General features: G+C 49.8%; 8 protein-coding genes and 1 non-coding gene across 11 annotated transcripts in view; 5 read left to right on the top strand and 4 right to left on the bottom strand.

The window, feature by feature from the left end:
- The window catches only part of SERPING1 (serpin family G member 1), a 17,461-nt gene extending 15,636 nt beyond the window's left edge, over positions 1-1,825 (top strand). Inside the window, exon 8 of the mRNA XM_056132900.1 lies at positions 1,319-1,825. Within this exon, the coding sequence (XP_055988875.1) occupies positions 1,319-1,572 (254 nt within the window). The 3' untranslated portion in view covers positions 1,573-1,825. The remainder of the gene's footprint in view (positions 1-1,318) is intronic.
- Positions 1,826-39,634: 37,809 nt separating this feature from the next.
- On the bottom strand, positions 39,635-43,374 carry YPEL4 (yippee like 4). Its single transcript, XM_056132974.1, has 5 exons — positions 43,243-43,374; positions 40,542-40,866; positions 40,410-40,453; positions 39,937-40,045; positions 39,635-39,800 (listed from the first exon to the last, which is right to left on the bottom strand). The coding sequence occupies exons 2-5, from the start codon at positions 40,680-40,682 to the stop codon at positions 39,711-39,713; spliced, it is 384 nt and encodes a 127-aa protein (XP_055988949.1). The 5' UTR covers positions 40,683-40,866; positions 43,243-43,374; the 3' UTR covers positions 39,635-39,710.
- A 5,269-nt stretch (positions 43,375-48,643) lies between these two features.
- Positions 48,644-57,912, top strand: CLP1 (cleavage factor polyribonucleotide kinase subunit 1). The gene is made up of 3 exons (XM_056132926.1): positions 48,644-48,731; positions 54,192-54,813; positions 56,881-57,912. Exons 2-3 carry the CDS (start codon positions 54,208-54,210, stop codon positions 57,550-57,552), a joined length of 1,278 nt encoding a protein of 425 aa, XP_055988901.1. The 5' UTR covers positions 48,644-48,731; positions 54,192-54,207; the 3' UTR covers positions 57,553-57,912.
- A 6,962-nt stretch (positions 57,913-64,874) lies between these two features.
- On the bottom strand, positions 64,875-64,947 carry TRNAK-UUU (transfer RNA lysine (anticodon UUU)). The gene has a single exon. It is a non-coding gene; the product is annotated as a tRNA-Lys (tRNA).
- Positions 64,948-67,597: 2,650 nt separating this feature from the next.
- On the top strand, positions 67,598-95,582 carry ZDHHC5 (zinc finger DHHC-type palmitoyltransferase 5). 3 transcript variants are annotated; one of them, XM_056132388.1, is made up of 12 exons: positions 67,598-67,753; positions 72,274-73,457; positions 82,680-82,801; positions 86,483-86,640; positions 87,398-87,570; positions 87,703-87,805; positions 88,535-88,626; positions 89,156-89,288; positions 90,088-90,208; positions 90,618-90,730; positions 91,857-92,716; positions 93,665-95,582. In XM_056132388.1, the coding sequence occupies exons 2-12, from the start codon at positions 73,354-73,356 to the stop codon at positions 93,828-93,830; spliced, it is 2,145 nt and encodes a 714-aa protein (XP_055988363.1). In that variant the 5' UTR covers positions 67,598-67,753; positions 72,274-73,353; the 3' UTR covers positions 93,831-95,582. The 3 variants fall into 3 exon arrangements, with proteins under 3 accessions (XP_055988363.1, XP_055988377.1, XP_055988369.1); XM_056132402.1 differs by having other exon boundaries at positions 67,598-67,807; XM_056132394.1 differs by lacking the exon at positions 67,598-67,753 and adding an exon at positions 67,884-67,995.
- A 460-nt stretch (positions 95,583-96,042) lies between these two features.
- On the bottom strand, positions 96,043-105,735 carry MED19 (mediator complex subunit 19). Its single transcript, XM_056131550.1, has 5 exons — positions 105,471-105,735; positions 97,986-98,242; positions 97,721-97,820; positions 96,870-96,964; positions 96,043-96,743 (listed from the first exon to the last, which is right to left on the bottom strand). The coding sequence occupies exons 1-5, from the start codon at positions 105,685-105,687 to the stop codon at positions 96,675-96,677; spliced, it is 738 nt and encodes a 245-aa protein (XP_055987525.1). The 5' UTR covers positions 105,688-105,735; the 3' UTR covers positions 96,043-96,674.
- A 345-nt stretch (positions 105,736-106,080) lies between these two features.
- On the top strand, positions 106,081-120,249 carry TMX2 (thioredoxin related transmembrane protein 2). The gene is made up of 8 exons (XM_056131543.1): positions 106,081-106,318; positions 116,015-116,075; positions 116,481-116,594; positions 116,820-116,896; positions 117,089-117,195; positions 117,705-117,770; positions 117,859-117,988; positions 119,360-120,249. The coding sequence occupies exons 1-8, from the start codon at positions 106,130-106,132 to the stop codon at positions 119,498-119,500; spliced, it is 885 nt and encodes a 294-aa protein (XP_055987518.1). The 5' UTR covers positions 106,081-106,129; the 3' UTR covers positions 119,501-120,249.
- A 399-nt stretch (positions 120,250-120,648) lies between these two features.
- On the top strand, positions 120,649-122,329 carry SELENOH (selenoprotein H). Its single transcript, XM_056135936.1, has 4 exons — positions 120,649-120,818; positions 120,913-121,058; positions 121,161-121,279; positions 122,138-122,329. Exons 1-3 carry the CDS (start codon positions 120,691-120,693, stop codon positions 121,259-121,261), a joined length of 375 nt encoding a protein of 124 aa, XP_055991911.1. The 5' UTR covers positions 120,649-120,690; the 3' UTR covers positions 121,262-121,279; positions 122,138-122,329.
- Positions 122,330-123,130: 801 nt separating this feature from the next.
- On the bottom strand, positions 123,131-132,670 carry BTBD18 (BTB domain containing 18). Its single transcript, XM_056135950.1, has 2 exons — positions 132,489-132,670; positions 123,131-125,184 (listed from the first exon to the last, which is right to left on the bottom strand). The coding sequence occupies exons 1-2, from the start codon at positions 132,610-132,612 to the stop codon at positions 123,131-123,133; spliced, it is 2,178 nt and encodes a 725-aa protein (XP_055991925.1). The 5' UTR covers positions 132,613-132,670.
- Between the last annotated feature and the right edge of the window lie 6,806 nt (positions 132,671-139,476).

Below are 139,476 nucleotides of genomic sequence, written 5' to 3'. Positions count from 1 at the left end.
CCTTCCCGGGGTTGCAGGTTGCTATGTGGCTGAGAGGGCCTGGAGCTGCTGCATTTAGGAGAGACCAGAGACCATTTCCTAACCTTGAGCCTCACTTTTTGATCTTTGTGCCCAGGGCGATGATGTGTCCCATCATTTTCAGTCCTGGAACTCAACGTCCTTGGGCCTGAGAGCTAGTACAGGGGTTCGGGCACTTGCCTTACAATGCAGACTACCCTGGTTCGACGCCCCCTGCTCTGCCTATGATGCCCCAGCATCACCAGGGGTCGCTCCTGAGCACTGTGCTGGGAGTAGCCTCTGAGCACTGTTCTCTGTGGTCTCCAAATTTAAACTCCCCCTGTCCCCACCAGAAAATAAAAGAATGCAACTTTCTCATCAGAGATCTTGTCCCCTTGTAGTGATGTCACCCCAGGTGACTTCATATGGTCATTTGGTGGCCTGTGACCTCTCTGATCTCTTTTCTCCCTTTCAGGGTCCTTACTGGCTAGGAGATTCTAATGTAATTTTTTTGTTTGTGTTTGCTTTTTGGGTCACACCCAGCAATGCTCAGTGGTTACTCCTGGCTCTGCACTCAAGAATTACTCCTAGTGGTGCTTGGGGGACCATATGGAATGCCAGGGATTGAACTCGGGTCAGCCGTGTGCAAGGCAAATGCCCTACCCACTGTACTATTGCTCCAGCCCCACTAATGCCATTTTTCAGATTGGGGGAGTGGAGGCCGGGTGTCACCTCTTCAGAGTAAGGGGGGTGGGGACGGAATAATAATACAGCAGATAGGGCATTTGCCTTGCACATGGACGACCTCGGTTCGATCCCCAGCATCCCATATAATCCCCTGAGCACCGCCAGGAGTAATTCCAAGTGCAGAGCCAGGAGTAACTCCTGAGCATCGCCGAATGTGACCCAAAATAAAGTCAAAAAGAGAGGGTGGGGCATTTGTGAAGGTGGGTCCACTCTCTGCCTGGACCAGCAGGTGCAAGGTGCGGGGAGGGGGGGGGGAGGCGGAGTGATAGCACAGCAGGTAAGGTGCTTGCTTGCACTCAGCTGACCTGGGTTCGATCCCCAACATCCCATATGATCCCCAGAGCACCACCAGGAGTAATTCCCGAGTACTGAGCCAGGAGTAACCTCTGAGCATCGCCAAATTGTGGCTCAAACACGGGGGTAGGGTGGGGGAGGGGCGGAGAAGCCCCAGCCCAAGGTCTCATTTGACAAGTGGGAAGGAGCATCTCAGGACTTTTAGGGCGGGTGTGGAGCATCTGTCTGGGCGCGTCGAGCCTGTTCCTTGACTCCTGGCTCCCCTCTGCTTGTGCCCTAGAGTTCTTTGACTTTGCTTACGACCTCAACCTGTGCGGGCTGACGGACGACCCGGACCTGCATGTGTCGGCCATGGAGCACCAGGTGGTGCTGGAGCTGACGGAGTCGGGGGTGCAGGCAGCCGCCGCCACGGCTCTGTCCGTGGCCCGCAACCTGCTGCTCTTCGAGGTCCAGCAGCCCTTCCTGTACCTGCTCTGGGACCAGCAGCATCGGTTCCCCGTCTTCATGGGCCGTGTGCATGACCCCAGGGCCTGAGCCCCATCTCCCCCACCACCGAGGCTGGCTGGGCCCAGCCCGCCCACTCGGGGCCACAGTGCTGGTACCTGCCTGGGCTGGCCCCCAGCCCCCTTCCGCCCCGCCCGTCCTGGTTGTCCACTTGCAGGACAGATATCCCGTGGGGACTGGTCAGCTGCTGTGGTCCCCTTGCTGTGACTTTTCTACACCATTGTATGCGGGGGTCTCTGACTCGGCTTCATGAGGCTTTGCAAATAAAACTTGGCAGACCAGAGCTTCCTTTCCTCATTTCTGTTTTCAGCATCGGGTCTCAGCCAGCTATGGCTGGGCCAAACCTGAGTGGGTTGGCTGGTACCGGGGAGGCCTGGCTGATCCTCCCTGGGTTTGCTCCGGCATCAGAGTCAGTGGGCTGGTTGAAGGACACCTGGAATCCAATGGCCCCCTCTCCGACTCTGTCTCTCCTCCGAAGTCTCTGGCCTCTTTCCAGCATACTGCCACCCTGCTATGGAGAGTTCCAGAAAAAGAGTCAGAAAGCTATGGGCCTGGGGCTGAAGCAATAGTACAGCGGGGAGGACATTTGCCTTGTACATGGGCGACCCGGGTTTGATTCCCAGCATCCCATATGTTTCCCCAAGCACTGCTAGGAGTAACCCCTGAGCATCACCAGGTATGACCCAAAAAGTACCTCCTCCCCCCCCAAAAAAAAAACAAACAAAGTCCTTTTAGGCTCCTGAGAAGAGATCACATCCCTACCTACAACTTGAACCTTACTGACTTTTTTTCTCCTCCGTAACCCCCTTTTTTGATGGTGTTGCAGTCACAGGAATGGGGGTGAACATGTATGTGGTTGCAGCACCCACATGCATGTCTAATGGGGCCCCATGATGCTTTGGCCATGCTGCTCACACACACTTGGCTGCAGAGTGCCTCACCCCTCGTGCCAGAATCCCAAACAGCTGCATCATTGGGATCATACTCGGGCATGTGGGACCTGGTCTGTGAGCAAACTCGAGGTCACATGCTGGGCAACCACTCTGCCATGGAGCCCATTCCCATGCCCCCATGTCAATTTAGTTTTTTTGGGGGGGAGCATTGTTTTGTTTTGGAGGGCACACCCAGAAGTACTCGGGCTATTCCTTTCTCAGTGCTCAGGGCTCCCTCCTGGTGGAACTTGGGAGACCATATATGTAGTCAGGGATTCAAACTGGGGTCAGCCGCACTCAAGGCAAGTGCCCTACCCACTGTAACTCTCTGACCCTGGTATGTGTTGCTTTTTTTTGCGTCACATCCAGCGATGCTCAGGGGTTACTCCTGGCTCTGCACTCAGGAATTACTCCTGGTGGTGCTTGGGGGAACCATACGGGATGCCGGGGATTGAATCCGGGTGGGCCGCGTGCAAGGCTAACGCCCTCCCCACTGTACTATCGCTCTGGCTCCTATATGTTGCTTTTTTGGTTTCAGGTGACCCACATTTATTTAGCTCATGAGTCTTGAGTGGATGTGGGTTGGGGAGGGGCAGGAGGGCCTTGGTTGTAACCTTCTGCAGTCAGTCTGGATAGAGTCTGAAGGGTTGGCTCTACTGGGCTCATCTATGCTCCGTCACACACCTGGAGGCGTTGACTGAGATTAATCTGCCAACCATACCTCTCATCTTCCAGGAGACCTATTTAGTCTTAGTCATAGAGAAGTGGCCTGCAAGCACACACATCAAGGGCCTTTTGAGTCTGACTAGGAAGTAATGTGACCTAATATTCACCTCCTCATATTCTCCTCCTATTCACCTCCTATTGGCCAACACAAACCAACAGAGAGAAGAAGGCCTGGCAACTAGCTCAGGTGATAGGGCACATGCCAAATGGGTGCAAGGTGCTGCATATGACCCCCAGCCCCGCGGGCTCCCCACCCAAGCACCACCAGGCCCTGGGGACCCCCCCCACACACACACACAGTCAACATGAGCACCCTCTGCTGGATGGTGTCCTGCCCAGCCCTGCTGGTGTTGACACAGCAGCTGCAGCAATGCAGAATAAAGCAAAATTCTGCAAAGAGAAAGACCTGCAGAGGCACTCTGTAAAAGATATGGACAAAAAAGATTTTTTTAAAAAAAAGGGGGGGGCTGGAGCGATAGTACAGCGGGGAGGGCATTTGCCTTGTACGCGGCCAATCCGGGTTCGATTCCCAGCATCCCATATGGTCCCCCGAGCACTGCCAGGAGTGATTCCTGAGTGAAGAGCCAGGAGTAACCCCTGAGCATCACCGGGTGTGACCCAAAAAACAAACAAAAAAAGATATGAGCATTAAGAAGGTTGCACCGTTGTGGTCAGTATTCCATTCCACAGGAGCTCTTCTATGCTTGGAAAGAAACTGTCAGTAGGACTGAAGAGATAGTTCAGCATGTTGGCCTGGCCTGGCTTTGCACGCAGCCGACCCAGGTTCAATCCTTGGCATCCCATATGGTCCTCTGAGCAACGCCAGGGCTAACCCCTGAGCATCACCGGGTGTGACCCAAAACCTTTTTTTAAAAAAAGAAACCGCGGGGTTGGAGTGCTAGCACAGTGGGTAGGGTGTTTGCCTTGCACGCGGCCAACCCGGGTTCGATTCCCAGCATCTCATATGGTCCCCTGAGCACTGCCAGGAGTAATTCCTGAGTGCAGAGCCAGGAGTAACCCCTATGCATTGCCGGGTGTGACCCAAAAAAGCCAAAAAAAAAAAAGAGTAAAAAAAGAAACCGGGATCTGAGCGATAGTACGGCTGGTAGTGCACCTGCCTTGCACGTGGCCCATCCAGGTTCGATCCCCAGCATCCCATGTGGTGTCTCTCAGGAGTGTTTCCTGAACGCAGACCCAGAAGCAAGGTTGAGCAACACCGAGTGTGGCCCCAAAATAACCCCCCAAAACATAAAAAATAAAACAAAAACCAAAAATGAGCCATACTTAGTTCTAATTTAAAAAAAAAAGGAAAAAAAAGAAACCATCAGCAACTTTCTCCAGCAACTTTTGTTCTGAGAGTTCCCTAAAAGAATCAAGTAGGGGCTGGAGCAACAGTACAGCGGGTAGGGCGCTTGCCTTGCACGCAGCCGACCTGGGTTCAATTCCCAGCATCCCATATGGTTCCCCGAGCACTGCTGGGAATAATTCCTGAGTGCAAAGCCAGGAGTAACCCCTGTGCATCGCCGGGTGTCGATATGCCAGACACAGTAACAACAAAGTCTCCAGTGGAGACGTTACTGGGCCCGCTCGAGCGGGTGTGACCCCAAAAAAGCAAAAATAAATCAATAAATAAATAATTCAAAAAGAAAACTTAAAAGAATCAAGTAAATTTAAAGCCAGAAAGATATGATAGGGCTTAAGGCCCTTGCTTTGCAGGTGACCCTAATTTGATTCCTGCCACCATAAAACAAACGATTCTGATAGGGCCCCTGGGTGCTAACAGGTGTGACTCCTGAGTACCTTCAGGTGTGGTCCAAACTCTCCACCCTGCCTCAAATTAAAAATAAATAATTAAAGGGATGTTTGTCTACAGCATTATAATATCAGAAATGATTCATTGCATAAAGTTTCAAGTTGCCTGCATCTCAGGGATACACCCACATCTCCCTGCAGTTCTGCTCGGGAGGGGGGGGGGGGCTAGACAAACTTCCAGGGTTCTGCTTCTCATCCTCAGCCACACCTGGGAGTTGGGAGGTCGAACCCTGGAGCGAGTTTAAGGTTCCCGCTGCAGTTCGTCATTACTGCCACACGGTGTCACTGTTGAAATTTTGTCCAGCATAGCCTTTCGGACTCGTAATTTCCGGTGCCGTTCTCGCGTCTAAGGCAACAAAGACGGATTTAAACTTTCCCAAAGTGCGTGGTCTACACTTGTTCGACCACTTTTCCCCCAAAGATGAGTACTTTCAGGTTCTTCCTGGATTCTTGGCTGCTTTGGTTCTGAGTCACATGGAGTCTCAAACCTTCAGCACCAGCCTGGTAGCCAGAAGGCAGCAAAGACCACCCAGTGAACTGAGGGCAGCAAAGACCACCCAGCGCGCATTGAACATTCAGGCAGTCAGGTACCCTACTAGGAATTTTTTGTTTGATTTGTTTTATTTTTTCTACCCCAGCTCCAGCCCCCTCCTAATTTTTTTTTTCCTGCTAGAATTTTTTTCTTTTTTCTTTTTTCTTTTTCTTTTTTTTTTTTTTTTTTGCTTTTTGGGTCACACACACCCGGCTATGTACAGGGATTAGTTACTCCTGGCTCTGCACTCAGGAATTACTCCTGCTGGTGCTCAGGGGACCATATGAGATGCTGGGAATCGAACCCGGGATGGCCGTGTGCAAGGCAAACACCCTTCCTGCTGTGCTATTTATTGCTCCAGCCCCACTGCTAGGAATTTTTTAGTGGATGGTGTAATTTTGTTTAAGAACTAGAGGGATAGCACAGTGGGTAGGGTGTTTGCCTTGCACGCAGTCAACCCGGGTTCGATTCCCAGCATCCCATATGGTCCCTTGAGCAGCGCCAGGAGTAATTCCTGAGTGCAGAGGCAGGAGTAACCCCTGTGCATAGCCGGGTGTGACCCAAAAAGAGAAAAAAAAAGACATCTTATGAAGAGATGTGGGGGCCACAGAGATAGTGTAGTGGGTAGTGTGATTGCCTTACACACAGCTGATACTGGTTCAATCCCCAGCACCACATATAGTCCCCAGAACCTCTTCAGGAAAGATCTTTGAGCACAGAGCCAGGAATAAGTATTGAGCACTGCCAGGTGGGCACCAAAAAACAAAAAAAAAAGGAAATTTTACTGAAGACCTGGACTAATTCAGGATTTACATGATTTGACTGTTTTCCTGAAGAATAGTTGTAAAGGTAGGGAGAGGAATTTTGGACCACAGGTGTCCATGTTTGTCTTTGTGCTAGTTTTTATGCACGACACACTAAAATTCTGATGTTTCAGAGAGGAGACACTGGTAAATTAAGTGTTTGGCATAATATGCCAGTGGAACTATTTCATCGTGTTTTGATCACATCTAGCTTCCATTACAAAGTTATTGATTTTGGAAAGCGTTTTTTGGCACCAATGCTACAGCTTAATGAACTCTGAGACACTGTCATTCTAAGATATAGAAAATGTTGTTATTTTATTTATTATTATTATTATTATTTGGGGGGGGTGCTGGAGTGATAGCACAGCGGGTAGGGCATTTGCCTTGCACACAGCCAACATGGCCGACCCGAGTTCGATTCCTCCGCCCCTCTCGGAGAGCCCGGCAAGCTACCGAGAGTATCTCGCCCGCACGGCAGAGCCTGGCAAGCTCCCCGTGAAGTATTCAATATGCCAAACACAGTAACAATTGTCACAATGGAGACGTTACTGGGCCCGCTCGAGCAAATCGATGAGCAACGGGTGGACAGTGGATTATTATTTTTACTTTGGGGGGCACATGGGGCTCTGCTCAGGACTTACTCCTGGCTTACTATGGTGCAGGGATCCAACCTGGCTTGCCACATGTAAGCCAAGCACCTTAGCCACTGTGCTATTTCTCCAGTCCCCGAAAATTTTAAAGGACCATGTCAGGCACGTTAGTCACCAAAGTCACGTCAGAAGTTTGACCCCCGTAAGCAGCTTGCTCTGTGGTGATTTGCAATTCCCAGCTCACGTTGTGCTTGTGACGGCTGGAGATAAAGTCTATAACCCACATTAGCCGCCAATTTTGAAACCATGCAAACTTGATCTCATTTAGGGGGATTTACAGCTTTTTCAACCGTGCTGAGTTCAAAATAACCTAGTCTGTAATAGCACCCCACCATCGTTATTCCTTTTCATAGACTAGGAAGTAAGCCATAAAAAAAAACAACTAATCTGGGGCTGGAGCGATAGCACAGCGGGTAGGGCGTTTGCCTTGCATGCAGCCAACATGGCCGACACAGGTTCGATTCCCAGCATCCCATATGGTCCCCCGAGCACCACCAGGAGCAATTACTGAGTGCCTGAGCATCGCCGGCTGGGACCCAAAAAGAAAAAAAAAAAACTAATCTATCTCTTTAAGGTTTTGTGGTGGACAAGTGTGCTAGATTAGGAAGTAGATCTCCAGGTTTAGAAATCTATATTAAGGGTGTGAGCATTAATACAGCAGGTAAGGCACTTACCTTGTACATGGCTGACCTGGGTTCGATCCCCGGTCATCCCATCTGGTCCCCTGAGCCTACCAGGGGTAATTTCTGAGTGCGAAATCAGGAGGTCAGGATATGGAGAGATAGTCCAGCTGGTAGGGTGCTTGTCTTGCAAGCAACCAACCTGGGTTCGATCCCTGGCATCCTATATGATCCCCTGATCCCCGCTAGGAGCCCAGTAGTGATCCCTGAGTGCAGAATCAGGAGTAAGTCCTGGGTGCAAGCCAAATACAAAAACAAAAACAGAAAACTAGATTTATGTTCTACAGAAATAGTACAGTATTGAAATGACCCAAGTTCAATCCCCAGCACCACGTACGGTGCCTTAAGCCTGCCCAAAGTGATATCTGAGCACAGAGCTGGGAGTCAGCCCTGAACAGAGGGAAGGAAGGAAGGAAGGAAGGAAGAGAGGGAGGGAGGGAGGGAGGGAGGAAGATTCTATTTTTTTTTCAAGGTAATTTTATCACAGATTATGTGCTGACATTCATGTTCTACATCCTGGTTGAAATTACACTTGTTGGGGCTGGAGCGATAGCAGAGCGGGTAGGGCGTTTGCCTTGCACGTGGCCGACCCAGGTTCGATTCCCAGCATCCCATATGTTCACCTGAGCACCACCAGGAGTAATTCCTGAGTACATGAGCCAGGAGTAACCCCTGTGCAATGCCAGGTATGACCCAAAAAGCAAAAAAAAAAAAAAATTACACTTGTCTTCTCCGAAGGAACTCCACAATTTTCAATCTTAAGCAGCACGGTTGGGGAACTCCTAATCTCCCTCAGTCCAGTGTCTCACTGTGTGAATGGGAACCCTCTCTCCCGCACTGGCTCTAGTGACCTGGGACTGGAGAGTGAGACCTCCATAGGGTCAGGATGCGTCCATGAACGCTGGTACTGTTTTCTCCCTCACACAAGTCACCTGCCCTTTGGGAAGCTAAGTGGGGTCCTGAAATGGGAAATCAGCTTCAAGAGACCAAGCAGAAGTCTTGTATTTTGCATCATATATTTTTTTTTCTTAAATCTTTATTAGTGAGACACCATGAGGTACAGTTGTAGACTTACAGATTTTTGTGCTTGGGTTTCAGTTATACAATGATCGAATACCCATCCGTCCACCAGTGCCCATTCTCCACCACCACCAGTCCCTATATCCCTCCCACCCCCCATCCCCCCATCCCACCCTACCTCTGTGGCAGAGGATTCCCTTTTGTTATCTCTCTCTTGCATCGTATATTTAAACTGTCTTGGGGCTGGAGCAATAGCACAGCGGGTAGGGTGTTTGCCTTGCACGCAGCTGACCCAGGTTCGATTCCCAGCATCCCATATGGTCCCCTGAGCACCACCAGGAGTAATTCCTGAGTGCAGAGCCAGGAGTAACCCCTGTGCACCGCCGGGTATGACCCAAAAAGCCAAAAAAATAAATAAATTAAAAAATAAACTGTCTTAACTAGCAATTTAGTACACTTACATGGATGGGAAGACATAAAACACGTATCAGTGCAAACATGAACATGTACATGCAAGAGTCATAGGTGCATGTACAGTTGACCCTCTACACCCAAGGTTTGAAAACAAGGAAAACAAAAACCCAGGAGTGATGGTGGTGCTGGAGCAAGAGCCCAGGGGTTAAGGCGCTGACTGACTCTGGTTCAATCCTTGGTACTGCATATGGTCCCCCCCACCCCACCCCTACACCACCAGGAGTCTGAGCACAGAACCAGGAATAGTCCCTAAGCTCCAGGTGTGCCCCCAAACCCAAAACAGAATAGTTAGAACTATGAAGTTGAAGTTGCTTCTGTACTTTTTTTTATGCATAGACTTTGTTTTTCCTGTCATTACTCTCTCTCTCTCTCTCTCCCTCTCCCTCTCTCTCTCTCTCTCTCTCTCTCTCTCTCTCTCTCTCTCTCTCTCACTATCTCTCTCCTCCCTCTCTCACTCTCTCTTTAGGTTTTGGGGCTACACCCAGTGATGATCAGGACTTACTCCTGACTCTATACTCAGGCAGGGCTCTCTCCTGGTAGCACTCGGGGGAGCATGTAAGAATAAGCAAACGCAGGGCTGGAGTGATAGCACAGCGGGTAGGGCGTTGGCCTTGCACACAGCCAACCCGGGTTCGATTCCCAGCATCCCATATGGTCCCCTGAGCACTGCCAGGAGTGATTCCTGAGTGCAAAGCCAGGAGTAACCCCTGAGCATCGCCAGGTGTGACCCAAAAAGCAAATAAATAAATAAATATAAATAAATAAGCAAACGCCTTTCCTGTCTTTTTTTTTTCTGCTTTTTGACTTTTTGAGATCCCAGGGATGGAACCCAGGATGAGCTGTGTGCTAGGAAAACGCCTCCCTGCTTGTACTATCCCTCCAGCCCACATGGCATGTACATGGTATTAGATTTGGTACACAATTTGTGATGATTTAATGCAAACAGGAGGAGGAGGAGTCTGGGTTCGATTCAAACACTAGGTCATTTTACTAAGTAAGGCACCTGGACATCCATGGTGCTTGGTATGTTGGAGTGTGGAGAGGGGAGTCCTTGAAACAAGCTACCCCCTTTTATTTTATTTATTTTTATTTTTTTATTAGTGAAACACCATGACGTACAGTTATAGACTTATAAATTTCTGTGCTTGGGTTTCAGTTATACAATGATCAAGTACCCATCCCTCCACCAGTGCCCATCCTCCACCGCCACGGGTTCCAGCATCCCTCCCACCCCCCATCCCCCCGTCCCATCCTGCCTCTGTGGCAGGGCATTCCCCCTTGTTCTCTCTCTCTTCTTTTGGGTACTGTGTTTTGCAAGAGAGGCATTGAGTGGCAATCATGTTTGGTCTATAGACTATTTTAGCATGCTTCTCCCACCCTGGTAGGGTCTCACAACACCTTTTATTTGGTACTCTCTTCTCTATCTGAGCTTCCTTTTCACCTAGCACGTGTGGCTGGCCTTCAAGTCATGGAGCAAAATTCCTGGTACTAATCTCAGCCATTCCTGGGTGTTAGTCTCCCTTTTTGTTGCTTTATGTTCCCCAGATGAATGCAGTCTTTCTGTGTCTATCCCGCTCTTTCTGACTCATTTCGCTTAACATGATACTTTCCATAGCTACCCCCTTTTAGACTGGAAAATCAACACAGTGCTCAGGGTCACTCCCACGTGAAACCTCTGGGAGCCTCCGGAAGTCTGTGCCAGCCTTCCAGGAGACACTTCACATCCCGAAAGAAGAGCTGAAGTGGGGCTGTGGAGATAGCACAGCAGGTAGGGTGTCTGCCTTGCACGCAGCCAACCCGGGTTCGATTCCCAGCATCCTATATGGTCCCCTGAGCACTGCCAGGAGTAACTCCTGAGTGCAGAGCCAGGAGTAACCCTTGTGCATCACCGGGTGTGACCCCCCACCAAAAAAAAAGCAAAACAAAAAAAATAAGAGCTGAGGTCCTGGGGGGCCTGGGAGAACAGGGAGCCCTGGGCTGAGGGAAGTGTGGGCGCCAGTCACACTAATTACAAGCCCTGGGGTAGGCTCATCCATCACACGGGGGTGACAGGCTGACTACAGCCCGCCCCACCCCCCTGCCCCCTTCATTTCTCCGAGTGACCGCCCCTGGGCCCCACAGGGTCAGAAGCCCTCAGTCCTCTCCAGAAACATAAACGAGGTGGTGCTCAGCTGTGAGCCGTCTGCTCTCGAGCTCTGAGCACTCCCGGGAAGGGGCCCTGCCTTGCTGAGCCCCCTCCCCATGGGGGTCTTTACCCTGCACCGCCCACTGATGGGCTTCACCATCGCTTTGGAAAGTCCTGAAACTTTGCGGTTTAGGGAATTCAGGGACTTGCTATTGTTCCCCCCCCCCTCCAGATCTACCAAACAAAGACAAAGGCAAGGTGCTTCTAAGAAGGGGTGGTGGGCACTCAGTGCCGCCCCCCCACCCCTCCAGAAGGCAGGAGGTGGATTAAAGTGAGTGGGGGGGGGGTCTGCTTCCTGCTGCTTCTCCCAGACCCAGCCAGTCCCTAACTCACCCTCTCCAGTTCCCAGCACTGGCTGCTTCCTGAGCGTTCCCAGGCATAGCCTCTCCATCATCCCTCTGTAATCAGCAGCCATGCTCAGGAGGGACACATCGGCCCTAAAGGCCAAGGGTCAGAGTCTGAGCGGAAGATACAGAGAGTAACAGCACTGTAGGTAGAGCGCCTGCCTTGCATGTGGCCTACCTGGGTTCAATCCCTGGCATTCCATAGGGTTCCTCGAGCCTGCCAGCTGTGAGAGTCAGCCCTGATCACCACTGGGTATGACCCCCCCCAGATGAAAATGCACGGCAGGGACTGGAGCAATAGCACAGCGGGTAGGGCATTTGCCTTGCACGCAGCCGACCCAGGTTCGATTCCCAGCATCCCATATGGTCCCCCAAACACCACCAGGAATAATTCCTGAGTGCTTGAGCCAGGAGTAAGCCCTGTGCGTCGCCGGGTGTGATTCAAAAAAAGGGGAAAAAAAAAAGAGTGGCTGGAGCGATAGCACAGCGGGTAGAGTGTTTGCCTTGCACATGGCCAACCCGGGTTCGATTCCCAGAATCCCATATGGTTCCCTGAGCACCGCCAAGAGTAATTCCTGAGTGCAGAGGCAGGAGTAACCCCTGTGCATAGCCGGGTGTGACCCAAAACAAGGGAAAAAAAAAAAGAAGAGAAAAATGCACAGCACGTGTGAGAAGGGGGCTCTGGGCTCAGAGGGATTTCACAGTAGTGAGTTAGTTGCTGTCTGCCTGACTATAGATTGGCCCCAGGGTCTGGCGTTCCTGCCTGGGCCCACCAACGCGGTCCTCTAGCTGTGTGGCCCTGCAGTGTCCTGGCGGTGCCTCTGGGCCCAGGACAGTGTGCAGGCCTTGTGGAAACCTTGCTCTCTGCCACAGTGATCTGGAAGCCTCCGGGAAGGCCGGGATCACGCCTTTGTGCCCTGAGCTTGGAGTCCCCGCACTCACAGAGCCTGCCCCTGTTGGCAAAAGCCAAACAAAGCAAGACAAGGAAAAGGCGCCTGGGCCTTCCTGAGCAGCGGTCACTTATCTCCCTGCTGCCATTCGGCCGACTCCAGGGCGCTGCCCCGCCCCCCGAGAAGTGGTCCCTGCCCTTCGCAGCCAATAGCGGCCGCGCCTCCTCCCGGGCGGCACCGAGCACGCACGCCTTTGTGTCATCTGCTCGGCGCTCCTGCCTTTTCTCTCCACTACCCGCCCCCCTGCCAAGCCCCCAAGAAGCTCCTGGGAAACCGTCTAGGACTGTAAATGTCTTCTAAACGCCCGTGATTGAAAGCGTGCACGATCCATGGTACAAGACATGTAGGTGCTGGCACGGATGTGATTCTTGTTTATGTGTCTCTTCAGAAGCCACTAGAGGAACGGGAGACCCTAAAGGGATGCTGTTATTCCCGGGGCTGCCGTCAGCTGGGGATGAGCCTGCAAGGTGTCTTTCAACCAGGGGAAACTCCCATTTGGATCTGGGTGATGTCCCTCCTGGCTGCTGCCCCAGGTCTTTGATTATTAGGTTCAAGATTTAGGGTTCTCTGGGGCCAGAGAAATAGGAGAGTGAGGAGGGTGTTTGCCTCGCCCACGATGGACCTGCGTGGCATCCCATCTGAAGGTCCCCCGAGTCAGCCAGGAGTGATGCCTGAATGCAGGGTCAGGAGTAACCCCTGAGCACCCTCAGGCGTGTCCCCCAAACCAAAATAAATACATGAAAATAATAATAAAAGAGTGGCACTGTAGCACTGTCCACTGTCCTCCTGTTGTTCATCGATTTGCTTGAGCGGGCACCAGTAACATCTCCATTGTGAAACTTATTGTCACTATTTTTGGCATATCAAATATGCCATGGCAAGCTTGCCAGGTTCTGTCCTGGAACGGGATACTCTCAGTAGCTTGCCAGGCTCTCCGAGAAGAATGAAGAAATCGATCCCGGGTCAGCCACGTGCAAGGCAAACACCCTACCTGCTGTGCTTAGCTCCAGCGAAGTCTAAAAATTTCTTAATTTGGGGGCTGGAGTGATAGCACAGCGGGTTGGGTGTTTGCCTTGCACGCGGCTGACCCGGGTTCGATTCCCAGCATCCCATATGATCCCCTGAGCACTGCCAGGAGTAATTCCTGAGTGCAAAGCCAGGACTAACCCCTGGCATCGCCGGGTGTGACCCAAAAAGCAAAAAAAAATTTTTTTTCTTCATCTTATTTTATTTTTAAGTGAATCACCATGAGATACACAGTTACAAAGTTGTTCATCTTTGGGTTTTAGTCATACAATATTCCAACACCCATCCCTTCACCAGTGTACATTTCTTGCCAATGTCCCTAGTTTCCCTCCATCCGCCCCTCTACCACAGAGCCCCCTCACCCCTCCACTCCGTCTGCCTCTACCTTTCCTTTTCCTCTCTCTCTCTCTCTCTCTCTCTCTCTCTCTCTCTCTCTCTCTCTCTCAGTCTTTTGCTACATGCTCATCATCTTTAGTTGCTACTTAGTGCTCAAGGCTCACTCCTGACTCTGCACTCAGAAGTTACACCTGATGGTGGGGGACCATATGGGTTGCCAGGAATCGAGCCTGGATCGACTGTGTGCAGGCTTATCCACTGTACTATCTCCCCAGCCCTCATTCCCAGAAACCACGCTTTCCAGGAATTTGCTGGTAGTAAACGAGCACAAGTGTGCACCATGGGTATTGTTTTCTTCCTTCCAAAAGGAGGAAAGGAGAAGTCGGAGAAGTGTCTGCACCTACTGTCAAGACTCCTGTGCTGAGTGCAGAAGGTGAGGTCCACGTTGAGAGAAGTTCCTCTGGCTTTTCAGGCCAGCCGGACTTAGCACGGCAAACCCCCTTCCCCACCCTGTGGACAGCCTTGCTGCAAGGAGTTCTCACCCCTTCCTTTGTAACAGAACCCCAGCTGAGGGCCAGAGAGATAGCACTATCACTCCACTTCCGGGTGAAGTTTTGGTTGTAGCCTGTTGAGAAACCAAGAGCAGAGTAACCAGCTAAGCCCCGCATACATTCCTGAGCCACAGGGAAAGAGAACGCTACCCCTTCAGCCTGCGGGTTAGGACTTGCATCTTACTCAGCAGACTTTCTCATGCTGGCTTCGTCAAAATTTTGTTTTAATACGGCATATGTAGATTTTTTTTAAGATAGTACAGCAGGCAGGGCTCTTGCCTTGTATGTGGCCAACCTAGGTTCAATTCCCTGGCATTCCTTATTGTCCCCTGAGCCCTGCCAGCAGTGCTCCAGGAGTTCAGAGCCAGAAATAAACCCTAAGCACCGTCAGGTTTGACTCAGAAAAAGAGGGGGGTGGGGAAGGAGGTTTTGGAGCCGCACTTGGCAGTGCTGCTCAGGTATGACAGCCAGGGGTCACTGGTGCCCTTACTTACAGGACCACATGTACCAGGGAATGATCCAGGGCTGACGGCATGCAGAGCAAGTGCTTTACCCTCTGTTAACTGTTCTAGAGTCGCCCCAGTTAACTCTCTCTCACACTTTCTCTTGCTGACTTTCATGAGGCAAACTGCCAGGTTGGAGATGCCCATATTGTAAGTAACATGGCGACCACGCGACCTTCAGACCCTCAGCCTTCAAGAAACTGAGCCCTCATTTGTGGAATATAAAATAACATAATATGAGATTGACACCCAAGGACAGTAGGCAAAAAGGGCAGGAATATTGCTCCAAAGTTGGAAGCCTGCCTCATGAGCTGGGGGAGAAGGCAGATAGGATAGAGAAGGGATCACTAAGTCAATGATGGTTGGAGGAATCTTTTGGGATGGGAGATGTATGCTGAAAGTAGATAAAGGAGCAAACGTGATGGCCTCGCAGAATCTGTATTGCAAACCAGAATGCCCAAAAGTAGAGAGAGAGTGTGGGGGGGGGGGGAATTGTCTGCCATAGAGGCAGGGGGAGGGGTGGGATGGGGGGATACTGGGGACATTGGTGGTGGAGAATGTGCACTGGTAGAGAGATGGGTGTTCGATCATTGTATGACTGAAACTCAAACATGAAAGTTTTTTTTCTTTTTGGGTCACACCCGGCAATGCACAGGGGTTACTCCTGGCTCATGCACTCAGGAATTACTTCTGGTAGTGCTCGGGGGACTATATGGGATGCTGGGAATCGAACCTGGGTCGGCGCGTGCAAAGCAAACACCCTACCCGCTGTGCTGTTGCTCTAGCCCTCAAACATGAAAGTTTCATAACTGGGGGCTAGAGCGATAGCACAGCGGGTAGGGCGTTTGCCTTGCACGCGGCCGACCCGGGTTCGATTCCTAGCATCCCATATGGTCCCCCGAGCACTGCCAGGAGTAATGTAATTCCTGAGTGCAGAGCCAGGAGTAACCCCTGAGCATCACCGAGTGTGACCCCAAAAAAAAGAAAAAGAAAAAGAAAGTTTTGTAACTGTATCTCATGATTCAATAAAAAAAAAGAGAGAAGAAAGGAGATTATTATCAAATAAATTTAAAATGGCTTAAAAAAAAAAAGGGGAACTGAGCCCTGACAACAACGGCCAATGTGGGCTGGGGAGAAAGTCCTGCCCCAATGAGCCTTCAGATGAGATCCCAGTTCTGGGTGAAGCTTTGATTGTAGCCTGATGAGAAATCATAAGCAAAGTAAGCAACCAAGCCCTGCACGCATTCCTGAGTCATATGAAAAGAGAATGGGGAGCGGGGCCTACCCAGCAGCCCTCGGGGCCACCCCTGGCTCTGTGCCCAAAGGCCTCTTCCAGGTCTGTGCTCAGGGGCCATGCCCGGTGGTGTTCGGGGCACCTTATGTAGTACCAGGTTTTCTAAATCAGGTTTGCGGGTGCAAGTGCATGCAAGGTAAACACCTTAACCTACTAAGGTCTTAAGCAACAGTTTTGGGTAAACTTATTGCATAGAAAACCGATACACCTGGTTCTGTGACTGTCCCTCCAGGGCCAGGGGAAGGGAGCTTCATGGGGAACTTGGCAACTGAATATAGAGGTCAGAGTCTCTCCCAGAAACAAAGTTGAGGGGTAGGGTGAAGGGGGGGGAGCAGAATCTGAGCATGTGAGAACCTCCGAGGTCTACCTTAGTTGACTCTATAAGGAGTCACCTGCAAACTCACCTGGAGATATGGATGTAACAGTGGGTCCTGCCTAAGGGGTGGCTGGCACCTTAAGACTAGATGAAACTGTCTCCATAGAGAATAGAGTTGGGGAAAGATCTCTTGAGAAACCAAGAATTAAAGTACAGATAGGGAGAGAGAGAGACAGAGAGACAAACAGACAGACAGACAGACAGACAGCAGACACACACACACATACACACGAATCTCGGAACCGAGCAGCTCACTGCAGAGATTTCTTCAGACCCTAATTATTAAAATTTTAGAATTCCTATAGTGCGCAGTTGCTCTCGCGGCCATGCGACATTATATCCTATCCATAACAAGCAACACAAAACAAATCGTCTAGCATTGCCTTTTCGAGAGGTTTGAGTGGTGGTGGGACTGGTGTCGAAATAGCGAATGTAACCAAAGTAGAGAGAGAGGGGCCGGAGTAAGAGTACAGTGGGTAGGGCGTTTGCCTTGCATGTGGCCGACCTGAGATCAGTCCCTGGCATCCCATATGGTCCCCTATGCACCGCCAGGAGTAATGCCTGAGTGCAGAGCCAAGAGTAAAGCCTGAGTATTGCTGGGTGTGACCCCCCCCAAAAAAAGTAGAGGGGCTGGAGCAATAGCACAGTGGGTAGGGCATTTGCCTTGCATGCGGCCGACCTGGGTTCAATTCCCAGCATCCCATATGGTCCCCTGAGCACCCGCCAGGGGTAATTCCTGAGTGCAGAGCCAGGAGTAACCCCTGTGCATCGCCGGGTGCGACCCAAAAAAGAAAAAAAAGTAGAGAGTGAGTATGGGGGAGATTGTCTGCCATAGGCAGAGGAAGAGTTGGGACGGGGTGGGGGGGCAAGGGGGGGAATACTGGGGAAATGCTGGGGGATACTGGCGGTGGAAAATGTGCACTGGTAAAGGGATGAGTGTTTGATGATTGTAGGACCGAAGCTCAAACATGAAAGCTTTGTAACTGTATCTCACGGTGAATCAATAAAAAGGTGGGGGCGGGGAAGAATCCCAAAAAAGAAAAAGAAAAAGATAAAAAGAGACAGCGGGGAGGTGTAGGATAACACTCTCTTGTCCTTCCTCAGGTAGCTTAGGTTTGTCAGGTCACACCCATCTAAGGACACTGAACTTGTATTGTAAGCAATGTCCTTTCTGTGTGGACACAGGAAGACAGTTAATATTATGCTTTGTAACTTGGGAGTTGATTGACTCCGAATAATATTTACTCCTGGGCATCTGATTTCTTGACTCAGTTGCCCTTAGTTCCTAGCACCCCAAAAGCAGGGTCCCGACAAGGGACTGAATGGACCCAGGGCAAGCGGTGAGCTACCCTGGCATCGAAATGGGCCAGGCCAAAGAGCCACGATACTCAACTCTAAGTTGAGGGCATGATCATGGACAAATGCTGTCATGATCCAAAAGTAAGTAACGACGAGACTAGGACCCTGCTGGAGCTAGGAAGATTAACCTGGCCTGAGGACTGCGGAATGTATAGTGAGATGTTCTTAGGAAGAACCAAACTAAATTTATATCTCAAATTTATATCTCTTACTGTGCTCATACAGAATGACATTGCTAGAAATATTAGAAGTAGATTTATTACAACTATTTAAGTAGATTACTAACTGAGGGAAGAACACACCCTTGTTGGGATCCCACCCTTGAGCGGATCTCCTAGTAACCTGGAGTAATCTCTGTAGATGAGATTTTATCCTTGAGTTGATCTCCTGGAGGAGCGGTCTTACCTCTCTTTGTTGATTCGTCAATATTCAACCCACCTTTATGTCACCGCCTTATGTGACTGCTATATAAACTAAGATGATAAGCTCAGAAAGAGGAGAGTCAGAGCCAGAGAGTCGGGCTCCAGAGTTCCAGAGTCAGAGCAAGAGGGGCTCAAGCTTGAGAGAAAGAACAGCCGTTCTGATCCAGGCCACACACAGAGACTCAAGAGCACCAAACGCAGGCGGTGAGACAGTGCGACCCAGTGAGCTCGTGAACACACAACCTTCGGCGTGATAAGATTTTACAGGGAGGGCGTTTGCCTTGCACTCAGTCAATCTGGGTTCAATTTCCAGCACCTCCTATGGTCCCCCAAGCACCGCCAGAAGTAATTCCTGAGTGCAGAGCCATGAGTAACCAGTGGGCATCGCTAGGTGTGACCCACTTAATCACTTAAATCACTTAACTTCCCGTTAGTCGTCGATTTGCTCGAGTGGGCGCCAGTAACGTCTCCATTTGTCCCTGTCTCGTGCTAGTGTAGCCCAATGGCATCTGTTCGCTCTGGGAACATGAAGAGCCTCAAACCGATCATTCATGATCTTGATGAAGAAGTCTGACCATCTGTTTTTTTTTTAAAACAGAGACAAAGGTGAGGGCAGAGATATAGGAAGACATTATGTTTGATAGTAGACAAATTCTCTTCACGTGGTCAGTGATCTACGCATCGAAGGGATCCCAACATGAACGTTACTGTTGAAACCAGATATGTGGATATCTGAGCAGAGACCCTGGTGGTTGATTTTTTTTAATGAGGACCAGAGTGATAGCATAACAGGGAGAGTTTGCCTTGCATGCCTCCGACCCGGTTTTGATCCCTGGCATCCCATATGGTCTCCTGAGCACCGCCAGGAGTGATCCCCTGAGTGCAGAGTCAGGAGTAACCCAAAACATCACCAGATGCAGCCCCAAACCAAAATAAAATAAATACAAAGAGACCATGGTGGAAGAGGAGGAGGATGAGGAGGAAGACCAAGGACAAATTCTTGCAGAATGTATAGTTTTTATGTGGCAAGAAGAAGAAGACTCCAGGAGAAGAGAGCTAAAATGAGATAGTCATTGAGGGTGGAGGAAACCCAAGGGAGGCCAGTCCCCCAGAAGTCATGGAAATCTCTAGACTACTAGAGTCATGAGAGGCAAAGGAGATATTGGATGCTGTGAGGAATGAAGGGAAGGTTGGATTAGCACTCAGGACGTCATTTGTGGTCCTGGAGGAACGACGCTGAGCAGAAAGTCCGGGCAGAAGACTTATTACAGGAGTTTAAGGATGGGAAGGAGAACTGTAGAAAGATTAGATTTGCGAAACATTTCTTTTTGTTGTTGATGTTGCTATTGTTGATTTTTTTGTTTTGTTTTTTGCCACACTTAGCAATACTCAGGGTCTACTCCTGACTCTATACTCAGGAATTATTCCTGGTGGCATTTGTGGGACCATATGGGATGCTGGGAATGGAACCCAGGTCAGCTGTGAGCAAGGCAAGCGCCCTACCCCTGTAGTATTTCTCCAGTCCTGCACTATGAGAAACTTGAAGAGAGGCTGTCGGAAGACCTGATCAGTGAAGACTGGAGTGGAAAATCAGGACTATGTTCTACTCACATCTCAGGACTGTTGCCGTTGTCTTTTTTCCATGACCCTTCTTTTCCACTGATATTTTCATTGTTGTTGAGATGACTGGGAAATCACACACACACGCACACACACACGCACACACACACACAACACAGAGCTGTGTTGCTTATGGAAGTGGCACACTTAGGTCTCCCTGCTTGCGCATATGCTCAGCAGGGGGTCCAACCAAGTCCATTCAGGGATTTGCTGTGGTTCTCACATGGATACTCACTGAGCATCACACTGTACACTCCTGGTGCTCACACAGCTTGAGTGTGGTTGGCTGCAAGGCTTCAGAGACCATATCCTCCACGACTGTGCTGGGGGCCCTAGGAGCTAAGCCTCAGGTCTCCCAGCCTCAGGCTGACTGGGCAGACACTCTGCCATTGAGCTATCTTCTGGACCCTATGGTTGCCACTCTCATCTTTTGAGCAGTCATAAGTGAGGAAGGTACTTGCCTTGCACAGTGACTGACTCAGTTTTGATCTCCAATACCCCATATGGTCACCTGAGCCCCACTAAGACTGATCTCTGAGCACATAGCCAGGCGTAATCTCTGAGCACTGTCAAGTGTGTCCCCCCAAAACCAAACATCTTTCTGTGATAACAGAGTTAAAAACAGCGCACAAACTAAAGGTCAGCAAAACGTCTATCGTAAAGAGCCAGTTAGGGGCTGTAGTGATAGCACAGCGGGTACTGTGTTTGCCTTGCATGTGACCCACCTGGGTTCGATTCCCAGCATCCCATATAGTCCCCTGAGCACCGCCAGCAGTTATTCCTGAGTGCAGAGCCAGGAGTAACCCTTGTGCATGGCCAGGTATGACCCAAAAATTAAATAAAAGAAATAAATTTTTTAAAAAAAGAGCCAGTTAAGAAATAGTCTGAGCGGGGCTGGAGTGATAGCACAGTGGGTAGGGTGTTTGCCTTGCACGCAGCCTGACCCAGGTTCAGTTCCCAGCATCCCATATGGTCCCCCGAGCATGGCCAGGAGTAATTCCTGAGTGCATGAACCAGGAGTAACCCCTGTGCATCACTGGGTGTGACCCAAAAGACAAAAAAAAAAAAAAAAAGTCTGAGCAAACTGCCTCCGGGCGCCATTCAAGCACATTAACAGCCAATATCCAGAAACTCACAAATGAATCTCGAAGACAGTAGCTTGCCACCAATTATTTAAAGTTTTAGATATCCAGGAGCATGAGGCCACTTTTGCAGCTGTGCAACCTCCTACACTATTCATAACAAACAATACAAAATAAATTATTTAGCATCTGCCTGTGGGGCAGACTTTAGTGGTGGTGAGAAAATTTGAAATAATGGTGGACGGAAGGGGTAATGGTGGTGGGATTGGTGTTGAAATATTGAATGTAATCAATTACTGTGAAAACTTTATGAAAATAAAATTGAAATTTAAAACTTTTTTTATTTTTAATTATTTTATTTTACTTTTGCTTTTTGGATCACACCCAGGAATCCTCAGGGGTTACTTCTAGCTCTGCACTCAGGACTTACTCTTGGTGGTACTTGGGGGACCACATGGGATGCCGGGGATGGAACCCAGGTTGGCCGCATGAAAGGTAAACACCCTAACTGCTGTGCTATCGCTCTGGCCCCAAAATTGAAAAATACTTTTTTAAAAAAAGAAATAGTTTGAGCTTTGCTGGCCATCTGGTCTCTGTCACAACTACTCAACTCTGTCATTGTAGCTCCAGATTGAAGTTTGACACTTCACTTTCAAAAACCAGGCAGACGGTAGGATTTGGCTTGTGCTTCGGCTTATGAAAAGGGACCCAAGAATGGGGCAGTCCTAGTGCCTGCCCCATTGGAGGGCTCAGTGGTCCACCCACCCACACCTGCTTCTGCTTGCATTTAAATGGCCTACCCCTCGGAGAGCCCGGCAAGCTACCGAGAGTATTTGATATGCCAGACACAGTAACAACAAAATCTCCAATGGAGACGTTACTGGGCCCACTCGAGCAAATCGACGATTAACGGGAGGGCCTTTACCTTTACCTTTACCTTTACCCCTGGGGGTATGGTGCAGCCAGCAGGTCAATCTGTACCTGTGAGGCGAGTGCATCAGCAGCCTGATGGCGCCTTCAGACTTTCAGATACCCCCAAATTGCTGCTGTGCTTTTGGACAGACCTCAAAAACTTGGGGCAAAGTTTACCAAGAAAGTAAACAGCCAAAAGTTAGGTATGTGGGAAACACACCCACAAACCACCTCCGGCTCAGCTATATAATTGGAGGCATGGCCTCTCTGGTTCCTGATTGAACTGCTTAACGGCCATGATCCCAGAGACTCAGAAACAAATCTCGAAACCCAGCGGCTTTTGGCAGAAATATGTCTAGTCCCTGCAGTAGGTTACCGGTGCTGGGCCAACCCAGGTGGAAATAGGTTTCGTGCCTTGGTCTGTTCCCCCCCCCCCCCCCCGTGGCCCAGTGGCCGCTATCCTTCAGAGGCCACTGTACAGTCAGGTTTGGGCCCCCAGTGACGAGACGCGCAGGGCCTCACGGGATGGGGGCGGGGAGAGCCGGGCCTGTCCTCCCCTCCCCAACGAGACCCCAAGTCATCGCCTACAAACGGCCTCTCAGGCTCCTGATCAAGCTACTTAATGGCCTTGATCCCAGAGACTCAGAAACAAATCTCAAAACCCAGTGGCTTTTGGCAGAAATGCGTCTGGACCCCGCAGTAGGTTACTGTCGCTGGGCCACCCCAGGGGGGAAGGGGTGCTATCCCTTCACCTGCTCCCCCTTAGCAGCTCGGTGGCCGTCATCCTCCAGAGGCCATTGGACAGTCAGGTCTGGGCCCACAGTGACAAAACTAGTTGGGCCTCACAGGATGGGGGTGGAGCTGGTCCTGGTCTCCCTGTCCCAATGAGACCCCAGTCATCGTCCACCGAACAGCCTCTCTGGCTCCTGATCAAGCTGCTCAACAGCCATGATCCCAGAGACTCAGGGGCAAATCTCGAAACCCAGTGGCTTTTGGCAGAAATCCCTCCAGATTTAAGTGTTAAAATTTCGGAATTTCAAAATCACATGGCCCTACTGCGGTCATGCGACATCATATGTTATTCATAACCAGCAATGGAACACAAATTGTCTACTGTTGCCTTTTCAGCAGATCTGAGTGTTGGGGTAAAATCTCAAATAATAATGGTGGATCTGGTGTCGAAATATTGAATGTGATCAAAGTAGAGAGTATTGTGGAAATCATTTACCCCACAGGTAGGGGAAGGGTGTGTGATGGGGGTATACTGGGGTTTTTGGTGGTGGAAAATGGGCACTGGTGAAGGTACGGGTGTTTCATTGTATGACTGAGACTTAGACCCGAAAGCTTTGTAACTGCTCTCACAGTGATTCAATAAATCACTTAATCACTTAATCACTTAACTTCCTGTTAGTCATCGATTTGCTCGAGTGGGCGCCAGTAACATCTCCATTTGTCCCTGTTGCGTGCTAATGTAGCCCAATGGCATCTGTATGCTCCGGGAACATGAAGAGCCTCAAACCGATCGTTCCAAAAGGAGAGAGAGAACAAAGGGGAATGCCCTGCCACAGAGGCAGGGTGGGAGGGGGGGTGGGGGGAAATGGGCACTGGTGGAGGGATGGGTATTTGATCATTGTATGACCGAAACTCAGGCACAAGGATTTGTAAATCTACAACTGTACCTCATGGTGCTTCACTAATAAAAAAAAAAAGCTGGAATGCTGGGGTTGGAGCGATAGCATGGTGGGGTTGGGCGTTTGCCTTGAATGGGGCCGACCTGGGTTCGATTCCCAGCATCCCAGAATCCATATGGTCCCCTGAGCACCGCCAGGAGTAATTCCTCCATGCAAAGGCAGGAGTAACCCCTGAGCATTGGCGGGTGTGACCCAAAAAGCAAAAAAAAAAAAAAAAAAAAAAAAAAACCAAGAAAAAAAATAGCTGGAATGCTACACTCATTAAACAACATTTCTGTATTTTGTCTTACTGAGAAAATGCAGAGTATTTTTCTATTTCATGTTTCTATAAATTTGGCTGCTCCAGAAATCTCATGTAAGCAGAAACATACTATTTTCTTTATCATCTTTTTCTCATTGATATGTAGTACATATCTGTACAGTGATATATGTGTGATATATATATGTAAACTCGAGCGGGCCCAGTATGAAAACGTGTGTTATGTTCTATATATGTAATACTGCCTCTTGTTTACCAATTTGTCTAATAATACTTGAGTTGCTTCTATCATTTTACTGTTTGATGATCCTAATATAAAATAATGCCTAGCTACCCATGACATATTCGATATGCCAAACACAGTAACAACAAGTCTCACGATGGAGATGTTACTGGGCCCGCTCAAGCAAATCGATGAACAACGGGAGGACTGTGATACTGTGATACCATGATTGAAAAATTGCTATTATTTGAAAAAATATAGCTTAATATGAAATTGCTTACATATAGTAATTATATTTTATATTTGAAGAGTCATCATATTGTTTTCTATAGAATTTTACATTTCACCAGCATTTAGCAACAGCACAAAGAGATGCTATTTCTCTATATCTTTACTGACTTCTGTTGCTTGAGGAGGAGTTTGTTGTTTGTTTTTGGATAGGTATAACAAAAAAAAAAAAAAACGATCGTTCATGATCTTGACAAAGAAGTCTGACCATCTGGTAGGTGGGCGGCCACGCGGTCTTTTGACATCCCGTGGAATCCAGTCTGTAACAGCTCTAGTCCAGCGGTCGTCTTTAAATCTCATTACGTGACCAGCCCATCTGATTTTCGACACCTTGGAAAATGAGACAGCGTCCCTGATTCTTGATCGTCGACGGATGTCAGAACTCCGGATTCTTTCTCTCATTTGAGTGAAACGTGATATTCGAAGCATAGCTCTTTCTATTCTTCTTTGGGAGACCTGAATAATTTTATTCAATAAATAAAATTATAAAAAAATGAAAAAAAAAAGTAAGGTGGAGTTCATGCACAATTCAGTCAGCTAATCAGTGGCTGAATAAATAGCAGTACTCCTACATAAATAAATAAATAAATGACCTACCCCACATCAAATCTCAAAAAGAAGCCCCTGCCACACTAAACCCGGTAGGCTAGGTGAACCTGGTAGGCTAGGTGCTGTGGTTCTGAATCATCCTAGTGATACAAGTGCTGGAGTCTGTGGCCACATCCGCAGCCATACAACATCTCCAAAGTTCACAGTCTAACAGCCTAGTAGGAAAACAATAAACCCAATGACACAGTAGTGTAGAAGCCCACTAAGCCCAATTAGTGAAAACAATAGCACAGATGCTCCACTAGCACTTAGCAGCTGAGCAAATCCTTGGACAATAACTTTAGTAACCCTATTGTGACATATATGTTGTAACAAGGAACCTAAAGTAAATTATTTGTTGTCTGTAAAGGAGGCAAGTTAGGGGCATGGGCGAGTAACTTGGGACACTGGTGGAAGGAAGCCCACACTAGTGGGATTGATATTGGAATATTGAATAGCTGAAATGACTGTATAATGAACAAATTTGTAAATCATGGTGTTTAAGGTGAGGAAAGCAAAAGGGACCTCAGATACAATACAACGGGCAACAGATGAAACAAGACTAGGATCAAGACCTCAGGGAGGGGCTGGAGCGATAACACAGCGGTAGGGCGTTTGCCTTGCATGCAGCTGACCGGGGTTTGAGTCCAGCATCTCATATGGTCCTCCAAACACCGCCAGGAGTAATTCCTGAGTGCATGAGCCAGGAGTAAGTAACCTCTGTGCAATGCCGGGTGTGACCAAAAAAGGTAAAAAAAAAATTAAATAAATAAAACCTCAAGGAAATGCATTTGCTTGAGAAAGAACGGGGTCTTTTCCATCTCTTTGGGTCTTCATTGCAGTTTGACTTCCTTTTTTTTTTTTTTGTGCTCAGAGATCCCTCCTGGCTGAGCTTTGGGGAGCCTTGTGTGGTGCCAGGGACCCAACCCTGGTCAGCTGTATGCAAGGCAGGCATCTTACCTGCTGTATACTATCTTTCTGCCCTCTAGCTTTATCTTTATGTGTCTGTTCTGGGTCAGCTGTGAGCTCCTAGGGGCCAGGAATGTTTCCCGGAAACAATATCAAAGCCTACCACATCCAAGTTGGTAGAGAAACAGAGCATCCTAAAGGTGAGAGGATGGGGCTGGAGCCATAGCACAGCGGGTAGGGCGTTTGCCTTAAATGCAGCCAACCCGGGTTTGAATCCCAGCATCCCATATGGTCCCCTGAGCATGGCTAGGAGTAATTCCTGAGTGCATGAGCCAGGAGTAACCCCTGTGCATTGCTGGGTGTGACCCAAAAAGCAAAAAAAAAAAAAATGGTGGGAAGAGAACCAGGTATGGAGAGGTTCAGATGGAAAGGCCTCCATTGACTCAGTATATTAGAAACCACACCCCAGCCATCCGCAGCGTAGCTACCTCCACGGATATTCTGGGAGGGAGGAAACCATCCCTTCTCCACATTTTGGATCCAGTCCTTCCAAGAAGCTGAGGAACAGAAAAGATGGTCTCCCCTCCTCTCCTACACCCATGCCATGATTATAGAATTCAATGTGGTGAACCCAAATCAGAGAGCTGGGGATTAAGGAGGAATGCAGGGGCTGGAGTGATGATAGCACAGCTGGTAGGGCGTTTGCCTTGCACATGGCCGACCCGGGTTCAATTCCCAGCATCCCATTTGGTCCCCCGAGCACCGCCAGGAGTAATTCCTGAATGCAACAGCCAGGAGTAAGGAGTAACCCTTGTGTATTGCCAGGCGTGACCCAAAAAATGAAAAAAAAAAGGAGGAATGCAAAAGAGGTACCTCCAGGATGAACTTGGAGCTGCTAAGTTCAGGGCAGCAAGGGAGGGTGGCCGCTGCAAAGCCCAGGTGCATTCTGCAACTCGGTAGGAGGAGGGGAGGATGTGGAGGTGGGGTAGGGTGGCTGGGAGCCAAATAACTCCTGGGTACATTTTTCCACACTTCTGTAACAGGTTGGACCATGTTTTGGCTGTTCCTGGACTCCACGTTCAACTCTTCCCTGAGGACAGGAGGGGGCTAAGCAGGAAGGCAGAGTGTGGAACGGGGAGTGGGTCAAGGGAAGCGTCTGTGTGCAGTGCACGCCTGGGCTCAGGGATTCAGAGACCATGCCTGAGCCGAGAGGATGCTAGGAGGGCCCGTGGTGGGTGGGGGACTAGAGCGGTGAGAGTCTGGGGGACACGGGTGGGAGAGTCTGTGCAGGAACTGCAGCCTGAGGTAGAGGCAGAGGCGAATGCGGAGGCAGCGGGGGTAGCTGAACAGAGAAGTCGGGGTGTCTCTTGGTGGGGAAATGGTCTAGGGGTATTTTCATGAAAAATGACGTCACTCGGGCTGGAGCAATAGCACAGCGGGTAGGGCGTTTGCCTTGCACGCGGCCGACCCGGGTTCAATTCCCAGCATCCCATATGGTCCCCTGAGCACCGCCAGGAGTGATTCCTGAGTGCAAAGCCAGGAGTAACCCCTGAGCATAGCTGGGTGTGACCCAAAAAAAAAAGAAAATGACATCACTGGAGCTGAGCAGAAGCTAGAGGGACACGTTCAAGACTACCCTCCCCAGGGCTGGAGTGATAGCACAGCGGGTAGGACGTTTGCCTTGCACGTGGCTGACCTGGGTTCGATTCCCAGCATCCCATATGGTCCCCTGAGCACTGCCAGGAGTAATTCCTGAGTGAAGAGCCAGGAATAACTTCTGTGCATCACTGGGTGTGACCCAAAAAGCAAAAAAAAAAAAAAAATTATCCTTCCCTCACGCCCCCCACCTCACCCCACGGATAGGGTTGGGGATGTGGGGCAACAGCAAAGGGATGCAGGAGTCTTGGGTTCAATTCCCGGCATATGAACAAAAGGGACTGCCAAGCAGGGGCCAGAGAGATAGAACAGTGGGCAAGGCGCTCGCCTGGCAAGCTGCCAACCCAAATTGGATCCCCCTCCATCACCTATGGTCCCCCTGAGCCCCGCCAGGAGTGATCTCTGAGCACAGAGCCAGAAGTAAGACCTCAGCACAGGTGGAAGTGGCCCCCAAACCAAAAACCATAACAAAACTGCCAAGGAGGGGGCTGCTGGAGTGATAGCACAGCGGGTAGGGCATTTGCCTTGCACGCGGCCCACCCAGGTTCGATTCCCAGCATTCCATATGGTCCCCTGAGCACCGCCAGGAGTAATTCCTGAGTACAGAGCCAGGAGTAACCCCTGTGCAAGGATGAGTATGACCCAAAAAGGGAAAAAAAACTGCCAAGCAAATTGCCTGGACTGGAGAGGGGGTGTAGGAGGTGAAATACTGGTCTCTACCTTGCCAACCCCAGGTCCGTACTTCAATACCTGCAGGTATCTCTCCTGAGCACAGAGCCAGAAGTAGTTCATGAGCACCTCTAAGGAGGGACCCACCCAAAAGCATAACCCCCCTAAAAAAAACCCTGAATTCTCCCCCACCACACACACACACCCCGCCAAATCTGTCCCAGCCTGCCTTCTCATTCTTTTTTTTTTTTTTATTTTGGGGGGGCCACTCCCAGCAGTGCTCAGGGACTACTCTCCTAGCTCTGTGCTCAGGGATCACTCCTGGCGGGCTTGAGGGACCATCTGGGGAACCATCTGAGAATCCAGGTCAGGGCTGGAGTGATAGCAGTGGGTAGGGGATTTGCCTTGCACGTGGCTGATCCGGGTTCGATTCCCAGCATCCCAAATGGTCCCCCAAGCACCGCCAGGAGTGATTCCCAAGTGCAGAGCCAGGAGTAACCCCTGAGCTTTGCCAGGTTTGACCCATAAAGCCAAACATATATAAATAAATAAAACCCAATAGCAAATTTTTAAAAAATTAATAACCCGGGTTAGCTGCTTACAAGGCAAATGTCCTCCAAGCTGTACCATCGCTCTGGCCGCGACCGTCTCATTCTTGCTACTCTCCTCACTCATCCTAGGCTCCGGCTGAATTTCCAGCTAATTCTGGATTGCACATGACCCAATTCAGCCCGTGTGTTTGTCCTTCTCCTTGGCAGTTCCTTATCCTTCCTCCCATTATCTGGTGTATAAGATCATTCTCTTCTTCCAGTTTTAGATGCTCTTTCTTCCAGGAAATCTCTTTAGATTTCATTCTCTGTTGGGAGTAATCCTTCCTTCCTCCAATTGATGTATCTGTGGTTCAACATCAGGAAGGTCCTTTAGGGATAGGGCGTTTGCCTTGCACGCCGCCGACCCAGGTTCGATTCCCAGCATCCCATATGGTCTCCTGAGCACCTCCAGGAGTAATACCTGAGCACAAGAGCCAGGAGTAACTCCTGTGCATCAACAGGTGTGATCCAAAAAGCAAAAAAAAAGGTCCTTTAGTACACCTGGGAGGAAAGGAATATAGAGGACAGAAACCCTCCTCCAGGTGACTCTAGGTCTTCCTTGCTCCCAAAGCCTCTCATGCAGGCAGAGACGCTCAGGAAGTGAGGGTCGGACTCTTACTGTGCAACTGAGATGGGTGCAGTAAAGCACTCTGCTAGACACAAGATCCTGGATTCAGCTACCATCCTCCTGGGGCCCTTCTCTTTCAGAAGCCCCAACCCCTTGCTGATTCCACTTCCTGTTCAGCCCAAGAAAGGACCCAGGGCTATTCTTCTGTTCTACAGCTTCCTCACGGCCATTGATATCACAGTGGTGTCTCTCAAACGCATTGAAGCAGGGAGGAGACTCTGGCTGCTCGTATTTTTGGATCCCAGGAAAATCCGAGTTCCAGGTTTGTACGTGATGGTTAAAGGACCTCTCTGGTCCTTCTGTGGAGTTGGCAATGTCTTAGTATGAGACAAACTGCTTTCCTCCCCAGTTCACACTTGTCCCTGTACATTTATTGAGAAATACGATGTATTTTTTGTGTGTGTATTGGCCATTTTGTTTAATTCAAATGGACAAGATTTTGTTTTGTCCATTTATTTGCTTTGTTTCCGAGAAGTACAATGTATCTTAACCCTTGTACTACCAAATGTAGTATGTAAGTATATATATATTTTCCAGCTTTTTGGTCACACTTGGTGATGCTCAGGGCTCACTCCTGGCTCTGCACTCAGAAATTATTCCTGGTAGTGCTTGGGAGACCATATGGGATGTCGGGGATCGAACCCAGGTTGGCTGGCAAACGCCCTCCCGGCTGGACTATCACTCTGCCCCCTGTAAGTAGGTATCTTAACACCTGTACTATCAAGAAAGAATACAGAGGTCTGAGAGATAGTACAATGGGTATGGTGCTCACCTCTTACATGACCACCCCAGGTTTGAGCCAGGGCAATGTGTAGGGTTCCAACAAGCATTGTCAGGAGTGATCCCTGGGCACAGAGCCAGGAAGAAAGCCCTGAGCACTGCCAAGTATGGCCCCCAAACAAGCAAAAAGGGGGAAGTGCAGGGATTAAGAGCTTTGCTGTGCACATGGCTGAACCCCTAGTTCAATCCCTGACACCATATATATTCCCCTGAGCACTGCCAGGAACATTGAGGTATGGCGGGTATGCCCCTTAACTCTCTGGTCAGAACAGACATGGGAAACCTTGGGCAATCTTTTATTTTTTTTTTTTTTAAGAAATGGGCAATTTCTTTTTCTTTTTGGGTCACACCCATCAATACATAGGGGTTACTCCTGGCTCTGCACTCAGGAATTACTCCTGGCAGTGCTCAGGGGACCACATGGGATGCTGGGAATTGAACTGGGGTTGGCCACATGCAAGGCAAACACCTTATACCTTCTATACTAACGCTCCAGCCCGAAAATGGACAATCTTATGGAGAGTGCAAGTAGGGATCTGAACCTCGTTTCCTGGGCACTGATGCCTAGGCTTGCAATCTCCATTCTGGGGGGATCTAGGGTGTTTAATAGCTGACCCAAGACAAAGAAAAAGGCCTCCCCCTCTGCCTCTCCCCCCAGCCCCTAAGCAGGGGTCATAAAATGTTCCTGGGCAGGACCAAGGGATTCTAGACCTGTATCAATGAAGACAGTAGCCAGAGGTTATTTAAAATGAAATAAAATTTAAAAGGTCGCCCCCGGGGCTGGAGCAATAGCACATCGGGTAGGGCGTTTGCCTTGCACGAGGCCGACCCGGGTTCAATTCCCAGCATCCCATATGGTCCCCTGAGCACCGCCAGGGGTAATTTCTGAGCGCAAAGCCAGCAGTAACCCCTGTGCATCGCCAGGTGTGACCCAAAAAGCAAATAAATAAATAAATAAAAGGTTGCCCCTTCCCCTGCGCGCCCCAGTCACTGGAGCTGCACGTGGCTGGTGGCTACCATCTTGGATGACATTTTCCACTGTCACGTGGAAACTTCTTATAGGACAGTGCTCTTCTAGACCCTTTTTTTCCCCCCCAAGAGAAACTGAGGCCCAGAGTGAGTGGACGAGTGGACGAACTGAAGGAGCATGCTACTGGCAGCTGCCACCCCCTCCCCCAGACCTTTTCCCCCCCATTGCTGCCTCTTCCATCCACGCCTCGAGGAGAGGCAGCTCTGAGCCCCCGGCGGCGGCGGCGGGCGGCGGCGGGACTGGTCTGGGGGCCGTGTGTGACTGAGCAGAGCTCCAGATGCTGCACATTCCTGGGAGGGTCAGACCTGCCCCGCGGCCCTCGGGGAAACGAGCTCTTTCTCCAGAGTCCCAGATCCTCTTTCCGGAACTGCCCCGCTTCCTGCACAGACCCGGAGAGCCGGTTGCGGGGTCCAGGGGCGCTCGGGGAGCTCTGGAGGCCCTGGAGGGCGGGGAGGGGGGGCCGCGGCGGCGGTGGGGTGGGGGGCGGGAGAACGAGGAGGCGGCGGCGGAGGAGGAGGGAGGCTGCAAGAGCGCGCGCGTTCCCGGGGCCGAGGGTCCTCCAGGCGCAGGAAATCGCACCTCTCCCTCGCCGCGCCGGGGGCCCGGGGGGTGGTGGTGGTGGGGGGGGAGCGCAGCGGCTTCTCGGCCCGGCCCCACGCCCCGGGGCCGCATTTGGCGGGAAGCGCGTGTGCCCGCACCTGCAGCCGTGTGCGTGCATGCATGCATGCGTGCGTGCGTGCATGCGTGCCCGCGCGTGGGCCGGCCGGGCGGCTGGGCCGGCGGGCTGGGAGCGGGGCGGGGGGAGGCGTCCGGGGCGGGGGGCGGGGGCGGGGGGCGCCCGGGAGCGCCCTGACCTCGCCGGCTGCTCGGAGGCGGAGGGGGATGGGGGTGGGGCGGGGTGGGGTGGGGTGGGGGGGAGCAGAGGGGAGCCGCGCAGCCAATGGGAGGGAGGATCTCGTTTCAAAAGGGTTAACCCGCAGCCAATGGGAGCCCGGGGGAGCGGATCCTGCTCACTCCATTCAAGAATCCCAAGTATTCAAGATGGACGGCAGGGAGTGTGGAAGGAGAAAGGGGGCGCGGGGGGGCCCGAGGCCTGGGCGCCGGGGTCCGCGCGGCGCGGGGAGCCGCCGGCGCGGCCCGGGAGCGCGGCCCGGGGAGCGGGGCCGGCGGGCGGAGGGCGCGGGGCCGGGGCAGCGGGGGCCCCGGGGGGCGGGCAGGGCCGAGGGAAGAGCCCGGGAAGAAGGAGGTGGCGGGCCGAGCGAGGTTCCGAAGCGCCCGAGTGGGGAGCCGAGCGCCCCGGAGGGTAACGCCGCCGCCGCGTCTCGGTTCTGTGCTGGGGCGGGGAGGGGGCGGCCGTGGGAGCGGGGGGGGGGGCTCTTCCCGGCGCCTCCCCCGTCTCCGTTCTCTGCCCCCCTCGTGGGCATCTTTTTGGATCCCCTTTGGAAACATCCCTACCTGGGTCGCCCCGGGCCTGGCCGGCTGCGGTGGTGGTTTCCCGGGTCCTTTTTTTTTTTTTCTCTACTTGGGGGTGGGGTGTGGTGGGCATGGTGGAGGGAGGGAGGGATGGGGGGGTGCCCTGGGGTGTGTGGGTGGGTGGATGTTGGGGTTCAGGGGCTTGGAGCAGGGCAGTGTGTGTGTGTGTGTGTGTATGGGGGGGTGCGTCCTGCCAACTGAGAAGTTGCGGGGTGAGCCAGGGGGCTGTGTGTGGGCGTGAGGCCGGGCTCTGGAGCCGAGAGTTGTCGGGGGGCGCCCCGGGGGGTGTGGGGGAGCCGCGCGCCCACGCGCCCCTGCGTGCTGTCGGGGTAAGTGCGGGAAAGGGCTGAGTCGTGCGGCAAGTGTGGCAGAGAGTTGGTGCGTGCGCGCGCGTGTGGTCCAGCCTCGAGGTGTGCGGGGCGGGGGTGGGGTGGGGGGCGCACGGTGGGGGGGGCTTGGACGGAGAGCGCCCCTCACCCCCCTTTCTCATCCCATTCACAGAACTTAGCTTTCAGGACTCTCCTGGCCCTCCTCCTCCTCCTCCTCCTCCTCCTCCTCCTCCTGGTCGCCATGGGCTGCGAGGAGGGGGTGGGAGGAGACAGTTGGGGCCACCCCGTGCCCCCGCCGCTCCAGCTAACCCTCCACCTGCCCTTTCTCTCCCTTCCACAGGCTGGGCCCCAGCCCCTGCTGCTCGGGGGGCAGGGGCCGGAAGATGGTGGCCAATGAGGAGGGGGAGTGGGGAGAACTTGAGCCGGGCCTCCCCTCCCCCATTTCCTCCTTTGGAAGGAGCTGGGGGGTGGCTCGAGGGCCGCGGTGGGGGAGGGGCCCCGCGGGCTGCTGAATGGCCGGGCCTGCGGCAAGGCCTGGGGCTCTGGGTCCCAGCCCCTCGTGCTGCTCGGGCCCGGGGGGCGCCTGTCTCTGGCCCCTCTGTTGGCACCATCAAGTTCGCAGCTGGGACGGGTTGACCCAAACCCAGGCGCCCGGGCTTGAGGGCTGACCCCAGCTCGGCCTCGGTTCCCGCCTACTGGAACTGGGTTGTGAGTTAGGACCCCCAGGTTTGCAGATGTCAGGATGGAGGCTGGAGGGAAATCTCAGAGCCTCAGGGGTCACGGGTACCTCCCAGAGGGTGCTCCCTGGGCTGTGCCAGGCTCTGATCCTTTGATGGGGGGGGTGGCGGAGATCCCTCCAGGGCAGGCTCCCGGCGCTGGGCTTTAGTCAGTGACAGGACTTTTGTCCATCCTGGCCATGCTCAAGGGTTACTCCTGGCTCTGCACACAGGAATCACTCCTGGAGGTGCTCAGGGGACCGTTTGGGATGGCAGAGATGTGACCCGGGTGTGTGCAAGGCAAGTGCCCTAAGTGCTGTACAATCGCTCGAAACCCCCCCCCCGCCCCCCCCCCCCCCCCCGTAAGTGGGTAAAACTGGGAACTACCAGGATTCAAATCTCACCGCCAAAAGCCTGCCCTGAGACTCCATCCAAGAAAGGGGATGCACCCTCCCAACCCTCACTCATGCCTCACGATTTTTGTTGAATTCATAGACTTTGAGGAATTTCTAAAAGAGATGGGGGGCAGAACTGATACCTCAAGTCCTTAGAAGCTTCTCTGCTCCTGAGGCGACCTGTAACTCCCCCTCTCCCTCCTGGACACTGAGGTCCAGAACTCTCCTGGCCCAGCGTTTGACAGGTCAGGGAGCATCCAAACAGGCAAGAGGAGAGAGAGAGAGAATTGTGACCCTCACCAGGTCCTGAAGTGCAGCTGAGAGCTGACCCATTCCCGTGATCAGAGTTCCCCCTTACGCAGCTCCCCACAATTGGCAGGATTCCTGCCAGCCACTTATCTCTGAAGCACCAGGTTCAAGGTATTCCTCCGGCCACCTCCTTGGACCCAGCACCCCCTCTCCCCACCCTCAAGGTAATGGGAGGAAGGGGGTGGAAGGAGAGAGGGCGGAGGCGGGGATGCTGACCGCGGGGAGGCAGGGCCGGCTCCCCTCCACTGCTGGCCGGAGCTCTTTTCACATTGTGCTACTGTCTGCACCTGTCACTAGCAGTGCAATGTTAAAAGGGCATTGGCCGGGTAGTGCTCCTCAGCGCTGCCTGCCTCCTCGGCGTCCGCACTTCCTCTCCCATCGGGTACCTGCCTGAGGCCCTGCTGGGCATCAGGGAAGCCTTGGAACCAGCAGTCGTGCTAGAAGCTGCTGTAGCAGGACCTGAGTTTTGGGGGTTGGTGGGGGGGAGGTTGGATTTAGAGCCACACTTGGCAGTGCTCAGGGCTTCCTCCTGAGCTCTCGGCTCAGATACCACTCCTGATGGTGTCTGGGAGACCCTATGGGGGTGCTGGGGATAGAGCCGGGGTCTGTCGCATGCACAGCAAGCACCCTTCCTGCCATTGGGCCGGGCATTCCCTGTTAGGTGTTGAACACAGGTAACTTGAGAATCCTGCACCCATTTCACAGAGTCAAAGTAGAGCCCCCAAGGTTTGCTTGTGGTGGTTCTGGTTTGAGTTTGGGGCCACACCCTGTAAATGCTCAGGACTTCCTCCTGGTGGGCCTCAGGGAACCAGCTGGGGGGGATCAGGGATTGACCTGTGTTGCAAGAAGCAAGCCGCTTGCTCGCTGTCCTATCGTCTCTCTGGCCCAGGCCTGCAAGGTTTACGCAGAGCTGGCCAGGCTTGGACAGTGAAGGGCAGAGCTGACCTCTAAGCCTGTCCGCAGGCCGGCTGGCACTATCCCTTTGTGCATCCATGTGGAGAGGTGTGAGTGAGTAGGTTCTCCACGTGCCGGGCTCCTGAGTGGCCGGCGGCGGCTTAGGGTGCCATCTGCAGGCTGTCCGCGGCTACGTCTCCAGCTCTCCGCTTTTTTAAGGATAAGAGCGGTGGTTCAGCTTTGGCTAAAGAAGGAAACCTAGGACGGGAGGGTGGGTGGAGAAGACGGGGAGCAGCACTCTGGGGACCCAAATAGATGCTAGAAGAAAAAAGGTGCCAGGGGAAGGAAGACGGAAGACGGGCTAACTCGAAAGGCGGTTCCCCTGGAACCAGAATCTGTTGCCCCTGGCATTCCAGGCCTAGAACGCCTCCACCCTGGGTCAAGGGCAGAGACAGGAGACACCCCCTCACCCCCAGTTCTCCCTGACCCACTCACTGCCCAGCAGGAGCTCACGGGCCCAGGGTAGCTGGGTAATGCTGCATCTGGGTGTCTGCATTTGCTCTTTGAGATTTCAGTGGCACCCTGAGCCAAAGCCCACAGAAGGAGCCTCCTGGGAGAGTCCCTGGAACTTGAGAGCAGTGACAGTGCCATTTGCTTGTTCCCTCCCTGCCTCGTCCTCGTGAGCGCTGGTTCTGTGTGCGGAGCTTCAAGAAGGCAGCGAGCCCGCGCCTGATGTTCAAGGTCGGAGCTTGGTGCTGGCAAGGCTCCTTGAACTCGGGTGCGGGGAGCAGGACCGAGAGGGGCAGGTGCTCGGGGTTCCTGGCTGGAGCCTGAGGGCAGGGGTGGGTGTATCAGCATCACCAGACAGACCCCACCCTTAATTAGGGTTCTCTTAATTAGGGGTTCTGGACATATTTATATGTTTTTGCTTTTGGACCACACCTAGCTATGCTCAGGGCTTACTTCTGGCTCTGTGCTTAGGGATCAGTCCTGGTTGGGGCTCTGGGGACCATATGGGGTTCCAGTGATTGAACCCGGTTTGCCCTTGTGCAAGGCAAGTGCCCTACCCACTAAGCTATCTCTCCAGTTCCAGCATATTTCGATTTTTTTTCTTTTTCACTTTTTGGGTCACACCCAACAATGCTCAGGGGTGCTCAGGGGACCATACGGGATGCCAGGGATCAAGCCCAGGTCGGCTACGTACAAGTCAAGCACCTTACCCGCTGAACCATTCTTCCTACCCCACCATCATTCTTTCCTGACCTCACACCTCTGTGTTTTCCAGTTTGCTCTTGCCACTCAGCCTTTTAAATTGACAGCATTTGAGGCCATCCTGTAAGAACATTTCCATTTGAGAGCCTCTCTGGGCACAAAACAGTCATTTGGTGAGGACATGCTGCTCTTGAACACATCCACATAAATTTTCCACTGTTTCCCCAAGGCCCTGAGGAAGCTTCCCTCGTTGTGAGCCCCCGGTCCTTGCTGCCCCCGGCTCACACACATGCACCTGCATTCAAGGAAACCTCAGGTTTCACTGAGCCGAAGGCACTTAACACAGTTAGCTTGGAATAGTTCCCTTACCTGTGCTTCTGCCCTTTGTAGCCCCAATGTCCCATCTTGGTGTGCTGCCATAGTCTTCACTTCCACAGAAACCCTTGGCTCCCCAGTTCCAGCCTCAACCTCCTCCTTAGACACCCCATCCCCCCCCAGTTCCCTCTAGCCTCTCTCTCCACTGACATTGCCTGATTACTCATTGTTCTTCCATTAGACTAGATAAAAGCTCCCTGAAATCAGACCTCAGCTGCCTTGTTCTCCAATGCAGCCTCATTGCTTAAAGCCAAGCCAAGAACAGACGCTCTCAAGACATTCGTTACTGATTGGTGAATCTGGAAAGTACGAAGCTACCTTACTGGGCAAGTGATTGAACAAGTGATTTGGTTTTGTTTTGAGGGGTACAGCCAGAATTCTGCACTCAGGGATCACTCCTAGCGGGACTCCGAGGTCCCTACGGGGTGCCAGAGATCAAGCCTGAGTCAGCAGTGTAGAAGGGCAAACGCCTTGCCCATTGTATAATCGCTCCAGTCCCCCAAACAAGTGATTTTTATGTTTTTTTTCTTTTGGTTTGTTGTTTGGGTTTTTTTTTTTCTTTTTGGGTCAGCCCAGCAATGCTCAGGTTACTCCTGGCTCTGCACTCAGGAGTTATTCCTGGCAGTGCTCGGGGGACCATATGGGATGCCAGGGATTGAACCTGGGTTGGCTGCATGCAAGGTAAACACCCTACCTGATAGACTCTTGCTCGGGCCCCAACAAATGATTTTTATGTTGTCTACCTGCATTTGTTGGTGACCTAACAGCCTCGGAAACTTCATATCTTGCCCCTCAAAGATATACGGGCCACATGATACTGCCATTAGATGCTGTTTTGTCCCACCTCTATCAACTTAAAGGACACTGTCCTGGCTAGCTGATTAATTGGCAAAGGAACCCATACCCAGCAGTGCTCAGGGCTTATTCCTGGCTTTATTCAGGGATCATTCCTTGCAGGGCTTGAGGGACCATATGAGGATGCCCAGGATCAAAACCAGGTGGGCTGCTTGCAAAGCAAGTGCCTTACCTGCTGGACTATCTCTAAAGGGTTTTTGTTTTGCGGGGGGTGGGGGGTGTCACACCCGGCGATACTCAGGTTACTCCTGTCCATGCCCCGGGGAACCATAAGAGATGCTGGGAATCAAACATGGGTCGGCAGCGTACAAGGCAAACGCCCTTACCACTGGCACCTGAAGATTTTAAAGCATTGAACGTGGCTCTGAGCTGATCAAACCTGGCTGAAACGCAGTGGGACCAACTTAACCCTTGTTCTGGGATGAGCCTCTCCCAAGTTCCAATTCTGGATCCAAGCCAAGGGGGACCCAGGACTCCAGAAGGAAACTGTTGTGGGTCCTCCTGCTGGAGGGAAGATTGCTCAGAAAGCCATCAGCCCTAGGGCCCGGTAATGCGGCTCAGGAGAAGAGGACTGTGGCCTTCCATGTATCAAGTCCAGGATTCTGGTTCCAAGGCTCACAACAAAGAAGGGAATGAAGCCATGCCGGGTTTCCTAGCCTCACCTGGAAACGCATTCCGGGCTGAAAGCGCCTGTGGTCTCAGCCCAGATTAAAGCAATTGCTGCCCCCTAGTGGCTGGAAGACACAGGTCCCCCGAGAGGGGTGTGTGTCTGTCAGTCTCTGTCCCTGGGATGGTCCAGGCGCCAGGAAGGAAAGTCAGAGGACAAGAGTCCCTCGCGGTGGCTTTTTGCCCTTTTTATTAAAAATAGACCCAAACACTTTATGTATCATACAAAAGTTTCATTCGCTGGTGGCAGCCACGGGGAAGCCTGGCCCCGCAGCTCTGATTCCCCACCTCCCCTCTGAGGGAGCCATAGCTGGGCCTCAGAGAACATTCTGGTAAACAGCCAGTAGGCGGTGGGGGCCTGTCCAGGGCCGCTTGCCCCACCCACCCCATGGCAAAGGTTAGATACTCGAAAGTGCCTCTTCAGTGCCAAGATAAACTAAACAAGTGGAGTGAAATGGAAACCCCTGCATTTCTTTCCCAGAGCCTGGGATTTGGGGAGGCTGGGGGGGGGTTCCCTCCACCCCTCACCCCAGTCCTTTCCCTCTATGAACTTGGGTGGGTGGGAAACTTCACCCTCAGAGACCCTGGGCTCTCCCGGTGTCTGAGGCCAAAACTTCACTCACCCAGGCCTTGTGGCATCTGCTCGTCTGTGGCCTGAGATCGACTCCTCGGGGTCTGCCCGCGCAGAACGGGGCGGCCGGCCGCCTCCCGCCGTGGCTGCCTGAGTCTCCGCCCTGCTGGCGGCTCTAAATGCGGGACCTAGGGGGCGGCCAGGCCCACCCCCTTCCCTCCCTTCCCCCTAGTGCTGTCTCCCTGACTACTGCCCACTCCTGAGCCTTGAACACCCCGGGGGTACCCCAGACCCCTGCTGCAGAGGGGCCCGGGAATGATGAGGTGGAGGCGGGGGAGGGTTGGGCTGGAGCCGGCTTCCCCCCAGGGCTGGGGCTGGACTCATGCTGGTATGGACTGCTTGACAGGGCCAGGGGGCAGGAGGGGGGCGGGGGGGCCATGCGGAGGGAGGGCGCAGCCCACGGGCGCCCCTCAGTCCCAGCCGTTGTCCTTCACCATATGTGACATCTCAATGATGTACTTCCCTTCCTTGTACTTCTGGCTCGTCTCAAAAGCTTGTTCCTGGTGGAGGAGAGGCCTCAAAGGATCAAACCGACAGGGCCCCTGCCCCACCCGGGTCAGTGACTAGGCCCTATGGAGCCCTGGGGAGCACGAAGGGGTGGCTGGTGGGGGGAAGGCAGCCCCCCCAGGTACTTACATACTTCCAACCCAGGGTGGTCTTGCAGCTCTCGCAGAATATGTCAGCGACCGAGTGCAGGCCGGTGAGCAGGAGACGCTGTTCGGCAGGCCCGCAGCCCACATTGACCCTGTCCAAAGAAACAGGAAGGACCGGGTCCCCAGTGGGGTTGCTCTATTAGTCCAGGGGCCCCTGGAGACCCTGGGGAGCTTCCACGTGGAGACTTTCACCCACCTATCCAAGTGGCCTCCGGCAGCTTAAGACCAGCGCCTGGGCCTTCTTCCAAAGCCAGAGGGGAGGGAGGCAGGGTTGGGTTCAGACTCCCCCTCTGACCCCCTTACGCCAGAGAACCCCCAGAGTGGAGAGGCACTCCCAGAAGTGGCAAAGCTTGCATGGCCCCCGGGGGACCCCCTGACCCTCCGCCCAACCCCAACCCCCATCCCCCAGCGAGGGGGCCCGGATGGCGCGCGCACCGGGGAGGGAGGTAGACTCACACGGAATTAAACAGGTAAGCTCGCCCGTGGCTGCCCTGGAAGGACTGCAGGAGACAGGACAGAGGTCACAGCCATCCCGCTCCCCCTGGGGGGGGCTCCCACCCACTCACCCCCCCACACACACCGGCCTACCTTGGAGATAAGCTCATCGTGCTTGGCCAGGTGCGCGCGGCAGTGCACGCAGCTGTAGGTGCGGTGGCAGCGGGGCAGGTAGCTGCGGAAAGTCTTGGCGGGGAGGCAGGCGGGGGCCGGGCCCGGGTCGCAGCTGGGCATGACGGGCTGCAGCACGATGCCCTGGCGGGCGGGAGGGGCCGGCGCCGTGCAGCCCCCGCACAGACGGTCGCAGGTGAAGCAGCGGAGCAGGTTGGCTAGAGCCGTGTTTCAGGGCAGGAGGAGTGCGGGGGGGCTGCCCGGCCAGGGCCCCCCCAGACGTGAAGCAGATAGAAATGGGTGTCACCTGGCAGAGAGGAAGCCCCGGGGTGAGGGTGTGTGTGTGTTGGGGGGGTATGATGCTGCCCCCATCCCACCCCCACGAGCCTCCCCCCGACCCCCGCGATCCCGTCCACTCCCGCCAGCCAGCCCAATGGCCCATACCCGGCCCCCCGATGCCACCGCCCGGTGCCCTCCTGGGGCGCGAGCAGCCTCCACCATTTTCCACTGAGAGCTGCGCGCCGGCCCCGGCGCTGCCATGGGAGCCGCGTCCCCCGCCAGGGCCCGGGCCCGGGTGCCCAGCGCTCCAGTGGGAGGGATCGGAGGAGAGGGGGATCGGCAGCCACCCCCCCAACACGCGCGGGGGCGGGCTCTGAGTCTCTGGGGTCGGCGCAAACTTGGGGGCACCTGGCGGAGTCGGGTTGGGTTTTTTCTTCGTGCCTCCGGGCCGTGCGCGGGGGGGTCCTCGGATGCAGGGGCGCGCATCCCCGTGCACAGCAACCCCGCCGGGCCGCCAACCCGGGTCACCCCGACACGGCCGGGGCGTGTCGCCCGCCTAGCCCTGCACCTTGCCAGCCCCCGGAGGGGCAGCATCTATCTCGCTGGCCGGCCAGTGGCCAGTGTCTCCCTCTGCTGCTCGCGGCTAACTGTTGCCAGTCGCTAAGTTAAGGCCTCGCCGGCGGAGGAGGGTGGCCAACCTTGGGAGAGAAAACGCGCTTTTCCTCCGGGCGCATCTGACAGCAGCGAGAGGAGGAGGGAGGGGTCCCCTGGGAAATCGGGGCCACGTGAGGGAGGCGGCTGGTACTCCTGGGCCCCGGCCGGGCTGTGCGCTGGAGTGTGGGAGCAGCAGAAGGGCAGGTGTGTGTGTGTGTGTGTGTGTGTGTGTGTGTGTGTGTGTGTGTGTGTGTGTGTTGGGGAGGAGGGGTCTGCCGGGGTGCGAGTCTTTAAAGCTGTACTTGGAGGTACCAGGCAGGGAAGGTTCTTTCCCATCTCCCAGCGGCCGGGTCCAAGCAGACCCGTCTGGGTTGACTTAAGAGATGAAAAAAAATTGTTGCTGGGTTCTGATGAGGAAAACTGAGGGAGATGTGGGTATCATCGGGCCAAACTCCAGCCCGGGGAAGTGGCTGATAGGCTGGGGCAGGGGATAGGACAGGAGGAGCCCTCTGGTGTCACTGGTGTCACTGATAAGCAGGAGGGGATGGGGGGCAGGACCTCCTGGCTCCTTGGAGGGGCGGGGGAGGTGGGGGCGGTTAACCAAGTCTGGTTCTGAGATGCAGGTGGATGCGCCGGCTGCTCCAGGTCATTAAAAAAGCCCAGCGAGTGGGCCAAGTGAGTCTCTGTCCTCTGCGGTGGCCACGAGCGAATTCCCCAGAGTCTGCCAATGTTTTTTTTTGGGGGGGTCAGTCTCCCCCACCCCACCCCCCGCCGTGCGTGGGGGTGGGGGGCGGGAAGAAGCCTTGGGCTGAGTGCAGTGTGACGTTGGGTTCTAGCCAGCGTCCGCTCTGCAAGTCGCCCTCCAACTTTGCCTGCGAGTTCCCCTTGGTCGCGGTCCCCCTTGCACACCTTCCTGGGGCGGTCCTCTGCCTCCCGGGGTTGGGGGGGCTCCCCTCCGCTGCCTCCCCATGCAGTCCTTGAAGAGGCGGTGCCGATAGGCCGAGCAACCCCCCTTGGGAGCAGAAGAGGTCATTTCCCATCACAGGGCGAAGCAAGTGGACCGAATGACAGGGGTGGGGGGTGGATGGGGGGAGGTCGCGGGAGGACAAAGGCCAGTTGAGCACGGGCGGGGGGTGGAGTGGGGGGGGGAGGATAGTCTCCAAAAGAGCTTGCCAGAGCTGGACGTTGAGGGGGGGGGCCCTCAGGGGGAAGAAGGGGTGATGCTCAGCAACCAGCGCTGACAGCCAGAGGCGGAGGCTCAAGGAACCAGGTGCAAGTCCCGTGCCTCTTGGGGTGGGGGTGGGGGGCAGAAGGGGTGGGGGGGACACCTGCTCACAACGGATTTTCTCATCTGCTGGAAGCTCGAGGGGGCCCCCTCCCCCGGGCTGGCGGTCGCAGTATGGTATGGTCCAAGGAAAGAGCAGCGCAGGCAGCTCCCAGGGCGGGTTCTAGGGGTGGGTGGATGGGGGGCGGGGGGGGGGGGGGTCTGCACCAGCCGCCAAACAATAAACAGCGATGCCTGACGCCAGAGTCGCCGGGGATGAGGATCGGAGTGCGGGACCGGCGGAGCCTGGCGAGGGATGGAGGAGCCGAGAGGAGCAGCGGCGGAGGCAGCGGGGAGGGGGAAGGGAGGACAAAGGGTGCATGAATAATGCTTTTGCCAAGGGGAGAAAGCACACGCAGCGGGAGGAAGAAATTGCCAAAGGGGGGAGAAATATAAAATTCATTTGGAGAAGGGCTGCCCCCTCACCTTGAGGTCGGCTCCAGAGATCCGTCTAGCTCTCTCTCTCTCTCTCTCTATTTCTCAATCTCTCTGATCACTCTTCTCTCTTCTCTCCGCTCCTTCAATTGGGAAGGGGAGGTGGGGCGGGGAAGGGTAGTTAGGGGCTCCGGACGAAGGGGTGGGGGGGGATTGCAAAGCTGGCCAGCTGCGGGGGGCCAGAGGTTGTCTCTCCTCTGTACCTCGGTCTGTGGGTGAATGTAGCTGTGTGTTGTGGAACTGCATCATAACACTGTGACTCATCCGTCCCCCCACCCCCCTCACCTCCCACGTCAGAGCAGGGCTGGGAGACACAGGAGGCGGTGGGGAGGGATGGAGGGAGGGAGGCGGGCATCGAGGGATGGGGCAGGGGGAGTCGGGCAGGGGGGCTGAGGGAGGAGGGAGTGGGTGCCCCCGAGGGCTGGCTGGCTGGCTGGCTGGCTGGCGAAGACCAGGAGTAAGACAGCGAGACCAAGAAGAGGGGAGGAATCTTGGGAAAGGACCAGGATGGAGTACCGGTGACTGGGCTGGAGGCAAGGAGGCAGCAAGGTGGGTGACACTGAAAGAGGGAGGCAGAGAATCTGCTATGCACAGCACACTCGGGGTGGTGAGACATGTCCTATTCCTGCTCCCGAAGCAGCCCTGACTCAGAAAGGTCTGCTACTTGTCCCGAATGCGAAACCGTGCCCCCCAAATGCCACCCGCTCCACTCCACCAAGCTGGTACCGGGCACCTCCACCCTCACAGCCTCAGCTTAATACCCTCCGGCCGGCCCGGGAGTCACAGACCAGCTATGACAACTCCCCACCTGACATGCAGCCTATCTTATCAGTTACCTCCAAACGTCGTGGGGCGCTTCGTGAACCGACACCCCCATTACATAAGGCACTCTTCTGGGCTGTAAAGTTTCTGAAGCAGGTCCGGGAAACTGCATCCTAGCTCTGCAGTGCCACTGCTCTCGTGAGCACAGCGCCTTCCTATGGAGATGCTCGCATTAAAAAAAAAAAAAAAAACAAACCAACGGGTGAGCTGAATTCTTCAGAGGGGTCCCACATGCCCCACTTGGCCTTCAAGATGATAGGCATTGGAATCCCAGCTCTGCTAATCAGGTCGCCAGGAACCAGTGGGCAAGTTATTGGACCTCTTTGGGTCCCTGTATTCAAATGAAGCTGATAGTATTTGCCACCTGGAGATGTGACCTGAGACAATATATAAATTCCAAAAAAAGCCCTTGGCACATAAGAAGCACTTGGTCCAATAGCAGTTCCTAATATTTCAAGATGGTGGGGTTTTTTTGTTTGTTTCTTTTTTTTATTCTTTTGAACCACTCTTGACAGTGCTCAGGGCTTACTTCTGGCTCTGAATTCAGGGATCACTGTTGGCGGGGCTCAGGGGGACCCTATGGGGTGCCGGGCATCGAACCTGGCGTTGGCTGGCTGCAAGGTCAGTGCCTAACCTTTCCAAATGTACTATGTCTGGCCCCTCCAAATAGTGTTAATTAAATGTCCTCAAAATCTAGATAGGATTTCAAATTCGTCTATGTCAAGAGACACAAGCCACATTTGTGAACTATAAGGATACGACATCTTTCAGTACAATTTTTCTAGGAGCTTCCAGTTATACTTAACAGAACTCAATATTTCCCCATCTACGCCACTCAACTATATGGACATAGGAAATATCCTCCAGGATAAAAGCCCCTATTTCTAATGGACTAATATTTAAAAAGTGAAGTGAGATAAAGATAGGGATTTTAAAAAGAAAAAAAAAGGAGCCTTAGAGTGTTTGTTTACTTGATTGATTTTAGTTTGGCTGTTTTTTTTTTTCCAGAGGTAATCTTTGCCCATTTGTTTATTTATTTTATTATTATTAGGGCTGGAGCGATAGCACAGCGGTAGGGCATTTGCCTTGCATGTAGGCAACATGGCCAACCCGAGTTCGATTCCTCCACCCTTCTTGGAGAGCCCGGCAAGCTACTGAGAGTATCTTGCCCACACGGCAAAGCCTGGCAAGCTCCCCGTGATGTATTTGATATGCCAAATACAGTAACAACAAAGTCTCCAGTGGAGACGTTACTGGGCACGCTCGAGCAAACTGATGAACAACAGGAGGACAGTGGACAGTGGATTATTATTATTATTTTTTTGCTTTTTGGGTCACACCTAGGGATGCACAGGGGTTACTCCTGGCTCTGCACTCAGGAATTACCCCTGGTGGTGCTCAGGGGACCATATGGGATGCTGGGAATCAAACCCGGGTCGGCCACATGCAAAACAAACGCCCTACCCATTGTTCTTTTGCTCTGGCCCCTATTTATTTATCTAAAAAATTTTTTTAAATTAATGAAACACCATGAGGTACAGTTGTAGACTTACAAACTTTCGTGCTTGGGTTTCAGTTATACAATGATCGAGTACCCATCCCTCCACCAGTGCCCATTCTCCATCACCAATGAACTCAGCAGCCCTCCCACCCCCCACTCCATCCCCCCATCCCGCCCCAGCTCTGTGGCAGGGCATTCCACCTTTGCCCCTTTAAAGGTTAGGTTGGTAGGTAGGGAAGATAGAAAGTTATCATTCGAACTGTAAAGGTAAAAGGTAAAGGCCCTCCCGTTGATCGTCGATTTGCTCGAGCGGGCCCAGTAACGTCTCCATTGGAGACTTTGTTGTTACTGTGTCTGGCATATCGAATACTCTCGGTAGCTTGCCGGGCTCTCCGAGAGGGGCGGAGTACTGTATATGGACAAATAAAGACCACCAGTGCTTGGTGGAAGGTTTAATGTGGAAAAGGAACCAGAAAGATAGTACACACTTTAGGGCTCTCACCTAGCATGTGGCCAACCCCCAGTTTGATCCCTAGCACAACTTATACTTTCTGAGCACCCTGGGGCGTGATCCTTGAGAACTGAGCCAGCAGTAAACCCTGAGCACAGCTGGGTGTGGCCCAACAAAACAAAATGAGGCGAAAATGGAGGGGTCAGAGAGAGTGGGTAGGGCAATTTACCTTGCACACAGCAGACCAAGGTTCAGTCCCTGGCATCCCTATGTATGCAATACAGGAGTGATTCCTGAGCACCGACCCAGCAGTCAGCAGTGAGCACCACCGGGGGTGGTCACCAAATTGAAGGCTAGAGGGATTGTAGGTAGGGTAAGACTTGCATGCAGCTGGGGGTGGGGAGGGGGCGGGGGATTGAGGGAAAAATCCGGAGCCCCACAAATGACCCCTCCCCTCCTCCTCTCCGGAGTTCTGAACACAGGTGTAGCCCAAAACTCCAAAGCCAAAAGCAGCAGCAAGTAGCAGCATAATCAGAGAGAGGTCTGAAGTGCGGGTGTGGTGTCTCAGTTCCCTAAAAATTCAGCTTGAGAAGGCTGCACAGTATCCAAATAAAGTTGACCTTCAGTAATTGGGAGAAATTGCCTCCAGGGAGAGGGTGTGGAGGTGAAGAAACAGATCTGGAAGAGAGGCCTTGGAAACCAGAGGATGAGCTCACTCAAGGGGGGAAATTTGCAAAGGAAGATGGGGGGCTGAAAATCTGGCAAAAGGTTAGGGAGACACAGAGTAGCTAATTGGAGAAGTAATGCAGGCCTGGTGAATGAATGAAGTAATCAAAGCAAATCATCAAAGAAAACAAGGGTAGATGGCACTGCTTATAAAGTGAGTGTTAAGGTGGGGCCAGTGGAAAGACAACCCGGGAAAGCTTCCCAGGCGTCTCAGACCAGATTAACCATGTGATCTGGACAGGGAAAAAAAAAAGTACTCAGCTATAAAGTAGAGATGATGGATTATAGAAAGTACTTCTCAGATGAGGATTAAATGCATCCATATTTGATAGCGTTCTGGAAATAATGCCTGGCATCCAATATTATATAGTTTTTTGCTTTTATTACCTTACCTATCATAAAAAAAGTTGGACACAAGAGACTGGAAAGTATAGGGGCTGGAGCGATAGCACGGTGGGTAGGGCGTTTGCCTTGCACGCGGCTGACCCGGGTTCGATTCCCAGCATCGCATATGGTCCCCTGAGCGCCACCAGGAGTAATTCCTGAGTGCAGAGCCAGGAGTAACCCCTGAGCATTGCCAGGTGTGACCCAAAAAGAAAATAAATAAATAAATTTAAAAAAAGAGAGACTGGATAGTATAGTCAGTAGGGGACTTGACTTGCACATGGTTGAACAGGGTTTGATCCCCGGCATCCCATATGGTCCCCTAAGCATCTCCAGGAATGATACCAGAGTGTAGAGCCAGGAGTATTTGTGAGCATCGCCAGTGTGCACATGGCCCCTCCCCCCCCCCCACGGCACACACACACACACACAAAATATTTGTACCTGAGGTCAAAATCCTGAGTATGAACCCAAGCTTGGGCAAGTTCCTCCACCTCTCTTATTCAGCCTCATCTGATTAAGGCTCTTTAAGGAGGAACCTGAAAGTGCTTGAGTCGGCTATCATTGTTATAGCACCCTCTTCTCACTCTATACTGAAAACTTAAGTGAACATCACATACTTGGTTACAGGAATTGTGCTTAAGTTAGCACTTTACATGTATCTTCGCCTTCCATCTTTAAAACAACTTCAGAGGCTGGGTACTGTTATTTTTTTCTTTTTATTTTAATGAGTCGCCGTGAGATACAATTACAGACTTACAAACTTGCATGATTACTTCTCCGTCATACAATGTTCCAGTACCCATCCCTGCACCGGTGCTCATTCTCCATCACCAATGTTTCCAGTATCCCTCCCTGGGTACTGTTATTATCCCTATTCTGCACATCAGAAACTGGGTCTGGATTTATGAGCGAGCAAACGGCACAGCAAAGAACTCAAAACTGCAAAAACTTTTAAACATGCCAAATCCCAAGCACCATCCATGTCAAACAGGGTTTAACAAATCCAGATTAGGTCCTAACAGGTTGTTTTCCCCCCCCACTTCCTCCTCTCCCACCCCAACCCGCGCCAGACCCCTCGGGACTTAATGTCTTCATTTCTTCCCTGGTGGTCCAGCAGCCTCTCGAGGGACCCAGACAGTGGCATCTTCCCGTCATTTTTCCCCTTCCCAGGCTGCAGGTGAGCCGGAACACTGGCTCAGGAGTACGCCAACCGCCCCCCCCACCCCGCCAACACGTCGCGGATCCTTGGACTCTGCACCTGTCTCCGCCCCACGTGGGGGCGTGGCCACGCTTTCTCTCCTCCCTCCACCCTTCCGGCTTCGCCACAATGATGGTCTCCGCCCCGCCCACCTTTGACGTCACGATCAAAACAATCCTTAACTACAACTCCCAGAAGGCCGCGCGGCTGCGCTCGCGCGAGCCTTTGGAACCCAACTACATATCCCAAGGGGCATCGCGAGACCGCGGCTCCCGGCACTGAGCAAGCGCAGAACCGTCTTCGTTTCCAGCGTGGGTCGCGGCTGGCGCGGCTGGCACTGAAAGTCTGTCCGGGACCGCCTCAGTTTACCAGGAAAGTCTTCGAGATTGTGCCAGGTGAGTTCATAAAACTCCCGAATTTCAACCCGTCACCTCCTTGGGGCCTCGGCGGATTTCGGTGCTTGAGGAGACTTGGATAAACGCTGTCCATCGAGCTGCCGTTCGGCTTTGGAAATAATTCTTCACTTCCGTAAATAATGTTGGAAATATTTTGGGAAAAAAATTCTCGGCACTTTATAAATTGACGAAGACGAATTTTTTTTTTCCCTACCACTGATTCCTGTTGATCCTCCAAAACAGTCCCCCACCCCACCCCCTTTTCCTTTTGTGTTTTTTTTGTGCCACTCTCGGAGATGCTCAGGGCGTAATTACTCTGACTCTGCACTAGGTATTTGCTCCAGGCGGGCTCAGGGGACGATTTGGGATGCCGGGGATCGAACGTGGGTCGGTCGTGTGCAAGGCAAGCTCCCAGCGACCCAGAAACACACTTTATATGAGGAAATTCAAGTGTCTTTGCGTGACAGCTGGAAAAAAAAAAGGGTCCAGAGACGTTAAAAGACGTGTCGCCAGACACTAATAATTGTTATTGCTGACTCGGGCTCTTAATGTTGTTTTCCAAGTTTCTTCACAGCTGTTGTAAACCCCCCAACCCCCGTCCGCCTCCCCGCGCCCCCACTCGCTTAATTGTGTATTGCAGATGCCCTCACTTGTATCCCAGCTAGTGAAGGAAGCCATAGCTTTTTTTTTTTTTTTTTTTTTTGCTTTTTGGGGTCACATTCGGCGATGCACAGGAGTTACTCATGGTTCATGCACTCCGGAATTGTTCCGGGCGGTGCTTGGGGGACCATATGGGATACTGGGAATCGAACCTAGTTCGGCTGCGTGCAAGGCAACCGCCCTACCCGCTGTGCTATTGCTCCAGCCCCCTGAAAGTGATAGCTTTTTGTCAACCTGTAGATAGATAGCACCTGGATGTATTTATTGAGATGTTTATAGGTTGCCTGGCCCTATTCTTAGATGCCAAATTTAACAGTACTAAAGAAAAGTGCTCAATCCTTAACATTCTAGTGGGAATAAATGTAGTGAGACTTTATTTAGAAAAATAAGACAAGGTAAGGGGAAACGTCGCATTTCACTGCATAATAGTTGCACTTTTTTTTTGCTTTATTATTATTTTGCCTTACGCTTCATTCTGTTTATTCATAATAATACTCTTCAAGAAATTTGAAAATTACATTATGCATTATTTACATAATAGTAATATAATAATATATCATAATTATATATTCACAATGATATATTATTTAATAATAATATAATATTATAAGCACTTGACTGGGATGAATGGAGATGTTACTGGCGCCTGCTCGAGCAAATCAATGAACAATGGGGTGATAGTGATATTGATTATTGTGATTATTTTTATTATTTATAATAATAAATCAATAAATATTTATTTATTTATTTATTTTTGCTTTTTGGGTCACACCCAGTGATGCTCAGGGGTTACTGAGGAATCACTCCTGGCGGTGCTCGGGGGACCATATGGGATGCTGGGAATCGAGCCCGGGTGAGCCGTGTGCAAGGCAAATGCCCTACCCGCTGTGCTATTGCTCCAGCCTCTGATTATTATTTTAGAGTCATTTTGTTTTCTGTCCTTAGATATTTTTAAGTTTTTATTTAGTAAGAACAATAATTCTTCTTTTGCTAAGGGCGAGAGTGTTTGGGCCTTGTCCAGCGGTCCTCACTCCTGTCTCTACGCTTAGGGATCACTCCTGGTGGGACTTGGGCGGGACCATGTGGGGTGCCAGGAGTCAAATCCAGGTGGGCTGCATGTAAGGCAAGTGCTCTTCTTGCTGTACTATCTCTCTTGCCCCATGAACAATAAATTTTTTCTTGTATTTTTCGTTTGTAATTTTTTCCTATTTTCTCTTAATTTTATGTTTTTATAGAAAAGTAAAAACTTTGGTTTTTAGTTATGTCAGTGTATTTGGGGTTGTGGGGGGGGGAGGCACACCCAGTACTAAGGGCTTACTCTCAGCTCTGCACTCAGGAGTTACTCCTGGCAGGGCATGGGGAACCAATATTGGATGCCAGAGATCGAACCTGGGTCAGCAACATGCAAGGCAAATGCCCTTCCTGCTCTTGTCAATGTATTTATTCTGATGCTTTTAACTCAGCAAAAAATTCCTATTTTTTTTTTCTTTTTGGATCACACCCGGCGATGCTCAGGGGTTACTCCTGGCTCTGCACTCAGGAATCACTCCTGGTGGTGCTCGGGGGACCATATGGGATGCTGGGAATCGAACCCGGGTCAGCGCGTGCAAGGCAAATGCCCTACCTGCTGTGGTATTGCTCCAGCTCCCCCCCCAAATTCCCATTTAGGGGTAAATTTTCACTTGTAATTTTGGTTTGGACTTAACATTTGGTTTGGACTTTTTTTTTTTTTCTTCTTGTTTTTGATCCATACCTGCTAGGGCTTAGGTCTAAATGCTTAGGTTTTACTTCTAAGGCAGTGCTCAGGGGACCATCTGGGATGCCAGGAATTAAACCTGGATTGGCCACATGCAAGGTAAGCACCTTACCTGCTGTACTATCCCTCTGGTCCCTTAAATATTTTTTCTCCCACCTCCCACTTCTCTATTTGGAGTGGGGGGTTATGTTAGGTGGAACCCAACTCCGCGCTTAGCTTTGTATATAAAAAACCCTGTGGTCTACTGAGCTCCATTAAAAAACTTAGATTTAAGAAGAACGATGTTAGCTCAAGTGAGTAAGGGCACAGAAGACTTAAGTTTAATATCCTTCACTGTTTGGACCCCTGAATACTGCTAGGTTTGCATTGCTAGCCTGAACATTGCTGGAAGTGGTCCTATTTTTCTTTTTTCCCAAGTACTGCTGGGAAACAATTCTATTTGTAAAATTGGCCCCCCCCCCTTTTTTTTTTGGCTCTTTGGGTCACACCCAGTGATGCTCAGGGATTACTTCTGGCTCTGCACTCAGGAATTACTCCTGGCGGTGCTTGGGGGACCATATCGGATGCTGGGGATCAAATCCAGGTCGGCCGTGTGTAAGGCAAACGCCCTACCCATGTGCTATTGCTCCGGTCCCCGTAAAATTGCTCTTTAATTTATTTATTCATTTGTTTTTTGGGTCATACCTGGCAGTGCTTAGGGCTTACTCCTGGCACTATGCTCAGGGATCACTGCTGGTGGGATTGCGGGACCATATGGGATGGCAGGAGCCAAACCCTGGGTCAGCAAGTCAAGTGCCTTACATGCTATGATCTCTCTGGCCCCTAAAATTTGATAATTTTCTTATGTGGATTTCAGGTTACTTTTTTTTTTTCCTTTTTGGGTCACACCCAACAATGCTCAGGGGTTACTCCTGGCTCTGAACTCAGGAATCACTCCTGGCAGTACTTGGGGGACCATATGGGATGCTGGGAATCGAACCCGGGTCTGTGTGCAAGGCAAATGCCCAACTCGCTGTGCTATCACTCTAGCCCCTCAGGTTACTTTTTAATTAATTTTTATGTTTATATTGGTAATATGACTCCTGCTGGCACCAGATATCTCCTCATCGGCCACCTTCCAGAACTCATGGCTGCTTCTCCCAGAAGGGAGCATAAAATGAGGCCCCTATAACCATCCCACCGGACTCTGTGCCAGACTGTTTTCACTCCGGGCACCCCAGAGGGGAGCAGCTGAGAGCCCTTCCCGCCTCAAGGAACCCAGCCTCAGCAGCCAACCTCCGTTACCCAGTCGCTGCCACTCTCTAGGCCTCTTTCCACACTCTCGGGCCAAGCGTCACGCATGAGTTAACATATCCTAGACACATCATAAGACACTCCCTACCCATTTTCCATAATTACCACACCATATTTGATGGGGTTCAGACAGAGTATCCCACCTGCATGGCAGAACCTGGCAAGCTATCCGTGCTGTATTCAATATGCCAAAAACAGTAACAATAACTAGTCTCATTCCCCTGACACTGAAAGAGCCTCTAATATGGCAGTGTTGGGAAAGACGAGTAAGGAGAGGCTGCTAAAATCTCAGGGCTGGGACGAATGGAGACTTTACTGGCACCTATTCGAGACAATTGATGAACAACGGGATGACAGCGATACAGTGATTATTTTGCCAAAAATGGAGACATAGGGGTCAGAGCAATAGTGCAGCAGGGAGATCGTTTGCATTGCAAGTGGCTGACCTGGGTACAATCCTGATACCCTATGTGGTCCCCAGAACCCTACCCCTGAGTGGAGAGACATAAGTAAGTCCTGAGCGTTGCTGGCTGTGACCCCAAACAAAACAAAAAATGAGGTTCAGCCAATATTTAAAGCTTGCCTGCTGGGTGCCGGAGCGATAGTACAGTGGGTAGGGCATTTGCCTTGCACGTGGCCAACCTGGGTTCGATCCCCAGCATCCCATATGGTCCCCCAAGCACCGCCAGGAGTAATTCCTGAGTGCAGAGCCAGGAGGTACTCCTGAGCATCGCTGGGTGTGGCCCAAAAAGCAAAATAAATAAATAAATAAAGCTTGCCTACCTGCCTGCCTTCGTCCCTCCCTTCTTTCTCTTTTGTGGTCCTCCTTATTTGGACCACATTTGGCTGTGTTTAGGGCTCTGCACTCGGATCACTCGGGAGGGCTTGGGGAGCCATATGAGGTGCCAGGGATCAAACCTTAGTTGGCTGTGTACAAGGCAAATATCTACCTCTATATTATCTCTCTGGCCCTCTATTTTAAGCTTTAAAAAAAAAAAAATTGTGCTGGCAGGGCTGGAGCGATAGTGCCAGGGTTGAGACACTTGCCCTGCAAACAGCTGACAGGTTGGATTCCTGGCACCACATAAAGGTTCCCAGCCCCACCAGAAATGATTCCTGAGGGGCTGGAGTGATAGTACAGCAATATGGCTTTTGCCTTGCACGCAGTCGACCTGGGTTCGATTCCCAACATCCTAAATAGTCCCCCGAGCACTGCCAGAAGTGATTCCTGAGTGCAGAGCCAGGAGTAACCCCTGAGCATTGCCGGTTGTGACCCAAAAACTAAAAAAAAAAAAAGAAAAAAATGATTCCTGGGGCTGGAGCGATAGCACAGCAGGTAGGGCGTTTGCCTTGCACGCAGCCGACCCGGGTTCTATTCTCAGCATCCCATATGGTCCCCTGAGCACCTCCAGGGATAATTCCTGAGTGCAGAGCCAGGAATTAAACCCTGTGTATTGCCGGATGTGATCCAAAAAGAAAAAAAAAAGAAAATGATTCCTGAGTTCAGGACCAGAAGTGAGTCCTAAGCACTGCAGGGTGTAACCCATCCACCTCCAAATCATACTGGTATTACTGAAAAGAAGGTAAATAGGGTAAAAAGGAAAAAAAAAGAAAGAAAATAGGGTGTGGTGGTAATGGGGAATGCAATGGTTATACGTTGGTGATAATGCTGTAAAATAGGCATCCACTAAAGGTTTTGAATGCAGTCCTAACTCACGTCTCGATCTGATTAATTTGTGTTCGCGTCACAGCAGCCGCACAGGAAAGATGGGCGAGGAGGCCAATGACGACAAGAAACCAACAACCAAATTTGAGCTGGAGCGAGAAACAGAACTTCGCTTTGAGGTGGAGGCATCGCAGTCGGTTCAGCTGGAGCTGCTGGCTGGCATGGCAGAAATCTTTGGCACGGAACTGACCCGCAACAAGAAGTTCACTTTTGATGCTGGTGCCAAAGTGGCTGTCTTCACGTGGCATGGCTGTTCTGTCCAGCTCAGTGGCCGCACCGAGGTGGCTTACGTGTCCAAGGATACCCCCATGTTGCTTTATCTCAACACTCACACAGCCCTGGAGCAGATGCGAAGGCAGGCGGAGAAGGAAGAAGAGCGAGGCCCCCGGGTGATGGTGGTGGGTCCCACGGACGTGGGCAAGTCCACAGTATGTCGTCTGCTGCTCAATTACGCAGTTCGCTTGGGTCGCCGACCCACTTACGTGGAGCTGGATGTCGGCCAGGGCTCGGTGTCCATCCCCGGGACCATGGGCGCCCTCTACATTGAGAGGCCTGCGGATGTTGAAGAAGGATTCTCTATCCAAGCCCCTCTGGTGTATCATTTTGGCTCCACCACTCCTGGCACCAATATCAAGCTTTACAATAAGGTTAGAACCAGAGCTGAAGTGTGGGGTGGTAGGAAAGGGAGAAGGTGGCTGCGTCCCGCGCGGCCAACTTGAACTCCGGCCGGAGAGAGGGTATGAGCACTGCAGACGGGGTAGGGAGGACTGTATGCGACATACAGCGACTTTATGCCAAAGCTCATTTTCTTTTATAGTATGTAGTGGACACTCATGCGGGAAAGCCTGGGGTTACAAGTTGAGCAAGCTACGTTATCTGTTATTCTGTCTTGCAGCTGTGTATGCGGGCAGTTCCTTGAACTCTCAGGAATGAGAATGTGGCTCCTGGCCTGACCAGGGCAGATCAGATGGAGCCTTCCCTTCGCCCCCTTAACAGGGTCAGCCGCCAGGACATGGCATTCCCACACGCCCAGTTTTCTTTTTTTTTGATTTTTGGGTCACACCCGACGATGCATAGGGGTTACTCCTGGCTCATGCACTCAGGAATTACTCTTGGGGGACCATATGGGATGCTGGGAATCGAACCGGGGTCAGCTGCATGCAAGGCAAACGCCCTACCCGCTGGTGCTATCGCTCCGGCCCACGCCCAGTTCCCCCTGCTCATTCCCTTTTCAGGGAGAGCAAGCAGGCGCTACCGAGGCCAGTCCCCAACAGGAACCTTTGCTAGGTTGCTGGTTAGAATGGCCGGCAAACTTTTCTTTGCTTCTTCCCTGCTGCCCCATGGTTTTGGAAAAGCATGGTGAGGTACGCCAGCCTGAGGGGTGGAGTGAAAGCACAGCGGATAAGGCATTTGTCTTGCTGGTGGCTGACTCGGGTTAGATTCCCAACATCCCTTCTGGTCCCCCGAGCACCGCCAGGAGTAATTCCTGAGTGCATGAGCCAGGAGTAACCCCTGTGCATCTCCAGGTGTGACCCCCCCCCCCCCCAAAAAAAAAGCACTGTAGCACTGTCTTCCCGTTGTTCATCGATTTGCTCCAGCAGGAACCAATAACGTCTCCATTGTGAGACTTGTTGATACTGTTTTGGCATATCGAATATGCCACGGGGAGCTTGCCAGGCTCTGCCTTGCGGGCGGGATACTCTTGGTAGCCTGCCTGGCTCTCCAAGAGGGATGGAGGAATCGGTCGGCCGCCTGCAAGGGAAGCGCCCTACCTGTTGTGCTCCAGCCTATAAAGTTCCATACTTCAATGAATCTGTTGACAGACCCAGTTACTGACCATCCGGAGAAAAGACCAGTTACTGACCATCCGCAGAAAAGTGAGCACACTCCATGTGGGATTTCTGACAGAACTTGATCTGCCTGCTCAGCTGTGGAGGACACACACACACACACAAACACACAATATGCCAGCCTGAGATAGTCGTTTCCATGGGCTTATTTTCAGTAATTGGTTAAATTTCCATTGACGGCCTGAGATGGGGACAGATGAAGCAACACAAAATAAGTAGTTGAGGGGCTAGTAAGATAGTATGGGTGTCAAGATACTTCGCTGGGCTGGAGTGATGGTATAGTGGGGAGGGTGTTTGTCTTGCATGTGGCTTCAATTCCCAGCATCCCATAAGGTCCCCTGAGCACCCCCAGGAGTAATTCCTGAGGGCATAGTCCAGGAATACTCCAAGCGTAACCCACATGGTGTGTGCTCGCTTTTTTCCGGATGATCAGTAATCACTGGGTGTAACCCAAAAGCCAATAAAAAAGAAAAAAGATGCTTGCCTTGGACTGGAGAGATAGTATGGTGGACAGGATTCTTTTCGTGCGTACAGCCAACGTGGGTTCTATCTCAGGCACCCCATATTGTCCCCCAGCACTGTCAGAAGTGATTTCTGAGCGCAAGGTCAGGAGTAACCCCTAAACATCACTGGGTGTGACCACCTCCCCAAGTAAAAACAAACAGGTAATTGTCTTGCATGTGACCCACCCTTGTTTGGTCCCTGGCATCACATGGTCCCTCTCTCCAACCTCCAGCACAACTGGAGATGACCCAAGCTCCCTCTTCCCCCACCAAAAAGAAGTCCATGGGACAAAATGGCTTGGTGTTGTTGGGTTGGCCAGTTTGGTAACTGTTCCCTGATGATGGTTCTTTGCTTCCGCAGATCACGTCGAGGTTAGCACATGTATTCAATCAGAGGTGTGAGGTGAACCGAAGGGCTTCTGTGAGCGGCTGCGTCATCAACACCTGCGGCTGGGTCAAGGGCTCCGGCTACCAAGCCCTCGTGCACGCCGCCTCGGCTTTTGAGGTGGACGTGGTGGTGGTTCTGGACCAAGAGCGACTGTACAATGAACTGAAACGTGACCTGCCGCACTTTGTCCGCACTGTGCTGCTCCCCAAATCCGGGGGTGTGGTTGAGCGCTCCAAGGACTTCCGGAGAGAGTGCCGAGATGAGCGGATTCGGGAGTATTTCTACGGCTTCCGGGGCTGTTTCTATCCTCATGCCTTCAACGTCAAATTCTCGGACGTGAAAATCTACAAAGTTGGGGCCCCCACCATCCCAGATTCCTGTCTGCCCTTGGGCATGTCTCAGGAGGACAATCAGCTCAAGCTGGTGCCTGTCACCCCTGGCCGAGACATGGTGCACCACCTCCTGAGTGTCAGCACTGCTGAGGGCACCGAGGAGAACCTCTCCGAGACCAGCGTGGCCGGCTTCATTGTGGTGACCAGCGTGGACCTGGAGCACCAGGTGTTCACAGTTCTCTCTCCGGCCCCCCGCCCGCTGCCCAAGAACTTCCTGCTCATCATGGATATCCGGTTCATGGATATGAAGTAGAGGAAGGAAGCCCCCCTGCAGAAAGATCTGGCCACCACCAAGGCAGATGGGCTAAGGCATGAGAATCTCTTGAAGGCAGAGCAGTAAAGGCCAGACTAGCAAAAGCCTAGATGCTACCTCTTAAAACGGTGGGTTGTTGAACCTAAATGAAAAACCAAACCATAGACATCCAGGTGGGGTTTGAGATCACCCAAGGCGCCACTTTAAATTCTCTGAGGCCCTGGAGAATCCAATTTTTTTCACTGTGATACATGTGGACTACTTTTTACCGTGGATCCCCCCCCCCCACTGTTTTATATTGTATATGTTATTTGTTATTCATCTAGGGATAGAGATGATATCAGAGCTCCTTCCAATAAAATTGCAACTTGGAAAAATAAATATTTTTACTATATCACAGGATTTGGTATGATTCTTAAAAATTAATTTTCTGTCTTTTACCGAAACATTAGAATGATTTATTGGTACACGGTTAGACAAGAGGAAGGCAAGAACCAATGACAAGCCAAGCAGGTGATTTTATGATGGTTCCACTTTTCTCTGTACTTAGCATTTAGATGTGAAGTGTCTCTTTAATGCTGAGTTTGCTTTGAGGAACTAAAGAGCCTACTGATAAACTGCGGGATGAGATCACAGATGTAGAGTTTTCCGGAGTTAGCTCATGTCTCAGTTGTGGCAGTCTTGTTTGATTTTTTTTTTTTAATTTGGGGGCCACACCCAGTGATGCTCAGGGGTTAACTCCTGTCTCTGCCTCAGGAATTCCTCCTGGCGCTGCTAGGGATGCTGGGGATCAAACCCGGTTGGACACGTGCAAGAGAAGTGCCCTACCTGCTGCACTATCTCTCCAGCCCATTGTTTGATTTCTGATTGGAACCACTCTTATCGCTGAGTTACATCTTGGGCTAAATCAAAAGTGCATATTGATCTTTCAGATGATCTGACTAGGAAAGCCCATTTTCTTTGAACTCTTTACAAGTAACTCTGGTCACCCTAGTTTGGACTTACTAAAAAAGCCCTTTGTCCATTTTCTTTTTTGGGATCCACACTTGGCAGTTCTCAAGGATCACTTAGAGTGGGGCCTGAGAGACAATAAAGGGGCCTACGGTTTGAGCCCAGATCAGTCACATTACAAGGCGAGCAACCTACTCACTGTATCTACCAATTCCCCTTCACTTTTTTTTTAACTTTTACTTTTTTATTTTTTATTTTTGCTTTTTGGGTCACACCCAGCGATGCACAGGGGTTACTCCTGGCGGTGCTCAGGGGACTATACGGGATGCTGGGAATCGAACCCGGGTCGGCCACGTGCAAGGCAAATGCCCTACCCTCTGTGCTATCTCTCCAGCTCCCTTTTTTTTTTTTTTTAAATTTTATTTATTTTTTGGCTTTTTGGATCACACCCGGCGATGCTCAGGGCTTGCTTCTGGCTCTGCACTTAGGAATCACTCCTGGAGGTGCTCAAGGGACCATATGGGATGCCAGGGATCGAACCCAGGTTGGCTGCGTGCAAGACAAATGCCCTCTCCACTGTGCTATCACTCTGACCCCTCCTTTTCACTTTTTTGTTGTCATTTTGGGCCCACAGCTGGTGGTGTTCAGGGCTTATTCCTGCCTTTGTGTTCAGGGATCATTCTTGGTGGTGCTCAAGGGACACTTTTTTTTGGTTTTGGTCTTTGATCAATAATCCTGAGTTACTAATGGCTTAATATCCCTGGCTCTTGTCCTCAGGGATCACTCCTGTCAGTGTTCCGGAGATCAGAGGTAGTGCCAGGGATCAAACTTCAGCCCCTGTACTATCTCTGACCCCTCATCCATTCATTTTTTCCCCCCACAAACATTTATCAAACACCTACTATTTGCCAGGAGTGATTCTAGACGGGGAACAAGACAATTTTCAGGAGCCAGGCCAGAGAGAGAGCTTAACAGGCTACAGTATGTTCTGCACGTGGGAGGCCTGGGTTTAATCCCCTGCATCACTCCATTTGAATGTAACCTAAAAACTGAAAAAAAAAAAAAAAGTTAGAATCTTTCCTTGTAAGGCAAAAATAAGTGCTAGACAGAAATTTAAAATTGGGCTGTGGGAGGCTCCAGCATTAGTACAGTGAACCTACCTGTGTGCCTTGCTCTCAGCCAACCTGAGTTCGACTCCTGGGCCCACCCTGAGCTCTAAACCAGGAGTATTCCAAATCCAATAAACCAAAACCCCCAAAAAGCACTGGGCTGTGGGATGGAGAGATAGTCTAGTGGGTAGAGTGCTTGCTTTGCATTCAGCAGACCCAGGTTAAATCCCCAGCACCCGATATGGTCTCCCCAAGCCCTACCAGGAGTGTCCCCCTGAGCATTGCAGGGGCCCAGAACCAAAAAAAAAAAAAAGGCTGGAGAGATAAGATAGTACAGCAGGTAAGGCACCTGACTTGAGTTTGAACCATGACATCACAGATGGTCCCCCAGGACCACCACGAGTGATCCCTGAGCTCAGAGCCAGGATTAAACCCTGAGCACAACTGGATATGGTTAAAAAATATATATAATAAAACCCTAGAAATTTGAAATATGGGTGCTGAGAATGTAACTCAATGGTAGAGAATATGCTGTACACTTAAAAGATCCTGGGCTGGGTGCCTGGTTCTTCCCCATGAGATAGATTGTGATACTTTTTGGAGTGGCTCACCCAGCAGTGCTCAGGACTTTCTCCTAGCTCTGCACTCAGGAATCACTCCTGATGGGCTTAGGGGGAAACATATAGGATGCCGGGGATTGAACCTGGGTTGGCCGGGTGCTACACCCACTGTACTATTGCTCCAGCCCTATGTTGGATACTTTTTTGGTTACTTTTTTTTGTTGTTGTTACTTATTTTTGTTTGTTGTTTTTCTTGGGTTTTGGTGGGGTGGGTAATGGTGGTGGTGGTAGGGCATATCTGGCAATACTCATGGGTTACTCCTGGCTGTGTACTCTGGAATCATTCCTGATGATTCAGGGAACCATATGGTATGCAGAGGATGGAACCCAGGTCAGCCACATGCAAGGCAAGCGCCCTACCCACTGTGCTCTGTCTCTGGCTCTTAATGCATTGCATTGGGGATCTAAATCACCACCCTGTGATCATGATGAGAAAGTTGGGAGCAGAAACAGGTTGCTAAGCAGTTAACTAGGAGGCAGGACCTCTCAGTGACCCATTCTAGAGGCTGGGGAGTGATGCATGGCCCATAAATCATAAGTTATGATTCAGAACAGAACAGAAGGACCCAAACCAACCTGTTACTTAGGCCAGAAGGGGAGCAAAGCCACCGAAACAATGAGTAGGTTAATAAATATGCAATAAATACACAGGACTTAAAACAGAATTATCCACCACAAAGATTCCCAGCAATGAGGGTTGTCTTAGTCCCATATTTTGCCCCTTCTGACTCAATGTAACTCAGTATATTATCATTAACCAATCAAGAAAGCTCTTTAGAGAAGAAAAGTGCCTGCCATAGAGGCAGGCTGGGGCAGGGTGCGGGGTGATAGGAGGAACTGGGGACACTGGTGCTGGAAAATGTACACTGGTGGAGGGATGGGTGTTGGAACACTGTATGACTGAAACCTTATCATGAATACCTTTGTATGGGTCTCATCTCACAGTGGTTGAGTAAAAAAAAAAATCTTGAAAAAAGAATCGCCTTTCTTCTGCCTCTCTCCGTTTTGTCCCACGAGAGTGCTATGTTGTGGTCGCCACTTAACACATGTGTTGCAGACCACAACACCCTAAAGGAGAGAGAGAGAGAGAGTAAAAGGGAATCTGCCTGCTACAGAGTGGGGGGGCGAGGGGGAGGGATACTTGGAACATTGGTGGTGGAGAATGGGCACTGATTGGAGGGATGGGTCCTCAATCATTGTATGAGCGAAAGGTAAGCACCTTGGAAGTGTGTAAGTCTGTAACTGTACCTCATTGGTGATTCATTAAAAAATTAAAAAAAAAAGAGTGCTATGTTGTTAGGAATCTTCCTATTTATTTATTTATTTATTTTTTGCTTTTTGGGTCACACCCAGCGATGCTCAGGGGTTACTCCTGGCTCTGCACTTAGGAACTACTCCTGGCGGTGCTCAGGGGACCGTATGGGATGCTGGAATTCGAATCCGGGTTGGCCGCGTGCAAGGCGGCCAACGCCCTACCCGTTGTGCTATCGCTTCAGCCCCCAGGAATCGTCCTATTTAAAGCTCTCTGTACCTCTGTTTGGGGCCACAATTTCAGATGATTGCCTGGTTTAGGTCCATCTTGATATAGAATAATGAAATCTCGCTTTCTCACCTAAAGATGTTTTCATGTAATTGATGAAGTGAGTTCTGTTACAATAGTTTCACACACGCAAGGCCACTGAGCTGCATCCCTGGTCAATGAGGACTATTGTAATTTTATTTGGTGGTGATGGGGGTAGAACTGTGCCACATCTGACTGTGCTCAAGGCTTTCTTCTGACTCTGTGCTCCGGGGTCGCTCCTGGCAAAGCTTGGGGACCGTAAGTGTGCTGGGGATCGAACCTGAGTCTGGTGTGTACAAGGCAAGCACCTCACCTGCTGTACTATCTCCAGCCCGTAGGAAAGCCAGTTTAAACTGAGTGGCCAGGAAGGATGATCTGAGCATATATTTTGAGCTAAGACTGGAAGAAGGGTGTGGGAATTCACTGAAAGAAGGGTAGTCCTAGATTGGTCAGCTGTAACAAAATACTGTGGACAGTAGCTTACAAACATTGGAAATTTCTCTGTTCTGGAGACTAGGGAATCAGAGATCAGCAGTCTGAATGCTTAAAGTCTGATGAAGGTGGGGCTGGAGCGATAGTACAGCGGGGAGGGCGTTTGCCTTGCACTTGGCTGACCCAGCTTAGAGTTCCAGCATTCCATATGGTACCCCAAGCAGAGCCAGGAGTAACCCCTGAGCATTGCCGGGGGACAGAAAAAGCAAAAAAAAAAAGTGATGAAGGCTCACTCCTGGGTTGCAGATTGCTCACTAAACCCTGTCTTCCTGTTGTCAGAGAGGCAGGGGAGCACTCTTTGGCCTTTGAGAGAGGTACTGCTCCCACTCAAGAAAGCCGTTCTAGGGGTCGTAGTGATAGTACGGAGGGTAGAGCATTTGCCTTGCATCTGGCCAACCAGGGTTCGATCCCCAGCTTCCCATATGTTCCCTCCCCGCCCCCCTCCAAAGCACTGCCAGGAGTAATCCTTGAAACTTGCTGGCTGTGATCCAAAAGCAAAACAGGAAAAAAAGGCTGGAGAGATAGCTCAGTGGGCTGGAGAGGCCTGGGTTCAGTTCCTGGTATCACATGGTCCACAAGTACAGGCAGGGTAGTGCTGGGTGTGGCCCCCCAGTAACAAGAAAGACAGCTGCTGGTTCTACCTGCATGACCTATCACCTGAGCACCTCTCAGATCCTGCCTCTTAGTACCATTGTTTGGGGTTTGAATTTCAACATATTTGAGGACTATTAGGACATTTAGACCATGGCAAGTTATACAAAGGAAGGTGTGTAATCTAATTTACGTTTTGAGAAAATGACTTGTGCAGAGTGAATTATAGACAAGAATAGAAAGACAATGGGCTGGAGAGATAGTACAGGCAGGCTCTTGCCTCGCACACAGCCAACCCAGGTTTAATTCCCAGCACCCTCTGTGGTCCTCTGAACCCTACCAGGACTGATCCCTGAACACAGAGCCAGGATGTGACCTCCGCTCCAAAAGAAAAAGAAGAGAAAGACATAAATTGAAGATGACGCAGTTCTTTCTGTGGGGCGGGGCGGTGGTGGTTGGGGGCTACACCCAGTAATGCTCAGGGATTACTCCTGGCTCTGCACTCAGAAATTACTCTTGGCAGTGCTCGCTTAACCGGACAATGCAGTTCTTTTAATATGAGAATAGAGTGATTTTTACCTAGAGCAGCAGAGGTGGAGCTGGTGCACAAATAGCCTTGGGTTATTTTTGGGGTAAAATCTGATAGTACTTGTGATGGGAGTGATGAAGAAAACAAGGATGATTCCTAGATTTTATTTTTTACTTGAGCAACTGGGCTGGAGCAATAGCACAGTGGGTAGGGCATGTATTTGCCTTGCATGCGGCCCACCGGGTTTGATTCTTCCGTTCCTCTTGGAGAGCCCGGCAAGCTACTGAGAGTATCCCACCCACATAGCAGAGCCAGGCAAGCTCCCCGGGGCATATTCGATATGCCAAAAACATTAATAACAACTCTCACAATGGAGACTCTACTGGTGCCCGCTCGACTACAGTGCTACTTGAGCAACTAGATTGGCTATGAGATTGGGAAAATACTGGGAGGGGATAAAGGAATAGCATGATTTCTACTTGAGTACTATGTACTCTGATTTGGCCATATGCAGGTGCCACGGAGACAATTGGAAATATGAATCTGGAGAGTTGAATAAAAATTAAAAAGCAGAGGGACATGTAGACATGTAGTAAAGGGAGGATTGTTAATACAGGGGAGAAACTTCTTTATCACGGACGTTTCATAAGGACAGGCAGGAAGGCAGTATTTAAACAGGCTGGGGGCGGGGGGGGGGGGGCCCGGAGTGATAGCACAGCAGGTAGGGTGTTTGCCTTGCACACGGCTGACCTGGCTTTGATCCCTGGCATCCCATATGGTCCCCCAAGCACCACCAGGAGTAATTTCTGAGTGCAAAGCCAGGAGTAACTCCCGAGCATTGCTGGGTGTAACCCAAAAAGCAAAAAAAAAAAAAAAAAAAAAAAAAAGAATAAAAATAAAAATAAACAGGCTGGGGGGCTGGAGAGAAATATAGGAGGTAAGGGGCGTGCCTTGCATGCTTCAGAAACCTGGGCATCACATGGTCACATGGTCCCTGAATACTGCCAGAGATCAATCCACGGCACAGAGCCAGGAATAACCCCTGAGCCCTGGGTGTGGCACCATCCCCTCACCCAACCCATCCCCTCCCAATAAATAAACATAGGGGTTGGTGGTGCTACTGGGGTTAAAAGATAGGGAATTCTTCTCTGAATACTTCTGAAACTATTTTGTTTTTTCCCTGCCTTTTTTTTTTCCCCTTCTTTATTGACAGGGGCCAACATCCAGCTGTGCCCAGGGCTTACACCTGGTCACTTTTCACTCCTGGTGGTGCTTGAGTTCAAATGCGGGTTGGCTATGTGCAAGCAGTTTGTGCTATACTGTTACTTCTGCCCTCACAGCAATTTTTTTTCGACAGTTGAAAGTAGAAGAAAGATCTTTTAAGTTGCTGAGTTAGAGAAACTTCTTAAAATGTAAGAAAAAATGTACATTTCCAAAGGAAATGTTGCTTATACATAAAAATGGGCATCCACCCGAACAGGGACTTGAACCCTGGACCCTCAGATTAAAAGTCTGATGCTCTACCTACTGAGCTATCCAGGCTCATGGTAGCACAGGAGGTAGGGTGTTCACCTTACAAGTGGCCAACATGGCCGACCCGAGTTCGATTCCTCCGCCCCTCTCGGAGAGCCCGGCAAGCTACCAAGAGTATTCGATATGCCAGACACAGTAACAACAAAAGTCTCCAATGGAGACGTTACTGGGCCCGCTCGAGCAAGTCGACGATCAACGGGAGGGCCAACATAAAAATGGGCAGGGAAGGGCCTGAGCGATAGTACAGCCTGTAGGGCGTTTGCGTTGCCCGAGGCCGATCTGGGTTCGATCCCAGATGGCATCCCAGATGGCCCCCCAAGCACTGCCAGGAGTAATTCCTGAGTGAAAAGCCAGGAGTAACCCGAGCATCAAGGGGTGTGACCCAAAAAGAAAAAAAAAAGAGCTGGGAAGATACTTTAGAAGGCTGGAGGGTACACTTTGCATGCAGGAGCCCCAAGTTTGATTCCTCAGCAAATCCATGGATCCAGGATTTCCCCAGAGCTCAGCAGAGGATGACCTCAAAAACACTCCACAATCACTTTTCATAATACTTTTACTTTTGTAGAAAGTTGAGTATTTAAAAATATTTTAAAAATACTTTAAAATATTGAGGCCTTGAGAGATCTCACAGCGGGTAAGGCACCTTCATTGCACAAGGACGACCCAACATCCCTTATGGTCGGTCTCCCAGCAACGCCAGGGGTGATTCCTGAGAGCAGTCAGAAATAATCCTGAGCATCGCTGGGGGTAGCCCCTAAACCAAAACAACCGAGAAAAAACAAACAAAAAAACCCCCTTCAAAATATTAAAACGTTACCTTCTATAATTTTATAATTTTCCCAGCTTGGGGCCACACCCAGCAGTATTTAGGGGCTACTCTTGATAGTGCTCAAGTGTGTGTGTGTGTGGGCGGGTAATGAAACCGGGTTGCCACATGCCTGGCAGGCGCCCTCACCCCTGTACTCTGGCCCTAGCAAGTTTGTTTAAAATATTTGCAATAACTGGAGGATTGAAGTCCTTATCAGGACTGCGCTAGAACCCGATATATAGGCCATGTCAGAGAATAGGCGACATCTAGGACAACAAGGTTTTTCTCCTTTACCTTGCTGCCTAATGCTAAAATCTCAGGCCACAATTAACCCAACCCTTAAGACTCTTCTATCCAAGGACAAACCTCGGGTTTTAGAAATACTTCTAAAGATGAGGAACTTTTTAGCCCGAGAGAGACGTAGTTGAAGTGTCAAGTTTATGTAATAGCGTTGCTTTCCAAAGAGAGATAGCCTGGAGCTAAAAGGAGGCGAAAACACCTGGCCTTGCTTTTGGGGGGGGGGGAGTGGAGGGGGGGTCACAGCTGTCTCGGGCTAATTAGGGCAAAGTGGCGCCATGATCTCCGCAGAGTGAGCCAGCAGCTGGCCAGAGGAGGGGAGTCTCCTTGCAACACCGTTTTCCTGGGCGCCCACCCGGAGCGTTGCAGCGAAAAAGCCCCGGAATGACGAAGCACGAGGAGCAAAGATCGCGGCCGACGCTGGGCGAGTCATTCCCTTTCCGCCTTCCCAGGCTGGCACTACGGACCCCCGAAGTTCGTCCCGCGCGCCTTCTCCTCCCTCCTCCGAGACCTTCCGGCCTGGAACTTCGCCCCCCACCTCGAGCTAAGGACCCTCTCGAGCCGGCTCCCCTCGAGTTCCAGGAGGAAATCGCACACTCCCGTTCTGCTGGTCTTAAAATTAAAAAAAAAAAAATATATATATATATATAAATAAAAAAAAAACACATGCCAGGGCAGAGAGAGGACTGCTTCGTTCGGAGGGTTTTTCAATAAAGTTTTTGTTATTGAAAAAAAAAAAGGTGGGGGCGAAGGGGGCGGAACGTGAGAAGGGCTTTGCAGCCGGCTCGCGGCTGGCCAATGCGGGAAGCGGGAGTGAAGCCGCAGCCGGTGAGGGTCTCCCGGTGATTGGTTCCGACAGAAGCCTGTCTGGACCGTACCACACTTCCTCCCAGGGAGTTTGGTGAATTCGGGAGGGTGGCCGCTTGCTTTCGAGTAAATCCAGCGCACACCTAATTATTCTGCACTCCCTCAGAGCCCTGTTTGGAGGGGGTGGGGGGCGGGGACGGCGCCAACAGAAACCGGGCGGCCGGGAACCGGGAAGCCGACCCAGGTCCTTTCCCTAATTTCCCAGAGCACCAACGCCAGCACGTCCCGTCTCCCCGCCGGCCGGCGGCGTCCCCGCGGCCCGGCGTGCGCGCCCTCGTGCTCTCGCGTGCGTACGCCGCTCCGCGCCGCCGCCAATCCCGACGCGAGGTCGCCGCGGTCGCCCGAGTTCGCGCGCACGCCCTTCCGCGAGCGCCGTCGGGGGTGGGGGCCCGGGACGGGGAGGGGAGGGGAGGGGAGGGGAGGGGAGGGGAGGAAGGGGGAGGTGGTGAATGGGCGAGTGAGCGGGGGCGGGCGCGGCGGCGCGAGCCGCATGAATGAGAGAAACGTGCCCCGCGTGAGACGTCGCGCGCGCCCGGGCCCGGCAGCCAATGGGAACGCGGGGCGGGCCCGAGACCCGGCACTGAGGCAGGCCGGCAGGCAGGCAGGCGGGCAGGCGGGCAGGCGGGCGGGCGGGCGTGGGGGGGGCGGGGAGTGCCACGGCCGCGCGCCTGCCTCGAAGACGAGCGTCGCCCGGCGGGAGCGCGCGGAGCAGCAGGGCGGGCGTGGAGCGTGCGGGGGCCGCGCGCTGCCTCTCAGAGGCCGGACGGCACTGCCGGGAGGCGGCGGCGGCGGCGACAACGACGGCGGCGGCGGCGGCGGCCGTGACGGGGACCGCGCCGGGGGGTGAGTGCCGGGGGACGCCGACCCCTGCGGAACCGGAAGTGCCGGGCCACTGAGGTGGGAGGGGAGAGTGACCTCTAGGGAAGGGGGGGACCGGGGCGGGGGGGGAAGCCGCTTTGGAGGAGGCCCCCGTTCCGTTCCTCCGCCGGGCCGCCTCATCCCACTGCGGCGGGGACTCGATGGCCCCGGAAACGGACGGCGAGGAGAGAGGCCGGGCAGTCGGGGGCCGCCGGGGCCCCGAACGGGTTAGTGCCGGGCCTCCGGGTTTGCTAGGTTGGGACCCCGCTTCCCCCCCCCACCCCGTCACCCCACCCCGCGCCGGGTGCCCCAGCCGCCGCCCCTTCCGCCCCCGGGTCGCGCCCGCTCCCCGCAGCCCCCCGTGGAGGCCCTGCCTCCGCGCATTCCCGGCGTCCGGCTCTGCCAGCCGGGCCCCGACTCCGGGGTGGGGGACCCGGGCGCTGCGCCCCTCTGCCCTACCCATGCCCTGCCCATGCCCTGCCCTGCCCTGCCCTGCCCGCCTGCCGGGCACCCCCACACCCGGCTTCTCTTCCCCCCACCCCACTTCGGCCGTCGCCCCCCTCTCCTCCTTTCTAGAGGGGACTTTGGACAAGTGGAGCTCGGATGGGTTCGCCCAGAGGGTTTTTTCACCTCTCAGGAATCGCTGGGACCCGGGAGGTGGGGGGGGGGCGGGTGGTGGTGGGAGAGTGGGGGTGGTGGGAGAGTGGGGGGGGGGGTAGGAAATTTAAAAAAAAAAAAGTGTGCTGCGGTTGTCGTCTCGGTGGAACCCATGCCCGGAAAGGAGAAGTGAGAAAGTGACTGAAAAGTTGTGCCGGGGAGCACAAGGGTGAGATGAGCGTCCGTCCGGCGCTCCGGACTGTTGCTGACCCGCCTGGGATGTTTAGGATTCCTGCTTCAGTGCCTCCTCGGCCCCGATTGCAGCCAATATTTGCATCCCTGCCGTCGTCCCTGCCGTCGGGGCGGCGGTGTGTGGCAAAGGGCTTCAAGAATGCGCCTTCTCTTATCATAGCTCATTCTAGAAACCCCCCCCCCCCCTCCAGTGCTCGTCAGCGTTAGGTGGCCCTGTACTTTGCTACCTGGCTGTCTAAGAAACACCCAGGTTCAACTCGGTAGCTCGGGCGTGTGGATGATTTTTCCATGATCTTTGGGAGTACCGGGTGCATTGAGATTTACTCTCTTCCGCCCCTTGCTTTTTTCCACACCAGCAGGACTTGGCCCGGTTTGGGGCTCAGGGCGCTGCTTCTCCCGAACCCCGGTGAAGGAAGTGCTAAGAGTAAACCTTGGCAGAAGCCACCGGGCCACATAGTTCGTATTGTTTATAGGTACATACTTCCATTCCATAGGTCATTCTGCGCCCGAGTGTGTCATATGCGTTCTTGTACACCTTTCTCACGCTGATGGCCCACACGCGCCCTGCGGTCTCAGCCCAGCCCTCCTAACCCAGCAGGGTCCTGTGAAAACTTGGTGTGTCGCGGATCATGCCTGGTGAATTGGTTCCTTCCAACGCCTATGCCCCGGCGTCTCAGTCCCTGGTCTCTTTTTCTAGTTCTGGACTCTGAGAATGGCCGCTTGTGAGCCTTGCTTTACCTAAGGCACTGTTATAATCCATGTGCCTGCCTTTTTTCCTCTGTCAGAAGAAATAATTTGACTCAATATCGGGTGACTAAATTATATCCTAGTCTAAGTAAAACGTAAGTAGGGTAATTTTCCCTCTTTTTTTTTTTTTTGGAGGAGGAGCTGGTGCCACTAACTAAAGCCAGCGATTCATATGGAAATTTTATTATTTTAGTTTGCTTTGTTTTTTGGGGGGGGCCACACCCAGTGGTGCTCAGCTGACTCCTGGCTCTGTGCTCAGGGAACACGCCCCACTGACTGGGGAACCATATAAGGTTCGCTGGGGTTCGAACTCACCTTTGGCTGAGTGCAGGGCAAGGCCTTACTACCTCCTGTACTGTTGCTCTGTTCCCTGTAAGTTTTAGGATCTCGAGGGAAAGCTTTAATAGTGTTGTTTGAAAAACCAAAACATTTGCCCTTTTTTTTGTTTGTTTTTATTTTGGGGGCCACACACAGCAGTACTCAGGACTTAGTCCTGACCCCGTGCTCCCTCTTCACTCCTGGTGATGACAGGAATCAAACTGGGTCAACCTCTGAGTTAATCTCCATCCCCTGTGTTTTGTGAATAAAGTTGCTTAGGCCTGAATTCAGAAAAGTTTGGGTTTTGATTTTGATACCTACAGGAAACTGATAATTAAGTTAGGGATTTTTTTTTTTTTTTGTGGGGGAGAGGTGAGGTGTCCACCGTCAGCTGTTCCCAGGGCTGCTACTGGCTGAGGGTAGGAGGTACTCCTGACAGTGCTCAGGAGACCAAGCAGTTAAGGGGAGTCAAACAGCCTCACACTTGTGAGGCAAGTGCTCTTCCATTGAGTCCCACCCACGGTCCCAGGTCTTTTGTTTGTTTTGGACTGTATTTTGGGGGTTCACATCTGGCATGCTCAGTGCTTACTCCTGGCTCTGCACTCAGGGATCACGTACAGTAGGGCTGGGGGCAGTCATATGCGGTGCATACAAGGACCTTCCTCGCTGTACTCTCACTCTCTCCTTCCCCCTCAAGTCTTTACTTTTTGGGGGGGGAATCAAGTTCTTACTCTTTAGGAGGGAGTGAGGTGCCACATCCAGGTACTCAGGGCTTCCTCCTGGTTTTGTGCTCAGGGATCACTCCTGACAGGCTCAGAGGACCAGATGGGGGCCCAGGATCAAACCCAGGTCCACTGTGTCTAAGGCAACTTCCCCATCCGCTGTACAGTCCCTCAGGTCTTTACTTTTAATGGAGCTAGCAACTTTTTGTAATCTCTTTGGGGATTCACTCTATTGCTCGTATTGTTTGGTTCTCTAAAATAATTTTGTCCAGAGTGATGGTACATGTTGAAAAAAGGTGCCTTTACCTTCTTCATGCCACAGGTAAAAAAGGAAGTGATAAATTCCCCAGCATATTCTTTTTCACTGTTTGAATTCTGACATTTCAGTCTGGCCTTTTGTTATTAAGGTAGATGCTAGGTGGCTTGAATGGAATAAAGTCTTTATTTAAAATATTCCAACAAGTTGAAAAAAAAAAGGTTCCCCCCCCCCCTCCACCGGATTCCTAACTGTGTGGGCAGGTAGTGTAATGGATAAGAAAGAGGTAGTAAGAGTTTGTGTTGGCGAAGGGGCTTGTGAACTCTTGGGTTCTGAGCCTGACTACTCAAGTGATTCAGTGAAATGGCTCCAGGCATTCTCTAGCCTTCAATTTTACAAAGTGGGATAAGGGGCCATGTCACCAGATAATGTGAGTTAAGTGCTTTGAGATCACCAGATGAAAAGCATTCTATAAAATGCAAAGTGATGGTGTTGTTTTGTTACTACCATCAACAGAAAAATAATTGTTGCTCTTAATCATATCTGAGAAGGTGGGGCTCAGTGAACTACTAATCACCAGTGTTGGAATAAACTGTTAAATTGGGAAGAAAAGGATCAGCCTGTCTGGTTGACTTACTTTCTTATTGAAAACATTTTCCTTTCAAGGCAAGAATGTTTCTCATTCAGGTCCTTTTTGTGGGTTATTCCAGAATTAAAAATTTAGTTTTTACCTTTTCAGGATTATAACTAAAAAGCATAGAGATATGAGAGAGACTAAAAGGAAGTGAGACTTAAGGTTCCAATAGTAATATTTCATTATCCTTATATCAGTATGGTGATAAATATACTTTGCCTAAGAAGAATACTCTTCACTTCTATTCTGTGGGCTTATTGGTGGTGGTGGTGTTTTAAAGTGGCTGCCCCCTCACCGCCTTGCAGTATTGGGGATCAAACTCAAGGCCCTATATATGCTTGGTATGTCTTCTACCACTGGGCCATATTCCTGATCCAGTTTTGACTCATTTTTTTATCTTGGCCACAGCCAGTTATGCTTAGGGGTTATTCCTGGCTCTGCATTTAGGAATTACCCCTGGTGGTGCTTGGTCGACCATATGGGATGCCGGAATCAATCCCAGGTCAGCAAGGCAAGTGTCCTGTCTGCTGCACTATCTCTCTAGCTGCAGTTTTGACATTCTTAGTATTTATCGTGCCTTGATATTTGTATCAGATGAGATGGGCCTTATAAGAGTTTGTATTTTGACCTTAGGCCAAATGAAGTCATGTTTTTTTTCTCTTTCCAGTATGACCAGAAGTTAGGATGGTGAAGAATTCTGACTCCCCATACACATTCACGAAGTAGAAAAATATCTGGGGCCCCGTGACAGCTCAGAGAGCTGGAGTACATACTCTGCGGTGGGAACCTTGGGTTCAGTCCTTGGCCTTGTTTGGTCTCCGAGCACCCTTGGGTGTGGCCCAAAAAGAAGAAGAAGAAAATGAAAATAATCTTTCACTAGGCATTTTTAGCAGAGTAGCCTGAGGGCCTTTAGTCTTGGTGTTCTTAAGAAACTTCTTGAAAAGAAGTTTTCTGATCAAGATGATTTGTTTTGCTCCAGGTGAGGCACTGTAATCCAGTTGAACTCTGCATCCAGAAACCCCAAGATTGAAGACAGATTGGAGACATTGATTAACCTGGTAACAGGGACCTCTTTGGAACTTTGTTTTCATCCATAGTAAACTTTCAAAAGTATCTTCAGAGTGGCATTAACGGAATTCACCTTCTTTTGCTTACCGGGAAGAACATGGCTTCGGGGATTTCGTATTTCCCTTTAGTTTTGTATGAACTCTGTAGAAAACAAAGTTCTTAGAGGACTTGGGAACAAGAAGAGATCGAAGACAAACCTCCTGTGCTCCTTTCTGTTTTCCCTCCCTCTCCAAAGAAAAGGAATTACAACTTAGCCTTGTACCAGCTGCTGCCCAGCGTCAGCCATCAACAGGAAAGAAATCAAGTTAAATCAGTGCCCAAGTGGAAGAAGCCCTGAAGTCAAGGTGTGGGAGTGGTGACTCGAGAGAAAACCGCCTAGAGGGACTCGACAGACTGCTTTTCTTTCCAGCTGCAATGGGCTCTGGGTTCCTTTGGGGATTAAAATAGAAACTCTGGGCACACTTCTTCGGAGGTGTAGGTGGTCGTCACCCTCTGTGGACTGTGTGGTCGGCGTGGAGCTACCCTCGTATCTCCGAAGAATTTTGTTCTTTCTCTGAAGGATTCCGCCCTCCTCCGTTCTCGACTTTCCTTTCGCAGACTTGCCTCCATCCATGAGCTGTTCCTTGATCTGCTTGACTGCCCATGTTCTCCATTCGCATCTATTTGCATGTGTCCGGCCTCCTGTTTGTTTCCAGTTTCTAACCTGCACAAGTTGTGTCTCTTAAGCTTTCTGTCTGCCTCATTCTGGGAGGTGGTGGTTCATCGGTGGGCCATCACCTTTCCCCCTCCCATGTGCTTTCCTTCATTCGCAGTCTTTTGACCTCTGGTTTTGTTTGGGAGGGGGAAGGGTGACACCTCTGAATTTCTGTTCCTTGGTTCCCTTCCGGACTCTTCTCTCCATCGTTTCTCCCTCGTCCCATTTTCTTGCCTGTTCTGCCGCTGTGTGGGCCTGGGCTATGCGGCAGGGCAGATCTCCCACCAGAGGTCCAACATGCCCGCAGAGTCTGGAAAGAGATTCAAACCCAGCAAGTATGTTCCGGTCTCAGCAGCCGCCATCTTCTTAGTAGGAGCCACGACGCTCTTCTTTGCCTTTACGTGAGTGTTTCCCCAGCGGTGGTATTAGGGTGGGGGTGGAGGGTACTGTGTGGGAGGCGAAGGGGGTGTGTTTGCTCTTGAAGTTTCCTAGTTACTGCTGCTAGTGCTGATGTCTGATGAAAGTAAATCCTAATCCCGGGAATAGAAGAGTGAGGGAAAAAGCCTGTCCTTAGCCGGGTATCTACTGCTCTGTTGAATCCTCTGCCCTTTCCCCTTTCTTTTCCCCTGCCTTTGGAATTACAGATGTTCTCCGTAGTTTCCTACACAGTTCCATCAGTAGATGATCCTCCACACGGAAGGAAGTGGGAGGATGCCGCCAGGAGAGATGTGACACAGCTTTAGTGATCAGCTCTCTGTGGCAGAACTAGAATATAGGAAAGGCTGTTATCTCCAGGATATCTGAGATTTAGATTTCGAGATTGTGGGGACTTTTAGGGTTGAGTTAGAAGATACACCGATGGGACGGACAGTTCTGGCTTTCCGTGCTACTTAGATGGGTTTCTCTGTAGTATTAAGAGCGAAGGCATAGGGAAGTGAAGGCTCCTGGGAAAGGCATGATTTCTGTAGGAGGAGTGCTGGAAGACTGGATTGGCAAAGGGGTATGTCCAGCGATGCTCAGGTCTTAGTCCCGGCTCTGCACTCAGGGATCCTCCCTGGCGATGCTCAGAGGCCCATATGTGGCATCAGGAATTGAACTGTGTCTGCAATGCAAGTTTGCTGACCACTGTACTCTCTCTGTCTGGTGAAAGACTTGACGTAAGTTCCTGCTGAAAGGAAAGGTCGTTTCCAATTTAAATCTCCAATTCCACGTCCTTTTAGGAAAAGCAGATAGTTTCAGATTTCCCATTTAAGATATTTATATTTTGGACTGGAGTAATAGTACAGTTGTTAGCGCACTTGCCTTACATGTGGCCAACCCACATTTAATCTCTGGCATCCCATATGGTCCCCCAAGCCTGCCAGGAGTGATTCCTGAGTGCTGAGCCAGGAGTAACCCCTGAGCACCTTGGGTGTGACCCCAAAACAAAGATAATTTGTTTTTTGTTTTATTTGGTTTCGGGCCACATCTGGCAGTGCCCAGGGCTTACTCCTGATTCTGTGTTCAGGGATCACTCCTGATGGGGCTGGGGAACCAAAAAGAGTAAGCTGCCAAGGATCGAACCTGTGTTGTATCGAGCCTGTGTGTGTCAGCTGTGTGCAAGTCAAGCACTTTATCTTCTGTAATAACTCCAGCCACAAGATACTAATGTTTTGCCATCTACTTATTACTGGAGGAGACTGAGTGATTTATTCTGTGTGTGTGTGTGAGTGAGTGTGTGTGCGCGCGCGCGCCACACTAGTGGTGCTCAGGAGTTGCTCCGGACCCTGCTTGGGGATCACACCTGATGGAGCTCAGGGGGTCATATATAGTGCCAGGTGTTGCAGGACAAACACCTTACCACTCACTGTACGATTGCTCGGGCTCCTGAATGATTTTTCCTTCCCATTTTTTGCAGTATTTTATTTTTTGGCTGTTAGGCCACACCTGTCAGTGCTCAGTCTGTTAGGCCACACCTGTCAGTGCTCAGTGCTTACTCCTGGCTCTATACTCAGGGACTGTCTGTGGCATGTATGCAGGGCAAGTGTCTTACCCACTGTGCTCTCTCACTCCACAGTATTTTTAACTGTTTACCTTTTAGCAGCTTTTGTAGGGGTTGTAGCGAGCTTTCCCAGCAGTTGTTGGGGCCACTCCTGGCTATACTTTAGCCGGCAATGCTGGCCTGACCACTGGCAAGCCCAAGCCATATAGTGCTGCTCGGGCTCAGTGGTGCTCACTAGCAAGCATGTTGCTGTATGAGGCTTTTGAGTCTTAAAACTGTTGAGTCATTGGGTTAGTGTTTTACCTGTAGCTCTTGAAACAATCAGAGCAGGCTAGATTTTCCTGGGTACTTAGCTTGTTCAGGTTCAAACCTAATTGTGAGGGACTGCTGAAAGCACTGTGAGGGAGGTTGGTAGGAAGAGGAAGATAATTAAACGGGAGGGAATAAAAGGAATTTGGACCCACTGAAGGTTGGATGAAGCAGAAATTGCTGCAGTGCGTGTACTTTTACAGAGGGAAGTGCAAAGCAGACTCTAACCTGAGATAGAAGGGAAGGAAACAGTCCCAACTTGAACTTCCTGTGCCAGAAGGGATTCTTTAAGATGTGGGTTGTGGACTGGGAGATAGTACAGGGGTTCCCATGCCTGACCGCAGTAGAACTCTGGCACCACCTGCCCCCCACGCACTGCCAGGTGTTGCCCTGGAGGACACCTCAACGTTGTGGGACGTGACTGGTGCCTCCTAAGCACCATTGGGGTGACCCAGTAGCTCTGGGCCCCACAAGGCCCAACAGCATTGTGTTCTCAGACCCTTACATTGAACCACCAGCTCTGTTGGCTGAGAATCACAGGGCTTGACCTCTGAGCACCACTTGGGAGTTCCCCTTTCTCCAGAAAAGTGTGTCCTTTGATTAAAAGTGATAGTAAGCAGAAAAAGCATGGATCAGTTATTCTGGACTAATTCAAACTCCAGCGTCTTGTAACTGAATGTTTGTTTTCATATAAATTTTGTTACAGTTTATTTTCAGTAAATGTTTGATATGTAAACCTATTTTATTTATGTATCTGGGGCTGTGTAAAAATTTCTCTGGGGAAAGGAGGTTGTGAGTGAAGAAGTTGAAATTTTAATCTAAGTTATTAGCATCATTCCAATTTTCTTAGATTTTTGGCCCCGAGCTCTCCAGCCTACCAAATCCCTCAGTGATCTAGAACAGCCTTATTATTCTCTAGCTAACCTCCTTTCTATATGGATTTTTTCTTTCATATAAACTTAACATGTCTAGAGATCTGTCCGTCATGGACTGATTCCCCAGGAAGGAGTTAGGAGTCTCCTGTGTCAGGCCTTTCGGTTTCTGCTATTATAACAGCAAGTAAAATCAACATCTTAACCAAGGGGTGTTTGTTCAGAATCTTGGTATCCTTGTAGCATTTGTGGTGCTGTATCAGAAGGCACATGTGCAGAACTAGTTGACACTCTGGTGAGGGTTTTTTCTTTGAAAAAAAACCAAGCCCTAGAAAATTGGGGGTGGGGGGCGCAGTATGAGTTGGATTTTGTCTTTTAGCCTATTTGCTCTTGAGATAGGGCATCAGACTCCTTGTTCTTAACTTGCTAATTTGGAATCATGAAATTGTTTGGCAGGTTATACCAGTTTCCCCACAAAGAGTTGTCCTGACATAGGCATTTTCTAACTGATAGTTGAAGCCATTTAACCTACTTTCCCATCCCCTATGCCAGAAAAGTGGGGGCCCTCTTTTTTCCATGATCCCTTGGCCCAAGGAAAAAGAATGTCATTGGACTTATATTATTTTTTGTCTTTTGGGGCGACGCCCAGTGATGCTCAGGGCTTACTCTCAAGGCTTACTCCTGGTGGGGCTCTGGGGACCACGAGGGGTAGCGGGGACAGATCCTGCATCAGCTATGTGGAAGGCAAGTGCCTTTCCCACTGGACTCTCTAGTGCTTCATGGGACATAGTGACTGGATGTGCAGTTACTACTTCTAATTCAAAATAAGAAGAGACTTAGTCCTTCTAGAGTCCCACCCTCACTGTTTTCTTTTTTGTGTTCCTTTTTGGGGCCACACCTGGCGTGGTGCTGGATGTGGGGGATCCTCCCAGTGGTGCACATTGCACCCTGTGGTGCCGGGATCTGACTGTTCCCTGCACGTAAAGCGTGTATTCCTGCCACTCATACGTCTCCCTGCCCCCCTTCTAGTTTTCTTAGAACTAATTTCTGGGCTCTTTCCCTCCATACTGTCTCCTGGACTTGCCCTGTGGAGACAATAAATACCGTATATCTCTCTCACCTAGCTGTATCTCTGAAATTCTTTTTTTCTATTCATCTGTCTCTAGCAGTTCCTCTGAATATATCTCTGGGCTGAGGGGATCGAACTGGGGTCTTCTGCGTGCAAGGCAATTGCCTTAGCTGCTCTACTCTCTCCAGCCCCTCAACTAAATTCTTCTGTTCAGGCCTTTCAATCTGGCTTCTGGGGCCAGAGAGTTGGCTCAGCGCGCTGAGTGCATGTTCCGCCTACAGGAGGCCCCGCATCCACCCCAGTGCCACACAGTCACCCGAGCATCGTCAGGAACGCCTGGAATGGGTCAGGCCGAGTGTGGCCCAGAAATCCGGGTGTGGGGGACGGGAAATGAAAGCTGACTTGTCATCCTCTTGTCTTCACTAGATTACAGCTGTCTACTTTTACATCAGTATGAGATCCAGGTGAGAATTTCTTTGAGAGCTGAGGACTGGGAGTAGGAAGAAGAGCCTTTCGGCTGCCAGTATCATTAGTGGAGGCTGGTAGGCTTTAGCTACTTAGCAGCAGTTTACTTGTCTTTTTTTTTTTTTTTTTAGTCAAGTAGGGAAAGCTATCAGTAGAAATTATTAGTTGGATTGATCATTGATCATAAAAACGAAAAATGGTAGCCCTTAGAACAGAGACTAATAAGACGGCTGATGAAAATACCTGTTTGTTCCCTCTTGCTTTCTCAATACTTAGCAGTATTGGGAGTGCCTTAAATCTTTTCCCCTTTTTGCGCTTTATCTTTTTTGTTTTGTTTTGTTTGTTTTTGGGCCACATTCAGTGGCGCACCATTACTTCTGGCTCCACAGTCAGGAATCACTCCTTGTGGTGCTCGGGGGACCTTATGTGCTGCTGGGGATCAAACCTGGGTTGGCCGCATGCAAAGCTCCTTGCCCATAGATACCATCGCTCTGGCTCAGTGTATAAAATCTATTATTTTTTAATGTGAAGTTTATTTATTTATTTTTTTGGTTTTGGGGGTCTTGCCCAGCGATGCTAAGGGCTTTCTCCTGACTCTTCACTCAGGGATCACTCCTGGCAGCTGAGGGAACTGTATGTGAGGTTGGGGATTGAACTCGGGTCTTCTGTGTGCAAGGCAAATGCCCTACCTGCTGTACTATCTCTCTGTCCTCTGTATAAAATCTTCAGAGTAGTGTTGTCTGGTTCAAGCAAGACTGGTGTGTAGAGGCCCAGCCACTGTCTTCTTTTCCTTTCCAGGGGCCCTTGAGATCTTCTCAGTCTCTCGGCAGTGCCAGTTTATATTCTTTAAACTTCTTGAGTTATGAGGCAGTTAAATCAGCTGTTGTTTTGTCTGTTTGTAAAATTGATAAGGGAGGGTTTGGGGTGAAACTTTGCTGTGATCCTCTGGGAATAAAAGTCAGGACTGTGAAAGCCATTTGCCATTTATAAATTGGGTTTTTTTTTCTTTTCAGGTTTTTTGTTCTTTTTTTTATTTTGGGGTCATACCCAGTGATGGTCAGGGGTTTATTCCTGGCTGTGCTGGGGACCGTATGGAATACCGGACGTCGAACTCGGGTTGGCTATGTGAAAGGCAGACGTCCTACCCACTGTACTATCGCTCCCGCCCCGCTTTTCAATTTTTGTTTCTGACCTCTCCCAACCTGTTTATCCTTAGAGTTTGGCAACCTCTGTGACAGTCCTCTGGCCCTTTTTTCATAACTGCAGAGGTGCCCGCATGTGATTTGAATAGGAGCGACTGATGATTTCAGGCATTAGTTGAGCAGCAGTTGTTTCTTTCTCTCTCCATGTTTTCTCATCCCGGTTTAAGTGACCAGGGCCTGTATATCTCATACGCAGCTGCTTGAAAAGCTGATTAATAGAAGCACCACAAATCTAGAGCTGTAAGAGAAATTTAGGAGGAAATTGTCTTCCCATGGAATCTTGAGAATCTCCAGGGACAGGAACTGGGTGTTCATTCCATCCTGGTCTTATTCACAAGAGTCATACATTTGAACTATTTGCTAGGCATGGGTGGAATGTACTCACCTATTCTTCAGGAGCTTTAGTTTCTCTGTTTCAATTGTCCTTGAGTCTCTAGGACCTCAGATAGTAGAAATGCAATTAAGGATGAAGGTGGAGCTGGAATGATAATGGATGATGATGGTGATAGTTAATAATGTTATTTTTGTGTGTGTATCTTCAGCTCAGTGAATGCTCAGCATTAAGCCAGCTGGCATAAAAGGAATTCCCGGTTCTTTTTAAGCATTGTCTCCTTCATTCCCTTATCACTATGTAGTTGGAGTAATAAGCTTGGAGAGTTTCCTGTGGATTACCTAATGCTACATAGCAAAGCATTGATCAAGCCTGGGATTAAAAGTCAAAGCTTCTGGACTCCTACTTTGTTTTCCTTACCAGGAGCTAAACTGCTTTTTTTTTTTTTTTTAAATCCTAGGAAGTGTTAGGGAAGGCTAGGATTAACAGCTTTCCAGGAATCTGAATACTGAAACTTGCTGTCCCCTTTATTATTTGTTTATTTGTTTTTTTGTCTTGCAAACAGGAGTACTGAATGGGTGGGCAGAAGAACCTGTTCTTGAGGTGTTACAGGTCTGGGAGTCTCATCAGTGAGTCAGCCCGCCTTCTGGGCTACTGCCACTCCCTGTGCTTCTTGGAGCCTATGATTACTACCAGAGGCTGAGAACGGGCCCCAACAACTCCTCTCCTTAGCTCAGGCCTCATCTCCCATCAAAGGCAACAGATTCAGACAGGCCATTTAGGGTGGTCACCTAGGAATCTGGCCAAGCAATCGAGCAGCAGCAAACCTCTTCTCAAGACAAGCTGAGTATGGAATATTCTGGCAGGACTAGGTTTTGCTCCCACATGCCTCCCTTTCGTTGCGTGTCTTCTCAGCTGCACTGCTCAGGATGGAAGCCACAGGTCTTTGATTTGACTCGAGGAGGAAACACTGCCTGCAAAGTTGACTTACTTGCCTCACCTAGATTCTGCCATCGTGGGGGCAGGCTATCTGGCAACAGATAACGAAACTCAGTCCCAGGATTGCACACTTCGGTTAGGACGGGTTGCTATCAGGAAGGTGACCGGGCTAAAGTTCATCATCGCCCATATCCAGGTGTGGGTGAGAGGTAGACTGCCCAAGAAATTGGATGATTTTATGTGTGAAACTGCAGAAACTGAGGAAAGAACAAGGTCTTGGAAGACTGACACCTCGGCCTAGTAGGGGAGTTGATCTCTTTTTTCATTCATCTTAAGTTTCTTCAGGGATGGAGGTACACCCCCTCGCCCCTTTACCCCTCCCCCCAATACACCTGGGCCACAGTGGCGAAGTCTGAAAAGGAGATTGAAGACATTTTAAATCCTGGGCATCTCAGTGTTCTAAGGTTTAATTTCTTTTCCCCTTCTAATTATCTTCCCAGGCTGTAGGAGTTCAGTGAGTCATCCTTTCTCCTCTTCCCCTGGCGGAAATTGAAGGACAGCTAAGTACTAGGGAGGGGCTCTGACCTGGATGACTGGTTTTCAGTTTCTCTCCCTCCCTCCGGTGGAGCCTAGGAGGTCAGGTTTTGGGTGAGGCCTGGTTAGGACCCTAACATTTCCAAGGCATGAGAACTCCTGGAAGTGGCTCCTGAAGGATTTCAGTGTCTCTAGACTGTCTGTTCAGGGTTGTCCTTTTTCTTTTCGTGGCGACAGATCACCTCTCTGAACAGAGCCCAGGACTGCTGTCCTTTAATTAATTCTCCAGACTCCTAGTGCTGTTTTGTTCTCTTGGCCCCATCTTTTCTTCAGTGAACTATGAACTCTTCCTCTCCTGTTCTGACTGGTCTCGATAAAGAGGAAGAGGGCAGATGCTGTCCTATTTCTGGAGATTGAGTTGTCAGCCACAAAGTAGATTAGGGTACTTAGCCACTGTCTTGTCATTGAAGGTTCTTCCTGTATTGGAACAGGAGAGAGGATTTTGATAACAGTATCAATCCTGACAAAGCAAGCACCAAGCATATCATATATTCTTCTGAAACTTCAGTTCCCGGGAAATTATCAAGCTAGAAATGCTCAGGAGGCATTCCTACTTAGGCTTTTATCCTGAAAGCTTCTACAGTGTTTTTTTTTCCACCTCCAAGGAAAAGTTACCAGAACCCTATACAATACTGAATGTGTTAATCTAGTTTCTTACATAGGGAATAAGAACTGATTTAGTCTGATAATTTTTTTCTTACCTTTCACTCTTTTGCTTTATTTTTTAGTTGGGGGCCGTATCACTCTCTTTTGCTTTATTTAAAAAGCAATTGAGGTTCCAGACTGACAGTACAGTGTTAGAGCACTTGCCATGCGTGTGACCACCCCAGGTTCTATCCCTGGTGTCCCATGTGGTTTCCTGGGCACCACCTGGAGTGATTTCTGAGTGTAGAGCCTGGAGAAACCCCTGAGCATTGCTCCGTGTGACCCCAAATCAAACCCCAAAATGTCCTGGTGTTTATCCTTAGGCTTTTATTTCCTTTGTCCCACCATGAGAACTAGCCTCTGGTTGAATGATAAAACTCTTAGTAATATTTCATGAAAATTAGGTAGTTGGGGCCCAGAGAAGCAGGACAGCGGATGAGGTGCTAGGTTTTACATGGCAGGTCTGGGTTCAATCTGGAGATTCCATATGGTGTACTGAGCCCGCCACGAGTGATTGCTGAGCACAGAGTCAGGAGTAAACCCCAAGGACTGTCCAGCATGGCCCCCAAACCAAAAATAAATAAATAAATTTTTTAAAAAAGGAAAAGGGGGAAAAAAATTAGCCAGGTTGAAAATAGTTCAGAGCTTGCTAGGAGGGACCTGACCTGGGTTTGATCCTTACCATCTCATATGGTCCCCTGGGTCTGCCGCCAGTTAGGGCCTAAACACAAAAACAAACACACAAAAAGAGAAAAGCCTGCTGGGAAGAGAGCATGGGAGCCAGAGCCAGAGTCCAGTGGTATCCCATGCTTTGGGCTGGTGTTCAGGTCAATGGGGCATAAATGGAAACCAGAAATCTCAGGCTGTTCACCAAAGGAAGTGTTATCGGTTTCACTTACATTCTCAGACATTGCTCTTACACCTGGTTTAAAAGGAGAGAGGAGTTAGACTTGAAAGCAAGTGGCAAGAGCCACGGGGAAGGAACCTCACCCCTTCCTGTAAGGGGTTATGGTAGAGAGTGAGGAGAGTGAGTGGTACACTTTAATCTAAAATCATTTTTCATGGGAAAGTAGACCCACTTGTAAGAAAGGGCAAAATTAACTTGACAGTAAAGGTGAACCACACTAGAATTTTATATGAATATTTACAGATTTCTATATGGTTGGTGTTCAAAGTGTAGGAGGCGGCTTCTCATTGTTCTTATTTATCTGTGCAGCTGCCCAGGACTAAGCCTCTATGTGTCACCTGCAGTGCCCATCTACAATGCGATTGTTTTTCTCTTTGTGCTGGCCAACTTCAGCATGGCCACCTTCATGGATCCAGGGATTTTCCCTCGAGGTAAGATTGCCCCTTGGAAGCTCCTTACTGCCTTTGAGAAATTGTTGAGGACGGGGATATAGTTCAGAAATAGTGCACTGGCCTTGCATATAGGAGGCACCGTGTTCGGTCATCCCAGCACTGCAGACAAAAGTGATTTGCAGACATGCACATTTTGTCCAGGATCTTAGGAGTTCTAGAGTTTGGGGATACTTTTAAAAAATGTTAGTGGTACAGGGGATTGAATCTAGGGCCTCGTACATGCAAGTCATATGTTCTACCCCTGAGCCACATTTCCAGTCCCTTGGAATACTTCTATAATGAAAAGTATGTTAGGGTCTTAAGCAATATCTGTCAAAACTTTGAGGCACTTTGGAATAATTCTTTAGTTTTTGGTTACTTATTTGGCAGAAATTTGAGCATATGAATTGCATGTCGTTGCTGTATAAAATAGTATCTAAGATAAATTAGTTAAAATAGTGGATACAAACTAATGGAGGCATGAATAAAGTTCTATGACAATGTAGAATATTTGTGCAGATAAATTGGGTTAATATTGGGTAAGTAGGTAAGAAAAGCACATAGTGGAAGAAAAGGACATCATTCTAGGCAGAGGACGCAGCACGTTCAAAAGCTTGAAGCCATGAAAAGTCTCTGTTGGTTGGACTTAGAATACATTTTGGGGCTAGGAGGGGTAGGAGATTAACTCAGAGCTAAACTGTAATAGATGCTTCATGTGCTAAATTAAGTAGGGTGTATTCTCCCTCTGGACCTGGAAAGAATCTCTTTAATTAGAAGAATAATGGAATTGGATTTTGTTTTTTGTTTGGGGCTATACCCAGCGGTGCTCATAGACTGGTCCTGGATCTGTGCTAAGGGGTCACCCTGGTACTTCTGGGGGTGGGTATATGGGGTGCTAGGGTTTGGATTTGTGTCTGCAGCATGCAAGGCAAGTGCCTAACCTGCTCAACTCTCTCCGCTCCTTCAAATTTCTGCTTATAATGATTTCATCCAGAGAGACTGAAAGGCAGGTAAGGCACTGTCTTACACTAATCCCTGAACCACATTCCCCAAGAATCACCGGGAATGATCCTTGAACACTTAGCCAGGAGCAAGCCCTGAGCCCACTAGTTGTGGCCCAGAAACAAAAATAATACTTGGGTTGAAGAGTTAGTATTGTGGTTACGGTGCTTGCCTTGCATGTGGCTGGCACTGATTTATTTCACAGCATCACAATTTAGTCCACTGAGCACAGCACCAGGAGTAAGCCTTGAGCACCCTGAGGTAGGACTCCAAAACAAACAAGATTCTTTTGGGAAGTACCAGATAGCTTGTGAGGCTATTGCAGTGATGCAGACCAATTAAGCACTAGATTTTAAGGCTGGAGTTAGGGATTGTTTTGAAGTGTTTGGAGTAAAAAAATTTATAACAGTTGCTTATTGGGAGAGAGTGGGAGGGTCTGTAGTAGTCCCAGCATTTCTAATATGGAGTCATCCAGTCGAGTTACCCACTTAGTGGAGTGCTCAGACCCACAGGCCATGACTTCAGAGTCTGCGGCTCTGTGACATTTGAAGCATGGGCATTAAGATTTTTTTTTTTTGTAATCCAAGATTACAAAAGAACCAAGATAAGACCCAACTACATTTGACATTTTAATGGTGAGCAAAGGAGGAGGTGCCATTGAAGTGGGACTGGATAAGACAGGTCGGTGATAGGAGAAAGTAGACAAATGGTAAATAAGGAAAAGCTATCAGGAATCTGATAGTTGACTTTTTTCCTGAAGTAAAAACAGATTTTATTTGGAGGTTTTTAGGAAGGAGGAGGAGGGAGAGAAAGTGAGAGAGAGTAACATGCTCAAGAGAGAACGCAGGCTTCTCCAAGGGCAGAAGGAACTCCTGCACACATCCCAGCATTAGACAGGAAAGCATGAAAGTACACATCTCAAGAGGGGAGATGTGGGCGCAAGCAGGACATGGAGTCGGGTAGCATATGTGCCTGATAGTTGACTTGAGCAGCAGCTAGATTTCCACAGGGGCTGGGGCTTTGGCTCTGCCATAGAGTGCTTGCCTTGTATATGTGAGGTCCTGGGTTCATTTTCCTGGCGCAGCATAAAATGAAAAGAAAAAAGTTAAATCCAGTAAGTTTTATTTTTGTTCTTGGGCACTGTGGGGCAGAACTTGGAGGCTATTCCTGGCACAGTGCTGGGGAATTAAGCTATGTTTCCTATGGCTGTAGCGATAGCACAGCAGTAGGGCATTTGCCTTGCAAGCCTTGCTGGCCCAGCTGAGCCGGGTTCGATTCCTCTGCGCCTCTTGGAGAGCCCGGCGAGCTACCGAGAGTATTTTGCCCGCACGGCAAAGCCTGGCAAGCTGCTGGTGACGTGTTTGATATGCCAAACACAGTAACAGCAAGTCTCACAATGGAGACGTTACTGGGCCCGCTCGAGCAAATTGATGAACAACGGGAGGACAGTGCTGCAGTGCAGTGCTTCTTATGCACACACCCCAGTGCTCCAATAATTCTCTTAGCTGCGAGTTGAAAGGACACACAGGTAAAGAGACAGAAGATGTCTTGAGCCAAAAGACAATTCTGACATGCGTGGAGTGAATTGATAAGAGTGATGGTTGTGAGGGGGTTGACAGACACACACACATACACACACAAACACACACACACACAATCTTTTGGCAAGAGTTTTGTGCAAGAAATAATACTGGATCACTGTAGTTCACTTAGATACTTCTAGATGTCAAAGTCACACCAATTCATATGTTGCACTTTGATATTTTAAATTATCTTCTGTTTTGTTTTTGGTTCTAACCTGGCAGTGCTTGGCAGCTCTGGCTCTCTGCTCTGGGGTTGCTTCTGGTGGTGCTTGGAGAACCATGTGATGCTGGAGATCGAACCTGGGCCTCATGCATGCAAAGCAGATGCTCAGCCTATTTAGCTTCCTAGCCCTAAATTAGAATTTTTTAAAAAAGCATAATTCGTGATAAAGTCAGTAATGTCAGCATCTCCTTATCAGAGCCACCTCTGGGTCAGGCTTGCTTTGTGTGCTGGCGATCAAACCCAGGATTTTGTATGCTTTCCACCACTGAGCTAGATTCTGGGGCGCCCTGAATTCGATTCTTTGGACTTCATTTCTTCCTGATGAATAAATGACTTCCTCATCATCCCCATACTGTTGTATGGGAGCTGGCAAGTTTGAGTTCCTGGTTAGTAGCCTCATCTGTGAGACAGATTGGCATTCTTGAAGCCAGAGGCTGTATTGCCTTTTTTTTTTTTGTGGTGCTAGTTATCAAATTTAGGACCTTCCATATGCCAGGGAAACTTCCCCTCAGCTGCAGCTCTGTTCTCACATGCCCTGTTGGAGTCTAGTTGCATCTCATGTGCCTAGCATAGTTCTGGCATCATCAGGGTCGAACCCAGGTCAACCTTATGCAAGGCAAGTGCTACCCCCCATCCCCCCGTACTATCTCTCCAGCTCCTTGACATAGTCATTTCTTTTTTTTTGCTTTTTCGGTCACACCTGGTGATGCTCAGGGGACTTGCTCTGCACCTGGTGATGCTCAGGGGACTATATGGAATGCTGGGAATTGAACCCAGGTTGGCCACGTGTAAGGCAAACGCCCTACCCGTTGTACTATTCCTCCAGCCCCTGACATAGTCATTTCTTAATTGATTTTGTTTCTCTCTCTCAAGCTGAGGAGGATGAAGATAAAGAAGATGACTTCCGAGCTCCCCTTTACAAAACAGTGGAGATCAAGGGGATCCAGGTGCGCATGAAATGGTGTGCCACCTGCCGCTTCTACCGTCCTCCGCGGTGTTCTCACTGCAGTGTCTGTGACAATTGTGTCGAGGTAAGAGCCTGTGAGTGGGTTCAGTCTTGATTTAACCCGTTACCTTTTCTCTGTTCATACAGTAAAACTTGAAGTTTTAAAGCTTGCATTTTTGATGTTGGTTGAAATTCAGTCCTGGCTAACTATATGGCTAACTATCTGGGATGTATGTCCTAGGTCCATAAAAAAAAAGCGTTAGCACTATACACGCTAACTTGGTTGTATAAGAGGAACCCCAAAGTGGTCAGAGGCTTTTCAGACACTAAGATTCCTAGCTTCAGCCTTCATTCCTTGGCTCATCTTTTTATTGTTTTTGTGCTTGCTTTGTGTTCTCTAGCTACCACTGCATCATGCTGTAAAATTCAAGTTTAACAACTGTATTTCTTCTTTTGCTTGTCCTTCTTCTGCATCCCTTATTTTAAAACAGTTAACCCTTCAATTGTTATTTATCTGTATCGTTATCTTCTGGATTTTCCTTCCCTATGCCTCTGTGAATCTTGATGTTTTTGCACAGCCTTTAACATTGTCTCTTTTAGAGTTCCTTGGCCACTATACTTAGAGATAAACTTTTTAAGAGATGCCCTTGGTTTTCAGTTAACCTTTGGAGAGTTTCCTTACTAAGTCATAGAGCGTGATGTGCTCCATGAGTTGGTTTTCAGTTTTGTGACTTACGTGGTGAACTTGATCACAAGTAAATAAGTTTGGTCATTTGCTCCTCTTCTTGACAGAAATAGTCTAATGCTGTGGTCCAAAGATGTCTTTCTCTTTTTGCCCTTAGGAATTTGATCATCACTGCCCCTGGGTGAACAACTGTATTGGTCGCCGGAACTACCGTTATTTCTTCCTCTTTCTCCTTTCCCTGACAGCGCACATTATGGGTGTGTTTGGCTTCGGCCTCCTTTATGTCCTCTACCACATGGAGGAACTCTCAGGGGTGCGCACAGCTGTCACGTATCCTTCAAGTGTTGTGGATTATGGGAGTGGGGTGGTAGGGAGAACGCAGAATTGAGTCCTGAGGTAGTGCGGGCCAATGGGGAAGGGGCCTGCAGCATCCCTCTGTTCTCCTTGACTGTCTGGCTTCAGAATGGCAGTGATGTGTGTGGCTGGCTTATTCTTCATCCCTGTAGCTGGCCTCACAGGATTTCATGTGGTGCTGGTGGCTAGGGGGCGCACAACCAATGAACAGGTATGGGGAGGAGTGACGGTCACCCCTTAATTCTCTGATTAGTATGGAACTGGAGAGAGGTACTTAATGAATACTTTCGTGATGAGGTAGCCATGTTTCTCCTTTAAGCATTAGAACAGAGTTCTTAGTTAAAACACTTCCAGAATGACTTCCTATGTCCGGAATGCCCAGTTTCGGCTCTGTGCCTATAGAAACAGGCTAGCCCTCAAGAAGTTTACAGTGCTACTTAAAAGTTACTTTTGGGGGCCAGAACGATAGCACAGCGGGTAGGGCCTTTGCCTTGCATGTGGCCGATCTCGATTCAATTCCCGGCATCTTATATGGTCCCCCGAGCACCGCCAGGAGTAATTCCAGAGTGCAGAGCCAGGAGTAACCCCTGAGCATCATCAGGTGTGACCCAAAAAGCAAAAAAAAAAAAAAAAGTTACTTTTGTACACAGAGTAATAGGTGACCTGTTTACATGCATATATATTAACTGCTTGCATATTTATTAACTACCTTAGATCACAGTATTCTTAGAACATTTTATCCCCCTTTTACCTGAGGGAATTGATATTGAAGGTCAGATAGCTGCTGTGAGCTAGATGTAGGATTTGAACTGAGGACTCTGACTTAGTTTCTGTGATTAACCATCACAAGAATAAACTTGAGGGTAGGATTTAAGTGTTTGGTCTTTGGAAGTCTAAGTCCCATCATCTGATTAATACGGCGCTTCTTTCCTCCCTCTAGGTTACGGGTAAATTCCGGGGAGGTGTGAATCCCTTCACCAATGGCTGCTGTAACAATGTCAGCCGTGTGCTCTGCAGCTCCCCAGCACCCAGGTATATCATTTCCCCTTTGGTCTAAGGTTCATTCTCCATCGAACATTTGTCTGCAGGGTTGTGTGGGTAGACGGGAGGTCGGGTTGGAGATTGCTTTTTAGGGAGAGTTCTCTTCATAATGAGAGTTCTCTTCATAAACACGTGACATTTTTCAGTGGGTCCTGAGTTCAGCTGATAATCCTCAGGTTTGAGGGTTGCAAGTTGAGTACATGGGCTGAAGAGATTACAGTAGGCAGGGCACTTGCATTGCAAGTTCAAGCGCTGGCATCCCACTGTCCCGTCCAGCTCACCCTCCAGTCTCCATGAGCATGACCAGGTGTGGCTCCAAAACACAGTAACAACCAAAAGAAGAAAAGTTGAGTATATTTTACTTCAGAGAATGTAGTGCTGCGGTTTTTTTTGTAGAATCACGTAAATCAATTTAGTATCGATCTTTTCATGGACTTGGTAGGATTGTTACTGTTTGTATAAAAATGATTGACACATTTTACAACAAGTGAATGAAAGTACTCTTATTCTTAACATTCAGATATTTGGGGAGACTAAAGAAAGAGAAGACAATTGTAATCAGACCTCCCTTCCTTCGACCAGAAGTGACAGATGGACAGATAACTGTGAAGATCATGGACAATGGAATCCAGGGAGAGCTGAGGAGAACCAAGGTGAGGAATTTAGGGAGTTAAAATTAGGTAACCTGGGGGTTCTCACGCCAAACAAAGAATGAAACTTGCTTTTGATTTATATCTCTATTCAGTATTTATCATCTTATTTTTATTAAAATACAGGGGCTAGAGAGTATAGTGCTTGTCTTGCACAAGGCCGACTGAGGTTAGATGCCTGGCATCTCTTACAGTCCCCTGCCAGGAGTAATTCCTGAATGCAGAGCCAGGAGTAACCCCCGAGCAGTGCTGGGTGTAGCCCCTAAAACAAAACAAAAATTAAATGCATACCTTATTATTTTCATGCCTTCATAGGACTTATATAGAAGCTCTCAGACGGTAGGAGCTCAACAAGTAGTTGGTGATGATAAAGGACAAGTTACTGACCAAATTAAAGCCCTCGTTGATTGTCTTTGTCCCATTCTATCTGTAAACACTCTTCATCTTTGAGTCCTAACTTGGAAGTAATTGACTCCAATACCCTCATATGCTAGGCTGGAGTGATAGCATAGCAGATAAGGCATTTGCCTTGCATGTGGCCGACCCGGGTTCGATTCCTCTGCCCCTCTTGGAGAGCCTGGCAAGCTACCGAGAGTATATCGCCTGCACAGCAAAGCCTGGCAAGCTCCCCATGGCGTATTTGATATGCCAAACACAGTAACAACAAGTCTCACATCGGAGACGTTACTGGGCCCGCTCGAGCAAATTGATGAACAACAGGAGGACAGTGCTACAGTGCTACCCACATATATCAGTTTAATACTTGAAGTTTTTGTAATGCCTAGTTTTCTTCTTCATCCAGTCCAAGGGAAGCTTGGAGATAACCGAGAGCCAGTCTGCAGATGCAGAGCCACCACCTCCTCCTAAGCCGGACCTGAGCCGGTACACGGGCTTACGGACACACCTGGGCCTGGCTGCTGAGGGTAAGGGCAGCTGTAAGAATGGGTGGTTATTCGTGAGCTTAGGAAAGCTAGTGTAGGGCCTGGAACGTACCACTTTTTTTGTCACTAAGAATACTCAACAGGTGGGTCCTGCGCCATTTCTTCGGACAGCCAGGAGAAAAGGGGTGCCATTGAGCTATTGGCAGTAAATTGGATGTTTGTGGGAGGAACTCTAAGCTTTTAACAGATCCGAGGCTATCCTAGAACTTGTTTGGTGCAATTGTTCTCTTTGAATTCCAGACTGGTCTTAGTCTTAAGTCTTGATTTCAGAAAAATCATTCCTTTCTTTTCCTTGGTAGATTTTTTCCTATCTTGTTCTTCCCTCTGTTTTTTGAACTCTGGTTAGATTAGAACAATTTGTAAAGCGACGTCTCTATTTTTCCCCCCACAGAGAGCAGCCTCTTGAGCAAGGATAGCCCCCCGACACCTACCATGTACAAGTATCGGCCAGCCTACAGTAGCAGCAGTGCATCAGCTGCCATGCCTCATTCTTCCAGCGCCAAGGTACTGAGTGTCTTAAGTAGGGCTGTAGTCTGTGACATCTATTTTTGGGAAAAGAAGGTTGGGAGAAAGGAAGGAATGACAGAGGGATGAGAGGAAAACCAAAGGCAATTTTTACTAATTGTTTAAAAAACAAAAACAAGGGGCTGGAGTGACAGCACAGCGGGTAGGGCGTTTGCCTTGCAGACAGTCGACCCAGGTTCGATTCCCAGCATCCCATATGGCCCCCTGAGCACTGCCAGGAGTTAATTCCTGAGTGCAGAGCCAGGAGTAGCCCCTGTGCATCGCGGGTGTGACCCAAAAAGCAAAACAAACAAACATGAATCACTTTTTTTTTAAAGAGGTTTGTGGGCCTTATTTTTTGATTTGGTTTTGTTTTTAGGCCACATCCAGCTGTGTACAGGGCTTACTCCTGGCTCTGCACTTAAGTGGTGGTTGGGAAACCATATGGGGTATTGGGGATTGAACCCAGGCTGTCTGTGTGCAAGGCAAATGCCCTACCCACTGTAAGGTCACTCAGGCTCTACTAGTTGTTAGCTTTTGATGTCTTATCTGAATTCAAAGCCCACCGCTGATACCATGAGAAATTTGATTTTGTATACCTTTTCTCTTCTCTCTCCTTGGTTCGTTTATTGTGGCACTGGGGATTGCAAATGGTGTGTGTCCAGGATTTCACTCAGCATGTGGATTGGGTGGTGCCTGGGGTCAGGGTTCAGTTCAAGGACTCGTTGAAGGCAGTCGCCGTACCACTAAGCTATAACAAGGCCCTTAATTTATGTATCTTATAATGATATATTATTGTTTATTCCAACTCATAAGCTTGCATAATGGCTTAAAGATGTATTGTGTGTGGGTGTTCAAGAGGTACTGCAGCAGGTCGGACATTTGCGACTGACCTGGGTTTGATCACAGCACATTTATGTTCTCCTGAGGCCCAGCAGGAGTAATTTCTGAGTGTTGGAATAAGTCTTGAGCACTGGTCCACATGGCAAAACCAAAACAAAACAAATACCATGTAATTTTAAGCGTATTGATACGGCTAACTACTTTTTAGTGATTCCTTGGGCTCTGGGCTTTGAGCTCTTGACAAGAGGGGGAGCATTAAGAACTGTTTCACTTCCTCCCTTAGTTGAGTCGTGGAGACAGCTTGAAGGAGCCAACTTCTATCGCCGAGAGCAGCCGCCACCCCAGCTATCGCTCAGAGCCCAGCTTGGAGCCCGAGAGCTTCCGTTCTCCCACGTTTGGCAAGAGTTTTCACTTCGATCCTTTGTCCAGTGGCTCACGCTCCTCCAGCCTCAAGTCGGCCCAGGGCACAGGCTTTGAATTGGGCCAGTTGCAGTCGATCCGTTCAGAGGGCACGACGTCCACCTCCTACAAGAGCCTGGCCAACCAGACCCGCAATGGCAGTCTCTCATACGACAGCCTGCTCACTCCTTCCGACAGCCCTGATTTTGAGTCCGTGCAAGCAGGGCCTGAGCCAGAGCCGCCTTTAGGCTACACGTCTCCCTTCCTGTCAGCCCGGCTGGCCCAGCAGCGGGAAGCCGAGAGGCACCCACGTTTGGTGCCGACCGGCCCAGCACAGCGAGAGCCCTCCCCTGTTCGGTACGACAATCTGTCGCGCCATATCGTGGCCTCCCTCCAGGAACGAGAGAAGCTGCTCCGCCAATCTCCCCCACTCCCAGGCCGCGAGGAAGAACCAGGCTTGGGGGACTCAGGCATTCAGTCCACGCCGGGCTCAGGCCATGCCCATCGCACTAGTTCCTCCTCAGATGATTCGAAGAGATCGCCTTTGGGCAAGACTCCACTGGGACGCCCAGCTGCGCCCCGGTTTGGCAAGCCAGACGGTTTAAGGGGCCGGGGACTAGGGTCCCCTGAACCAGGCCCATCTGCCCCATATCTGGGTCGATCTATGTCTTATAGCAGCCAAAAAGCCCCACCTGGCGTGTCCGAGATGGAGGAAGTGGCCTTGCAGCCATTATTGACGCCCAAGTAAGTATTAGTTTCTCTTTAAAATTTGCATTTTGCATTTACATTTGCGTGCAAGTGGACCCAGGGATGTTCTGCCTTCGGGTAGTTCATTTTCACTCAACATTGGCATATTGGCTCTTTTCATCTGGGCCACCCCATCAACAGACTATTAATGCTTTTTTTTTTGCATTTTGGGTCACATCTGGCAGCGCATAGGGGTTATTCCTCGCTCTGCACTCAGGAATTACTCCTGGCAGTGCTCAGGGGACCATATGGGATGCTGGGAATCAAACCCGGGTTGGCTGCTTGCAAGGCAAATGTCCTACCCGCTGTACTATCGCTCCAGCCCCGATGCTTTTTTTTCTTGGCTTGTCTTCCTAAAAGTAATTATTTGTTACTATAGCAGAGGGATCAGATTTTATTAAAACAAGTTCATAAAAGAGCATGTTTGGATGAGAAATACACATGTAGAAAAACTTCAGACCGAAGGCCTGGGTGTAGTCAGGATCACCTTGGCTCTTCTATGGCTCTGGGGGACTAATCTTGTAACCCCAGGCTTGCCTTGGGTCCTTCCTAAGCCACTGGAGTATCCCAGTAATAGCAGTTTGAGCTGTGTACTGTGTGACCTTGAACTTGGCCAAGCATGTCCTTTAAGCCACTAAACCATCTTCCAGACCCCCAAAACATCTATTTTGTGGGTGCTTGGTTTTTTTTTTTTTTTTTGGTTTTGAGGTTACACCCAAGGTGCTCAGAGCCTTGTCCTGCCTCTGAATTCAGGGCTGACTCCTGGAGGGGTTTGAGGGACCATGTGGGTGCTGGGAATCAAACCCCGGTGGGTGGTGTGCCAGGCAGCGCCCTACCAGCTGTACAACTGCCTTGGCCCCCAAAACATGCATTTTCAACTGACTTTCTTTTTTTGTGTGTGTTTTGTGTACTACTTGTGACACCTCTTTCTTTCCTCCCCTCCAGAGATGAAGTACAGCTCAAGACCGCCTACAGCAAATCCAACGGGCAGCCCAAGAGTATAGGCTCAGCCTCTCCTGGCCCCGGCCAGCCACCGCTCAGCAGCCCCACGAGGGGAGGAGTCAAGAAGGTGTCGGGGGTGGGTGGCACCACCTATGAGATTTCCGTGTGAGCCTTCGGCACCTCCCTCCCCCTCACCTCTGCACCTACACCAAAGGGCCCCAGGTGGCCACCTTTCTTTCCTCAAGGGGTTCCCCTCCCCTGCACGGACATTGTTTAAACCACCGATTCCGAGAGGATGAGGAGCGTTTTATAAAATGCAGTGGGGTCGGGGAGCCGTCGGAGAGTTGGGGCCCTGAGACTGGGGTAGCAACCCCCTTCACCTTTTAAGACCTTCCTTCCCTTAACCCCTGGACCAGACTCAGTGGACATTTGTGCAATTGCTCGCCCTGGAGGGAACCAGATCATTTTTAAACCAGAAATAATTTTTTTTATTATTGTTACGGATTCTATTTTTTTCCTCTTCTGCGTTACCAGGTGTGTGTGTACATATATATATATACATATATATATATTATAAATATCAAAGAAATTATATATCTATCCTGGGATGGGAAAATGAGGGAGGGATATGTATAAGGAAGGGGAACTTTTACTCTTCCTATTCCTCAGACGAGCAGGAAAAGAGGGAAGACACTAAAGTCTTTCTTTGCCCCATGGGTCCCTCTTTTGTCCCAGCTACCTACTAAGGAAATAGCACCCTCTCTGTTGGTGCTAAGTGATAACAGAAACCTGGGGAGAGGCGAGTCTGGGGTCATCTTGGTCAGGAGGGAAGGACTTGGAGAGGAGAAGTAGTTTTCTAGGCGCATTGGCACTTAGTTTCCCCAGGAGAGGAGTCAGAGCCCCGCCGTGGTGTGGGGAGATCAGGAAGAGCTTGGCCCAGCTCCGGAAACAGTTCTGGGTAGTCCCCACCTTTGTGGGGGAGGGATTACGGTGGGCTGTTTAACTAGCCTCTCGGCCTTCCCCCAGCTCACACAGTTAACAAATCCAAGGCCAGGAATGAAGAGTCCAAAAAGCAATATTTTTCATCACATGCCAAAAACTGGGGATAGTGAGAAGGAGTGGCAGGCCTAGGCCCTCCGATTGTCCCTTGGGGGTGACCCCTCAGCCCACCTCAGAATGGTGCTGGGTGGAGGGGCTACCTGGGTTCTAACCTCTAGATAGGGGAGACCCCAGCCTCTAGACAGAGGCCCTTTTATTTTTTACTCTGATTAGCCATTTTAAACCAAGAAGGAATAAAAAGAAATCCTGATCTAAACCAGCCCCCCCGACTTGTTTATTTTGTCTGGTTAAGGCAGGGTGAATGACGTCTGGTGGGAAGTTATAAAGAAAACTCCTAAGCTGCTCTCGTGCTGGTCCATTTTTGGACAGGTACATTAATGACAACGATTTTCCAGATTCTCTTTTTACTTACGTGTTTTAATTTAAAACTCCTTGAAATCTTTTTGCCGCCATCAAAGCTTCTTATCATTTCAAAGCTTAGGGAAATCTTGCCTGTGCCATAGTTGTTCCTTACTTTGTCTCTGAAAAGTAATTTTGGTTGTAGCCAAAGATGAGACACAGTGGGTGATCAAAGTATGAAAGCCTATTAAAGGCTGATTGGATATATGGATGATAGTTTGGTTTGTGAAAGTAAGGGCCATGTCTTTTTTTCCCCCTCTTCTTTCCCCTTTTGGTGGTGCTGGGGATTGAACTCAGGCCGCTTATATGCAAGGCATATGCTACATGAGTGATGTTCCGCCTGTGCCCTGGGATTAAGTGGGCATCAACAGACATTAAATCCCAAGAAACTGGCTGGAATCCTTTATGTTCACTGTCTAGAACCTAAATATATTAAAATCTTGCTCTGAAATCATGGATTAAAGTGAGCTAAATGAGTGGTTTACTGTCTGATTTCATAGCAACAATTTTTAAATGTTGTGTCAAATTTAGCATAAAGTCACTACATTGGATTTCTCATGGATGTTTTGTTATTTGGCCCGCTATAAAGATTGAGGGGTGTATTTTATATTTTGCAAGTTCAGGCTTTTTTTTGGGGGCGGGTGCGCGAGGGGGCCTATACCTAGAGGTGCTCAGGGCTTACTCCTGGCTCTGTACTCAGGAATCACACCTGGTAGTGCTATGGGTACCATATGGGATGCCAGAGATCAAGCCAGTGTGGGCCACATGCAATCAAGTACTTCTCTTTGGTTCCCAGACTTTTTTTTTTTAATTGCTGACAAGTTTAGAGATGTTTTCATATCAGCCATATGGCTGTACTGTCTTACAGAATTTAGAAGCTAGAAAAGTCAAAATTTCTTAAAGAGAAACGAGAAGCATTTACCTTTACTTGCCAGAGGTTTATTTAAAAAAAGAATCACAGGCTTGACCAAGTAGCAACCTTGTTGAAATAAGGTGATTGTAGGTACTTCTGTTTCAACACCTTCAGTAACCTAAAAACACAACCAAGCTCTGGCTGGATCAGTTCTTCACGCGGTGCCTGAAAAACCATCCAGGTGCTTGGTTTTCATTATCACAGTCAATGTGATGTATTCTTGGTAGACAGGTTAATTAGCAGGCCCTGCGTTTTAGACCTACTTTTAGTAGGGTTTTTTCACCCACTAATGAGATGACATAAAGATGACCCAAATCCCTTCAGATCTTAGCATGCCTTGGCTTAAACCCTAACTCAGAAAGGCACTTACCTCTTAACAGGCAGTAACACTTCAGTCAGTTTGATAAATGCAAAAAAATCAGACAAATTGCACACAAAAGATCACTAGAAAGCTTCCTGGGAGAGGAAGGAGGTCCATGAGGAAGTGGGCTGGGCTAGGCAAGCGCAGCCCTTCTGTGACACGTTGATCCTAACTGTCCCACTACGGCGATACTCGCAGCATGGTGGCCCAGAGCCTGGAGAGCAGTTTTTGTCAGCAGGTTCAGTACAGCGGGGCCAGTCCCGGGCAGCCCAGGGATCCTGTTAGCGGAGGCTGCTGCTACTGCTGGCTTGCGAGCTGCCCATGCCTGGGTGATCCGGACTGTGTCGATTCTGGGGAGACAGAGGAGGAGGAGGGTGAGAAAAGAACCAGGCAGCAGCCCTGGCCTTGACCAGGTCTCCAGGGGAAATGAGCAGCCTTCAGAACAGGCGGAACACGGCAAACATTATAGCCTCTACCTTCTTTTTCTTCTTCTCTTTCTTCTTCCTTTTCCTTTCAGGATCCTCCTCTTTTTTCTTTTTCTTCTTCTTGTGATCTGAATCAGACGGTGTTTCTGTAGGCGATACAGAGTGTTTATCATCACCGCCAGATCTCAAAAGCACCCAAAGCTAGAGGCCGTGCAGTAGGCAGGGTGCTTGCCTTGCACCCTGACGACCTTAGTTCGAGCCCTGTCAGAAGTGACCCTTGAGCAAAGCCAGGTATGGCCCCCAAACAAAAAAACAAAAAAAAACAAACCACAACAAAGAACCAACTCAACCCTACAGCAAGGAATTCAGATTATAGGAAAACCCCTAGAGAAGGGCAATATTTTTCCTTCAAATAGAATACAGAGGGGTTGCTCCATCTCTGCCTCAAGTCCATATCTGCCAAGAAGATCCCAGTATATCAGCTTTTTTTCAGGAGAGTCTGGGAGTCTAAGCCCTGTAAGAGACTTCAGACTGTAACAGGAAGTGGGTAGGGTGCTTGCCTTGCATGTGACCTGCCCAGATCTAATCACTGACACCCCATGATTTCCTGAGCCTGGCCACGAGTGATCCTTGAGGGCAGTCCGGAGTAAGCTCAGAGCAGCGCCACGAGTGGCCCAAAAGAAAAACACCAGCTTCTGAATAAGCCATTTCCTTTTTTTTGCTTTTTGGGTCGCACCAGGCGATACACAGGGTTCACTCCCGGCTCATGCACTCAGGAATTACTCCTGGCAATGCTCAAAGGACCATAAGGGATGCTGGGAATTGAATCAGGATCAGCCACATGTAAGGCAAATGCCCTACCTGCTGTACTATCGCCCCAGCCCCAATAAGCCATTTCTTACCTGGGGGGACAGGATCCTGTGTACGGCTCTGTTTGTTGTGCTTGTGCTTGTTCTTCTTCTTGGGAGGTTGAATATGCATCAGACGGCACTGCTCTGGCAACTGGAGGAACAAAGGAAGGTCCACATGAGTAGGGGGGAAGGAATCCCCCCCATTCCCACCCTCTGTTCTGCTCCATGACTTAGGAACAGACCTGAATAGCGCAAAACCACCTCTGTGCCTTTCTGGGCTACCCATCCGCCCTCTCCCTCTCCAAGCGGGACTCACCGGACCAGTGTGGAGGCGGAAGCCAGCCAGCATGGTCCCCGTGATAGGGTTGAAAGAGCCGCCCAGAATAGGAGGCTTCTCGATGAGGGAGCGGAGGCTGCTGTTATCATGGGAACCAGGCAGATCAATCATCCCTGGCAGGTCAGGCAGGAAGTTACTTAGCTTCTCTTTCACCTTCTTGCCACAGAATTTGTTATAGGAATGCTCCAGGTTGTAGTGTGTGATCAGATTGGTGCTGCCCGTCAGCTCTGTGCTCCCTAGAGGACACACGAAAGAAGAATGATACTATGGCCAAGAGTAGGGAATTTTTCTGAAGTCACTCGGAAGTTCGATCCCTGGCATCCCACTATGGTCCCCTGAGCACTGTCAGGAGTGATCTTGAGTGCAGTGCCAGGAGTAACATCCGAGCATCGCTGGGTGTGGCCCAAAACCAAATAGAAGTACTCAGGGAAAGTGAGGGACTCAAGCTAAATTGTTTAAATGGGAATCCTACATTTTTTGTGTGTATGAAACAACAAAATACAGGGCAGGAGAGATCGTGGGTAGGGCGCTGGCCTTGCACATGGCTTACCGAGGTTAGATCCCTGGCACCCACCTTGCCCTCCAGCCCAGCCAGAGCACTGCCAGGTGTTACCCCTCCTCCCAAAATAATAAACATAATATAATGCTATAGAATTGTAGATAGGAATAGAAAGAAGGGGAAAACAAATTCAAACAGTGCAGATATGAAAATGGCCTAACCCTCAGTCATTAGCCAAACCCTCGGTCATTAGCCAAACTAATAACCTATACAGTACTTAAGCTGTGCTCACCACCTCCTGAGAGCTTTTCACAAAATGTACAAATGAGAAACTACATGACTAGTATATTACTTCACAGCTAGGCTATAACCAAGCTGAGTCAAATATGTCTCGTTAGACACCCCCTCAATTCTTGGTATTGAGGATCTGACCCGGAGTCTCACATTTTTCAATGTCGTCTACAGTTTTGGTTTTGGGGCCACACCTGGTGATGCTTGGGTTACTTGTGGCTCTGCACTCAAATTATTACCAGCAATGCTCGGATGACATTGTGGATGCCGGAGATCAAACCTGGGTCTGCTGTGTGCAAGGCAAGCACCCTACCCGCTGTACTATGACTTGGGCCCAGTTTTTTTCTTTCCCTTAAGTAGAAAAACTAACTATGCAGAAAAAAAATTATTCTAGCTATTGCTACATAACATCATCATTGTCTTTATTTTTCCTCAATATTTACCATAATTCTTTATCTAGAAGAGATGTCTGGTTAGAAGTTGGGCAACTAGAATTCTATGATTTGGGGGCAGGAAGTAGGGCAGGGAATTTGTGTCATTCATTCCAGCGGTGCCTGAGGTCACTTCTGGTGGTATTTCGAGCCATGTGGTACCAGGGACCGTACCGGGCCTCCAGCAAAGCATACACTTGCCTCCAAATTCTCTCTGGATCTTCAACTAGGACTCTAAAACTAAGTGTTCTCTATGCTTTCATTCCTTTCAATCTATGAAATTAGGTAATAGGTACTTAGCTAAGCTACTTATATGTGGTTTTCATTTAAATGATGAAAAATAACTTTTTCACTGTTTAAATAACACTGAAAAGTGTGAAATATACAAAAATCCAAAGCATTATTGATATAAATAAGGCATAGCTGGGGCCAGAGCAATAGCACAGCAGGTAGGGCACTAGTCTTGCATGTGAACCCAACCTGGGTTCATCCCCGGCACCCCAGATTCCCAAGCCTGCCAGGGGTGAGCCCTGACCACAGAGCCAGGAGTAAGCCCTGAGCACTGCTGGGTGTGGCCCAAAGGGGGGAAAAAAACCCACAAAAAGGCATGGCTAACTTTTTTCCAAATATATAAGCTTACTAGTAATTTAATAAGGATCTATGGGCATGGGTGGCAAAATTTAGCCTACAACTTCATCAGTAGTGACAGAGCAGCTTGTTTAAAATCATCTGGGAAAGCTCAGATTCTTAACTGTGAGCTCCTTGAGGGCAGAGATAATGAATTGTTTATTCACCAGTCACTGGTGGCCAATACAGTAGACACACTTGGTACTCAAGAAATATTAGTGGGGGGGCTGGAGCGATAGCACAGCGGGTAGGGTGTTTGCCTTGCACGCGGCTGACCCGGGTTCGATTCCCAGCATCCCATAGGGTCCCCTTGGGACAGTCAGGAGTAATTCCTGAGTGCAGAGCCAGGAGTAACCCCTGAGCATCGCCAGGTGTGACCCCCCCCCCAAAAAAAAATTTGGGGCTGGAGTGACAGTGCATAGCAGGTAGGGCATTCGCCTTGCACACAGCCAACACGGGTTTGATCCCCAGCATCCCATATGCATGTTCCCCTGAGCACCACCAGGAATGATTTCTGAGTATAAAGCCAGGAGTAACCCCTAAGCATCGCTGGGTATGGCGCCCCTACCTCCCCCAAACACCCAAACCAGTGCAATCTTATCTACCTCACTCATGCTGTATTTCAACCTATATTTTCCAGATAATTTTAGAAGCAGTACTCCTAGTTCAAAATCTCAATGCCAGTTATCCTCAGGAAAATGTTCACGTTCCTCTGACGGGCATGCAGATGGATTAAGCAAATCTTGATCTTTAAATTAATCTTTAAAGTTTACTCAACCAACAGTTCCCTATGCAAAATTTCTGATCCTTCCGAAAGGCACTAACATTTCCTGCGATAGGGAGGGGGCGGATTCCTCTTCTTGTTTGCTCCTAGAAAATGTGTTTTAAGAAACTTTATCTTAATTTTTTTTTTTAAGTAACAAAGCTCAGCTCAAGTGACAAATTATTTTTGCCTTTTGTGTAGCAATGCATTTTGAAAACCATTTTGTAGTTCTTAATAGTTGCTGTGTGTAAGGCCAGTGACCACAATGTAATGAAGACTGGCTGGCAAGAAATATGGTCAATACTTCATCTTTAAACCACATACCTGACACTTTTTTTTTTTTGGCTTTTTGGATCACACCTGGCAATGCACAGGGGTTACTCCTGGCTCTGCACTCAGGAATTATCCCTGGCGATGCTCAGGGGACCATATGGGATGCTGGGAATTGAACCCAGGTTGGCCGCGTACAAGGCAAATGCCCTACCCGCTGTGCTATTGCTCCAGCCCCACCTGACACCTCTAAGTGAAACAAGCTCCTTAAAAGCAAGGGTCAGGGCCTGAGAGGTAGCACAGAGGTTACGGCATATGTTGTGCATGCAGTTGATCCGGGTTCAATCCCTGAACCCTGTGGAAGTGGACCAAACCCCAGCCCCTTACCCCCGAAATAAAGCAAGATCAGGCCCGCCTCCCACAGCTGATACCAAGTTGAATCACCCACCCAGCAGGCTCCTCTGATTCCCGATTAAACCCCCAGGAGATACATCCTAGGCCCTGTGTCTACAAACTGCAGAACCCCCTCGGGAGGCTGGTGGGCAGCTGCACCTACACCCCATTACTGCAGCCATGCCAAGGGCTTAACTCCCACTGCTTCACGAATATTCTCTGCAGTGGCGCCAATGTGCAAACAATTTCAGAAACCCCGGCACCCAGGCTGAGAACTCTGGTGCTTTTCAGATTTGGGGTGTGCAGGCCCCACCTCAATCCCCCATACTTCTCGAAGCTTCAGCATCCATGCTCACCTCCCCACAGCCACTACCATATCAGCCGTGACGCCTCCTTAAGCAACAAACAGCTCAATAATTCTTAGATAAGGACTTAACAACCCTGCAATCAGATATAACAATTGTCACATAAATTGATTTTTTTATACCGACTGATTTTTTTTTTCCTTTTTGGGTCACACCCAGCAATGCACAGGGGTTCCTCCTGGCTCTGCGCTCAGGAATTACCCCTGGCGGTGCTCAGGGGACCATATGGGATGCTGGGAATAGAACCTGGGTCGGCCGCGTGCAAGGCAAACGCCCTACCCGCTGTGCTATTGCTCCAGCCCCCCGACTGATTTTTATATTGAAGATTTATTATCTAATCAATTTTAATTCCAGAGTTGTATCAACAGGTATGCCATTTTTCTACTTTAAAATAAAAAATAATTTAAAAAACTAAAGCAAGATCAGGCTAATCTTTCTTCCCTTCCCCCACCCTGCAGCATTTCCCCAGAACAGAAATTCATTATCTGTCAACTGAGTGATTTAAATAGATACAATCAGTATAAGTATAGCTTAAAAAATCTTCTGGTGACATCAATCACTAAGGGAAAGCTGCAGTGCTGTCAACTATAAAATAATGATAATAGGTCTGGAGAGATCAGGCAGCAGGTAGGGTGCTGGCCGCACATGTGGCTGACTGAATTCAACCCCACATGGTCCCCCAAGCCCTACCTGAGTGCAGAGCAAGAAGTAAGCCTTGAGCATCACCAGGTATGGTCCAAAACCAAAAATGTCCATAACAACTACCTAAGGATTAAAATCCTATTACTCTAGTTTTATTTTTTTTTTGGGAGGGGGTGCGGTGACAACTAGTAGTAGGGCTCAGGGGACTCTGCAGTGACAAGGGCTGAACCCATTCAGGACTCTGGCACGTAAAGTACATCCTGTAGTCTTTTGAGCCTATCTTCTGACACCTAAATTCTATAATATACATAAATGCACTGTGAACTTCCAATATAATAATATTGGCTATATTGAATACATCAATATATAACGCACATAATATATATTAACTAATTATTAAATATATTAAATAATTATATATAATTATTTCTCTCAACTTGTTGTAGCAGCAGTGAAAGGCATCTTGGAGACTCAACATGTCCAAAGTGACACACTAACAAGTCATGTTTTTCTTTGTGTGTATGTGTGGTGTGTGTGAGGTGGGGGGGGGGGCTTAGACATGCCACACCTGTGCTTTATTGGGCTGGAGTGATAGTACAGCAGGTAGGGCGTTTGCCTTGTATGAGGCCCACCTGGGTTCGATTCCCAGCACCTCATATGGTTCCCTGAGTACTGCCAGGGTGAGTGATTTCTGAGTGTAGAACTAGGAGTAACCCCCGAGCATCACTGGGTGTGACCCAAAGAGCCAAAAATCAACCACCAAAAAACCCTGTGCTTTACTGCTGAGCCATATTCCATCCCGCTAATGACTCTTGATTTCATCTCCACAAACTTTCCGTCTAGCCTTAGTATTACACTTAGTATTCCCACCCACCAATTACTCAAGCCAAGAATCCGCAAGTCATCTTTCCTTCCTCTCTTCCTTGGGGTGACATCAAATCCCTCCTGACGGCCGGTTCTCCCGCTAATCTCTTGTGTTCACTCACTGCTCTTCTTCGCTATCATCTACTTCAAAGCAGTTCTATTTATTTTTCATCTTTTAAATTTAGTCACTGAGAAAAGACGAAGTTATTCATGACTGGGTTTCAGGTACATAACGTTTCAACACCAATCCCTGTGGTGTCCACCTCCCTCGGGCAAGGCATTTCTTTGCTGGACTTCTAAACATGAGAATGCACCCTCTTTCCATTCCTTTTTTTAAATAATTATTTATTGCTTTTTGAATCACACCCAGCGATGCACAGGGGTTACTCCTGGCTCCGCGCACAGGGGTTACTCCTGGCTCCGCACTCAGGAGTTACTCCTGGCGGAGCTCAGGGGATCATATGGGATGCTGGGAATCGAACTCGGGTTGGCTGCATGCAAGGCAAACGCCCTACCCGCTTTGCTATCTCTCCAGCCCCAGAGTTCTGGGTTTGATCCCGTGTACTTCCTACACTGTCCCCTGAGAAACAGGAAAGCTCATTCTGAACATGAAGCCAGAAGGCGCCCAAAACAAAACCAAAAAGAAATAAAAAGGCTTCCTGGGCTTGAACTTAACATCTAAATGCTTTATAAAACCCCGTCTATTTCTCTCATCTTCATCTCCAATCATTATTCAGATCATGGAGTTTAACCAGACTTCTGTTCCTCAGATATCCCAAGCCTTTTTCTCAAATCACAGCTTCTTACTCATTTCTTTTCTTTAGAATTATTATTCCCTCCCACTTATAGGAGCCAGAACTACCTTTTATTTTAGCTCTGTGTGATCTACTGGGCAGAACTCAAAAGTCTGGAGCACACTGCAGGATGTGGCCCAAAAATGAAACAAAAAGGAAAAAAGGTGACCTACTCAAGAATTCTCATCAGTTTAGCAAAAGTAGTTCAGCCCTTCTGTTCTTTATCATGTTTTCCCTTGCAGCATTAACCACTATTTGATACTATCTTGTTTAATCTTTGGTCTTCTCCACGGACTTAAAGATTTCAACAAAGTATGGCTGGAGAGATAATACCGTGGGTGGGGCACTTGTCTGGTACTCAGCAGACTGGGTTTGATCCCCCGCATCCCATATGGTCCCCCATCGCTACCAGGAGTGATCCCTGAGTGCAGTCAGGAACCCTAAACAAAACAAAATAATCTCAAGGAAGGTATTGTCTTTTCATAGCTGTAGCTTCAGTTTTTGCTATTGTATTCTGGGTCACACCTGGAGTTCAGGTGTCACATCCGCCAGGAGTAGCCGTCCAATGGTGAGAGATCTCTGCCTATAGTGTGCAAAATAATATTGTGCCAGTAACAGACCCTAAGTCCCTTTGCAGGAAACCATGCTCTCCTGCCCACTGAGCCATTTCTCCAAGTCCCTGCTATCAACTTTTATTTATTTATTTTTACTATGAACTTTTTTTTTCCTTTTCTGCTTTTTTGGGTCACACACAGCGATGCGCAGGGGTTACTCCTGGCGGTGCTCGGGAACTATATGGGATGCTGGGAACCAAACCCAGGTCGGAGATGTGCAAGCAAGGCAAACGCCTTACCTGCTGTACTATCGCTCCAGCCCCAGTACCAACTTTTAAAGCAAAGCTTGTTTATTCAGAGGTGCTCAGAAAAAAAAAAATTTTTTTTGAATGAAACAATTTGGTTTAATTCTAAACACTTCTTCCAAAACATAATGAAGCAGTGGCCCCAAGAAGGGAGAAGTAACATGTCTCAAACCAACTCCAAGTTTGTGGTACATTTGAAACTAAACGTTAAGCTGGCGCGGGGGGGGGGGGGGGGGGGGAGGGGGCCGGGGGTGTTCAAACAGGGCTCACAAGTTCCAAATTCAAAATATGAGATTACAAACCATAAATGTCGGACTGCGGTCAGATCTCGCGTTGAGATGGTCATGAATACTAATAAGATACATCCTCATCCTCAATCCATCCCCCACAAACTCAAGTCATCCCTTTGTTTTGTTTTTTGGGGCTACACCTGACAGCTCTCGGAGCTCAGTCCTGACTCTGCACGCAGGGATCACTCCTGGGAGGGGTCGGGGAACCAACCAGGCCCTTCCAGTCATCCCGTGATTCTTCAGAATCCTTCGAACTCCAGGGTCCCAGCACGCATTGCCTAGGTTACCTGGCACTTCCCAAGTGGAACTTAGAGCCACGCCCATCACCGCCTCGCTCTGATCCGATTGGCCGGCTTTAGCCAGGCCTAGGACTCACCTGGCAGCTCCCGCATTAGGTAGAAGGGACCACTGCCCGCCGCGGACTTGTCGGCGCCAGAAGGGGCCGTGGTCGCAGTGGGGGGCGGGGCTGTGGAGGGTCCTCCTCCCGGAGGGGGGGGTGGCGGGGGCGGAGGTTTCCCAGATCCGAAGCCTAGTGAAGTTGGAGGCGGTGGTGGCTCGGCCTGGGTCCCGAACAGCGCCGTGAAATTCTCCATCGTTCCCTCCGCCCCGCCGCGGTCCGGGTTGTCTGGCGTCGGTGGTTTTCATTGGACAGTCGTTTCACGGTGGACCGCCTTCTTCCTGCTACAGCCGCTTTTCATTGGGCGCTTCTGGCCCCGCCCAGCGACTTCCGCAGCTGCTTCCGTCGCTTTATGTGCGCGTTCAGGAAGTGCCCTCTAACCTTATTCAATAACTCTTCTCTCCGGCGGCTACAATCGCGTAACCAATCAAACGTCTCAGGCGGAAAAAGCAACAGCTACACTGACCAATAAGATAACAAATCCCTTAAACCCTTGCCGCCGAGGCCAATGAGAGATCTACTTCCGGGTTTAGAGGCGGTCCTTCGAGACAAGGCCCAATAGGAGGCTTTAAGTGCCAGAGGGGCGGGACCGAGACTACCAACGCCGTAGAACGGCGGGTGCTGCGAGGGCCGGGAAGATGGCGGTGCTGGCACCTTTGATTGCGCTTGTGTATTCGGTGCCTCGACTTTCGCGATGGCTGGCCCAACCGTACTTCCTCCTGTCAGCGCTGCTCTCTGCTTCCTTCCTGCTCGTGAGAAAGGTGCCCCCGCTCTGCAGCAGTCTCCCCACGCAACGCGAAGACGGCAACCCGTGTGACTTTGACTGGGTGAGCGACCCCCACCCTAGGACCCCACAACCTTGAACCGTCCCTGACCCTGCGGTGCCCGGAGGGAGCTCTGCAGACTCGCCTCTTTTGGGGACACTTGCCATCGCGGGCGGACTTTCAGACCTAGCGTGTGTGGCTTGGACCGTTCCCCAAGAGCATAAGCCCTTTCTGTGTTTAAGATGGGTAAACCGCAGGGTATTCTGCGTAACACCCGGGGGACTTGTGGCTCTGGACCAGGACCCTTCCCATCTCCTTGTCCATCCTCGTCGCTCCCCGTCGTACACGTGCGCAGCGTTTTTGCCTTGCTGCTGCTCTTCTGGAATGAGTGAGGTAGACGACGCAGGTATGGGAGCCCCTGGGAGGCGCCTTGCCCAAGGTCATGCAGCGAGTGACTGGAGTTTGACAGCACTCCCCTGGCCTTAGTACCCTCCCAAGGGCTGTTCCTCCCTGCCTCACCCCCCACCTTTCCTGCCTTTCCTTATTGTGGGGGCCACACCCTGTAGAGCTGAGGGTGGGGAGTTATTAGGGTTCAGGGGATCCAGCACTGAGACTCGCACGTACAATGCAGTGCTCGACTTTTCTTTTTGTGTGTCGGGGGCCATGCGCGTCTGTGCTCAGAGCTTACTCTTGCTTTTGTGCTCGGGAATCACTCCTGGGTGGGGCTTGAGGGACCCGTCTGTGAAATGCCCTCCCCACTGCACGATCTCTCTGGACCTTCCTGTCATTTCTTTTTTTTTTTTTTCTCTTTTGGGTCACACCCAGCGATGCTTAGGGGTTACTCCTGGCTCTGCACTCAGGAATTACTCGTAGTGGTGCTGGTCCGGTGCTGGGGGATCAAATGGGATGCCGGGGATCGAACCCGGGTCCGCAGCATGCAGGGTAAATGCCCTACCCCCTGTGCTATGGCTCCGGCCCCCCTCCTGTCATTTCTTAACTCAGTTAAAATATCCAGAGTCCATACTGTGAGCTACTCTGGACATGCTTCTGCTGTGTATTTGTAGCTGTGTTTTAAGAGAGGTGGCTTGTGTGAATTTTTTAATTTTCTTCATTCCCCTTAAATGAGTTTTGACCTTTACCAGAACTAGTTTCTTTTTCTTTATCCTTCCTCCTTTGTTGACTCACTTAATGCTTGCTCTTTCCTTTCCCTGCCGTTTAATTAACCTCATATGTAGCCATGCTATTTCAGAGGATCTTATTTTTTTTTATTTTATTTTTTTGCCTTTTGGGTCACACCCAGCAATGCTCAGGGGTTACTCCTGGCTCTGCACCCAGGAATTACACCTGGCGGTGCTCAGGGGACCATATGGGATGCTGGGATTCGAACCCGGGTTGGCCGCATGCAAGGCAAATGCCCTACCCGCTGTGCTATCGCTCCAGCCCCAGAGGATCTTATTTTTAATCTGACAGTCTATAAAATGTTAACCAAAATGGGATAGGATTAAGTGCACAACAGGAAGTCTCTTATTCATTTAGTTTTGGTTTGGGGGACATAGCTACCCTTGCTCAGGGCTTATTCCTGACCCTGCACTCAGGGATCAATTCTTTTCTTTTCTTTTTTTTTGGGTCACACCCAGCAATGCACAGGGGTTACTTCTGGCTCTTCACTCAGGAATTACTCCTGGTGGTGCTTGGGGGGACCATATGGGATGCTGGGAATCGAACCCGGGTTGGCCGTGTGCAAGGCAAACGCCCTACCCACTATGCTATTGCTCCAGTTCCACTCAGGGATCAATCTTGACAGGAGTCTGGGAATCATATTGGGTGGAACAGCTAGGGTTTTTTTCGGGGGGGGGTAGGCAGGTTGTGGGTACACACGTGGCAGTGCTCAGGCCTTAACTCCTGCTCTGCTCACAGGTGACTCCCTGTAGGCTCAGGAGACTATTTGGGATGCAGAGGATTGAACTTCCTGGGAGGCAAGCACCCTACTTGTTCTACTGTTCCTCCGGCCCTAAAATAAGTATTTTTGTATAGGGATGTTTTCTCTTATTTCTAAATTATTTAGGACTTATTATGAATGTTTCTTTGGAAAGATGTTTGGTTTACTCATACACCTTGGTGATTGGCAAATTAAGATTTTGAGGTAAGTAGTGTTCGCAATAACAGATAAATCTCAAAATTTTATTGGTTTCACAGCATAAACCTTATTTATTAAATGAAAGAAGCATTTTATTTTTCCTTTATTTTTATCTTTCAGAGTGACTAAAGAGTTGATAAGTGAAAGTTGATAGCGATAGCACAGCGGTAGGGCGTTTGCCCTGCACGCAGCCAACATGGCCGACCCGAGTTCGATTCCTCCGCCCCTCTCGGGGAGCCCGGCAAGCTACCGAGAGTATCTCGCCCGCACGGCAGAGCCTGGCAAGCTCCCCGTGACGTATTCGATATGCCAGACACAGTAACAACAAAGTCTCCAGTGGAGATGTTACTGGGCGCACTCAAGGAAATCGACGAACAACGGGAGGGCCTTTACCTTACCTTTATTAGAAAAAAAAGTTGAGGTAATAAATACGAATGGAATGATAAGATTTAAAAATCTTGGCCTGGTGTGATAGTACAGTGGCTAGGGTGCTTGCCTTGCATGTGGCCAAATCGAGTTTGATCCCCAGCATCCCACATGGTATTCCCAAGCACCGCCAGGAGTGATTCCAGAGTGCAGAGTCAGGAGTAAGCCCTGAACATTGCTGGGTGTGGTCCCAAAACAAAACAAATCGTTAGTGTTGGAGCTATAGTACAGTGGGTCGGGTGTTTGCCTTTTCTATGGCTGACCCATGTTCCATCCCCAGCACCCCGTATGTGCCCGTGTCCATGAGAAGTCATCCCAGAGTACAGAGCCAGGAGTAAGCCCTGTGCACAGACAGGTATGCCCCTCTCCAAAAAAATAATTCTTTAGCAATTCCCAGTGAAATAATAAACAAAGCATGTGCTGGAGAGATAGATCAGTGTCAGGGGCACGTGTCTTGCCTGCTGAAGGTTTCGAGTTCAGTCCCAGGTCTGCATGAGTGTCTGTCCCCTTATCCCCCAGGACTGCCTGGTGTGGCCCAGGTGACACCTGGTCCAGGTTGCATTGCCAGGCAGAGCGTTGAACCATCAGGCATGATTGGATGAGAGTCACCCCAGCCTGATTCCTGGAACTCCCTAAGTACTGCTTGGAAAGGCATAACCCCACCCCCCAACCCCAACCCTGCCCAAACAAAAGGGAAAAATAGGCAGTGAGATCATCATATGTTAGAATCCTTCCACAGCTCAGTTGGTAGACCGGAGGACTGTAGGTGTGAGATTATCAGATGCTGAAATTATCAAAGGTTGATTAGGTAAAGGTAAAGGCCCTCCCGTTGATCGTCGATTTGCTCGAGCGGGCCCAGTAACGTCTCCATTGGAGATTTTGTTGTTACTGTGTCTGGCATATCCAATACTCTCGGTAGCTTGCCGGGCTCTCCGAGAGGGGTGGAGGAATCGAACTCGGGTCGGCCATGTTGGCCGCGTGTAAGGCGAACGCCCTACCCGCTGTGCTATCGCTCCAGCCCATCAAAGGTTGATTATGTCCTTTGAAATGATATAGTAGAGTACCTAGCACCATTCATGGTCTATTTACTTGGGCTTTTTGGCCCACACAGGGCTCTTCCTGGCCCCGTGCTTCGGAGTGACCCCTGTCAGTGCTCACGGGATCTTACTTGCTCCTGGGAAATCTAATCAGAGTCCATGCATGCAAGGCAAGCTCTATTCTCTGGGCCAGAGAGATAGTACAGTGGGTAAGGTGCTTGTCTTGCACATGGCCAACCTGGGTTTGATCCCCAGCACGCTATGTGGTTCCCCCGAGCCCACGACTCTGAGCACAGAGCCGGGAATAAGGTCTGAGCCCTGCCGGGTGTGACCCCCAAACAAACACCAAATAAAAAAGCTGTACTCTTTGGCCAGCTTTCATGAATTGTTTTTCACAAGACTGGGATTCTTTTATTCAAACCTTGCATTTTTCTTTTCCACTTCACATTCATTCCTAGATTACAAGAAATACAAGAGGTTGGGGCTGGAGCGATAGCGCAGTGGGTAGGGCATTTGTCTTGCACACAGCCAACTAAGCTTCAATTCCCAGCATCCCATATGGTCCCCCAAGCACTGCCAAGAGTAACTCCTGAGTGCAGAGCCAGGAGTAATCCCTGTGCATCGCCGGATGTGACCCTCCCCCCCCCCAAAAAAAAAACACAGGAGGTTGAGGGGCATCAGAACAAGTGTGCACGCCGCCAGATCCACAAGGAGGGACGAGATGGCACCAATGACTCAGCAGTCATTTGTAAAAGGCCGGGCTGAAAAAGAAATGCGTGTTTTCTTTTTCGTTGTTAGTTTTTGTGTTTTGGCCAGGTGCTGCAGTACTCAGGAGCTACTCGCAGCTCTGTCTTTGGGGGTCACTCCTGGTGGTACGAGGGGCCAGGTGGCCTCAGGGATCTCTTGTGCTTTTTACCCTCTGAGGTCTCTGGCCCCAGGAAGAGGTTGGCCTGAGACCCTTGTAGTAAAGACAGATTACAGATAAGTGAAAGACAGCGTTAATGAGCATGAATGCCTTTATGTATACAGAGCAGAGACTCAGGGGAAAATGAGTGACTTGAAGAGGTGACTTAGAACTCAGGCTTATCTCATGTTCAACAAGGATAGAATATGTTTTGTTCATTTGTTTGTTTGGGGCCACACCCAGCTGTGCTCAGAAGTTCCCCCTGGCTTTGACTCTGCGCTCAGGAATCATTCCGGAGGAAGCACTGGGGATCGAACCCAGGTCAAGGCAAACACCCTGCCTGCTGTGCTATCACTCCAGCCCTGCATATTTTATTAATTTGTTAAAAAAAATTTGTTAATTTGTTAGAAAAAATTTTGGCTTTTTGGATCACACCTGCTCAGGAATTCTGCCTGGCTCAGAACTCAGGAATTACTCCTGGTGGTGCTCAGGGGACTATATGGGATGCTGGGGATCAAATCTGGATGGGGTACATGCAAGGCAAATGCCCTCCCTGCTGTACTATTGCTCAGGCCTCCAAAGAGGCATATTAAAAAAAACAACCTTTTTAAATTGATATTCTGTGGTTTACAATACTATTACTGATTTCTTGTGCACATAATTCCAACACCACACCACATCATGCAGTTACTGATTGCTTGTGCACATAATTCCAGTACCCACCTCTCTCTCTCTAAAGGACCCCAACATCCCTCACTCTGAAATGCTCTACACCCCCTATAACCCCCATCTGCAGCTCAGTCACATAGATATGTTCTCCCATTATATTGCCTTTGGACCTCAGGGTGGCATACTTTAATGTAACACAGTCTGTGGCCCTGCAGTATCCTCTCTTTCATTTATATTTAAAAATTTTGGGCTGGAGGGATAGCATAGTGGGCAGGGTGTTTGCCTTGCACGTAGCCGACCTGGGTTTGATTCCCAGCATCCCATATGGTCCCCTGAGCACTGCCAGGAGTAATTCCTGAGTACAGAGTCAGGAGTAACCCCTGTGCATCGCCAAGTGTGCCCCCCCCCCCAAAAAAAATATGCCACTTTGATATGGGAATTCTTTTGGGCTTGACAAGTATATAAAGCTGGGGCCAAAGAGTATGGCAGGAAGGGTACCTGCCTCGCACACAACCAACCTGGGTTCAATCCCAAGCACCACACATGGTCCCTAAGCCCCACTGGGAGTGATCCCTGAGCAATTCATGAGAGCTGGTACCCTAAGCACTGCTGGGGATGGCCCCCAAACAAAACAAGAAAAGTTCCCTACCTGCCCTCTATGAAAGCCTGACTTATTTGAAAGGTTTTCCTCCAACCCTCTTTACCAGGGAGAACAAAAGTTATCACAAGTACTAACTTTAGAACCTATGTCCTGGAGATAGAGCATTACACAAATCTACGTATCAAACCAGCCTTAATCTTCAGTTTGCCTTGCAAGTTTGATACCCTTGGAAGAATAAAATGGCCTTCTCTCTCTCCTCTCTCTCTCTCTCTCTCTCTCTCTCTCTCTCTTTTTCTTGGTTTCTGGGCCACAGCCATAGGTGCTCAGGGCTCTGAGCTCAGGGATCACTCCTGGCCGGGCTGGGGGGGCCATATGAGGTGCTGGGGTTGACCACCTGTGCAAAGCAAATGCTATAACCCCTGGACTAGTTCTCCAGCCCAAATCGCTCTCTTCTGCCCTTCTTTTTTTTTTTTTTTTTAATTTTTATTAGTGAAACACCATAGCACAGCGGTAGGGTGTTTGCCTTGCATGCAGCCAATATGGCTGACCCGAGTTCGATTCCTTCGCCCCTCTCGGAGAGCCTGGCAAGCTACCGAGAGTATCTCGCCCACACGGCAGAGCCTGGCAAGCCACCCGTGATGTACTCGATATACCAAACACAGTAACAACAAAGTCTCCAATGGAGAGGTTACTGGGCCTGCTCGAGCAAATCGATGAACAACGGGAGGACAGGACAGGACAGTGAAACACCATGAGGGACAGTTGTAGACTTAATAAATTTTTGTGCTTGAGTTTCAATTACACAATGATCAAGTACCCATCCCTCCACCAGAGCCCACTCTCCACCACCACGGATCCCAATATCCTTCCCATCCCCCATCCTCCCATCCCACCCTGCCTCTGTGGCAGGGCATTCCCTTCCGTTCTCTCTCTCCTTTTGGGTGCTGTGGTTTACAAAAGAGGCATTGAGTGGCAATCATGTTCGGTCTATAGTCTACTTTCAGCATGCTTCTCCCATCCTGGGAGGATCCTCCCAACACCCTTTATTTGGTGCTCCCTTCTCTATCTGACCTGCCTTTTCCCCCAGCATGTGTGGCTGGCCTCCAAGCCATGGAGTAAACCCCCTGGTACTTATCCAGCTATTCTTGGGTGTTAATCTCATATTTTGTTTCTTTATGTTCCCCAGATGAACGCAATCTTTCTATGTCTGTCTCTCTCTTTATGACTCATTTTGCTTAGCATGATACTTTCCATGTAGTACCACTTGTATGTAAATTTCATGACTTCATCCTTTCTAACAGCTACATAGTACTCCCATTGTGTAGATGTACCAAAGTTTCTTTAACCAGTCATCTGTTCTTGGGCACTCAGTTTTTTTTTTTTTCCAGATTCTGGCTATTGTAAAGAGTGCTGCTATGAACAAACAAGTGCAGATGTCACTTCGACTGTACTTTTTTGCCTCTCTGGGATATATTCCCAGGAGTGGTATTGCTGTAAACCTTCCAATAGCACATCAGGAAGGGCTTTTGCCTTGCACGCGGCCGATCCAGGTTTGGTTCCCAGCATCCCATATGGTTCCCTGATAGCACATCAGGAAGGGCTTTTGCCTTGCATGCGGCCGACCCGGGTTCGATTCCCAGCATCCCATATGGTCCCCTGAGCACTGCCAGGAGTAATTGATCCTGAGTGCAAAGCCAGGAGTAAGCTCTGTGCATCACTGAGTGTGACCCAAAAAGCCAAAAAAAAAAAAAAAAAAATTTACATAATAGGGCTGGTGAGATTGGCAGGGAGGATGTTTGTCTTGCAGCCCCTCCCCTGGAAAAAAAAAAACCCAAAACTTAATACAGACCTTAAGAACAATGGACAAACACACCAACCCAGGGTTTTTGTTTCATATAGTCTTGAACCTAGTCTCAAATTTTTGTATGGCTGTAAAGTCACCCTAGCATTATCTAGCCAGCTGATGAGGAACCAGCTGGAATACTGGGGTCCAAGCTTTCTTAACTGTTTGGGCATGGAAGTTGCATTTTTCTGTTCATATTCCATCCCGGAGTACGGGTCACACAGTTTGTAGATACAAGGAGACAGTGACTCTGCAGTATGCCCGGAGGAAGGTGGTTTGACATAAACAAATGCAATCTTGAAATAGACACTCTTCATTCTCTTACCACTTAGTCCTGTCTTTAATTTCCTGATAGACTGCAGTTATTTTATTATTATTATTATTATTTTTTGCAATGCACAGGGGTTATTCCTCGCTTTGCACTCAGGAATTACTCCTGGCGGTGCTCGGGGAACCATATGGGATGCTGGGAATCGAACCTGGGTTAGCTGCATGTAAGGCAAATGCCCTAGCCCCTGTAACACCCTACCCCCTGTACTATCACTCCAGCCCCAGTTATTTCAATTTTTAAGCATCTTTTGGGGCAGGAGAGATAACAGCTTGGTGGGGCACTTGCCTTGCATGTGGCTGACTTGGGTTTGATCCCTAGTGTCCCTTATGGTCCCCTAAGAACTGCCACGAGTGTATTCCTGAGCATCCCCAGTGTGGCCCCCAAACCAAAAAAAAGAAAAACAAAACAAAACCATTTTTTCATGCAGGTAGTTCAAAGTGTTAGAGTGCATGCTGTAAATCTTAGTTCATTGGTTGGTCCTTTTCGTGTTTTCTTTTGGTTGTTTTGGGGCTACACCTGGCGATGCTCAGAGGTTACTCCTGGCTCTGCACTCAGGGATCACTCCTGGTGGGGATCTGGGGATAGGGGATGCCGAGGATCGAACTATCGAACCGGGTTAGCTGTGTGCAAGGCAAGTGTGCAAGCACTGACCCTGGTTGGTTCTGTTTGAATAATTATTGGCTTCCCATGTTACTAAACTGTGTGAATGGCTTCTGACTCCCAGTCTAGCTGCTCTTCAATCAGGCTTTCTCTACTTTGCTTTTATTGCATGCAGCCTGTATTCTTGATTAAACTTGATTCTTTGTCACTTTATAATCTGTCTCACTTGCTCACATGGAGCTTACATTCTAGAAGGAGAGAAAGAACTGCAAGACAACACTTCTTTATAAAGGGTTCCGAAAGGGCCTTTGAGAGTTCTGTCTTCGGTTTTCATATTGTGTTAAAGAGCACGGGTTATCATTATGATTATTGGGTGACAAGGACTAACTTAAGCAAAGCCGAACAAAAGGAATAATCCTTTATTATATAAATAGGAATTAATGAGAAGTTTCCCTGGAAAAGTTTAATTTAACCTGGGTCATATCAAGTTGTGATGGCTTGACAGTTTAGTCGATATCGTACTCCAAATGGTTCTTTCATGCCCATTATCTTATTTCATCCTTATTGTAGCATTTTAAGCCAAAAAAAGAAATGAGGATGGGGGGCAAAAGGAGGAGATCTGGGCCAGGGTCTGGGGCCATGGGCTCCTCTGTGATACAGAGGCGAATTATCCCTATCTAAATCACTAGATCCAACACTGTCATAAGCATGGGACCCAAACTAAAACAATTAAACTTAAAAATTAAAAAACAGTCAAGGAGTCAGGTCTGGGTGGAGCTGGTCAGGCTGGAACAGGGGTCGTCTAGGGTAACGGGTGGGTGATCGGAACAGGGAGTGGTAGGAGTGGAGGTTGGACCATCGTGGGCCTGAAAACCCTTTGTAAATAACCATGCAAATGAAGGTGTCTAAATGAATAAAAAGACAAATTTGAAAATTTGCATTTTGAAGTAGCTTGAAATCAATTCTTGCGACAAAACCAGAGCTCAGAGGTTAAATGGTTTGTTGCAAGGCACCAGCTGCTTCCGGCCACAGGTAGAATCTTAACCTTCACCCTTCCAATTGGTCTTCACTATCCCTTAGCTGCTTCTGGTTCTTTATTAACCCCATTCCCAGTTGAATATTAGGTGGGTTTTAGTCCACATGCAGCCCCCGAAGCCCCCAGCCACATCCTGTCTGTTCATAGCATTCCTGTCCCTTTGGTTCTGTTGCAGAGGGAAGTAGAGATCCTGATGTTTCTCAGTGCCATTGTGATGATGAAGAACCGCAGAGCCAGTAAGTCTAGCGGGGCTCCGGGTCACTCACGCTCAGCCTCGCTGCCCTCCGGAAGTGCTTCCACTCATGGAGGAGAGGACCGTTATTCAGAGAACTAAACTATGTCATGCTGAATTTGATCTTGGATTTTTTTTTTTTGGGGGGGGGCACTCCTGGCCGTGCTCAGGGCTGACTCTTGGCTCTGTGCAGAGGGCTGGCTCCTGGTGGGCTTGAGGGACCATATGTGGGATCAAACCTGGGTCAGCCGCATGCAGGCAAGGGCCTTACCAGCTTACTACCGCTCCGGCTCCTTGGTGCATTTCTATCGTCACCCCTTCTCTCCATTTCACAGTACCCAGGGAGAGGGATGGATGAGTGGATAGGCGCATGCAGCCCTGCTTGACCTGTCTACTCTTTGCATTGCAGTCACCGTGGACCAGCACATCGGCAACATCTTCATGTTCAGCAAAGTGGCCAACGCGATTCTTTTCTTCCGCCTGGACATTCGCATGGGCCTCCTTTATATCACCCTCTGCATCGGTAAGGAGACTGCAAGGTTGGGATGTGGGGGTCAGATTCCAGTCCCAGTTTCTCCATACGCTTTCGTATCCAAAAACCAGTAACAGTTGTGTGTGGCTCAATGATGAAAGTCTATAGAGAAGCGGGTGAGGATGGAATCCGTGGCCTGCGCATGTATGAAGGGTATTCTTTGGTGTTTTTCCCGGAGGCCTTGTATGTTTCCTGTGACATCTTTTCTGTGTTTAGTGTTTCTGATGACCTGCAAGCCCCCACTGTATATGGGCCCTGAGTACATCAAGTACTTCAATGACAAGACCATTGATGTGAGTTCCTTGGGTCCTTTGCGGGTGATGGCGTAGCTGTGCTTTCTCCTCATATTCCCGAAGGAAGGTCTTGGTAGCTGGGGGTGGAGAGGAGGTTCCCTTGTCCCAGTCAGTGTGAACCTTGTCCCTGATGTGTGGGGGGTGTGGCTGTGTGAGCTGTCTCTCATTGTTCCTTCTAACTGTGTCTGGCAGGAGGAGCTGGAGCGGGACAAGAGGGTCACCTGGATTGTGGAGTTCTTTGCCAATTGGTCGAATGACTGCCAGTCCTTTGCTCCTATTTACTCTGACCTCTCTCTCAAGTGAGTAGTGCCAGGGGAGGGGTGATGAACATTGACTGTCACCTTACCTTGGCAATTTTTTATTTTGTTTGGGGGCCACTCCTGGCTTTGCTCAGTGCTTACTCCTGGCTTTATGCCCTGGTGGGGTGTGGGGGACCATATGGGGTGTCAGAGGTCAAGCCCGGGTTAGCCACGTGCAAGACTAGTGCCCTGCCCACCATACTGTTACGCCAGCACCTTTTTTTTTGTTTTATTTTTTGGGGGCCACACCCAGCGAAGGTCTGGTTCTGCACTCAGGAATCATTCCTGGCGGTGCTCGGGGGACCATATGGGATGCTGGGGATCGAACCCGGGTCAGCCTCGTGCAAGTCAAACACCCTACCTGCTGGGCTATCCCCCCCCTTCTTTGTTTTTGACCTTCATTTTTTCCCGTTTGAACCACAGACATTCTCTCTCCCCTCAGATATCTCAATTTCCACTTCACTCTGATCCTTTCTCTCTTTGACTGTACTAAATGATGTTATTTTCAGGTACAACTGCACAGGGCTCAGTTTTGGGAAGGTGGATGTTGGCCGTTATACTGATGTTAGCAAACGGTAAGAGCTTGGATACAGGGACTGGGCCGGGATGGCTCCGAGCGAGGCACACACTTTGTCTTCACACAGTGTTTCCCGTGTCTTGTAGGTACAAAGTGAGCACTTCGCCTCTCACCAAGCAGCTGCCTACCTTGATCCTGTTCCAGGGTGGCAAAGAGGTCATGCGGCGACCCCAGATTGACAAGAAAGGACGAGCAGTCTCTTGGACTTTCTCCGAGGTACGTGTGAAAGAATAGGTAGGGGCTGGGACACAGGCGTTCGCCTGGGTGGGATTCCCAGCTCAGCCACTTACTCTCTGGCTTTTAGAATACGGACGGATTATTAGATCTCATTCTTTCATTTACTTAGAAGAAAAATCTTCGTTTCTTGGGCTGGAACATTAGAACAGCAGGTAGGGTGCTTGGACCCAGGTTTCATCTCCTGCACCACATGATTCCTGGGTCCCCCCAGGAATGATCCCTGAACACAGAGCCAGGAGTAAGCCCTGAGCACAGCCAGGTGTGCCTCCCCACCCAATCTCTCTTTTGGGGCCACATTCAGGGTGTTGCTTGATGTCACTGGATCTGGGGGTCCCTTGGGGTGCTGGGGATTGAACTCAGGCCTCCTGTGTGCAAAGTGTATACTCTCATCCTTTGCGCTCTCTCAACAGCCCTCAACAAATTTATAGTATGCTTGAACCCAGGAAATAATTGTTAAGATTCAGTCTCCAAGGCTCTGTGTCTGTTATTTGTAGGTTTGGGTTCCTTAGCAATCAATTGGAGACAGTGACACTGTCTCACAGTCAAGTTTTTCAGGCATGAAATAATGTTACCCATAATTTTTGGGTGGGTGTTCGGGCCACACTCTGTTGTCCTTGCAAGTTATTCTTACTTGGGCCTTGAGGCTTCCACCCTGTGTGCTCGGGGGACCTTGAAGCTGTAGGCGTCAGCATGCAAAGCCTATGCTCCATTTCTTTGAGCCATCTCCCCTGCCCCTTGACAGTGTGACTGGCACCTGATGAGATACTTAAATATTAATTGATATCTCCAGTACCCCTCAAAAAAGATAATTTTCCCCCCTTTTCTTTTGGCCACACCCAGCAGTGCTCAGGGCTTATGCGTGACTCTGTGCTAGAGGATTACTCTTGGCAGGCTGAGGTGACCAAATGGCAAGCTGGGTATTGAACCCGGTCTGATCTCTTCTACAATATCTCTGGCCCCCGGAATATTTTTCTTTTCTTTTTTCTGGCTCTGCTGGGGTGGAGGGTGTGTGTGTGTGTGTGTGTGTGTGTGTGTTGTGGTGGAGGGTGTGTGTGTGTGTGTGTGTGTGTGTGTGTGGTGTGGTGGAGGGTGTGTGTGTGTGTGTGTGTGTGTGTGGTGTGGTGGAGGGTGTGTGTGTGTGTGTGTGTGTGTGTGTGTGTGTGTGTGTGTGTGTGGTCTCTTCTGGGAGTGCTCCTGCAAAGTATGTACTCCTGCCCATTGAGCTATACCCTGCCCCTAGATTTTCGACTGTTAATCTTTGCCTAGACTGTGGTTAAGTACTTATTATTCCCCAGTCTTTGAATTCTCCCTTCCAGTCTGAGCCCTGATGTCTGCATCTCTTTTGCACAGGAGAATGTGATCCGAGAATTCAACTTGAATGAGCTGTATCAGCGAGCCAAGAAGCTATCAAAGACTGGAGATAGTATTCCCGAGGAGCAGCCGGTGACCCCAACTCCAGCAGCAGATGGGGAAAGCAAGAAGGACAAATAAGGCCTTGACAGTGCTTTCTGTCAGGCCCAGGCACCTCGGAGGCCCTTGCCCCTTTCAGTAACCACAAGCCCTGTCTGAGGCCTTGGTGTGTTTTATTTATATTTTCCCTGTTTGTGCCTAGTAAGGGGCAGAGTGCTGCTTCTGATTTTAAAGAGGCATGTAGGGGGTTGTCAAGCACCCTCCTGGAAGGTTCCACTGCTGCTGCCAAATATTTGGAGGAAGGGAGGGATCTCCTATGATGGAAAAGGAAATGCTTTTCCTCCAAGCTTGGGTCAGCCTGTCTGTCACCTGCTGTCCATCACTCACGTGTTCACTGTTAATGTGCTTTCATTAATCATTAGTGGGTACTAAGTGGATACCAGCCTGCTTAGATTAGATTCAAGCCTAATTAATACGAGATGCTAGAAGCAGAGTCAGCACTACAATTTGTACCCCCTCCAGGATGAGTTGCTTCTTTGGGTACGGCTTGATCAGTAGCCTTCCTCAAAAAGTAGAAACCTGACTTGGTTGGTCACTGGTCCCTGGGCCGAAACCCGATTTTCAACACCCCTCCCCCTAATCCCTCCCTGGTTTTAAGGAGACTGAGAGGAAGGGGACTAGAGGTTTGAGATACTCCTTTGTGTGGTGATGCCAGGGGCTGAGAACCCTGGGGCAGGAATGGGGTTTCCGTTTGCACCCCCCCCCTCCATACACTCACACACACCTCCTCGGCGGTTTTCCGTAATAAAGAGACTGGGTTTTCCTTTTGATTGCGCCTTTTTGTGTGTCCCAAATGAATTTGAAAAGCCTTGGCAATTTAACTGCAGGGGGTTGGCCCGCTCCCTCAAGGCCCTCCGGAGTAGCTGCACCGAAAACCCAGCCGCGAATCCCCGGCTGGAGGAGTTTGGGGCAGGGGGCGCGGACTTCGTTCCCTCCTGAGTCCCCACCGCCCTGAGTTAGGGGCGGGGAAGACTCGGGATTGGTCGGCGGGTTCCAAGCAGCAGGCGCGGGGAGGGGGTGAGACGCCGCGGTGTCCCGAGGCTGCTATTGGCTGGCCTGTCCCGCCGCCGGGCGTCCGCCCCTCGGCCCGGATGCCGGTGGGCGCGCCCGACGCCCCCTGCGCCGGCGCCGGAAGGTCCCGCCTCCCCAGACCACGTGTGCCCGCCGCGGGGAACCGAGTGTTACCCGCTCGCGGTCCGCGCCGGGGCGCCATGGCACCGCGCGGGAAGAAGCGCAAAGCCGAGGCGCCAGCGGCGCCGGTGGCAACGGCCGAGAAGCGGGAGAAAGTGGGCAGCGAGCTGCCCGAGGTGGAAGAGACGGTGGTCGTCATCGAGCACTGGTGAGGGGCGCGGAGGGACGCGGGAGGCGGAGACCGGGGGCCGGGGGTGCCGGGGGCTCAGGGCCGCCGTCCTCACCTGCGCGTTTCTCCTTAGCACCAGCTGACGCGTCTACGGGCGCAACGCCGCGGCCGTGAGCCAGGCGCTGCGCCAGGAGGCCCCCGAGCTGCCCGTGAAGGTGAACCCCACCAAGCCCCGGCGGGGCAGCTTCGAGGTGACGCTGCTGCGCCCGGACGGCAGCCGTGAGTTGCGGGGGGCTGGGCCGGGGGAGGCGGGGGCTGCGCCGCGCGCCGCCGCGTGTTGGCGCGCAATCACGGATGCGCTTCCGGGGGTTCCTTTCCCAGGCGCGGAGCTCTGGACTGGGATTAAGAAGGGTCCCCCGCGCAAACTCAAGTTCCCGGAGCCGCAGGAGCTGGTGGTGGAGCTGAAGAAGCACCTCCCGTAGGACCGTCCTCGCGCTGAGGTGGGGAGTAGTGGGGGGATCGGGGAGGGCGGGCGTGTGGTGTAGACAGCCGCCAAGCGCCCGGGTCGGCCGTGGGAGCCCGTTAGTTTCACACGCGCGCTTGGTTCCCAGAATCGCCGCAACGGGGGGTTACCCTTCTTCCCTTTGCACTGGTGAAAAATACTGAGATGGACACAGTTGTGTTTGCTAGCTAGCCGGCGCCATCTACGGACACCCTGTTGGCTTCATTATAGAGCTCATTGATGGTGACGTAAAGGATCTTGATTAAAATGCAGATTTTTTTTTAAAGATACGGTTATTTGGGGGGGAGACAATGCATTTTCCACATACCTGTCAGCTTGTATTCTGAATCTTTGTAAATTCTGATTGTAAATTCTACTCAGTGAAATAAATTATCCCTGTTTAGTGAGATTATCATTATTATGTTAAAGGTCACTAAAAGAACAACTGATAGGTCTTATAGTTCTGTAAGGGCCACTACTGGTAAAATACATGTGTGCTCATTTACCGTGTGGTATGCATCCTGTTAAGAGCCGGGTGTGCCGTGCAAGGGTTTGATGGTGTGCTGGCATGTTGGGTGCGGTAGCTGGGGATGGAGGAGAGGATGCAGCTCTTGCTCGCCCAGGTTTGTGGGGCTTAAGAGCATGGGAGGGGCACTTGCTTTGCACATGGCCAACCGGGCTTCTATCCCTAGCATCCCACCCTGCCACCATCGGGAGTGATCCCTAAGCTCAGAGCCAGGGTAAGCCCCTGACCCCAAATTTTAAGAAATCATAAGGGGAGGGGTGGTATGTTTTACTCAGGCTTTGGATTGCTCGACTGCCTTCTCTAATTGTTCCTCCCTCTTAATATTCACAGCTTTCTGTTCCTGGTGATGTTGGAGCATTGATGATGGAACATGACCAAACATTAGTCATGTTCCTGAAGCCAAGTTTTCTTTCTCTCCAGAAATGACAGTTCAGGAACCCCCCCGAGTAAGGCACTGAAAAAGTCTTGGATTTGGTTTGCTTAATAAAAATTCAAATAAAGCGCCTGAATAGTAAAATAAAACTTATTCTCATGTTTAGTTAGGGTCTGGTCTTAACTCCTAAATCTCTGGGGAAAATAATTTTAAAAAATTGTTTTTTCCAATTTACTGGGGGGCTGGAGCGATAGCACAGCGGCAGGGCATTTGCCTTGCACGTGGCCAGCTGGGCTGACCCAGGTTCGATTCCTCCATCCCTCTTGGAGAGCCCGGCAAGCTACCTGTGACATAATTTGATATGCCAAGCACAGTAACAAGTCTCACAATGGAGGCGTTACTGGGCCTGCTTGAGCAAATCAATGAACAACAGGAGGACAGTGATAGTGAATTTACTTGGAAGTGAATGGAGGTAGAGGTACATCTTCCTGATCCCTGGGGACATTTTGGCTAAACTGATAAGGGCAATGATACATTGGGTGCCAGACATTATGGAACTATTTCTACCTCAGTGCTGCTTCACATTCTAGAAATTTTTGCTACACAAAACCCTTGCTGCAGGAGGTAATTTACTTCAGCTTTCCTTGAATTGGTAGTAACTATGCTTCATGACCAGAGAATCCTGGTGTTGGCTGTTAACTACCCATTGTTGTTGGGGACCACACAGTTTATTGACTCGTCACTATAAAATAGGTTACAAAGAAGTAAAATGGTTTGAGTTCATAATTTTCTAAGCATGTTACATCTGCCTGCTCCCAAAGCTTGGGAGGGGAGGAGGGGACTTGCAGAAGAGCCAGGGGTATACCTGCCCCATGCTGAGGCTGCATATGCTAGCCTCTGCTGGGTACATTTCCTTCCCCAGAGCCCCTGCCCTCCCCTCCCTCCTGCCACTACGTTAGTATGTCAATTTCTGTTTCTGACTCTGAGGAAGGGTCAGGCCATACAGAAAGAATACTGATGGGCTCCAGCCTTCCCTCAGACGAACAGTCCATCACATCGATTTCCTCCTCTTCTGGGCTGGCAGGAGGTGGGACCAACAATTCGGAGTTACCAAATATCTCTCTTCCTGCCTCTGGTGCAGGGAATAATATCTCATTTATAGTTAGGGATGCTTCCAGCCCAGTCTCCACCCAGTTTGAACAGAGAGGGGAAGGGTCCTCATAGGACCTCGGAGGAGGGCCAAGGGAGTCAAGGTGAAGTTGCTCGTCTCTCTGACCATCTAGTGGCAGGGAGCTGGTAATTGCTAGGTCTGGAGACCAAGAGCCTCTTACTGAAAGCACCTCCCCTTCGCTTATCTCTGTGGTCATCACAAGGGGGCTAAGGGGCTCCATTGGCTCTTTGGTCTCAGTGGGCATGATAAGGGGGCTAAAGGGCTCGATTGAGTCTTTGTTCTCACCAACAGGTTCCTTTTCCAATCCTGTGAGCTCTCTGGGCCAGAGTTCCATGTCTGGCAAACACCATTCTTGCCCTTCAATCCAGTTTTTTCCTGTTTCTGTCAGGTCATAACTGGGGGTCCTGCAGCCTTCAGCCTCGGGACTTTCTAGAGATCTTATGGGTGGCTCAATACCGGAGCCACAGAGCATGAAGTCCAAGATCTCCTCCAGCTCACTGGTGGCAGCAGCACTAGTGATTCGGTACTCCTCGGCTTCACAGGGCTGCCCAAGCAGACTTGTGTCAAACGTGTAAGGGTCTCTGCAGTCAATAGCCAACCCAGTTTTCTTCCCCACCAGCTCGGGACTCGACCCAAACTCGGATTTCACCACTGGGTAGTCAGGGGAGCGGCTGGCAGAGAGTAGAATGTCTTGAAGCCTAGAGCACATGGGTGAGTCCTGACATGGGTCCAGTCTTGGGGATGACATTTCTCTCTCATTCACAGAGGACGGTTGGGTCCCTGAAAGCTCATCGGAGTCTCCAGGTTCTGGTACCTGAGGGCTGGGCTGTGAATTGTTGAGGGGAGGCTCCTGCACCACCTCCCAGCAGGTCCCGTTGACAATCTTGCGGAGTTTTACTCTCCCAACCTGCCCCTCCTCTGCAGGGTCAGAGTTAGGTGCTCGGGCCTCAGGGCTCCGCTTCTTAGTCCCACCTGTCTTTCCAAGACCTGATGTGCTCGGGGTACTGGGTAGAGGACTAGCTCGTCCTGTTTTCTCCTTGTCCTCTGGTACTTCCTTCTTTATGCTCTTCTGTCGCCAAAGTCGCCGGCCAGGGCTGGGTCCACTTACGATGCTGGAAGGATTGGCTGTACACACATCAGGAGATGGCATTGAACGACTTAGCCGGATTTTTCTGGGCAGGAGCCGTTCATCCACAGCAGGATACAAACTGGCTGGGGAAAGTGCTGCTGAACCCAGGGTAGGGGTAGTCTTGTTCTCTTTAGGTGCCGGACTGTGGCTTGATGGTGACAAGTTTTTTTCTTGTGTAGCTGGGCAGGTTCTGGCCTTCTTCTTGAGCACATGAGTTCTTGACAAATTCTCGGCACTTTGTCGATTGTTCTTCTCCTGGGGCCCTTCCTCCTTTCCCGAGGATTTTAATCTCACTGTCCCAAGAGGGCAGGGACTCTGGGTATCAGGCAGTGGAGTTCGAGGGCGGTGGCTGGATGCTACTACCCTGGCAGAGATTGGTGCAGTACTGGGCGGTTGTAAGCACTCACGATTTAGTCTTCGGCCCTGAGGAGCCTTGACTAGCTTCCCACCCTCTAGCTGAAGGGATTCTAGCTCAGATACACGGAGTTGACGGGCAGCAGAAAGCACCTCCTGGGCTTCTTCCTGAGATACTTCCATCTCTGAGGTATAGAGAAAGTCCACCAGCTTCCTAAGAGTCCTAATCTTCAGGCCTCCCAGCTCCAGCACCACCTTCCGACCCTGAACGGGTCTCTCCCGCTCCAGTCGCTCTGTAAAGAAGGGGCTACAGGCAGACAGGATGCAACAATGGGCTGGGACTGTCCCACCTAGAGAGAAATCCAAACACTATCATCTCATGCAGACTGACAACGGCTAGACATTACTACCCAAATTAGCTGCTACTTCTCCAACTTCCTTCCATGTACATTCAAGTAATAGGAGAAATCCTTTTCTATTCCTTTTCTAGAATTTACTGTTTTGGTAATTTGATATTAAAATTAAAACTGGGGGCCTCAATCCCCAATCACATATGGTTCCCCAGCCCAGCCAGGAGTGATCTCTGAGCACAGCTGGTGTGGCCCCCAAACAAAATAACAAAAATAAAACCAGGAGCATGAGACATAGGGCAGGTGTTGAGATGCTTTCCTTGCACACTACTGACCCTGGTTTGATCCCTGGCACTGCATATAATCCTGTGTGTGTTCACCCAGGAGCGACCCCTGAGCACAGGGCCAGAAGTAGCTGTAAGCAATACTGGTCAGGCTGAACTTTGATTCCCTCCCCATTCAAATTAAAACTGAGTTAACTCAATTTTTATCCTTTAATATTTTATTTATTTATTTATTTGTGGGGGGGGGGGTTGTGCCATACCCAATGATACTCAGGGTTTACTCCTGGCTCTGCACTCAGGGATCACTCCTGGTGGGACTTGGGAGACCTTATAGGATGCCAGGATAGTATCAGTGGATGGATAGGGTCTTACCCACTATATTTTCTCCAGCCCTTTCAGTAGTTTAGAAAGTCTTCCCCCACCCCACCCAAGTCTATGTTAGTTGTCCCCGGGAAGGAAAAGGACCTTGTAGCAATCATTATCACTTAGCTGTCTCTAGTGTAGTATCTCCTTTACTATAAACTTTTGTTTTTGGGCAACGCCCTGAAGTGTGATGCTCTGGATCACTCCCATCTGTGCTCAGGGGGACCGTGCAGTACCAGGGATCAAACTGGGTTTCCTGCATATTTGGCATGTATTTAGCCTATTTAATTAGTATTCCTGGCCTATAAGCTCTTGAGGATAGAGACTGTATGTCTTGCTCTTTTACATATAACTGCTGCTTGGCACAAAGTAGAGGATCAAATAGTTGCTGAATAAATATTCAATAAATATTGCTGGTAAGTTAAAAAAACTTGAATAAAATTTTTAGAGTTAAAGTTACATGAAGTGGGGGCTGGAGTGACAGCACAGTGGGTAGGGCATTTGCCTTGCACGCAGCCGACCCGGGTTCGATTCCCAACATCCCATATGGTTCCCTGTGTACCGCCAGGGATGATTCCTGAGTGCAGAACCAGGAGTAACCTGTGCATCGCCGGGTGTGACCCAAAAAGCAAAAAAAAAAAAAAAAACCCCAAAAAACCACAGTTACATGGAGCAATAGTACAGAGGTTTAAGTGCTTGCCATGCATGCAGTTAACTCTGGTTCTATCCCTGGCATATGATCCCCCAAATACCATAGGAGTTATCCCTTCCACCTCTGAGGAAGCCCTTGAGCATCTCCTGGTATAACCTAAAAATCAGGACAAATTACCCTCCCTCCTTCCCATCCTTAAACCTGTACCCCCAAAAGAAGTATCGTGTTTTAACAGAAAGAGAATGAGCAATGGATATGGATAATTAAGATTCATCTCTCATGAGCTCTTGAAACTGCTACCTGTCCTGAGTTTCTTCCTGTAAGGGCACTTTTCAGGCAATCTCTCCAAAAAGCTTCAATTACTGAAGCCTTGCTGAGCCTATCTCTAGGCAGAATCTTTTTTGTTTGTTTTGGGGCCATATCCTTTGATGCTCAGGGGTTACTCCTGGCTATGCAATTGGAAATCATTCCAGGACGTGGGTGCTTGGGGGACGACACGGGATGCCAGAGATGTAGCCTGGGCTGGCTGCATGCATGCAAGAACCCTACCTGCTGTACTATCACTCTGGCCACTCTAGACATAATCTTTTCTGAGATATTCATATGCCACAGGTTGCAGGCCTACATGCATGTCCAAGCACCCTTCAATGCAAAAGAATTTGTCATTCCCCATTTCTCAGACCTCTACTATCTCTTGCATAGGTCTCATTCACATAGTGCTTAAAGCTGATAACTACAGATCATCTGTGATTCTTTCTGTTACCCACTAAAAGATTACTTTTTGGGACCAGGAATAGTACAGCAGGTAGTACGCTTACCTTTCCTGTGACTGACCTGGGTTTGATCCTTTGCAACCTGTAAAGTCCCCTGAGCTTATTAGGAGTGATCCCTAAGAGCAGAGCTAAAAGAAAGGCCTGAGCACCACAGACTGTGGCCCAAAATCTCATCCCTCAGAAAAGTTAAAACTGATACCTTGAGTCATTATTTACAAGCATTGTCCTAAGAATCATACAAGCATTGATTCATTCTTCACTGTAAGCCTGTGACTTATTGTTATTGCTGATAAGTAAGTTTTGTCGTAGTTTAGTAATATACCCACAATTCTATAGTAAGTAAGTACCACAGACAAGGTCACTATACACTACAGAGATTTTATTCTTTTTTGGGGGGGTCACACCCAGCGATATACAGAGGTTACTCCTGGCTCATGCACTCAGGAATTATTCCTGGCGGTGCTCAGGGGACCATATCCAAATGGAATGCTGGGAATCGAACCCGGGTCGGCTGTGTGCAAGGCAAACACCCTACCTGTTGTGCTCCTACTCCAGCCCCAGAGATTTTATTCTTTAAAAAACAAAAATGTTTCCCCCTTTGGCTTTTTGGCAACACCCAGCATTACTCAAGGGTTACTCCTGGCACTCCACACAGGAATTACTCCTGGTAGTACACAGGAACCATACAGTATGCAGGGGATTAAATATGGGTTGGCCAATGCAGGGCAAGTCCCCTATCCCACTATACTATCGATCCGGTCCTGAGTTTTGCTCTTAACAGCAGCCAAGTTTTATAAATTTTCTCTATCACTGTATCACTGTCATCCCGTTGTTCATCAATTTACTCAAGCGGGCGCCACACCTCCATTCGTTCCAGCCCTGAGATTTTAGCAGCCTCTCCTTACTTATCTTTCCCAACACTGCCGTATTGGAGGCTCTTTCAGGGTCAGGGGAATGAGACCCTTTATTGTTACTGTTTTGGGCACATCGAATACGTCACGGGTAGCTTGCCAGGCTTTAAATTTTCTCTAACAGTTCATAAATCATGTATTTCTATCAAGGAACGGTCATCATTTCCTTTCTTCTGGATTACAATCAGCCTCCTATCTGGACTCAAAATAGCCAGTGGGGTTCCTTCTCCATCCTGAGAATAGTCTGCACCTCAACCTAAGATGTGTGCCCTTGGCATCCCTCTTCCTGAAGATAGTGTCATCTCTTGAACATATAACCGTATCTCTTTTTTTCTCTTCCTCACATCTTTCTCTAAGAAAATTTTTTACTTTTATTATTATTATTACTATTATTATTATTATTAGCAGATTTTTGGGTCACACCTGGCAGTGCTCAGACGACCATATGGGATGCTGCATGAAAGGCAAACACCCTACCCACTGTACTATCATTCCAGCCCCTAAGACAATTACTTTAAAACAATTATACTTTACATACATAACACACACTTACATAGATCCTTTTGCTTAAGACACAGTACAGAGATCATAGTGCTTGCATTTCATGGGAACCACAGAGCTATTTTGCATTCAATTCTGAAACCACTTGGTCCCCCAAACACCACCAAGAGTAACCCTGACACTGAAAAGAGTGATCAACACCCTTTTCCCACCAAATCCAATCCAGTAAATCTCATGCGGCATGAGAAAAGTACCTTTCTTTTGGTTTTCTCTTTTTGGGCCACAGCTGGTGATGCTGTGGCTCTGTGCTCAGGAATTACTTCTGGGGGGTTTTGAGAAATCATAATGGGGTGCTAGGGATCAAATCACAAAGGACACATGCCAGGCAAAAAAGCCTTACTATCTCTCTTGCCTTACCTTCTTAAAACAAATTTCTCCAAATAAAACATCAAAAATCCTTTTTCATTTTTTTTTTTTTACTTTTGTGGGTCACACCCAGCAATGCACAGGGGTTACTCCTGGCTCATGCACTCAAGAATTACTCCTGGCGGTGCTTGGGGGAACCATATGGGATGCTGGGAATCGAACCTGGTCGGCCACGTGCAAGGCAAACGCCCTACCCACTGTGCTATCTTTCCAGCACCTCAAAAATCATTTTTTAGTGTTCTGAGGACAAAACCTATTCCTGTCCCTCCACTCTTTGTCACCTCTTCCCTTCAGTCCAGGATTGAACCCAAGGCCTCACACTGACTCTACCACTATAGCACATCCAGAGCATAAAGCTTCTTTTTAATAGTATTTTGGATCTTACACGTCTGCTATTAATTTCTCTAGTCATATCTCTGATCAACCTCTGGTTCCAGCCACAGCCATGCCGTGTAATCCCATCAATAGCCAAGACTCAGAGACTATAAAACCCAGCTCCCTGAAGAAAACAGCACAGAGTCTCCTGCCTCCGCGCCTGGCTGTCCTCACCGGGGCCCCTTGGAAGAGGGTGGGTTGAGTTTTCCTCTCTGCTGAGCAGAGCCCTGGCAGCTGAAGACCTCCGATTCCAGCCATAGCCATGCTTAAGACCACTCTCCACACATTTGGATGAGCCTCACGCATGAAGGAAACAGATGACCCAGGTGGGTGGGACCTGGGCTTAGATCGCCAAGCCTGTGTATTGGGACTGGGCCTCCTCCACCCAGATCCCCGATCTTCCAGTATGTAGGCGTTACACCCACCAACTGCCCCTGGCGCCATGTAATCCCATCAACAGCCAAGACCCAGAGACTATAAAATCCAGCTCCTGGACATCTTATTATCTAGTTCTTACTCTGGAGAACCTGGTAGGCTACCAAAAGCATCCTGCTCACATGGCAGAGTCTGGCAAACTCCCTGTGGCATATTCAATATGCCAAAAACCATGATGGGTCATGTCTAACAATGATGGGTCTCATTCTCCTGACCCTGAAAGAGTCTCGAATGTGGCACTTTCTAAAATCTCAGGGCTAGGACGAAGGAGACGTTACTGGTGCCTGCTCGAGGAAACTGATGAACAACATGATGACAGTGGTACAGTGGTATCTCTGATCAATACTCAATTGCAGTCTGCTAGCTAGCTCTAGGCTGGAGTGATAGCACAGTGGGTAGGGCATTCGCCTTACAAGCGGCCAACATGGCTGACCCGAGTTCGATTCCTCTGCCCCTCTCGGAGAGCCCGGCAAGCTACCGAGACTATTTGATATGCCAGACACAGTAACAACAAAGCCTCCAATGGAGACGTTACTGGGCCCGCTCAAGCAAATCGACAATCAACCTTTACCTTTTTAGCTAGCTCTAAGGAACCAGTTACAAATCCCTGTTCATGACTCCAATCTCTACATGCTGTTATCTCTGCCTGGGAAAATCTTTCCCCACTTCCTCTTACATCTCTTTGTCCTTTAGATCTCACCTAAGGGGTTATTAACTCCAAGAAAATCTTGACCTCCATCCTCTAACTTCCTCTTATCATAAAGGATGGTTCTCTTTGTGCTCCTCTACCAGTCTATACTTACCAAATGTGTTATTAATACACTGCACAATTACTTGAATGCAACAGTTGAGTGTACCCTCCTTACATGATTTCTTTACACGAAAGAGCTATGCCCATGTTAGTATCTTGTACTTACATACAACAGGTAATATGTACCATTTTTTTTTTAGCTAAATATGATTTAAAAGAATGAATTGGGGGCTGGAGCAATAGCACAGCAGGTAGGGCGTTTGCCTTGCACGCGGCCAACCTAGGTTCTATTCCCAGCGTCCCATATGGTCCCCTGAGCACTGCCAGGGGTAATTCCTGAGTGCAGAGCCAGGAGTAACCCCTATGTATTGCCGGGTGTGACCCCCCCCAAAACTAAAAGAGAATAAACAGAGAAGTCAAGCACTTAATGCTATAGGCCCTCAACTTGTTGATCTGCAGAAATGAAACCATCTATTACTGATTGCACAATACTGTTATAAGAATCAAATAAAACATTTTATGTACTCTGCAAACTGTCAAATGCCACACAACGATGATTGCCATAATATATATTTACAAATGAAGAAACTAAGCTTGAGAGAAAAATCATTTGCATATTTGTCACTTAGTCACTTAGTAACAAAGCCAAGATTATGGTTTTCATAAATGATGCCTTGGGTTTGATAACTGGCACCACCAAAATTAAATAAACTCAGGTTGTCCTGTCCCCTAGTCTTTGGTATTTTACAATATGCCATTGTGTTCTACCTCAGGCTGACTTAACATTTCACGTGTAAAGGTAAGGGATGGAAATAAGGTATACTTTTAGACCTAATAATAAGCAACAAAAGCCATCAATTTGAAGATAAGAACTGATATTATTCAACAGCTTGGCAAGGAAATGGGAAAATAGGTATCATCTATTACATATATTACTTATCTCAAGTGAATTTTTAAGTGCTTTAGGTACATTAACTCAATCTTCCATTAAGATATTACTATTCATTTTAAAAAAAATGTTTTGTGTGTTGTGAGGGACCAAATCTAGTTACCACTCACCTAGATTTGGCTGTACTATTTCTCTGGCTCCTTTATTCCCCCTTAAACTCTATGTCATACCTGGTAGTGCTTGGGGACCACTCTCTGCAATGCTTGTGGAACCATGTGGTGTCAGAACAAAACCAGAGTTGACTGCATGCAAAGTATGCACCTTAATCGTGTACTATCTCTCAGGACTCCTAGATTTTTTAGAGGGGGATTTGAAGCCACATCTGGTATTGCTCAGAGGTTATTCCTGCCTCCATAGCTCAAGGTTGCTCCTGGCAGTGCTTGGGGAACAAGGTAGTGCTGGGAACTGAATCTAGGCCTGCACGCAAAACATGCACTTAGCCTGTTGATATGTCTCTTTAGCTCCACAACCCCTCCCACCTCCAGTTCAGCTTTTTTTTGGTTTTTAAGTCATACCCAGCTGTGCTCAGGACTTACTCCTGGCACTGTTTAGGGATCATTCTGCATTGTTTGGGGTGGGGATGGGGGACCATATACAGTGCAGGGACTGAGCCTAGGTCAGCCGCATGCAAGGCAAGGTGCCTTACCTGCGCTGAACTGTCTTTCTGATCCCCATGATTTAACTTTTAAAGAGAAAAATAGCAGTCTACTTTTTACTCTTGAAACTCTTGAGTCAGTCCTAGAAGGAAACAGCTCTTTAACAAATCGTTTGCAGTGCTCAAAGGCAAGCATGTTTTTCTGGTATTATTCACAAACCCCAGTCCTAGATTCGGCTTTTAAAAATTCTATGGTGAGTTTCTCACCGATTCCCCATTAGGCTCTTACCTTCTGCCTGCAGAAGGACATCACAGAACACACCACTCTGTTGCTGATGGTGAAGGTGCAGAAAAGCTACTCGAAGGAAGCGAGGATTCCTGTACACGATTTTGGGGCTGGCAGAGGAGCACATGGTGGTCTCTTAACAAACTGAGGTTTTCACAGATCAGATTCCTGCGGTGAGATAATAAATTTCAGAACCATCGTTTATACCTTATGTTTCTTTGCTTTTGCTGTTTTGTCTTTGACATGGAGAATTTTTAAATTTATAGATGAGAGCATGAGTCGAGGAACTAATCAGCCCAGAAATTGTGCCAAGGGTATCTCAAGAAAGAATATGAGGGGCTGGAGCAATAGCACAGCGGGTAGGGTATTTGCCTTGCATGCGGTCAACCCGGGTTCGATTCCCGGCATCCCATATGGTCCCCTGAGTACCGCCAGGGGTAACTCCTGAGTGCAGAGCCAGGAGGGACCCCTGTGCATTGCCGGATGTGACCCAAAAAGAAAAAAAAAAAAAAGAATATGAAAGAACATGTGGGACCTTACAGATAAATCTAGACTCAAATTTCAATTTTGTTATTAGCCTAAGCTATACAACCTCAGGAAAATTACCAAACTTTTCTGAACCTCACCTTTCTCACCCATGAAATGGGAATGATAACAGTACTTACCTCACAGAGCTGTTTTAATTAGTCATTTTTCTTTTAGACTTTTTTTTTGGGGGGGGGGCTACAACCAGAGGAACTCAGGGCTTACTTTTGGTTTGAGCTCAGGGATCACTCCCAGGAAGGTTCAGGGGACCATATATGTTGCTGGGGATTGAACCCAGGTTGGCTGTGTGCAAGGAAAGTGCCCTATATGCAGTACTATCTCTTGGCCCCTTATATATTTTTTCCTTGGAGGGTAGGCAGCCTGCTGTACTCAGGGTTTCTACATGATCCTAAACTTAGGGATCACTCCTGGTGGGGCTTGAGGGATTGTATGAAATTCAGGGATGGAACTGGATTGACAGCAAGGTAAATGCCTTACCTGCTATTCATTAAACAAATATTTCTCTGGCCCTATTTATTACGATTTATTCGTTTGGGGACTACACCCGGCCCATCTTAGTGGTTCTTCCAAGGTGTAACCTCTGGTGGTACTCATATATGTGATGCCAGGGTTTCTTACCAGTGCTATAGCCACTACAGCCACAAACAAGGCAAATGCCTTACCTTCAGCCCAACAGGAATGTTTTAAGAATTAAGTGAGTTAATTCAGGGACCAGACCCATGGACAGCAGGTAAGGCATTTGTTTTCCATGCAGCTGACCTGGGTTTGATCTCTGGCACCCTATACAATCTCCAGAGTCCTGCCAGGAGTGATCTCTGAGCACTACTAGTGCTCCATTCAGGTAAGTTTGTTAACTATTCTTACCTTTACTTATGGTTAACTATTAATTATTCTTACCTTAATCATTGTTTAACTAGATTGTTAACTATTCTTACCTTAAGTAATTAATCCTACCTGAATTATTCAAGTAAGATTGGCACTCTGAGTGTCACAGACTCTCATACCCAAAGTGGTAGCTGTTATTATCCTTAAACCTTTTCCATTCACATTCCTGCTGAAATTCCACTCCTACAGGGACAACTTCCCCCTCTTCCCTGAGCCGCCTCTGAATTCTACGAGTATAAGCCTCAATTTAACACTGAAAGAAGCAATCGTGAACATAAAATTCTCTAATAAGTTTGTTGCACAGAATTTTCCCTCTGAACCTGTTCTATCACACTAACCAGCAGAGGGTGCACAGCAAAGAAAAGCCGCTGGCCTTGGTAGGATAGTCTCACACAAATCTGAACACTGTTCTAGTGAAGAACCAAAATGTTCTTCATTAAGACCAACCCACTCTTGCCTGAAAACTGCCACAGAATCTGGCCTGGAGATTTGTCAAAGAGGTTGGCAGAGGTTTGATCTCCGGTACCACATAGGTTCCTCCAAGTCCTGACAGGACTGATCCCTGAGAACACAGCCAGGAGTAAATACTGAACAAGGCACCTTGTGGTCCCAAAAAATAAATAAATAAATAAATAAAAAATAAAAATAAAAATGGGCTATCGTGATAGCACAGCGGGTAGGGCGTTTGCCTCACACACAATCGACCAGGTTCGAGTCCCAGCAGCCCATGTGGTTTCCAGAGTCATCCCTGAACGTCGAGCCAGAAGTAGTAACCCCCTGAACACAAGCAGGTTTAGCTCAAACAAACAAAAACAAAAACAAAAAAATTGAGGGGACCGGAGAGAAAGGCCTCCTACACAGCTGACTTGGTTTGATTCCTGCCATCACATAAGATTCCTCCGAGTCCCACCAGGTGCGACCCCTGAGCAGAGAGCCAGGAGGAAGAAGCCCTGAGCACGGGCGGGTGTGGCCCGAGAAACCAAAAAGAAAAAATAACTTGATTTGTCTAGTTAATGAGTGGCGAAGCATACTTCAGCGTACTACCCCTCCCCTACACCGGCGGGCTATTCTGCCAGGAGGCTTATCAAGCTTCCATCTTTTGGCACGGACATCCTCCACACTCACTGCACAGGTGGCGTTCCTGTCCCGGCATGCGCTTTTTCCTGTCAGGTGGCACTCAGGCTCCCGAACGGTTCCCGAACTATCCAGAGAGGGAAAGAGTGGAGAGGTCAGTTAAGAAAGGATGGTTCGATCCCAGGCTCGGCCCGAGAGAGAGAGAGATGGAGGATGGCGGCAAACTGCGGCAAGAGCCGGGTCTTCAGCTGGAAGGAGAGTCCCCTGCATGCCCCCGTCTCCCCCTCCGCCCCACCCACCCCCACCTCGCCTGGGTCAAAGCCCCCCACCCCCACCCTGAAGCCGGGCCCGACCCGAAGCAGCTCTGCAGGAGAAACTGCTGCTGCCGTCGCCCCCTCTTAATGCTCGGGGGTCCTGTGTCTGCTCCCGCCTGCCTCAGACCGTCCAGCCTCGCGCCGGGGGGGTGGGGGGGGGCTGAGGGAGCAAAGCAGCCCGGGTGGGTCAAGGGTCTTCCCGTTCGGGTCCAGAATCCAGGGAGGGGGCGCGGCGGTGGTGGTGGTGGTGGTGGTGGTGGTGGGGCGCGGTGGGTGTGGAAATCGGGGCTTCCGAGAAGGCCCTGCAAAGCTGAGCGCCCCCCCCTCTCCCCCCGACCCCCAGTCGCACGCTCCCGGCGTCCCGGCCCAACTCGTTTGTGAAGAAGCTTCTCTCGGCGCGAAGGTTTCTGGGAATGGAGTGTGGGGGGGAGGAAACCCGTCCGAACTCACCCTCACGGCTGGCTCCGGCCCGCTTTGCAGTTCCCCGCCGCCTCTCCACCCCTCGCCTCGGTGTTCTTAGGCAGGCCGCGGGTCGCCGGCTGTCGCATGCACCCGGGACGGGAGCCCCGTGGGGAGAGAGAGCGAGGACCCGAGGCGAGGCGGCCCGCGCGCGCACCGCGCGTCCTCGCGCACCACTCGGGCGTCGTCGTCGCGGGCCCGACGTCCTCCTTCCGCCCCGCCCCTCCCTCTGAGGACGTCATCCCCATTGGCCGACAGCTCCGCCGACAGCCAATCAGAGGCCGCGGAGCATTTGAGCGGGAGACTAAGTCTCGAGCGACTTGGCCAGCCCGAAGATCCCGGATCTCAGGGGCTGAGGGGAAGGCGCCCCTGAGATGAACTTTGAGGGAAGCTGCTCCTCCCCCACCCCCCACCCCGCGCCCGCTCATTGCAAACACACAGAACAGGCCCGGGGAGCCGGGGAGACGGTCGAGGCCTCCTCAGGGCCATCTCCATCTTGGGTTCAAAGGGGTTTTGCCGATGGCTCTGGCCCGGCCCGCTTCAGGCATCATGGAGGCGAAGGCCCCTGGTGGGGGAGGGGGCGCTGCTGTGGGTCAGCGCCAGGGCTCGTCATGTAGGGGCCACCGAAGGCCCCTCAAAACCCCACAACACCATCTTGGGGGTTGGGGGCTGGGGGTTGGTGGTGTTGGCGGGGGAGGGTCATTATGGGGAATTGTGGTTTTTTTTTTTTTTTCCATGGTTTTGATTCTGTGTCTCGGCTGTCCCGGGACTTGGAATATTTTCCAGCTCCCGGTGACCCCCCCGGGTGTCCTTCCAGAACTGAGCCACTCAGTCCCCTGAGGGGTTCTCAAGGGTGGCCCGGAAACAGCAGCCCCCCCCCCCCCCCACACACACACCCCGGGTGGAGGGTGTGACGGCCTGCGGCACCTGCCGTGCCCGGGCGGCCGGGCCGCTCCTGACTTCCGGCTCGGGACGAAAGTGAAGGTCCCCCAGGCCTCGGGGACACGTGGCAGGGTGACTGCGCCGCGGGAACGGCCGCGGCTGAGAGCCATTGGCGTTGGGAGAGGAAGGAGACGCGGCGGGGCGTGTGAGTAGTTTGGTGCCTCCCCCTTCCCCCCCCCCCCCCAGGAAATCTCGTGCAATCTGAAGGTCCTGCTCGGGCGCCGGGATGTCGGGCTGCAGCACCCCGAGGTGCGGGAGCGGGCGGGAGAGCGAATCTGCGCGCTGTGTGCTCGAGAGTGACCCCTGGCGGTGCTGGGGGGGACCCGCGCTTGCAAGCCTCCGAGTCCCTGGATCTCTTTTCCCCAGGCCGAGTGGCCTTTTCACAACATCCTTGGGGATGGCTCAAGGAAGGAGGCTGGGGGTGGGATGTGGGGGGGGAGGGAGGGTAGAGCCTCTTTCTCCCGTTGGGTCATCATCCCCTGACCCCTTGGGCGCCTCTGGTGTCAAAACGGAAAAAGAAACAAGGAACAGAAGACATTTTCACTTGCAGCTGTCAGCTTTGAAAGAGGAAGCAATTCGTGGAAGGACAGGAAACTTCAGTGGGAGCACAGATTTTTTTTGGGGGGGGTTTTGGGTCACACCCGGCGATGCTCAGGGGTTACTCCTGGCTCATAAGCTCAGAAATTACTTCTAGTGGTGCTAGGGGGACCATATAGGATGCTGGGGATTGAACCCTGATTGAGCCGCATGCAAGACAAACACCCTACCTGCTGTACTATCGCTCCAGGCCCCAGGAATCCAGATTTTATTTATTTATTTATTTTATTATTTTTTTTTTTTTGCTTTTTTGGGTCACACCTAGCGATGCAACCACAGGAGTTACTCCTGGTTCATGCACTCAGGAATCTCTCCTGGCGGTGCTCGGGGGACCATATGGGATGCTGGGAATTGAACCTGGGTCTGCCGCGTGCAAGGTAAACGCCCTACCCGCTGTACTATTGCTCCAGCACCGGGAATCCAGATTTTAGATATCGTCAGCAGCAGCACACCACACAGGCATTGCTACCAAAGGCAGGACTGTGCTTTTTTGTGGCACCTGTTCTGGCAGGTGGGGTGCCAGTGTAGGTAACTTGGGATGGTAAGAGAATACTACTTCTGTGTACCCCCACCCCCATCATGAATATTTTCTTATTAGGATTGGGTTACTTTTCTACCAAGTAGGGAGGACTTAGCTTGACTTTTTTTTTTTAATTTGTTTATTTTTGCCACATCCTTTGATGCTCAGGGGTTACTTCTGGCTCTGCAATCAGAAATTACTGCTGGCAGTGCTGGGTGGGGAATCCTTTGGGATGCTGAGAATTGAACCCTGATCCACTACTTGCAAGAAAAATGCTTTACCCACTGTACTATCTCTCTAACCCTGCCTTTCGGTTTTGTTTTCATTTAGCACATTGTCTTTTATTTATTTTTTTTTCAACCCAGCAGTGCTCAGGAATTACTTCTGGCAGTGCTTGGGGGACCATATGGTATGGCAGAGATCAAACCAGGTTGACTGTGTGCAAACGCCTTCCCTGCTATACTATTGCACCATTGTCTTTTTCTCTTTTGGTTTTAGGGCTACAACTCCCAGCTTGCTGCTGGCAGGTTCTTCCCAAGGGTGATTAGAACTGCTCAAGGTTACATAGTCTGTAGAACCCTGAGAGTGAAGGGAAATGAGCTCTAGCATGCAAAAGTCTTAACTGTAGCCCTCTGCACTGCCTTCCCACCCTAACACTATTTTACTTTGCTCTCATTCGTGCAACACATAAAAAGGAATGATAAAAACTTATGTAGGACTTCAAAAATGATCAATTTCAAGTAGTAATGTGTAGCCACCAGAGGGTAGAAAGGAGCAGACAAATGGTGTTTTCCTTTGTATGGATAGCAGTGCTATTTTATTTTTTTCATTGTTGGGAATTAAACCCAAGTGACCTGCACAAATATTGGTGCTTTACATCTGAGCCACATCTATGACCCTTATCAATGTTATTTTGGAGTTGAAAATTTTAATTTCTAATCCTTGGCATTTATAGTGTTTTAATCTGTTTCAGAACTAGAGCCATCACAGCAGAGTGTTCTGCCCTATGTGAGACTTGTAATATTTATTTAAAAAATAGTTTTATGGGGGGGTTGGAGAGATAGTACAGAGGGTAGGGTGCTTGCTTTGTACATGGCCAACTGGGTTCCATTCCCACATGGTCTCCCCAACATCGCCAGGAGTAATTCCAGAGTGTAGAGCCAGGATCACTTCTGAGTATTGCCGGTAAAAAGATAAACCAGACAAAGATAAACATACAAAATTTTATCTTTCACCATAAAAGATAAAATATGCAAAGTTTTATCTTTCACCATTCTATGGTATCTTGTTTATTTTTTTTTGGGGGGGGTGGGGTTTCCTTGTCCATGGAAGTGTTCAAGGCTTACTCCTGGCTCTATTCTCAAGAATCACTCCTGAGGGCACGGGGAACCATATGGGATGCTGGCGATTGAATCTGGGTCAGCTGCCTGAAAGGCAAGTTCCTTACCTGCTGTACTATCACTCTGGCCCCATCATTTCTTAGATTAAAAAAATTTATGGAGGTCACACACCTGGTGGTTCTGGGAGTGGCAAGGGGCATATGATTCCAAGGATGAACTCAGGACCTCACATATGCTAGGCAAATACTTTATCATTTGAACTCTGTCCCCAGCCAGTAGTCTTTAATTTCTGGTAACTGAGTGTGAACAGTTTT

The sequence above is a fragment of the Sorex fumeus genome, unplaced genomic scaffold (assembly GCF_029834395.1).
Source record: "Sorex fumeus unplaced genomic scaffold, SorFum_2.1 ptg000007l, whole genome shotgun sequence".
Taxonomy (NCBI): domain Eukaryota; kingdom Metazoa; phylum Chordata; class Mammalia; order Eulipotyphla; family Soricidae; genus Sorex; species Sorex fumeus.
This window is presented reverse-complemented; position numbering and strand designations above follow the sequence as displayed.

Coding starts and splice junctions, on each gene's coding strand:
- CLP1 (XM_056132926.1), top strand. CDS start 54,208: ATGGGCGAGGAGGCCAATGACGACAAGAAACCAACAACCAAATTTGAG. Junction 54,814..56,880: donor ATATCAAGCTTTACAATAAG/GTTAGAACCAGA, acceptor TTGCTTCCGCAG/ATCACGTCGAGGTTAGCACA.
- YPEL4 (XM_056132974.1), bottom strand. CDS start 40,682: ATGCCCAGCTGCGACCCGGGCCCGGCCCCCGCCTGCCTCCCCGCCAAG. Junction 40,046..40,409: donor GCTTACCTGTTTAATTCCGT/GTGAGTCTACCT, acceptor TTCTTTGGACAG/GGTCAATGTGGGCTGCGGGC. Junction 39,801..39,936: donor CCACCCTGGGTTGGAAGTAT/GTAAGTACCTGG, acceptor CTCCTCCACCAG/GAACAAGCTTTTGAGACGAG.
- BTBD18 (XM_056135950.1), bottom strand. CDS start 132,612: ATGTGCTCCTCTGCCAGCCCCAAAATCGTGTACAGGAATCCTCGCTTC. Junction 125,185..132,488: donor TGTCCTTCTGCAGGCAGAAG/GTAAGAGCCTAA, acceptor ATTTCTCTCTAG/GTGGGACAGTCCCAGCCCAT.
- TMX2 (XM_056131543.1), top strand. CDS start 106,130: ATGGCGGTGCTGGCACCTTTGATTGCGCTTGTGTATTCGGTGCCTCGA. Junction 106,319..116,014: donor ACCCGTGTGACTTTGACTGG/GTGAGCGACCCC, acceptor GTTCTGTTGCAG/AGGGAAGTAGAGATCCTGAT. Junction 117,771..117,858: donor TATACTGATGTTAGCAAACG/GTAAGAGCTTGG, acceptor CGTGTCTTGTAG/GTACAAAGTGAGCACTTCGC.
- MED19 (XM_056131550.1), bottom strand. CDS start 105,687: ATGGAGAATTTCACGGCGCTGTTCGGGACCCAGGCCGAGCCACCACCG. Junction 98,243..105,470: donor CCTAATGCGGGAGCTGCCAG/GTGAGTCCTAGG, acceptor TGTGTCCTCTAG/GGAGCACAGAGCTGACGGGC. Junction 97,821..97,985: donor TCCGCCTCCACACTGGTCCG/GTGAGTCCCGCT, acceptor TTGTTCCTCCAG/TTGCCAGAGCAGTGCCGTCT.
- ZDHHC5 (XM_056132388.1), top strand. CDS start 73,354: ATGCCCGCAGAGTCTGGAAAGAGATTCAAACCCAGCAAGTATGTTCCG. Junction 88,627..89,155: donor TGCAGCTCCCCAGCACCCAG/GTATATCATTTC, acceptor CTTAACATTCAG/ATATTTGGGGAGACTAAAGA. Junction 89,289..90,087: donor GAGAGCTGAGGAGAACCAAG/GTGAGGAATTTA, acceptor TTCTTCATCCAG/TCCAAGGGAAGCTTGGAGAT.